A 144,179-nucleotide genomic window follows, 5' to 3' on the forward strand; every position below is an offset into this window, starting at 1 on the left:
CCCTTTCCCCAACCCTGACAACCACTTATCTTTTTACTGTGTTTCTAGTTCTGCCTTTCCAGAATGTCATATAGTTGCATTTATACAGTACTGTGGCCTTTCAGATTGGCTTCTTTCACTTGGTAATAAAATCACTCTGCATCTTTTCATGGCTTGATAGCTCATTTCATTTTAGCACTGAATAATATTTCATTGTCTAGATGTATCATAGTTTGTTTATCCATTGACCTACTGAAGGACATCTTGATGGCTTCCAAATTTTGGAATTATGAATAAGCCTGCTGTAAACATCCTTGTGTAGAATTTTATATGGCAGAAGTTTTCAACTCCTTTGGGTAAATACTAAAGTGCGTGATTGCTTAATTATCAGTAAGGGTATTCTAGTTTTCTAAGAAACAGCCAAACCATCTTCTAAAGTGGCTGTACTGTTTTTCCATTCACACCTGCAGTGTTTTCTGTTTTCCTACATCCTTGACAGCATTTGGTGTTGTGAGCAGTCTAGGTTTTGACCATTCTAGTAGATGTATAGTGGTATCTCATGATTGTTTTACTTTGCATTTCCCTGGTGACGTATGATGTTGAGCATTTTTTCATATGCTTATTTGTTATCTGTATATCCTCTTTGATGAGGAGTCTATCAAGATCTTGGCCCAGTTTTAAAATCAGGGTTTTTTTTTTTTAATTATTATTATTGAGTTCTAAGTGTTCTTTGTATATTTTGAATTAAAGTCTTTTATTGTTTGTAAATGTTTTCTTTGTGGTTTGTCTTCTCATTCTCTTAATATTATCTTTCACAGAGCAGAAGTTTTAAATTATATTAAATTCCAGGTTAGCAATTGTTTCTTTCATGGATCATGTCTTTTGTACATAAAAAAGCATCATACCCAAGGTCATCTGGGTTTTCTCCTATATTATCTACTAGGAGTTTCATAGTTTAGCATTTTACATTTAGGTCTGTGATCCATTTTTGAGTTAATTTTTGTGAAGGTATGAGATCTGTGTTTAGATTTCAGTTTTTGCATGTGCATGTCTAGTTGTTCCATCATCTTTTGTTGAAGAAACTATTTCTGTTCCATTGTATTGCCTGTGTTCCTTTGTCAAATACAGTTAACTCTATTTATGGGTATCTATTTCTGGACTCTATTCTGTCCCTTTGACCTGTTTTCTCTTCTTTCACCAATACCACACTGTCTTGATTACTGTAGCTTTATAGAATGTCTTGAAGTTGGATAGAATCAGCCATCCTTTAATATTGTATTGGTCTATTGTCCCTCCATATAAATGTGTTAGAAGTTCGCTGATATCCATAAAATAAAATGTTGAAATTTTGATTGGGATTGCATTGAATTTATATATCAACTTGGGAAGAATTGATATCCTGTGTTTTATGCCAGTTTCAGTCTTTAGATAACCAGTGTTGTAGCTGGACCCACCCTTGTTCTTATGATTACAAAATGCTGTCAGCAATAACCATTAAAAAAACTTTAAAAAATATGTTTATTGTTTAAAGTCCTGAAAGTTACATGGCACATTAGTGAGCACACAGTGAGATCACAGGTAGAGAGGGAGAGAAAGCATGGACCTGGGTTTCTGCTTTTATTGGGGTCGAGGGTGCAGGCCTAGGGAGGGTGCATATGGTCTCAAGGGCTCACTCTGTACTGGTAAATCTAAACATAAAAGTGGGAATTTAAAGTATGAGAAGACCAAAGAAGACATACAGATGCCTAACAAACACATGAAAAGATGCTCAACATCACTCATTATTAGAGAAATGCAAATCAAAACCACAATGAGGTACCATTACACGCCAGTCAGGATGGCTGCTATCCAAAAGTCTACAAGCAATAAATGCTGGAGAGGGTGTGGAGAAAAGGGAACCCTCTTACACTGTTGGTGGGAATGCAAACTAGTACAGCCACTATGGAGAACAGTGTGGAGATTTCTTAAAAAACTGGAAATAGAACTGCCATATGACCCAGCAATCCCACTTCTGGGTATACACACTGAGGAAACCAGATCTGAGGGGGACACGTGCACCCCAATGTTGATTGCAGCACTGTTTGTAATGGCCAGGACATGGAAGCAGCCTAGATGCCCATCAGCAGATGAATGGATGGGGAAGCTGTGGTACATATACACCATGGAATATTACTCAGCCATTAAAAAGAATTCATTTGAATCAGTTCTAATGAGATGGATGAAACTGGAGCCCATTATACAGATTGAAGTAAACCAGAAAGATAAAGAACATTACAGCATACTAACACATATATATGGAATTTAGAAAGATGGTAACGCTAACCCTATATGCAAAAAAGAAAAAGAGACACAGAAGTACAGAACAGACTTTTGAACTCTGTGGGAGAAGGTGAGGGTGGGATGTTTTGAAAGAACAGCTTGTATATTATCTATGGTGAAACAGATCACCAGCCCAGGTGGGATGCATGAGACAAGTGCTCGGGCCTGGTGCACTGGGAGGACCCAGAGGAGTCGGGTGGAGAGGGAGGTGGGAGGGGGGATCGGGATGGGGAATACGTGTAACTCTATGGCTGATTCATGTCAATGTATGACAAAACCCACTGAAATGTTGTGAAGTAATTAGCCTCCAACTAATAAAAGAAAATTAAAAAAAAAAAAAAAAGTATGAGAAGAGAAGAAATAGAAACAATCCAAGCAGTCAGTTATTAAAATCAACCAAAGGTGTCAGGGAAAAAGCTAGGGGAGGTGGCAGACTGGTTCTTTATCTAGCTGTGTGGTTCTTACTAGGGACAAATGCTGAAGACAAAAGTATGTCAAATGACTCTCACTCTCTAGAAAGTGGTGGGAAAAAAGATGGACAGGGACCAAGCATTTCAGGGCTGGGACTGACTGCTCCTCGGTGTCCTGCCTTACACCGAAACGTACCTTCCTGGGGAGCCCACAGCCAACGCCTGACTGGAGTATGAAGACCGTCATTTCAGTGCAAAGTGTGACAACTCCACAGGGCCATCTAAGCTCCAGAACTGCCCTCAGCATCGGCTGAAGCTATTTCTGAGACCTGCCTCACAGCTTGACTTCTCCCTCAGCTAATCCTGCTTCCTTCACCTCCCCCTCAAGGCACTTTCTAATAAACATTCTACACACTAACCTCAGCCTCCAAGTCAACTTCTTGAAGGACCTCTCCTGTATCAGTGTGCATGGAGAGACATCCCACGAGCCGCATTCAGGGTTCCCTTCCCCTCTGGGAGCAAAACTAGGTATTCCCAAGAGTGAAAAGGCCGAGAGAACAAAATAATTGACTTATATTGAAAACTAGCTGTGGTAGTCTTAGCTGATTATGGATGGAAGTAATACCAAATATGGGCTTCCCAGGTGGCTCAAGTGATAAAGAACCCACCTACCAATGCAGGAGTCACAGGAGACTCAGGTTCAATCCCTGGCTCAGGAAGATCCCCTGGAGAAGGAAATGGCAACCCACCCCAGTATTCTTGTGTGGAAAATTCCATGGACAGAGGAGCCTGGTGGGCTACAATTTTATGGGGTCACAAAGAGTTAGACATGACTAAGCAACTGTGCACACACACACAATACCAAATACAAGTGTAAATGAATAGAAGGACCCCACCTAGAACAACAAGGTCAAATGTCCTGTAGGGAATTAATATTTTATAATATTCTAATTCAAAATAATTAGGTGAATTCTTAGTTCTTCTCAAAAGTCAGTTTAAATGTCACTGATCCTGTGATTCTTTCTGTAGCTTCCTCAGAAGAGATCCGTTTCTTCTCTCACTCTGCTCATACAGTTGGCATCAAGGGGATGGGACAGGGGGAGGGGGAGAGCAGCATGGTCTGGTGGCAGGCACGAAGCAGGTATATCATCTGTGGAGGATTTAAAATGGTACTAAAACAGACTAAGGGTCAACCTGCTTTCTGTCATCACCACGCATTGGTGATTCTAAACAAGGTCACCAGCAATATGCTTCTTCCTCCAGTGAAGAGTGCTCCACCTCCCACCGCCATAACTTAAACATTCCTTTCTATCTTGGTCAACTATGAGTCAGTGTATACCTTAATTATGGCAACTTGTATTAATACTATTTTCCCCATGAGTTCTTTACATCTGATTTAATTATGGCTGATCTTTGCCCCTTCTTTGACATCTCTGTATTATCCGTATTATAATTCCTGGCCAAAGTAGTCATCAGTAATATAGTTGAATAAATAAAGGGTAGTAGTTCTTCATCTATATGTGTGAGTGGCAGATTGTTACAGAGATAATAAAGTCTTCTATCTTAAAGCTCAATTAGTGTCCTAAATCAATATCATTGTGATCCCCTCAAACTTGATTTTCTTTTAAATTTCCAGTTACTGAATCAAAACAGTTTTCTTGGTACTGAGGCAGGAGATAGATGGGCTCCTGGTTAGACATTTATAGCCAGCCTCCTGTTTACATTTCCAAATAGAAATAGCAACAGGAACAGGGTATATAGCTGGACTTTGCCTCTGGTGGACACTTTAAGATAACAGTAAAGGCAGGGACAGAGAGGAACTAAGCCCTGCCCAGATAAGAGATAAAGAGACCACATGTTTCTCATTCTCGAGGTCAAGGAGACCTTCACAACTGCATGTTTTCAGAAAGGCTCCTTGGGGGTCAAAAATGGAGGGGGCATCACCCCATACAAGGTGATGTCAAACTACCTATAGGCCTTTTCCATCTTGGCTGGAATGCTATGCATACAGGGGAAAACTGTCAATTCAGTTCGGTCCAGTCACTCAGTCGTGTCTGGCTCTTTGCAACCCTATGGACTGCAGCACTCCAGGCTTCCCTGTCCATCACCAACTCCTGGAGCTTGCTCAGACTCATGTCCATTGAGTTTGTGATGCCATCCAACCATCTCATCCTCTGTCGTCCCCTTCTCCTTCTGCCTTCAATCTTTCCCATCATCAGGGTCTTTTCCAAGGAATCAGTTATTCGCATCAGTGGTGAAAGTATTGGAGTTTCAGCTTCAGCATCAGTCCTTCCAATGAATATTCAGGACTGATTTCCTTTAGGATGGACTGGGTGAATCTCCTTGCAGTCCAAGGGACTCTCAAGAGTCTTCGTCAACACCACAGTTCAAAAGCATCAATTCTTCGGTGCTCAGCTTTCTGAGTCCAACTCACATCCATACATGACTACTGGAAAAACCATAGCTTTGACTAGACGGATCTTTGTTGGCAAAGTAATGTCTCTGCTTTTTAATATGCTGTCTAGGTTGATCATAACTTTTGTTCCAAGAAACAAGCATCTTATAATTTCATTGCTGCAGTCACCATCTGCAGTGATTTTGGAGCCCCCCAAAATAAAGTCTGTCACTCTTTCCATTGTTTCCCCATCTATTTGCCATGAAATGATGGTACCAGATACCATCATCTTAGTTTTCTGAATGTTGAGTTTTAAGCCAACTTTTCCACTCTCCTCTTTCACTTTCATCAAGGGGCTCTTTAGTTCTTTGCTTTCTGCCATAAGGGTGGTGACATCTGCATATCTGAGGTTATTGATATTTCTCCCGGCAATCTTGATTCTAGCTTGTGCTTCATCCAGCCCAGCATTTCTCATGATGCACTCTGCATAAAAGTTAAATAAGCAGGGTGACAAGATACAGCCTTGACATACTCCTTTTCCTATTTGGAACCAGTTGTTCCATGTCCAGTTCTGTTGTTCCATGTCCAGTTCTGACTGTTGCTTCTTGATCTGTATACATATTTCTCAGGAGACAGATAAGGTGGTCTGGTATTCCCATCTTTTTAAGAATTTTCCACAGTTTGCTGTGATCCACACAGTCAAAGGCTTTGGCATAGTCAATAGCACAGAAATAGATGTCTTTCTGGAACTCTCTTCCTTTTTCAATGACCCAACGGATGTTGGCAATTTGATCTCTGGTTCCTCTGCCTTTTCTAAATCCAACTTGAACATCTGGAAGTTCCTGGTTCACATACTGTTGAAGCCTGACTTGGAGAATTTTGAGCATTACTTTGCTAGCATGTGAGATGAGTGCAATTGTGTGGTAGTTTGAATATTCTTTGGCATTGCCTTTCTTTGGGATTGGAATGAAAACTGACCTTTTCCAGACCTGTGGCCACTGCTGAGTTTCCCAAATTTGCTGGAATAATTGAGTGCAGCACTTTCACAGAATCATCTTTCAGGATTTTAAATAGTTCAACTGGAATTCCATCACCTCCACTAACTTTGTTTGTAGTGATGCTTTCTAAGGCCCACTTGACTTCATATTCCAGGATGTCTGGCTCTAGGTGAGCAATCACACATCGTGATTATCTGGGTCGTGAAGATCTTTTTTGTACAGTTCTTCTGTGTATTCTTGCCATCTCTTTTTAATATCTTCTGCTTCTATCAGGTCCATACAATTTCTGTCCCTTATTGTGCCCATCTTCACATGAAATGTTCCCTTGGTACCTCTAATTTTCTTGAAGAGATCTCTAGTCTTTCCCATTCTATTGTTTTCCTCTATTTCTTTGCATTGATCACTGAGAAAGGCTTTCTTATCTCTCCTTGCTATTCTTTGCAACTCTGCATTCAAATGGGTTTATCTTTCCTTTTCTCCTTTGCCTTTGAGGTCTTTTCTTTTCTCAGCTATTTGTAATGCCTCTTTGGAAAACCTTTTTGCCTTTTTGCATTTCTTTTTCTTGGAGATGGTCTTTGCCTCCTGTACAATGTCATGAACCTCAGTCCATAATTCTTCAAGCACTCTATCAGTTCTAATCCCTTGAATCTATTTGTCACTTCCACTGTATAATTGTAAGGGATTTGATTTAGGTCATTCCTGAATGGTCAGCTATGAACTCAAAGTCAAGCAAAGCAAGATGATTGACCAGAGAGAATGCAGAAGTGCCCCATGTAAGTGAGTGAAACTACCACAAGGGCGTGACTCTCTCTCTCAGCCCGCTCCTATGTGTCTATTCAAAATACTCTTTTTCCTCCTAATAAACACTTAACTTGTTTCACTACTTTCTTTCTCTTTGTGGAAATTCATTTCTACAAAGCCAACAAGCCAAGGCCTTGTCACTAACCAGTGGTCCCTGGTGGTCTAGTGGCTAGAATTCAGCACTCTCACTGCCATTGCCTGACTTCAGTCTCTGGACAGGAGGTTGTAATCCTGCTTCAAACCACTGCAGGCTGAGGTCACCCAAGATCAGTACCACCAGTCTATTGGAATAGATAAACTTATATAACAATAATAACTTAAATGTCACTAGTCCTTGTCCCTATCTGCCCGCCCAGGACCACAGACCATATTTGTTCATGTATTCAATTGTGCAATGGGTAAGAATGCATATAATGAATGTTGACCTCCATGTGCCAGGTTCTGTGAGCCAGCACCTCTGACATCTCATCCAGTTATGTCTGAGAGTTCCAAGTAGAGGTATTAACTATGATCACAGACAGAATGAAACTTAAACACTTACATTTCTCTCACTAATACTGACCTTCTCATGTAATATAACTTCAATGCATTATTTAATTATTTTAATAACAATGGAGAAGAGGGCAAAAAAAAGAAAATTATCTCTAGCCACTCATCACCCTTCATTTCTCCAATCTAGCCTTTACCTTGTGGTCAGACTATCTTCCAATGTCTATATATAATTTTAAGTCCCTTTCTTCATCAAATCTCATCAGTGGTTTCCTGTTACTACAAAGTAACCCCCCAAACCCATGACATTTAAGGACTGTTGAAGGATTAAAATATACAAATAAATGTCACAGAATCAAAATGACAAACATATGGGAACTCTCAGACTTTTTCTTCTCCCTGCCAACTGCAGAGTGGTCTGGCTTTCTCCTGTTCAGTTGTTTCTTTTCCTTTTTCTTTTGAGAAGAGTCCTTCCAGTGCGCTGTGCATAACTGATGTTTGGTGGGTATAATTTGGGGCAAGAAGGAGAGTGGACCTGAGTTTCAACATGTGCTCAGCCTATTACATAGTGGGGCAGGAGATTGCCCAGAACTCCTGCATAGTTGATTTTTGTGAATCAAAATTGGGAGAAATGATGAGAAATCTGTACAAGAAAAGAGAAGGAATGGTGCCAGAGAGAGGGTGGCTAGGTCTGGGAAAGGAGATTTTTAGGGTGGTTAGTGTGAGAAGGGACTAGAGTGGCTGTGGGTTGGGAGGAAGATGGATGGGGAAGAAATGGGATTTTAAGAAGCATTCATCAAAGTAAGAAACTGAGTTACTTTGAAATTTCTTTTGGTGGCTGGACTATGTTTTCTTTGTCTGCCATCATGTTAGAAAGATCATTTTACAATCCAGACTTCACGTCTCAGTTTAACTAGCTAACCAGTTAATTAAGGTTTATTTTTGCCTTCCAGGTCAATGAGTATTAGGAAAAGAAACCCTCTCATCTTCCCAGTTATCAGTTATCTGACCTTTTGGAAGTTAACACTTTTCTTAATTTCTGTTTTTTCATCTGCACACTAGGGTATTAACAGCACCTGCCTCATCAAATGGTTTTGAGGATTAAGTGAAATCACGCATATATAAAGTCTTCAGCTCAGTCTCTGACATAACGTGAGTGATAGATGAATGATAACATCCTGTTATTGTTTATATTGTTAGTTGGAGAGACTCAAGCTGAATCCTTGGAAGTCTCCACAACAAAATTATGTGTCCTGGCAAGTTAGATGGGACCAGCGGACACCCTGGGGCTTGCTGAATAATAGTGACTAGAATCAAAGCATTCTATGCCTTGCAATGGTTCCTGTAGTCTGTAGGCACAAACTTGTTTTTGTATCTAGTTTCTAACATGTCAGATTTCCTCTAAGTAGTAGTTTCTTCTGTTAAGCCTTTCATATAATTTTAACATTTTTCTGCATCTCATTTGCCTGAGTGTGTTTTTATCTTTTTCTTTTATATTCCATCTTGTTTGCTTTCTCTTACTCAATCCCACCTCTAAAGAAGGATTTAAGGATTGCAAAGCTCCTCCAAATTTGAATTTAGCAAGGCAAAAATAAGCTAACATCTCAGCTCTCTTCTCTCCAAGCCATTGCCTTCTCTCCTTCCTACTCCCTACCCCACACCTTAGACATTTCTCCCAAGAACAACTTGCTCCTCAAGATTTTAGCTCTTTCACCTTCAGAGGTGAAAAGGATGGAGGTCTTTAATCAGTTGTGTCTTTTTGTTTTATAAAACAACAACAACAACAACAAAACACTGCCTCATCAGATAGTTGTAATTATAAGCCAGATACAAATTAAAATAAAATTCAAAGAAACAGACACTGGGGCAAAAGCTTTTTGAGCCCAAGTGGTCTAAAGGGACTATCTGTCTTTCCCTTGGTTTTCTTTCACTTTCTCCTAAAGCTTGTTCTCTGGTTATTGAAATTACAGGATTCTATCCTCTTATACATTTTCAAAGGTTCAGTGTTCTTAATTTGTGGTCTGAGAATACCAGCATGAGAGCTCTCTACTAGAATCATCCATGGAAGGGTTTCCAGGGGATAAGACCCTTTATAACTATCGTAAAGATGTGTCTGTGTGTTCATGTGCACAAGCAAACTGTTTTTTGGGAGAAGGGTCATATCCATTAGTAAAATCCCAAGGATCCCTCCAAAATTACAATTTGTGCAACTTTAACCATTCATCCAAATAATTATAATTATTTCGGTTTGTTCCTGTTTTTCTCATTGCACTTATACATATATTTTTTTACTATGGTAGTTCTATACAGGCATTTTAGATCTCAAAGAAGAGATATTTCTTTCTTATTCACTATCATTTGAGAGGATTAACTCCCAGTTCAGGGCCTATGTAATAGACATTTCAATTAAAATTTTCAGAGTGTGGATGTGTCGTGATAAAAATGTCATTAAGCTTGATTCTTTCTGTGTATGGGTCTATAAGTAAAACAGGAAGACAGATATGTTTTTTTTTAAAAACCACCACCAAGAACAATAGTCACAGCAGTTGAGAGTCCTATGGGGAGTAATGGGAAAAATAGGTAAGTTTCTGAACCTATTCTAGGAGGTTAGGATGGACCTGTTGAAATAAGTGATATTCAAATGTGTCTCAAATGGCTATGAGGAATTTTTATACCGAGACCAGGTGGGAATGAGCATTCTTGGCAAGAAGGGGGACAACAGTCAGTTTGGCTGTATCTAGAATCTGAGGGTATAGTGGGACCTGTGACTTTTTGGGGGCAATGTAGTCAGGTGAATGACCCCAGGTGGATGACTTGGGATTTCAGGTCAAATCATCTATACATGTATATGGTGTGTGTCCTGACATAAAAGTCTACCTAGAGAAAATGTACTTTGAGAGAAGTCTGCTCAGTTGTTGAGAACTTCCAGGGCTTGGGAGAGAGGGAGACAGAGAGACAGAGGATGAGCAGACAGAGACCATATGGGAATTGAGCAGTTCAGGATCTAGAAATGAAGGTCCAGGTCCAAGGTGGAGACACAGACCGTCCTCTGAAATCTGAAAGGACCCGAATCTGCCAGAGGAGAAAGAGGTCAAAGCTGCTATATACACAGTTCAATTCTATGAGCAGTTTACAATGCAACAATGAATGTAGACCCTTAAACACGTCAATTTGATTGTTTAAATGGAGTTTTCAGCTTATTTTATTAAGAAGTATCTTGGGCTTTACGAAGAGAATTGTACAGAGAGCAATGGTTTAGGTCAGGCAGTCATGTTCTAAATGTAACCCTATTATTCACTGGAAAAGGTCACATGTAAAATGGCTATTTTTGAAAAGGTGACTCTCACATAATTCCTTTGCATTTTAATAAATAGCATATTCATGGATACTTTATTCTGAGCACATTTTTGGTGCCTTGGCAAATACGGCCATGTAGTATTTCCACTGATAAACACATTACTGATGGCAGGGCCTACAGACCACAAAGAGCAAGACTAAACATTGTAAAGTTGTTTGTATGCTATGGCTCTTTGCGAGATAACCAGACATTTGTATCCTTTGCCTGAGGCTGCTTAAAGACAGTTTAGCTGCCAAATAAAGTTACTAAATGGGCTTTTAATTTACTGTATGTATCTGAACCTGAGGATAATGTTGTGAGTATCTGAGAACTGGTTTGTAGAAGAAGCTAAATTTGACTGTTATCACCATATAATTGGTCATAGTTGTTTGATTCTTTTAGTTTGGAGAAAAATATTTCTACAGCAGTGCTGAGATAATATGTTTGAATTAAATGTAATGGGCAGAGTCACTCTGGAAAGATTTTGCTCTGAAAATGTCTTTTTTCTAAGCCCTTTTTCATAATAAAGATAGAAAATTTTATAGGCTGTTTCCCCCCATCAAATAATATTTACTAGTTATATTTTTTGATGACACAAGCCTTTGTTTCTTTTCTTCCATTGTTACCCTTGATGATTTTGCCTAAGTATGTTTTCAGTATATTCCCTTAAATCAAGAAACCCTAGGATCTGGCAGGGTGGAGGAAGTGATAATGTTTTACAGGATAAAGTCCCAGAATTTAAGATTCATTAGAAGTGAGGGGGCAGTAGAGGGAAAGGGTTGAAGAAACAGTTGCCTGGAAGTTGCTTTCCTCTTCTCAGAGCTCCAGCAGACTGTGAAATGGTGACCAGTAGAGTCACAAAGAGAGGACCCCCTTCCTGAGTCCTCCTAGGCACCTCCAGGAGGACACATTTCCAGATGGGAATGAGCAGACAATGAACCTCTTAGAGTCTGGCCCTGCAGGGCTCTGGACATGCTGTTTACAGACCTTTTCCAAAAAAACAGAATTGTGTTAATAATGACTGAACGACATTTTCCATAGTTGGTTGTTGGTAATGACTGAAAGGTATTTAAAATGCAGTTTACTAGTCTGATGTGCATCTTGTCATTACCACTTAACTTAGGTTCTGGTACTCTATGTTGATTTTTAGTTTTACCTATCCTTTGCATTTACATTGTTCCTAAGAAGCTTTTAGCTCAAAAACTTTACCAGTTGGGAATTTGATTCTTTCCAGAAATGTCTCTTGTTTAAACATAAAATCACAGCTTGCACTTTTATCTAAGAACTGCTTATTTTGAACATAATCATTTTGAATTTTTAAATTGTGGTTAAACCTAGTCACATAAAATTGTGAATACTATATACTTCAAAATATTGCCACCTTCTATTAGCAAAATCTAATATTAGCAATGCTTGTGACCTGTATTTTTTTAAAACAAGAAGTATTTTGTTTAGAAAAGCCTTTCTCCTAAAGATAAAGATGCCTTTAATGCTAGCTCAAAGGGATCAGTTTAGCAGCTGATGTGTGGCCTGCAGTATGTAAACATTTTTAATATAAAAATGGCATGAGTCTAATAAAATTATTCATGTGTTTGTAATTTTAAGTGCAATTAAATCAATGCATCTGGGTACATATCATATTTTTAAAATTTTCTTTTCATTTGTAGCCTAATCTTGAGTTACTTAGCATGTTTGTTTTGAGTCTCTGACTGCTAACCTTAATCCCATTTCTCCAGCATTTTGTTCAGCATTAGTCCTTATATTATCAGGAGGTTATTGCCATACTGAAAGTTTAGAATTTGCTTTAAATTTCAGAAATTTCCCCTGCTCTCAATACTGTAGAAAAATGTGTATATGTGAAAAAAAGATTTTAAATTCCTCTTCAGACTTACAGGGCAATTGTTTACCTAAGCACTTGGGAGAGAGTGAGGAAGCCCTCAGGGTATAGATGAACAAATTCAGTATTTGGGAAGAAAGATGCCAACTAATACTTCAAAATATTGCACTATATCACGAATGTCTGTATTGTCTGTTATATGTGAGGTGGCATAGTTTGAGAGCTGCTGATATATATAACATTGTCTGGCTAGACCAATTTGGAAACATTTCAGTCAAACCTGGAAGTTGGTCTGCTTTCACAATTGGTATGTTCTCACAAGTTCCACTGGGACAAGTTACATGCATTTCTACTCCTCTGTCCAGCTTGCAGAGGAGCACCTGGGGACTTGGAAATTTGTCTCATGACCCTAATTTCTTCACATATTTACCAAGCCCAACTCATATTAAATCACCCAATAAAACCTGAACAAGCCTCAATAATTGTGTTTTTGGGCTTCCCTAGTAGCTCAGTTGGTAAAGAATCTGCCTACTATGCAGGAGACCTGGGTTTGATCCCTAGGTAGGGAAGATCCCCTGGAGAAGAGAATGGCAACCCATTCCAGTACTCTTGCCTTTAGAATTGATTGGACAGTAAGTCCATGGGATCGCAAAGAATCGGACACGACTGTGTGACTAACTTTCTTTTCCTTTCAAAGGCTACATGAAGAGGAGAAACTCAATTATTTTAAGATGAAAAGTTAGATTAGGTGCAACTCTACAGATTTACCAGCCATCTGGTTCTGTCACAAACTCCTCAGGGATCCTGAACATATTTGCAACTGAAAAGAATTTGAACTTGAATGACTTTTAAATTGGGACATAAAATGTGGCAAACCAGACTATGCACAGATATTTATCAAGGACTAAGGAATAGATTTATTTTGAGGTTTATGCCCCATGATATTTTCTTTTCTTGAGAAAATTAAAAAGATTGCATACATGTTAATAATTGAATAAAAACTGTTTCCCTAAAATTAAGCTATACTTAAAAGCTATATTTTAAATCAATCCAAAAAGCCTTCTGCTCTGTAACATTTCTCCTTTGCCAGTTTGCAGAGAACCACGTTATCAGTAGTTAAATTGTTAAGTAAAGGAAACTTCTTGTAAAGAAAATCCAGAGTGTAATTAGATTAGTTTAGAGACTACAGATTATACTTTAGATTAATTTAGAGACTATAAAGTAACATACCTCATTTTCATTTTGGAAATTTTATCTTTTTTTAATTGAAGTAAATTTGACACATAACGTTGTATAAACTTAAGGTGAAATGTTGTGTAATCTGGAGTCACAAAACATACCTCAGAGGACACTCAAGACAGTGGAAAGTGAAAGTGAAAGTCACTCAGTCGTGTCTGACTCTTTGTGACCCCGTGAACTCTACAGTCCATGGAATTCTCTAGGCCAGAATACTAGAGTGGGTAGCCTTTCCCTTCTCCAGGGATCTTCCCAACCCAGGGATCGAACCCAGGTCTCCCGCATTGCAGGTAGATACTTTACCAGCTGAGCCACAAGGGAAGCCCCTCAAGACAGTAGAGTACAGTTTATTATGCCAGCAGGTCCAAGGGGACTCAGTTTACAACAAGGACCCTGATGTTTCTGAGAGGCCCAGTTTTATACCCCCCACCACGTGACTGGTTACATGTTAGCAACCTCTTTGTTGGATATGATTGAGTTTTACAACAAGTAGGTGCAAACAATTAAGGTTAAGGGTGTGGGAGGACAGTGATTATACATCAAGGGGAGATGTCTCCATGGTTAATCTAACAGGGCTGCCTGACCTCAACTACAACCTCCGTTTGTCATCTGTAGGGAGGGAAGTCACTAGGAGACCTGGTTTTCGCTAGCAATGATTTCCTCACTCTTGGGCAGGGTTCAGGCCCAGTTCACATCCTGTGTTTAAGAGCGATGACGGCCTTCAAGGTGGCGTCTCTCCTGCTTTCTTCACACTGGCCCCAACAATACAACATGTTGATTTGATACATTTATGTACTGTAATCTGATAATCATGTAGTGCTAATACCGCTATCACGTTACATAATTTTCATTTTTTTTGTGTGTGTGTGATGAGAATAAGTTCCAGGAAGGGATTATTTCATTTTCAGATCAGACACCTCTTCAGTGCTTTCTCCCTCAATTAAGCTGCCCCTGTTTTGAGATTTGCAGCGAGCAGTATGTGACAGCCTGAGCTGCTGGAACCATGTAGGAAGTGGGGCCGTATGTAGGGGGTTTGCTCTCAACAAATGCGCAGTGTTTCTTTATCAGAAATGTCACATATCAGAACACAGGTGACCACGTCGTGTGTCAGAACATAACTTTCAATTTATGGCAAACTGGCATACACCAATTTTGGATCTCTTAAGAATCATTAGTAAGAACCCCACACCCCCTGCGTACCACAATTCCCCATTAACTACCAAAATTGTATTTATCTCCACTAAGGGGCTTCCCACATGACGCTAGCAGTAGAGGACCCACCTGCCAATGCAGGAGACATAAGACACACAGGTTCAGTCCCTGGGTCAGGAAGATCCCCTGGAGAAGGAAATGGCAACCTTCTCCAATATTCTTGTCTGGAGAATCCCATGGACAGAGGAACCTGATGGGCTACAGTCTATGGGGTCTCAAAGAGTTGGGCATGACCGAAAGTGACTTAGCACTTAGCACAAGGGAGTGATTTATACCAACACACGCCCAGACAACAGGTGTTCCAGGATTATCATTTAAAGATGTCTCAAACCTTTCGTGTATGTAATCTACAGTGGTTTCAAGACAGTTAATTCTAATTTTGAATCCTAGAGGGGTGATCTTTTATCAATGAAAAACAGCTTCACTTAAAACAGGAAGATATGTTAAGCCAAGAAAAAATATTTTTGGTTCAAATGTCCATAGAATTATATGTTGAGAAAATACAACTAGTTCAGTCCACGCAGAAAACTTCCAAAGGAACATGTGCATCATAAATTTTACATTGTATTTGATTTTGCAATTCAGTAAATGTTTGTAAAAACATACATTCGTGGAGAATTTTGATGATTCATTTGAAAACTACATTGACAATGACAGAATCATTTTCATACTAGAAATATGGGTACAACTTGTGAGGTCCAGATTTTGACTGTGGGGCAAGACCTGTTGAGGTCTTAAATTGATCATTACCAGATTAAAGAAGGAATAACTTGCTTCGTACAGAGCACAGTATATAGTCGACTAAAGGGCAATCATTCTAAGTTTAAAGTCTTGGGCTTTCGGACAGAATTGCTATTTGGTATACTGTGCTTGCAGCCATGAAATTAAAAGACACTTACTGCTTGGAAGAAAAGTTATGACCAACCTAAATAGCGTATTAAAAAGTAGAGACATTACTTTGCCAACAAAGGTCCGTCTAGTCAAGGCTATGGTTTTTCCAGTGGTCATGTATGGATGTGAAAGTTGGACTATACAGAAAGCTGAGTGCCGAAGAATTGATGCTTTTGAACTGTGGTGTTGGAGAAGACTCTTGAGAGTCCCTTGGACTGCAAGGAGATCCAACGAGTCCATCCTAAAGGAGATCAGTCCTGGGTGTTCATTGGAAGGACTGATGTTGAAGCTGAAACTCCAATACTTTGGCCACCTCATGAGAAGAATTGACTCTTTGGAAAAGACCCTAATGCTGGGAAGGATTGGGGGCAGGAGGAGAAGGGGACAACAGAGGATGAGATGGCTAGATGGCATCACTGACTCGATGGACATGGGTTTGGGTAGACTCCAGGAGTTGGTGATGGACAGGGAGGCCTGGCATGCTGTGATTCATGGGGTCTCAAAGAATTGGACACAACTGATCGACTGAACTGAACTGATACATCGTATATTTTCTGGAATTGATTACTCAATTTAGCAGGTGTTTATTTACAGACATAATAGAAAATAAGATATTATAAAATTTAACAGTACTTTTCTTCCTTTTCCCCAAATATTTAGATCATGAGTAATTTTCATTTTCTTTCTTCTCTATTGTATATTGGCTTTTTGTTTATTTATTTATATTTTTGATCTAAGGGTCCATGTTGTAATATGAAGCTCACTGTGAGAATAGGTTCTTCTTCCTGAAATATAACTAAATCTCAGAAGCAACTGGCTTCAAGTGGAGTTTGAATTCTTGTCCCCAAAGTGTTTTACACAGTTATTGTTATAGCCCTCGGAATTTGGTAGTTTAGATGGGAAAGAATTTGATGTTAGGATATATGTGTTTTATAGTAGTTTTTACAGAAGTGACAGTGAAAGGGAAAGCAGGCAGACAAATAGCTTATTAGAACATATCTGGTAATATAATGGAAACTACTACTTGGAGAAAAAGAGCAAATCAAATGAATCCAATGTTCACATTTGAAGAATTTCTGAGTTTGATCAAATTCGAACCAATTATACTTTTTAAAAATTATTTTAAATTGCGAACTATAAATATCAGTCCAACCATATATCAGTGGAGTTGTTTTGACTTTTTTCCTGCTAAGTCTGTTAAGACCAGTATTTCTCAACCCTGACTATATATTAAAATTTACCAGAGGTCTGTGAGGGAAGAATCGAACAATCCTGATGTCCAAGTTGCACCTTTGACCATGATCTATGGGAAAGAGACCCAGGCCTCAAAGTTTTTCTAAAGCTCCCTAGGTGATTCTAATATGCTGCCAACTGCTTTAATATATTACTAAACTTTCATGTATATTGAACTGAAAGGTTGGCTTTTAAAAAAACATTTTTTTTTCTATTAGAACAACAGACTTTGCTTCTCAGCCACTTGAAGTTAGGCTTTCAGCACAGGAATTAAGTGCTTTCCCATGGAGCAAGGATGTTCAGCTTGGCTGACCTCGAGGACAAGCAGAGCCACAAAGTACTTTATTTATCTTTTCCCTGGGCTCACAGCAATCATTACATGTGAATATGTTTATTTATCAGAATAATAAATGAATGGTTCTGCAGTTTTGTTTCAGATTCACATGCAAGATTCACAGCATTTTCAAAGAAGGGCCTTTCAAAGACTTAAAACTTCAAAATTTCCTGCTCTTTGTTTTCTACTCATATGTATGAGTTTTGGCAGGCAAAATTTTCATTGACTAAAATCAAAGGGAGAAATAGTGAAAAAAATTTTAAAAACAACAAAAGCCCCAGATATTTCAAGCAGAATGAAGAGCTGCCAATTGAGCCCCTTACTTAGAAAGAAAAATATGGGAAGGTGGTATTCTTAGAATTTACCACCATCTGAGAATCTCATATTTGTTGATCAAACCAATAGGTTCATCATTAGAAAATGAAGAATCTGAGCTTTCTCTCCACCTTGAGAATAATCCCCTCACACTGCAGTCAGACACCAACTGAAAGAAAGAGGCATCTTTTAATAATGGAGGCATGTGGAACTGAACAACTTCAGTGGATAGGGATAAATTGAGAAGGAAAATTGTTTAATTTCAGAGAAGACATGGAGCTACTCTCTGGGCTGACCCAGGTTGTCTCAGATGATGAGTGGCTATGGAGGTGACAAGCTTTATTGCTGTGAAGCACATATAGAGAAAATAAGCTTCACTTGCTTTTGGTAAAAGAAAAAAAGTGTGTTCAGTGAATTTCCTCCTGAAGATTGGGGCAAGTAGCCTGTTGTGTTTCCTAAATACATCACCTACAAAGAGATAAGGACTCCAGAGTCATCTTATGCTGTGCCCTCTAAATAATGCTAAATGAAGGGCTGAAGAAATCATACTACCCAGTAATGCTTTAATGTAACGCTTTACTTTTTGGTGGCTCAGCAGTAAAGAATCCGTCTGCCAATGCAGGAGATACAGGTTTGATCCCTCGGTCAGAAAGATTCAGTGGAGAAGGAAATGGCAACCCACTCCAGTATTCTTGCCTGGGAAATAAGATGGACAGAGGAGCCTGGAGGACTATAGTTCATGGGGTTGCAAAGAGTCGGACACAACTGAGTAACTAATCAACAATTCTTGCATATCTGATCATCCTGGACAAGGTCCTTTCTGCTCAAGAACAGTCTTAGTATTAAGCCTTGTCACTTGATAGGGAATTAAGGGCACCACATCTGAACAGTGAACTTGTTTTTATTTAAGCACTATGGAAACCCATAGGAACTTTCAGTATTAGTACCAAGCAGGTGTGTGTGTGACTTGGCCATAATACAAGAGGTTTGCTGGAAAAGTTAAGATGATACCTTTCATCTGTGTGAAAACTTAAACATTAAAGAAAGATGATTTAATTTCATGTTACCCTTAGACTTTCTTTTCCAAGGTTGTTCAAAGTATTCCAAGTAAGTATGGGAAAAAATTTAAAGTAAACTTTTCTGTTTGAATGTCAGTAACCCAAATTGTTTTAGATGTGCTTGCATTCAAGTTGTTGCACCAGTAATAGACTCTTGCACTCAAGAATCCATTTTTAAATACCAGAAATATCCAGAAACTGTCTTCCACATTGAAAATTCAGAAGGGATGGAAATATTAACAAATATGCTCTTTTTTATTGGAGTATAAAGTGCTTGAGAAGGACTTCAGCAAGAAAATTAGAAGCCTTTTTTAATGTAGCTACATATGTAGCTTAAATATATAAATCTATTCACGGATACTACAGATTCCTGGCACTGCTAACCAGATGAACAAAATAAATTACACTTTGAATCATATAAAAGAGAAAAATAAACAGTAGATTTGGGGATAATGCTATTGCTGATTTAGTAACACTACAGATATATTCCTTTTGTTGCTGTTGTTGTTAACTTTGCAAAATATAGGAAATGGGAATTGGTAGGTGTTTACAATTTGAAGTCAAATGTATCAGAAAAAGGATGAGTTAAACCTCTTTTCTTGAAATAATGCATTTATGGGGTTTGACACAAAGAAGAATAGCTAAGATTCTACAACTCAGAAGAATCAAGAGATACTGCAGTAACACAAAATTGACTTTTAATGTTTGTTTACCAGTTCATTGTATCTTACAGAAAACGAAAACATTTTTTTTTTTTTTTTTTGTAATACAGATATGGTTCTTCTCCTCAGATATGTACTCAGTAGGTATTAAATGCCTTTAAATACTGACTTCCTTTTAATCAGGTGGCTTAATAATGACTTATATTTTTCATTTCTTTCATTGTACATCATTGCTGTGCTGGCAGTAGTGAGCTACGGTACACTTAACTTCTCAACACAACTATGTCAGTTATCCACTGATCATTCTTTATGTTTCTACGCTGAGAATGAATAAGTAATTCCCTTTTCATCCTTCCCTCCTTAGTGGTCAAGTACTCCTTGAGACCACCATATTCTTTGGAGCACTGAAATCAAGAAACCCAGTATGGCTGCCAGCAACCAAACTGGAATCTCCTTTGAGACTACTTCTAATTGCCAAAATAATAAGCGACTATATAATTGCATAAAATAAAACTTTAACAGGTACCGGCCCCCTTTCTATGAGAGAAAGTTTAAATTTACAAATACCATATTTGACTAGAAATTACTGTGATAAAACATGGCAGCAGTTGGTAAAAGATGGCTTCCAGTGTTAATGTAGCTAACTTGTTTTCATTATTATACTGCCTTTTATATGAATCATTTCTTTTTGTCTATTTTATCAAATGTAGGCTTGTCAGTGAAATATGCAGATGTATTTTGTTCCTTAAATGGGCCAAGTGTTAATTATGAACAAAATGATCAAAACAAGATTTCCTAACCAGACTCCCATCTCATCCCTCTGTTGTTCTTAGTACCCAAGTCTGAGGAGCAATTGTTGAATTAGTTAGTGTTAAGCCAGTGTTGTACCAACTTTCCATTAGGAATTGTGTTAGTATAACCTTTTTTTTTTTCCCAGACATTCTCAGTGAAATATCTTGAGGAATGAAATAGGAAAATAGATATTTGGTGAAAATGGCAAAACAAGAACATTAAAAAGAAACTCTTATTCAAGGAGGAGTCCAAAAGGGTATGGGAATTCTGATCTTTTGAGGGAAGTCTGAAGATAAAAATTCTGCCCAGCAGTATTTGTTCTGTTAAGAATTTTTTTTTTTTTAAACAAGCATGGAAAAATGGTGTGCAGTCAATCTAGATTTTAGTCAGCTAACAGTCACTCCAAAGATTTTTATCAGCACCAATTCCTATACTAGTAAGTATTCAAAAGTTAAGAAATGCTACTATGCTTAATATTATAAAGGTAGAGTTTTGCAGCAATAACTGGAGTTTGTATATCTGCTTCAATAGAAATTTCTTTTTCCACTTGTACTTCCAATAAGATTCTTGTAACGTGGGTAATAATCATTCAAGTATGGATTTCCTCCAGTGAGATGACCCCCACTTTTGAGGTACTAGAGTCACTGTTTCAGAGATAGTCCCTCTTTAAATAACATATTCATCTTATCTTAGACCATTCAGGTATTTTTAATTTAGAAGTTTGAATTCTATTTGTATCAGCAGTGTTTGAGTTAAACTTCATAATCTCTTTGGATTTATATTTTTGTACAATTTGCATATCCGACCTACTGTAAAAATGTGCATGCATACATTCTCATTTTTTAATAGTAAAGCATCTGAAAATTTCCAGATATGCTTTTGACAGAAGAAATGATCTACTTTTATTTACAATATTCTGCCTAGATAATATATGAGTATAGTTATGGTTTCATGGACTTCCAATTGTCCTATACCTTCCACACAAATAACTCTACATCTATAGAGTAAATTTATTAGAATTATTACAGAGCTTTGAAGGCAACCACAATCAATTCAGGAAACAGATTTATTTACTCATGTTCATGGGAGGAAAATCTACATAAAAACATTCATGAAAGCATATCAGCTATGTCATACTTGGATTATTATACTAAATCCCATTTATTAGAACTCATTGTGAAACAATGGGAAACCACGAAATGTAATTTGAATACAAATATTGGTCCCTGTGGGGTTTCAACACTCATAAAAATATAGGAAAACCGAGCTTTATTTAAGATTGGAGCTGCTAATGGGGAAAGTTGTTTTTTGAAGCTGGTCTTACCCTTTCATATAAAGCCCTGAAGATTTTAGTGTAAACTCTTTGACAGCTTCAGCATTTCATTTAAGCCTGATGATGATCAGCAAGAAAGTGATATCCATCACTGTTCACATTTTCTATATGGAGAAAGGTTAAAACTACTTTGTTGACTTTATTACCCAAACACAGGCACCAGTTGGACTTTCTAGTCTTATACAAATAGGAATAATAAGAATTCTGAAAGTTGGGTTCTTATATCTTGGTTAGGCAAGTATAGTTATTTATTCCTTCTATGATTTAAATTTTTGTCATGTCATGTAAATAAGAAGGAAGTATTAAATATTTTAAAGTTAATTTTATAGGACAATAACAATTCATAGGCTAACATAAAATCAAGCTGCTAAATTTTACAATTTTTCTGTCCAGCAGTTTATCTATATAACTGCCCTGAGTAGATGCTAAATGCTGCTTAGCAAACGGCCCTTAGAATTTAAATATATTTCAGTAAAGCTACTCAAAAGAAAACAGTTCTTCTCAGGCATGTATAATTTTAATTAGAAGAAGGTAGGAATCTCTCATTGGTTAAATATGATCTGCTTATTTTAGTTTCATACTTCATATAAATGGGAGTCTTAAGGGGTTTTAACTGTGCTTGCTATACATTGGAGTTCCTCTGATTTTTTTTTTTTTGGTCAAAAAGGCAGGATTTTAAAGAGTAAAATATTCTATCGGAGCTTTGAAATATTTTAGAAAAGTGTAGATTGTTCCCTTGTGAAACTAAGTGTTGTGCAACCTTCAGAACCTCAGTTTATGTAAAGAAGCCTATATTTCAAATCTGTTGCTCTAATCTGTTTATTGTAGTGCATTTCAAAACTGTACAAACGTGTAAAATTTGTGCTTGTGGCAGCTGCTGCTCTGAGTAGCTTTACTTTCCTTAGTTTAATCCTAGCAATCCTCAAGCTATTGCATGCCCCGATCATGAAAGGATACTTCATTGGGATGATGTAGCCTAAACAGTTTGGCTCTAAAACCTCCATATGTAGTGCTTCCCTTAAAATTATATTAATTTATAATATATATTGAATGATAATAGCTTTACAAAAACAAATTAATGAATTGGTCTTTATGAAAATGACTCTTTACAGTAAGTAAAAAAGGGTTATCACAGTTTTGGTAACTTGCATGAGTTCATATTGGAAAAAAAAAATAAAACCTTTCACTTCACATGTTCTTAATGACTTTCAAACTGCCGTGCTTTAGGGGCACGTTCAGTTGTATGCTCTGAAGCAGTAGACACCATACAGCTTATGCTTTTTATCTGGGAAACCCACAAAGCGCACCGCAGCCTCGCTAGGACTGCAGCGCCTTCTTGGCCTAGAGATGGGGTAGCGGACACTGCCGTCCGCCAACCAGCCTGCATCGCAACGGTCATATCCCAGAAGTTTCCAGGCAGCGAATATCTGGCCCACTTTAGCAATCTGAGCACCATCATTGAGACAAGCCTGCACCGCTTCGTCGTAGGTCAGCTTGGTGGGGTGGATCAGGTAGTAAAATCGGCCTGCAGAGAGAAGGAAAGAGGGTCAGTGGGCCTGTCTGCATCTCAGCCCAAGAGAGACGGAAAGAGCCCCAAATGGAAGTGTTTCTCAAGGCAGGGGGATATAAAGCAGTGTCTGTAGAGCTTCTGAAACATAGGCTAGTCAGTTAGAGGCAGTAACCCTAGATCTCTCTCCATTAAATTAGTTTTTTCCTTGCCCCTTAATGTGTGTTCAGACATGCCCTTTTAGAGCAGTGAAAAAGAAAAGGGAAATGACAGATGCAGTCTCTGTTAGCCAATTAGTAGCTAAAAGGGCCCTTCTGTAGCATTAGAGAAGACAGAATTCCATGTTAAAAGCAAGAGCTATTTAAATTCTAGCTGTAGCAAGACTGAAGCCCAGCACAAGTTTCTGGAGAGGCAAAATTTGAATGTGAAAGGATCAAAAAACATTCCTGACAGAAAAGTCCATTTAAAAAAAATCAAAAGCCCTCAAGTCCTTTTCATTTCAGGTATCAATAAGGCATTATTCTTATTCAAAGACTACAGTATGAAAATGCAAAACATACAGGAAGTCACTTGCCATAAATAGTACGGACTTAGAATGTGAACCCAGTCTGTTCACTCACTAGCAGAGGGGAAGAAGTTAGTTGTTTTCTCCAACTTCCCTCTGTGGGAGCTCTGACACCTAACCATTTCTTGATTTCACAAAAAAGAGCAAGTTAGCTCAACCACTTACCTCAGTAGTGTTCATTACCGAGATTCCTTCAATTTGTGCTAAATATGCATAAAAAGTATAAAATATGACACCAACTAACTAAAGTCATAGGCACCTACCAGTGCAAGATTTTCTCAGACTTTAAGTTTCAGATAGAATAGGATCAGACTCTTACCAGCTTACACATTGTCATGTGATACTCTCCTGAAAAGTGAAAGTGGCTCTGCCATGTCCAACTCTTTGGGAGCCCATGGATTATACAGAATAATGGAGTGGGTAGCCTTTCCCTTCTCCAGGGGATCTTCCCAACCCAGGGATCAAACCCAGGTCTCCCACATTGCAGGCAGATTCTTTACCAGCTGAGCCACAAGGGAAGCCCAAGAATACTGGAGGCGGTAGCCTATCCCTTCTCCAGCGGATCTTCCCGACCCAGAGATTGAATCGGGTTCCCCTGCATTGCAGGTGGATTCTTTACCAACTGAGCTATCAAGGAAGCCCTGATACCCTCCTGCCTCTCTTCAAATACAGATTATTGAAGTCTAAGTTAGTGCTTGTCAGTTCTTTCTAGACTAAAAGGGTATAATGTGGAGAATGGGTAGTGGTCATGGGAGCATTAATAGAGGGTTAGTTCTATCACCTGTACCTGAGGCTGGCAAACTATAGCATGTGAGTCCAATGAGGTTTTATTAGAACACAGCCACACCCATCTGTTTAAGATTGTTCATGGTGGCTTTTGTGTTGGAGTATACAAAGTTACATGAAGTAGTTGCAACAGAGAGCATATAGCCCACAAAGCCAAACATATTTACTGTCTGACCTTTTGTTGATCCCTGATCCCTTTCTGTTTTCCCCACAGCATATCAACAGGCACCTAAAATGTAAAATAATGGACCTGGGCCAGCCTCATGGGTTTGCAACCTGCACAGTTACACTGGGCCTCATGCTTGATTTAATGTTCTACTGTGTCATCTTAAAAGTTTTAATAATTTTTTTTTATCAAGGAGGCCACATTTTCATTTTGTACTAGGCCCCACTGTCACATCACTGGTTCTGGAAGAAGCAAGATAGGGTTGGGAGTTGTGCTGAATTCAACTAATCAGTCATCAGTACTGATGCAACCTGGATCTCTCACTTCTGCTTTTGCCTCCAATGTTGTTTCTACTTAATTTTCTTGCAAAGTTCTCTTAATCAGAGCTCTTTATCCAAGCTCTCTGTCCTAAGCTTTGCTGATGATCTGTGAATAACTTGACATTGCAATTTAAAGAAGAGCATGACCCCGACGCCATCCTTACTTCAGTGGAGAGATCTATATCCTATGGAGGGCACACAGCGACAGCATCTTTGGCAGTAACAAAAAGACTCCACAAAACATGACAGTCAAACTATTTCACAATAGCAGTTGGATGCAATAAAACCAGAGCATCATGGAAATATGTACTTTTGCTTGGTATCTGTGTGGATTTTTTAAAGTTATGATATTACAGAGCTTCTTTTATATGAAGCAATACTTCAAAGATTTTCCTCTTTTTAAGTAGATAAGATTAAAATTTTAACGTCATATCATAGTATGCATTGGTCTCTGGGATAGCAAACAAGGTAGTATGGTTAATATCTTACCATTGAAATTGGATGTAAAACAGAAGACATCATATCTGCTTTTATCTTTGTCCCAAAACCCATAGTTCCTGACGCCAGGCACTGTGTTCTGGCCTCCACAGGGTTCTCTGGGTTTTGTGATGGGATATTGCACAGACCCATCACTGAGCCAGCCAGCATTGCACCAGTCCAGCCCACTCCGCCAGGCATCATACAGCTGATCAAAGGAGGCAATCACAGCATCCTGGTCCAGACAAGCCTGCTGTGCCTCATGAAAATTCAGATTGTAGCGCCCCAGTCGTGGAAAATAAGGGAATACTACACCTGTCCAAAGGAGAAAGCAAGGACTCGTTAGTGGCACAAATAGTAAGAACTATAAGCAAACCCCACTTGAGTGGGGAAAACAGAATCATCATCAGATGAAGTAGCAGCTTTTTGTTGTTTGCAGTGTTTTCTAATGGTCCCATTTCCCTTCAAATAGCCTCTCAACTCTGAGCATTTCACAATGAGCTATTTGGTCTGGTAACTTCAGTGATTTACCTGTTTTGCTAAGCATTCAACTCAAGTCTCACAATTCTCCTTTCTGAAACGATTCATCTGCAAATTATAGTTTTCAAGTTGCCCTCCCTGTGAACCTACCTTTTGCATATCTAACAAAAACCTAATTAAGCAGTCTTACTTCATATTAATAGGGTAATTTTATACAGTGAGGCACTTCCATAAAAAGCATCCTGGCTCTCCTATTCATTTGTCTCAGCTTTTACTGTAGCTTAACTTAATCTTATTTTTTTCTCTCCTTGAACAATATGACTAAAATAAAAGCTTTACTCTTTAAATATTTCTATTACTATTTTTCAGCTTCCATATTCATACATTGCAAAGTGAAACTAAGCTTTTCTAAACATTGATATTGCAAATAGAAAACAAAAGCCTTTAGAAGTTTGTCCTGTACAAGGCAGGTACAAAATAGACATCTGCCAAAGGAACTACCAAAGAATTAAATATTTTAGAGGACAAAACCCCTTAGTAAATGTAAGCACTTGGTGAAGATTTGGCGCCTGACTTTGCCTGGGAATATGCAGCAGTTTTCCAAAGCATTTCTTTAGGTTGGTTCAAATCAGATTATTATAGGCGATGATTGAGCTCTCTCACAACTTTCTGCACAGTTTCTTTAAAGAATAAGGGTTGCATCATAAAAAAGCAAAGTTGTATTATTTGTTGGACTTTATGAAGGACCACTGAGTCAAAATGTCTCCTCCATGGTTGCTAAAAGAAAATTAATTTTGCCTTAAATTTTTTATTATAATGAGTAATAGTTCATATTTTAGCATGTGGAATGTAAAAAACTGTCTGACTCACACAGTAATTTGGTGGATTATACCAAATGTGCTTTTTTACGAGACTGCAGACCTTGTGCACAATGGATGCACAATCTACTAATAGTGTAACCAGTTGCACAGAAAATGTTTTCTTTTATCAGTTGTCCTGGAAGATTCTACAGGAAGAAATTTCAAGAGCCTAAATCAAGTCATGTCCACTGAAGGCCTCTGCAGGACACATTTGTCCCTGCAGGGCAGTCCAGCTGGCACCATCCACTAGAGGCAGAGATCCAGGAAGGCTTCCTGATCTCATCCTGCCTTCTCAGGTTCTTGGCTAAGAGATCTGTAAGCTGAATTGGAGCCAAAAGTAAGGAGGAAAACTCTCTTGGTTGCCTTTGCCCCCTGTAGAGATGGGGGGATGGGGGTGGGGAAGGCCTGGAGGCAACTCCTTCTAAGAAGGGCTGTGCCCAGGCATCCAAGTAAGAGCCCAGTCAGTGCTGAGAAGGAGCCAGTTTAGTGTTTCCAGTCCCCTCACGCTTTGCATCCTCTTTTCTCAGCAAGCCCAGGAATGCCAATGGAAAAGAAAATATTTCATTTTTCCAGTAGAGCTTTCCTTGGCAGCTAGACCTTAAGTGAGAGAAAATCTCAACATATAGGAACCTAAATTCAACCATTTAGGTTGAATTTGCCCCATTTCCCAAATAGCTCAAGATGGTAACAGTGGAGAAAGCAGGCTATTTTAATTTGTAATAATTTTAAAGACCTAGGCAACCTCTCAAGTTTTAATTCACCAGACTGATTTGGTGAACTCCCATAGGCATTGGGGAAATTTTTTCTGTAGTCATTTGTCCTTGATTAACCATTGAATTATGTTTGATTTAGTTCCAAAAACAGTGTAATATATTTTTGAGTTCCTTTTACGTTTAACATAATTTTATGCAATCATTTCTCAAAGTCAAAGTGTAACCCTATATTAAAATTTCAGTCTTTTTCAACGGTAAGAGTAAATGGTCAACTTATAGTAACTCAAAAAATTTACTTAGCAGATTTTAATCAACATTTGATGCTGGAAAGAACAAATTCTAAGTAAATCAAGGTCAACGTCCACATCCTCACCAACATTTTAAAAGTTTCACTTTATTGTACACATTTCAACAATCAGATGTTTTGTACAAGTGGGGGCATTTCTGGAACATGTTTGTTAGTATTTTATTTATTTACTAGTTTTACTTCCAGCTAGTTAAGATTTCAACATCTAAGACTATAACTGCAGAAACTTTCTTGGCTCTGTGGAAAAATGTGCAATTCCTACAGTTGAATTATGGAGCAAATGGTGATTACTTTCATCCAGCATTACAAAAATAAGAAAGTTAAACTTTCATGAGTGAGAAAGAAAGGTATATGATTATTTTATACTTATATGTCAAAATGTAATCAAAATCTCTCTACTTTTCTCTGAAAGGCTGGTATGCATTACTACAAAGGGGATTAATAAGAAATATCCATCACATGGAAAAGGATAATATCAAGTGATGTGAGTAGTTTAGTGAGTTGAAATATGTTTTAAAAGCACATTCTTTAAGACTTATAATTGCACAGTCCAGTTCATCTTAGTTGTTGGCAAATATCATTTTGTTGGATATGTGAAAGGTTTTCATGCCATGGTGCATATTGAAGCTAAAGGAAATTTCAGTAACTCCATAAAGTAAATATTTTTAATAATAAAAAGGTAGAAGCCATGCAGAACACTTTTACTTTCCACAGTACCTCTCAGAATGTCTTTCAGTGTTACATACATATATGAAATTAGCTTTCTATTTCTAAAAGTTCTCAGACCGTATTTTTGTGAATTGGCCCAATTTTCATCAGTGGAAGACCAATACAGTGGGAGATTGGAAGTACAAATATGTTTCTCATACCATTATCCTTATATTTATCAATTGCTCAAATGAATTCTGTAGGCCAAGCTACTCATGAATTTCTGGTGACACTCTCCTTGTTTTATAAGGCTTATCTCTTGCTGGATGTTGTTTCTAGCAGTGCGGGTAATTTGGTAGTAATCAGGGCTTTACCCTATCCAAGATTCTATATGAAAAAAAATTGTTTCCACAGCTAATTCCAACTCATATGTAGGTCAGTTTTTTAAAAGGGTTTACTTTAAAAAAAAAAAAATCAGTGTGATTTGAAAAACAGACTTTAAAATACAACTAAGAGCAGGCATTATACTGAGTACTCTAGGATACCTTGAGTTTGGGGTGTAGTGTCTTTCTGCAAAGAGCCTATGATTGTGTGTATACACACACACACACACACACACACACACACACACACACACACACACACACAAATCTGACTCCAAAACAGAATAGAATCTTATAAATACAAACCATACGATTTTGGCATCTTGAAGTAGAACGATTTTTTTCTAATTGGGAAAATTCTTTGAACGACATAGCATTTAATCTGGTATTTAAGGGCCAATATGATTAAAGACATTGTACAATTACAGTTGGAAAGGCAGCTTAATTATGACATTTAAAATGATACACTTCCCTGGTCTTATTTATGCATGTTAGAAGATTGACAAGGAACTTAAGGAGAACTTGCCTGATTGGGTGATGACCCTATGTAAGGATGTAATTGATAGTGAAAAAAGGTCAGAACCTGGAATAAGAGCTAATAAATGACAACCGCAAGGTATCTCTTTTGCTGCATGTGGTTTATCATAGCCTTCCAATTCTTATGTATATAATTGCTGCACTGGAGCATCTACCCAAGACTAGGTGGAAATTGTCAAGTCCCTCATAGTGTCTGTCCTTAGCAATCATGGTTCCTCAGGTTTTATTCTATGATAGCACTGTGGCTATCATTAAAATTTTTGTAGTTTTATTTTAAAATGAATTCTTATCTCAAGTTGAAATATACAGATAAAATAATATCCTGGATTTTTCTTGAAAATTATTCAGTGGGAGTAGGTAAAGCAGGCTAAAGTAAGATTGGCTATCTGATGACACTTTTTGAAGCTGAATGATTATATATAGAGGCATGTTATACTCTTCATCATAGTCTTTCTCCTTTTTCAAACATTTGAAATTGGTGATAATGAAAAGTTAAAAAATTTTATCCCACCCTATAGTCATGCTGAGCCTTAAATCAGTCAAACTGGATGCTAACTATCTGTGGCATCTGTTACTCACATTTTGGCCTTTGAAGAGTTTTGCTTTCAACCTGTGATGTTCTCTTTCCCGTTTTGTCATGCTTTCTATGCTATGAAGGTACCAAGCTCACCTCTCACGGGCCATATCAAGTGTCTCTTCCTTTAGAGTGCTTTCCATTGCATGGCCCTTCCTTTGCATGCAGGCTTTTTTTGTATTGAAAGTATAAACCCATTATATCAAACATTCACTCACTTATAAACTATTTACTGGAGAAGGGAATGGCAAACCACTTCAGTATTCTTGCCTTGAGAACCCCATGAACAATATGAAAAGGCAAAAAGATATGGCACTGAAAGATGAACTCCCCAGGTCAATAGGTGCCCAATATGCGTCTGGAGAAGAGTGGAGAAACAACTCCAGAAAGAATGAAGAAATGGAGCCAGAGTGAAAACAATGCCCAGTTGCGGATGTGACTGATGACAGAAGTAAAGTCCGAGGCTGTAAAGAACAATATCGCGTAGGAACCTGGAATCTTAGGTCCTTGAATCAAGGTAAGTTGGAAGTGGTCAGACAGGAGATGGCAAGAGTGAACATTGACATTTTAGGAATCAGTGAACTAAAATGGACTGGAATGGGTGAATTTAACTCAGATGACCATTATATTCCATTAAGCAGGTGAAAAGTGAAGTTGGACAAGTTTGCAAATATTTACAAAAAAAATTGTGATTAGAGTTACAGTAGAAATCTGTGACCTGAGAACATCATAGCTGGGGGTGGAGGGGATAGGGCTCAGGGTAGCATTGGTCTTTGATCTTATTTTTAAGGGATTGTATTGTTTCTAGTTGTTCAGAAATGGATGCATATAGATAATGTTAAATGTGGAACTGTCAGTCACTTCAAGGCAGATCTTCTGGTTAATGACTGTTTCTACTCTTCCTATAGTACACAGAGGATGGAAGAACACTCTGCAATGAAGGGGATTTAGCAGCTGTAATAGACACACCAATTAACACAGCATGACTAAAAGACAGTCCCTTGATCATCTCCCAAATAACTCTGGGGCCTTTAAGAATATTTAGAAAGCTTCAGAAGAACTGAGGCTGTCAAACACCAGTGCCTTTCTGGAACCTCTATTCTTTTACCCCAACAAAAACTTTCTCCTTACTGCAAACCCCCAGATCATAGTATATAAAAGCAATGACTTCATTGAGTGCCCTTGGAATCAAATCTAGTCCTAGCTCTTACTCCTAACCATGTTACCTTTGGAAAGTTTTCCCCAGGTTTCAGCTGTCCAGGGGTATTACTGAAAGTGAGCAAAATAAATATGCATATGATTAGAGCAATTTGTTTGTACCTACTTACTTTAACAAGTTCCACCTTATTTTAAAGTACTTACTTTTGAAAGTACCTTAGAACCTTTAATGGACTGTAAGATTGTGGAATGAAAGGAACCATGTTTTAGAATTTTTTGTTACTCATGGTACAACAACAGCACTTTAAAAAATATTTATCAATTAAATTGGTTTCTTGGGCACATTTACTTAGCTCATATGCATATAAGTTATATGGTAAAGAAGTATCCTGAAAGCATGGAAAACATGGAGATTTGGGAAGGTGCAGGGCTTGTATAGGAAAAATTACTCTTCTTACAATTTCCCTTCAACATATCTAAGTGTGTCTTAAAGGAAGTCTCAGTTTGACTATCGAGTGTATTATCCTCTAAAATGTGCTAAATCTCCTTTTCAAAGGGACAGCAGGCTTCATACTCAAAGCCATCGTCAAGCAGTTATAATTTGGAAAGACCTTATATTCATTGTACTTATTTTTCTGGTTTCCTTTTATTTCTGGCAAATTATATTGTTTTCTATTTATTTAAAATGTATTGTTAAGTAAGTGTAAGGAGATAACAAATATGGCATATGAGTTACTTAAGTTTAGGAAATACTGTGGTATATAAACATGGACTTTAAGAAGAAAAACTAACAACTGATAATATGGTTCAAGCTATTGTTCATAGATTGGAAGCCAATGTAAAATACGGATAAATAACTTGATCTGGTTACAAAACATATACTGACAAAGCTGGGACTAACATAAGCATCTTAGTCCTCCTAGTTTCCATTGCCTGATGCCCCTTTGATAACAGAAAGTGACCCTCAATTAATATTTGATGATTACTGTCTTCTCTAAGCCAACTACCTCTTTCATCTTTAATAATGCCAGTGTTCATGGATATTAAAGTGAATCAATAAACACTCTAAGTATAAGGTGGCATGCAATCAGGAGCCAAGAACCACAGATAAGAAAAGGTCACAAAAATGCACATTACAACATCAAGCAATGTATCAGACACACAAAGTTGATAATCTGTATGCATGTAATGGTACTCTATCAGATTCAGAAGGTCACATCTTCAGTGGTATGCTAGTGGACAAAATAGATATTTTTCCAAAAGCCACAAATCTGTCCTAGAATGTAGAAGGAACTTATAGTAAACACATACCTATGGTTTACATAGGAAGGACTATTCCATTAATGCAGTCCAAATTTGTTCTCTCATGTAAAGAAATGCTCAAATTCATGAATGAAGAGTGTCTAGAGGTATATCATTAACTAAGCGGAAGCGTAGAGGGCTTTGGTAGAGGCAAGACAAGATGGCACATTTTATTGTTTAGCTTTGTATACATTTTGGTCTTTGAACCTACTAAGAGTGTTGAGAGTGTTAATTGCTTAGTCATGACTGACTCTTTGTGATCCCATGGATTGTAGCCTGCCAGACTCTACTGTCCATGGGATTCTCCAGGCAAGAATACCGGACTGGGTTGCCATTCCCTTCTCCAGGAGATATCCCTACCCAGGGATCAAACCTGGGTCTCCTGCATTGCAGGCAGATTCTTTAGTCTCTGAACCACCAAGAAAGCTGAACCTACTGAAAGTATTGCATATTTAAGAGATAAAACTTCCTCCAAAATGCCTTGACCATTTGCTATTCAGTGTCTAGGAGACTCTGGACCATTAAAAAATTTACTTCTTTCCAAGAATATTTACATAAATCTAGAGGTTACTTTTTGTTAAATTAAGTTTTCACAGTTATTTTACAGAATACAACTAAATTTATTTTAGTTAGCAGATGTCCTTCACAAACTTGCCATTATTTTGAAACTGAGACAATTTTAGAAGCATAATAAAAAGCCTCCACTCTGCATTTCTTAATAACTATGTAATGAGATTTAAACTTTGAATGGCATAAGGCAGTTCCTGAATATTATTAATTCAGTTACACTGCACATTTCTTCTACTTGCAAATAGCTTCAATTTTGCATATAACCATTGTGTATAAATTTCAAATATGAAAGCTTGAATTGTGGACAGACTGCAAATTACAGTAAAACATGCTTTACATGGACTTTTGGTTTCTCACATCAGCACTGGGGTAACCACTGGACATTACTTGTCATGAAAAAAAAGCAAGGATTAATTTTCATTCCTAAGTTTAACACGATACTTACCTTGTAAATCTAATGCTACCACAGCAGTATCATCTTCTAATCCTTCAATCACCTCACACTTATATCTCCCATAATCCTCTAGAGTAAGGTCTGTGATCACCAGAGAAGCATCATTATCACTGCCTCCTTTCAGAAACACTCTACCATGGTAGCCTCCATAGGTTTTCTTGTGGTATCCCATGGAAACAAAGACATCCACTTCCTTGAGGTAATCTGAAGTTAGCTTGGTCCACTTAATCCGGATTTTGTGGGTTCCTGAGCCAAATGCTGTAGGGTCTCGGTAAAATTTACACGGCAGTGTAACATTGCCACCTCTGTGTGAGAACACCTTGGCTTGTTCTGCTTCCACCAGTAGACGGGGGCCATTTTCTGCTGTAATTGGAAAAGAGAGAAAAAATTAATATGCTTTTAGACTTTTATAATATTAAATATACTACCTCTAGAGGGTATCTGGTGAAGAGCAGCATTGAAGATAAGCTTCTCTGCCTCGTTGAGCAGGGACCTCCTTTAAATTACAGAGAAAGGTACCTCTAGTACCTAGTGGGGTTCTGTAAGATAGTCATGTTGTTTAAGCCACCGAAGAAAGGGAAAGTTGTACATGACAATCAATGAGAAATACTGGCTCTAGATTCTACAGTCATTTGAAGTTTGAGGATGTCATCATAAATTCCTTTTTTCTTCTATATTTAAATATAAAAATGTAGAAACAAGACTAAGAGAAGTGATGGGGAACCGTAATTATCGATATATTAATCATCGATATAACCCCCAAAATTCAAATTGGATAAATTGATCTTTCCTCAGCTGAACTTTCTAATACAATAAGCGTGTATTGTATTTAGGGAAAAGTTTATGGCAACAGATTAACGTTCATTGAACTGTTCTGGCCAAAGAACTTAGAACGTTCTCCCATCTCTGCCTTCAGATATACATCTGTGATACACCATTCTGGTGCATTTCAAGCAACATGTATGTATTTTATTTTCACACAAAGACTAGACCTCAGAAAGGCATTTTTAGTGAATGTTTTTTAAAAAACTCCAGATTTTGAAATATATTCCTCAAACTTTGAATGGTAAAAGTGTATCGAAAGTTATATTTCTTTTCTAATTAACAAGATAGTTATTTGTTTCTTTATTCCTTTAAATCTCCTTCTACTGCGCCTCTGCTTTTTCTGTGTCTTGGCTTACAGAATCTTCTCACTTCACTTCTGCCTTGACTTGCCCTTTAGCTTCCTTCCTCCAAAGACTTTATTGCCTTCCCAAGAGCACCGCGATATTCCTAGCCTGCCAAATCAGCAGGGCTGCCAGGCTCTGGATAGCCAGTTGTTATTTTCAGATCTTGGCTTTCTCTGGGGTTCCCCCTGGTTCGCTCATTGTGCTTTTGACCTTGATGAGCTCTCTTGAGAATATGCAAGCTTTGAAAATGAGAAAGCGCTATAAGAACTCCTGGATGCACATACCCTCTCATCTACACACAGCTTTCAAAGGCTGCCAAAGCTGCTTTTCAGGCAGTCTTTCTTTCTTTAGGCTGGAGGTTCTGAATCAACCTTGGTCATGAATCGTTAGTTGTGTACAGGTCATCAGGCAGAGTAGTTGGTCATCTCCAGACAGATCTCAAAACTTAGTTATTTAATGGCATATGTAACTTTCAGATTTTAAAATAAAGTGTCCAAGAATAGACACACTGATTCCATTTTTATTATAAAGCAATCAAAATATTAAAAATAAGCATATTTAATTTATGTCAGCTCTAATCTTCAGAAACGGAATAGTTTGACCACTTTGAAAGCCATCAGTGCCCTACTTTGAATAGTTTTAAAAAAATGAAAGAATAGTGGCTTAATTATCCAGCTTAAAAAATCCTGGCTTAAATCCAGCTCATTAAGCATTTCCTTTGATTCTCTTCATCTTCTCATTTAGGCCCATATATTCATAAGACACAACAGGTGAATCTATTCAGCTCTACTATATGTATGATACTCCACCTGCAATATCCTCAATGACCACACCCATGTTCTACTTAAATATTTCTCGTGTCTTCTTTCTGGGAGGAGGAAAAAGTGCTGTTTAGTAAGTTGCTCAGCCATGCCTGAGGCTCTACATGGATCTACCCAGTACCTTGGGAGGACACCCGGAGCTGGGTCTTTCCATGACGGGACTTGAGACATGACACGGAAGTGAAGTGAAAGTCAAAGTCGCTCAGTCGTGTCTGACTCTTTGAGACCCCACGGACTATACAGTCCATGGAGTTCTCCAGGCCAGAATACCGGAGTGGGTAGCCTTTCCCTTCTCCAGGAGCTCTTTCCAACCCAGGGGTTGAACCCAGGTCTCCCACATAGCAGGTGGATTCTTTCCCAGCTGGTCCACAAGGGAAGCCCATATAAGATCTTCAAAAAGTTGAAGTTTCCTGATTCTCTCAAGTTTTTTTTTTTTAATCTTTTATCTTATATTGGAGCATAATTAATTAACAATGTTATGATAGTTTCAGGTATACAGCAAAGGAATTCAGTTATATATATATATGTATCTGTTCTTTTTCAAATTCTTTCCCTATTAAGATGGTTACTTAATATCAAACAGAGTTTCCTGTGCTATAAAGGAGATCTTTACTGGCTATAGATTTTAAATATAGCAGTGTGTACATGTCAATCCCAAATTCCCTAACTATCCCTCTTCGCTACCCTTCCACCATAAGTTCATTCTCTAAGTCTGTGAGTTTGTCTCTGTTTTGTAATTAAGTTCATTTGTATCATTTCTTTTTAGATTCTGCATATAGGTGATATCATAAGGATAGCCCTCTTTGTCTCACTCTCACTAATGACAATCTCTAGGTCCTTCCATTTTGCTTCAAATGGCATAATTTCATTCTTTTGAATGACTCAGTAATATCCCATTGTGTATATATATACCACATCTTCTTTATCCATTCCTCTATTGTTGGATATTTAGGTTGTTTCCATGGCTTAGCGCTTGTAAACAGTGCTTCAGTGAACATTAAGTGCCTTTTGGACCATGTTTTTCTCTGATATATGCCCAGGAATGGGGTTGCTGGATCATATAGTAGCTCTAGTTTTAGTTTTTTAAGGACTCTCTATACTGTTCTCCATGGTGGCTGTACAAATTTACATTCCTGCCAGCATTCTCTCCACACCCTCTCCAGCATTAATTGTTTGTGGATTTTTTGATGATAGCCATTTTGACTGGTGTGAGGTGATATCTCATTGTAATTTTGATTTTCATTTCTCTAATAATATGTCTACCAATGTTGGACATATTTTCAAGTGCCTCTTGTCCGTCTTTATGTCTTCTTTGCAGAAATATCTATTTAGGTCTTCTGCCCGTTTTTTGATTGGATTGTTGATTCTCTTATGCTTTTTACTCTAAAGTCAAAGCTAATGCCCAAATGGATTGGGTTAAGGGGGCGTTACAGTAATTAGGAACAAGGGCTTTGATGTATCAGAGACCTTGTTTTAACCTCACCTTTTCAGGTTTCTAGCTGTCTAGCTTTGAGCAAGGGGTGTAACCCCTAAGCCTCAATTTCTTTATATGTGAATTAGAGGTAGTAATATCTACTACATATAGTTGGCATAAGAGACACTGAAAGCACTTAAAATAATAGCTGACCAAGGTATTACTCTGCATAGTTTTTCCACTATATTTTTCCAGTATGATACTGCCTGATATTGCATATAATTTTGACATATATTAACCTTCCATGGTTCCATTATAAAGTTTTGAACCATATGGAGTAAAAAAATACATATAAAGCCACCTGTGTTATATAGGAAACTTGGAAATTATTGTGTGGTTTAGCATAATCATAAGGTATTCCAGAATGAATACAAGGCCTGAGTGTTTTATAAATTAAAGAGTTAAAGCACAGATCAAAAGTCTTGTCTAAGGGACTGAACCTTCTAATTTTTTTCTGATGTTAACTATAAATCATCTTGTAGTGTTTTAGAAGTATAAACTTCTGATTTAAAAAAAAATTTTTTTAAGTACTATTTACTTATACTCTAGCATTGTGAGTAGATGATGACTTATGTGGTAGAATGGTGAGAACTAAGCAGACACCAAAAATCCATTGGCTTCCCACAAAATAATTTTTCTAACAAGACTCCTAGAATGTATAAATTTCTACCATTCTTATTTTTTGGACAGCTGGGGTGTTGAGGTAATAGATGCCAGAAGCCCTGGCTGAAATTCAAAAAACCCTATGAAAAATATGTAATGTATAACACATTGAGTGACTGAAAGCCATTAATGTTCATTAACCTAAATCCCCAACATGACCTTTAGAACAATGCATTTTATTAGTTTGCTTACTTTTAGAAGCTCAACACTGCAGATTATAAAGCATTGAACACTGCTGGTGGAAGTGGGCTATTGCAGAGCAGGTAAGATGTAGGAAAGAGCTCTGGCCATTGAGTCAGGGTTCTGTTGCAGGCTCTAGTAAGGCTTAGCTGTTTGAGTGACAGGTTTATGTCATGAGACCATTGAGCTTTAGATTTGTATCCAGCTGCCTTTGGCAGGTTGTCATGACAGGGATCAGCCAGGAAGCACAGTAAGCTGGAGATGGGGAGGGCAGGAACAAAGGGAACCTATAATGCTGAAGATAAACTTTGCACAGTCGTGCCTAGAGTAAGTTTTGAATCTGATCCTTGGATTCAAAAACGTGAACTAGTTTGAAATTGACGTTGAAATCAAAACTATTCAATCAACAGGGCCCTTGAAAAGCAAATCAAATGCAAAAGATAAAAATAAACCTTGATCATCAGAATGAGTATTGCTTATCCCTTAAAATTTTTCTTTAATTAGAAAAACCTAAGCAGCATATATGTGCTCATTTTAGGGGCACTGAATTTTTAAAAAGTCTATCTGTAAGTTACAGGAATTTCACATTTTTATTAGTGAGTGTCAATGACATTGACTTGAAAAGATTTGATGACCTTCAAGACCACAGTTGTCTCCAGGGGAAACAGCAGGGCTTCATTATTATTTTATGAATTCTGCTGTGAAGTCTAGAGGACATCATTCAATTTCACCAAATTATGAAAGCAATGGCATGACTGAACAACTGATCTCTGTGTCACTCTGTAATTTAGAGGAAATCTTTTAAACAATAGGACAAAAACAAATAGTTGCAGAAAAACAGTTTAGAAATATGGTATGGGAATATTACCTATTGTTCTTAGTTCTATTAAAAGTGGAATCATGGCGGGGGCGGGGCAGTTCATTGCTAAGGAAATAGAGATAATAGAAAAGAAAAGGTGCTAAGAGTCTGAGTAGGTCTTTTAAAAATAAATAACTTTTGGATTTTACAAAACAACCAGTCTTGGTATTGGTTACTTTCTCACTGGTGTATAATGAAGGAGCCTCCAAACTTTTAGATCTTCTAGACCAATAAAATGTAAAAAGAATCCAAACAGACAAAATGGAGGAATATATTTAAGACGGCTAAACAAGAACAAAAAACCACTCCCAAGGAAAAATTCTACCACTATCATTTGATTTTTTATTTTTTACATATAACATAAAATTTGCCATTTTAACCATCATTAAGTGTACAGTTCAATGTTATGAATTACGTTTACACTATTGTGCAACCACCACCAACCATCTATTTCCAAAACTTTTCATCATTCCAAAGAGAAAACTAATTCCTCCCTTACATCCCAAGCTAATCAGCAGACACTCAAGTGCCAGCTCCACAATGAGTCATTTGAAAATGCTGCATAAGGGTTTAAAAATGGTTCCTTATTTTTGTGGTATTTGTTATCACTGTGGTAGGTTGAGATGTGTAAGACTAACACTTTGGAAACTGTTACTTCCCTTAGGCTAGCCAGCCTGCCCAAGGATGAGCAACCAGGCTGGATTTGTATCCTTAAGCCTGTGCTTACCACAGTGTACTGAAAACAGTCATTCTGTCTGTTTAATGACAGTCTCTCTAGTGCACATCTTGTTATATTGTTCCTCCAGCATCAAAATAGTGCCTGGCCTGTGATAAGTGTCTGTACTGAATTAGACTAGTGCTGCCCAGAGCCTGCACTCAGCTATGGTAGTAGACATGGACCCCTGCACATGCTTTATACCATAATATAGCTCTAAGATGAAAACACTTTTATAAAAACAGCTAAATACATGTACTAAAGACACAATATTTAAAAAGAAGAAATGATTTAGACATTTGTCTCTCATGGTATCTTACACATTACATTTGAGTAGGATATATAATTTAGGAAAAAATGATCTTACTCATTAACCTTTAACTCTTTATAATTACAGTCAGTCCTTCATATCTGGGTGTGCCTCTTTTGGGATTCAGCCAGTTGGGGATAAAAACTGTTTTTCAAAAAATGCCAGGAAGTTCCAAAAAGCAAAATTTGAATTTGTTGTGTGCCCAGCAAGTATTTACATAGCATTTACATTGTATTTAGGGCTATTTGCATAATATTTACATTGTTTTAGGTATTATAAGTTATCTAGTGGTGATGGAAAGTATAAGGGGATGACGGCTGTAGGTTAGGTGCAAGTACTGCAACATTTTATATAAGGGACTTGAGAATCTGAAGATTCTGGTATCTCAGGTGAGTCCTGGAACCAATCCCCGGTGGATACTGAGGGATGATTGTATTTTGTTTCCTTCAGACTGGAATAAACCTAATTGTTTCTGAAGTTGCTTACTGGGAGTCAGAAACTCCCATCATTTGGTCTTGATTCTGATCTGTCTAGTAAGCTTTGCATCAGAAAGTTTTACAAGGTTCACCCCCACTGTCGCCACCCTCCACTTCCACCGCCATCCAGCCTTTATTGCCCTTCCAGAGGGCTCACTGCTTTTAGTTTATCAGAGACAGAACTTTAGTTTCTTCCCCAACTCTTCCTGACTGTAAGAACTCTGAGTCTCTGTGACTCAGTGCTTCAGGAAGGACAACCTGATGAGGGTAGGAAAGAGTCTCTAAGGAAGATCGTTTCAGCCCTCTGTCCTCAGCGAGTTGATCTGAGTTTGAAATCCTGTTGGATTTATCCCTAGCCCATCTTTACTTTCATCTGGAGTTCAAACGCTGATCTGAAGACTTGTGAGATTATGTGTACTTCTGACCGTTTGTGTGAATTCAAAAGAAATATATATACTTGCCTAAACTAAACTATAGAAGGAATCACTGGAAGCCCAAGAAACTAATAACCATGATAGCCTGTGGGAAGATAAGGCAGCTGTGTGGGTAGAGAACTCCTGAGAGATTTTCACTGTGTATACTTTACTTTCATATTTTAAAAACTTTTGAACTGTGTATATGTATCACCTGATCACACACTAAACAGAAATGGTATAAAAATACACAAAATGGTTGAGGGAATTTAATTGACAAAATAAACAAAAAAACTTTGCCTAGAAATACACACAATAAGCTGGTAGCTAGAATTGTAGTATACCGTTATAACTGCAGGATTGTAATTTTGTAGAAGACCTATGGTTCGGTTAATTATAATGTTATCTTTAAATAGGTCTTCAAAACGTGAAAGTTTTATCTCATTTTTTCCCCAGTTCTTTAAGATGCTGCTGATAAAGGTACGGACCGTCATCTGGTTCCGACTGTAAAGGAAGAATCTAAAGCTGAAGGTGAGGTGAGTGAAGCTTACCCTCTGCTGTAGAGAGCTTGCTGCTGTTTCTCACCCTCTGTGACGCTGCCTTTTGGTCTCAGAGGCTAAAGGAACATACTCCTGTCAATCCCCCTCCACCCTCTGCCGGTACCTGCCTGCTCTCTAACCACTGTATAGTCTTTGTTCCCTGCTAGTTCCTGTCAGCGGAGAAGGCAAGGGCACCCCACTCCACTCCAGTACTCTTGCCTGGAAAATCCCATGGGCGGAGGAGCCTGGGAGGCTGCAGTCCATGGGGTCGCTACGAGTCAGACACGACCGAGCGACTTCACTTCACTTTTCACTTTCACACATTGGAGAAGGCAATGGCACCCCACTCCAGTGTTCTTGCCTGGAGAATCCCAGGGACGGGGAGCCTGGTGGGCTCTGTATATCCCCAGTGCTGGCTTCGTCTACACCCTACTCCCCTGACTGACCCTCCTACATAGCTACCCCAGACCCCAGCTAATGATTGTTTTAGCTTTAGATCAGAATGTCTCCACCATGATAGCTTATCAAAGGGGAGGTGAAAGGCATTCCCCTCTGCTGGTTTCCCTGGTAACTAATGAACCAACCTGATTTTACTTCGCCCTGTAACTGATAATCTTCCCTTACCCCTGGGAGCGAAGACTACAGCCAGGTCCTGTCCACTCTCTGCCACATACAGTGGGGTGTTGCTCCAGGACCTTGCTTCAGACATGTAAGCTCCCTCATCCATTAAACCATTGATGACTTCGTTGCTGATTCCAGGCTCTTTCTTCAGTCTTGAGGGCAAGTGCAGGGCTTGTAAGCCTATGACATTCAACACAACACTTGCCTTAGAGCTAAAGCAATTCTGTGATGGGTGCCCAACACCAGAATATAGTATTGTTTGGGTGATGTTGATCTTGTATGTGTACCACATTATTATCATATCCAAGTTCGATAGTGAAAAAATAACAGTAAGTGCTATCACTATTTTTTTCCATGTATTTTTATTAGTTGGAGGCTAATTACTTTACAATATTGTAGTGTGTGCTATCACTATTTTAGAGCCTATAGGTTTGTTTTCAGGGACAGTGGAAATCTTCCCCCACACCCACAAAAAGATAACTTAGACAAATTTTTGCCATATAAAAAGGTAAGCTTCTTTGCTGGAAATGGGCATCAAGAGACTTCAAATTAGCTCGAGGGCGTCTACTGAACCCAGTTTAAAAATCTGTGTTCTGTGTTCTGAACTGTAAACCCCAAACTGTTACTATCTTGAAAAATATTGTCTGTTTTTAACTCCTTTTTCTTCATCTGTTTTGACCAGGAAGAAGAAAAGTGTGGTGAGGTTTGTTCAGCTCTGTTCTGCTGACTAAGGTCTTTGTGGGCTTTTGTCTTTGCACATTCATTCTTGTTTCATCTGTTATCTCAGAAGCTATAGTTTATTGATTAAGCCTATGAATTATGCCTCTTACATTGTATCACTTAACATTTATGGCCTCGGTTTCCTCATCAGGAAAATAGAGTTAAGTCACCTGCCTCCCAGGGTTCTCATGAGGATTAGAGGAGGTCATACACTGAGAGTTTAGCCTAGTACCTGGCACCCTGAGTGCCCAGTAAATGTTGGTTCTTGCTAACAAACACACACAGTGGCCCAAGTGTGCTAGGTGTGCAAACCAGCTTCTGTCTTCAATGTTGTCTTCTTCACTGTGCTCTTTCAGAAGACAGTTCCTAAAAGTACTGATTCTCAAAAACTTGTACCTCATCAACCTATGGTGATTCTCCTAGTGGTTCTTAACAACAGAGGAGCTTAATTCAGGACCACCACTTTAAAGCCTTAAAAACAAATCAAAACCTGTATCTATATAACCCAACTTCTTCCTGCCTCTTAATCAGTTTTCTTTGGGGTTCCAGACGTCTTCATTTGGGGGTAGGGGTGGAATGTATGTATACGTAGCTGTCACCCCCACCTTGCTCCTCAAACTTCTCTTCAGAATCACTACGGCAGCCTGTAAGACAAGTTTCCCCAAGGCTCGAAACCAGAGTCTTTTTTCATAGTGATTTAATTTCTTCTGGAACATAGTGATATCAACTGAATGGAACAAGATGGGAGCCATTTTCACCTACCGCTTTGCTCAAAAGTTTTTAAGAGAAGGCTGAGATGGAGGCTGTATGATTCCTGGTGGGTTAGGAGCACAAGAATCAGCCTACCTGAGTTTGAACATCAGTTTTACCTCTTAATAGCCAAATGACCAGGAGCAAGCTACAGATGCTCTCTCAGTTTCAGTGAGGATAAGCACTTTTATACAGTATGGTGGGGAGGACGGATGGAGATGATCTAGGTAATGCACATTCTATTGTGGATCACACATGGTAAGTGGTTTTAAATGTTAATATTAATTTATCAGTATTATTGCCATTGGTAACTTCAATATAAGTGGTCCCCAAACTAAAGACAGTCATGCTAGCTGTGTCAGGCCAGAGGTGTTTGCATTAGTTAATAATTTTCAGAATTTAATTTTATCCTGTTATCAATGATTTATGGATAATGAAATAGCATTTGATTTCCATTATTTGAGACAGAATAAAACCAAATTGAGAAAAAAAAAAAACAAATTGAGTTATCACCTAGAGAAATTAAGAAATATGTTATAAGAAAATAAAATTGATTGTTTCATTAACAGTGAATTACAATCTTTGAAGAAACCTGCTTTCCAGGATTTTAACTGTAATACAGGCTTATTTCAAAGGGTATGGAGAAACTGAAACATTAACATGAGTCATTCTTCTTCACTAGGCTGTAATTAACCATGGTCCCTAATTATTAGAAACACGTCTTCATGTGGTAAAGGGCCCAAACCTACTTGTCTCTGCTCAGACTGCTTCCATTTTTGTGGTGAAATATAAGGTCAAGTTACCCATAATTTGCAGAGAGGTCAGTGTTGGTTCTCTACATTGCTATAGTTACTGTCTTCATTTAGTGTGAAAAGCTTCAGGATAATACTGTCCAGAGTCAGTTCTGGAGGCAAAAGGGAACTGTTGATTCTTTACTTAATCAATGATCATGAATTAACAGGCTATAATGTGTCAAGAAGTGCGCCGGTTGGGACGGATCAAGCAGAAGCGTGGCCCTGAGGAGCTACCCCTCGCCAAGGTCAGGGTCGGTGACCGAGAGCGCCAGGCTGCGACGGCGCAGGAGCGGCTGAGAGGAGCTACCCCACATCCGAGGTTAGGGGCGGCGGCCGAGAGGAGCTACCCCTACATCCAAGGAGTGGCGGCTGCGCGGGTGCAGGAGGGCCGAGAGGAGCTACCCCACGTTCAAGGTCAGGAGAGGGGGCCCTGAGGAGATACTCCTCGTCCAAGGTAAGGAGCAGCGGCTGCGCTTTGCTGGAGCAGCCGTGAAGAGATACCCCACGTCCAAGGTAGGAGAAACCCAAGTAAGACAGTAGGTCTTGCGAGAGGGCATCAGAGGGCAGACAGACTGAAACCATTATCACAGAAAATTAGCCAATCTGATCACAGGACCACAGCCTTGTCTAACTCGGTGATACTAAGTCATGCCGTGCAGGTCCACCCAAGATGGTTGGGTCATGGTGGAGAGGTCTGACAGAATGTGGCCCACTGGAGAAGGGAATGGCAAACCACTTCAGTATTCTTGCCTTGAGAACCCCATGAACAGTATGAAAAGGTAAAATGATAGGATACTGAAAGAGAAACTCCCCAGGTAGGTAGGTGCTCAATATGCTACTGATGATCAGTGGAGAAATTACTCCAGAAAGAATGAAGGGATGGAGCCAAAGCAAAAACAATACCCAGTTGTGGATGTGACTAGTGATAGAAGCAAGGTCTGATGCTGTAAAGAGCAATGTTGCATAGGAATCTGGAATGTTAGATCCATGAGTCAAGGCAAATTGGAAGTGGTCAAACAGGAGATGGCAAGAGTGAACGTCGATATTCTAGGAATCATCAAACTAAAATGGACTGGAATAGGTGAATTTAGCTCAGATGACCATTATATCTACTACTGTGGGCAGGAATCCCTTAGAAGAAATGGAGTAGCCATCATGGTCAAAAAAAGGGTCCAAAATTCAGTACTTGGATGCAATCTCAAAATGACAGAATAATCTCTGTTCATTTCAAAGGCAAACCATTCAATATCACGGTAATCCAAGCCTATGCCCCAACCCGTAATGCTGAAGAAGCTGAAGTTGAACAGTTCTATGAACACCTACAAGATCTTTTAGAACTAACACCCAAAAAAGATGTTCTTTTCATTATAGGGGACTGGAGTGCAAAAGTAGGAAGTCAAGAAACACCTGGAGTAACAGGCAAATTTCGCCTTGGAGTACAGAATGAAGCAGGGGAAAGGCTAATAGGGTTTTGCCAAGATTACGCACTGGTCATAGCAAACACCCTCTTCCAACAACACAAGAGAAGACTCTACACATGGACATCACCAGATGGTCAACACCAAAATCAGATTGATTATATTCTTTGCAGCCGAAGATGGAGAAGCTCTATACAGTCGGCAAAAACAAGACCGCGAGCTGACTGGCTCAGATCATGAACTCCTTACTGCCAAATTCAGACTTAAACTGAAGAAAGTAGGGAAAACCACTAGACCATTCAGGTATGACCTAAATCAAATCCCTTATGACTATACAGTGGAAGTGAGAAATAGATTTAAGGGACTAGATCTGATAGAGTGCCTGATGAACTATGGATGGAGGTTTGTGACATTGTAAAGGAGACAGGAATCAAGACCATCCCCATGGAAAAGAAATGCAAAAAGGCAAAATGGTTGTCTGAGGAGGCCTTATTAAATAGCTATGAAAAGAAGAGAAGCAAAAAGCAAAGGAGAAAAGGAAAGATAATCCCATTTGAATGCAGAGTTCCAAAGAATAGCAAGGAGAGATAAGAAAGTCTTCCTCAGTGATCAGTGCAAAGAAATAGAGGAAAACAACAGAATGGGAAAGACGAGAGATCTCTTCAAGAAAATTAAAGATATCAAAGGAACATTTTATGCAAAGATGGGTTTGATAAAGGACAGAAATGGTATGGACCTAACAGAAGCAGAATATATTAAGAAGAGGTGGCAAGAATACACAGAAGAACTGTGCAAAAAAGATCTTCACGATTCAGATAATCACGATGGTGTGATCACTCACCTAGAGCCAGACATCCTGGAATGTGAAGTCAAGTGGGCCTTAGGAAGCATCACTAAAAACAAAGCTAGTGGAGGTGATGGAATTCCAGTTGAGCTATTTCAAATCCTAAAAGAAGATGGTGTGAAAGTACTACATGCAATATGCCCGCAAATTTGGAAAACTCAGCAGTGGCCACAGGACTGGAAAAGGTCAGTTTTCATTCCAATCCCAAAGAAGGGCAATCCCAAAGAATCCTCAAACTATCACACAATTTCACTCATCTCACATGCTAGTAAAGTAATGCTTAAAATTCTCCAAGCCAGGCTTCAGCAATATGTGAACCGTGAACTTCCAGATGGTCAAGCTGGTTTTAGAAAAGGCAGAGGGACCAGAGATAAAATTGCCAACATCTGCTGGATCATCGAAAAAGCAGGAGAGTTCCAGAAAAACATTTATTTCTGCTCTATTGACTATACCAAAGCCTTTGACTGTGTGGATCACAATAAACTGTGGAAAATTCTGAAAGAGATGGGAATACCAGACCACCTGACCTGCCTCTTGAGAAACCTATATGCAGGTTAGGAAGCAACAGTTAGAACTGGACATGAAACAACAGACTGGTTCCAAATAGGAAAAGGAGTACGTCAAGGCTGTATATTGGCACCCTGCTTATTTAACTTATATGCAGAGTACGTCATGAGAAACGCCGGACTGGAAGAAGCACACCCTGGAATCAAGATTGCCAGGAGAAATATCAATAACCTCAGATATGCAGATGACACAACCCTTATGGCAGAAAGTGAAAAGGAACTAAAAAGCCTCTTGATGAAAGTGAAAGAGGAGAGTGAAAAAGTTGGCTTAAAGCCCAACATTCAGAAAACTAAGATCATGGCATCTGGTCCCATCACTTCATGGCAAATAGATGGGGAAATAGTGGAAACAGTGTCAGACTTTATTTTTTGGGGCTCCAAAATAACTGCAGATGGTGATTGCAGCCATGAAATTAAAAGACGTTTACTCCTCAGAAGTAAAGTTATGACCAACCTAGACAGCATATTAAAAAGCAGAGACATTACTTTGCCAACAAAGGTCCATCGAGTCAAGGCTATGGTTTTTCCAGTGGTCATGTATGGATATGAGAGTTGGACTGTGAAGAAAGCTGAGCGCCAAAAAATTGATGCTTTTGAACTGTGGTGTTGGAGAAGACTCTTGAGAGTCCCTTGGACTGCAAGGAGATCCAACGAGTCCATCCTAAAGGAGATCAGTCCTGGGTGTTCATTGGAAGGACTGATGCTGAAACTGAAACTCCAATACTTTGGCCACCTCAAGCCAAGAGTTGACTCATTGGAAAAGACCCTGATGCTGGGATGGATTGGGGGCAGGAGAAGGGGATGACAGAGGATGAGATGGCTGGATAGTATCACCAACTCAATGGACATGAGTTTGAGTAAACTCTGGGAGTTGGTGATGGACAGGGAGGCCTGGCGTGCTCCAATTCATGGGGTCACAAAGAGTTGGATGCGACTGAGCGACTGAACTGACTGAACTGAACTGAATGTGTCAAGTATTAAGTTTAGTGCTGAAACAAAATGAAAGGTAAATGGAACACAGATGCCTGGGTAGACAAGACTGAGAGAAGTGAAGGGAGCACCACAGTCCAGAAAATAACAGAAAGTGGAAGGGACTGTACTATTGCTGGGCAGATAGGCTCCATGCTAAAGGGAGCGGGTATTAGTCCCACTGATGTCCAATGAGAATGCAGCCTGAAAAACAGCAGGACTTTCAATGTTTCAGCAGATGCTAGAAATGCACATTTTAAGACAAATATCTCCTATTCTACTTTTAAACACTTGCAATTCATTTAGATTTTTTTTTTTTTTAATTTTTATTTTTCAGTGGGTTTTGTCATACATTGATATGAATCAGCCATAGAGTTACACGAATTCCCCATCCCGGTCTCCCATCCCACCTCCCTTTAAAGGTACATGGGGGGGAAATGACCACACATCAGTGATCAGGATTTATACTCAGAGGTGAATATGTGACCTTTGTAACTTCCTTCACCCACCTCCCTGCCCCACTTGATGCTGAGGGTTTCCAAACTTCAGACCAGGGCAATCTCCTTGTCTCTGCCTGCATTTCCCCCTTTTTCAGGTGATCTTGCCTAATCCTATGGTTATACATATTTATGTACTGGTGATCCCAAAGCTTTCTACCAGTGTACTTTTCCCTGAGCTCTGAAATAGTAAATCCAACTACTTGCTGGTTATATATTGGATGCCAAACAGATAACTTGAGTCCTCCTCTCCTGTCCAAACTTGTTCTTCTCCCAGTCTTCCTCAACTCATTTTATGCCTACATCATCCATCCATTTGTTCAAGTCAAAATATAGAAGGTGTATTTGATGTGCCCCATTCCTTTCCCTAATCTCTTAATTTCTATGTCTTCTTCTCCCCCCCACCCCCAAACTGGCTGATCTCCATCCATCTCCACTGTTCCCATCCTGGTTCACACCACCATGACTTCTCAAGACCCTTCTAAATGTCTCCTCACTTTTACTCTTCGCCCATCATAATCCAGTATCCACCTGGTCTTTTGTACATGGGAATCATAGTACATCAGCCCCTTGCTCAAAATCAAGCAGGCAAACAACACCATTATGAACAGAAGCCTCTAGAAATGGAAATCTCCTCACTTCAAGGATATGTTTTCAATGATGTTTCTATTGATATTTAAAATTTATGATTCTTTAGAAATAAGATAGGACTCTTCTTTCTTTCCATCTCCTTCACCCCATCTGAACACTTTACTGGAGTAAATGCTCTCAGTTCTAACTTGCTCTTTAATTTTGTTCTCGATGGACTATGGTCTTTCTGTGTTTTTATCCTTAATGTCCTTGTCTTACTTGAGTGGTCAGTGTTTGGAAAAGGTAGGTAAAATTCTTGTTTAACTCACTGTTGTTTAGCACACTTCACAGCACCATCCTCTAATATGTAAAAACATACTACTTGGATCTTATACATGTGGCAATTAGTCTCCAAGTAAGCACTGAAGTTAACAACCAACATGTTTAGTTAAAACAAGATTAAAATGGCTCCAGTTTGTACTGGTGATTTGATAATTATTTTTGAGAACATGTGCATTTAGTGCCACTACCCCATTGGCTTTTCAGGTGGGGCAGTGGTAAAGAACTCAGATGCCAGTGTAGGAGATGTGGGTTTGATCCTTTGGTCAGGGAGATTCCCCTGGAGAAGGAACTGTCAACCCATTCTAGTATTCTTGTCTCAGAAATCCCATAGACAGAGGAATCTGTCAGGCTACAGTTCATGGGGTGCCAAAGAGTTGGACACCACTAAGCATGCATGCACATACCACACTGTAGCAATACCAAATACACAAAATGTTTTTGAGTGATTTGTATAGAACTTTTATATTTCTTGTGCTTTCACTGTCTTCATTTTGAAATAAAAATGCTCATATCATAAAGATTCCCCCCATCAGATATTTTCACTTTTATATCTCTTAATTAAATATTCTTAACTTCTTAGCATTTTGATAGATTTTTGTATTCCAAAGTACATTCTGAAAAAAGTAGTTTCCATTTTATATTCAAAATAAAGAACCAAAACAGAGAAATCTAAATCTATTTTTTCTTGATAGCCCCTGCTAACAAGTCAGAGAAACAGAGAAAGTCAGAAGCATAGCATGTTGAAATTACTCTAACATTAACCACTAAGTTATAGGTTAGTACAAGTTACAACCAAAGAAAAACGCTTCTCAAAAAAAAAAAAGAAAGAAAGAAAAACGCTTCTCTATTTAATTGACTTTTTCTGGGGAAAAAGAAAAAAAGCTTTAGGAAAGTTTCCAAATAATCATTGACTTCCCACATAATTTGTCAATTTCAGCCCCCAGAATGGAACAGAGAAAACAATGACTGTTTTAGTGTGAATTTGCTGCTACCTGAAAATATTAAATATAGGTTTTTATACCCGGAAATATTCCAAAATTCATTGTTTTAATAGATGCTTTATAAATAACACAGAATTCAGACTTTTAGGTTACTTAGTAACAGGATTAGAAATATTCTTAAAATGTATTTTATGGGTTTAAAAAGTATGATTACAGTTTTATAATAAGATATTTTTGTTTGGCAACTAATTATTCTTTTCTTCATATTTCCACATCTACAAACACTTATTTTAATTGTTTTTTATTACCTTTGATGCTCTAATAATATTGTCATTAAGCTCATTGGGGAGACAGTCTGTCCTACAGAAAATAACCCAGTGTTTTGCACAAAGAGGGCCAATATTTAACAAATGCCCAAATGAGTAAATTATTTCAAAAGACACACAAATGTGAAGAAGACTGGGCCATGGGCTAGCAGAGGCAAAGTTGGCATGAAAATATACATATATATTTCTGAATATAGATTAAAGGATTTATCAAAAGTATATATCAACCTACAACCAACCTATAGTTTTTGCTTAGTTGAATGGCAGTTATCACAGTCAATAGTTCTATATTCATAGTGATGTCTGCCTTTCTCTAGACCATAAACTTGTTGAAGACAGATTGTGTGTTCTGATCATCATTCTATTCCCATTGCCTATTTAGGTGCTTGCTGTAGACTGAACATTTGTGCCCCCACCCCCGCCCTGCTCTCCCCCAATTCATATATATTGCAGCCTGTTTCCCAATGTGATGATATTTGTAGGTGGGGCCTTTGGAGGTGATTAGGTTGTGAGGGTGGAGCCCTCATGAATAGAATTAGTACCTTTATAAAAGAGGCCCAGGATAGGTCCCTTGTCCTCTTCTGCCAGGTGAGGACACAGAAAAAAAGATGGCCATGGCCATGCTAAACTAGGAAGCCAACTTTCACCAGACATCAAACGTGCCAGCATCATAATTTTGGACTTCCCAGCCTCTAAAACTGTGAGAAATAAATTTCTATTGTTTACAAGCCACCCAGAAATGGTATTGTGTTATATAGCAGGCGGAAGAAGAGTATATGTGTATTTGTGCAGTATTTTGCAAATATATATGTATATATACCTATATATACATTTTCATTCTTTTGTATTTATTTATTATATATATGGTGATATTCTTATTTTGATCAAATGATAAGCCTGTGTTTAATGTAGTAAGTTCTTATTAGTATATTTGATCTTACATCCTAAAGTAAACTAAGAAGAGATTTTAGAATTAGGTTGTTGCTAATTTTTATAGTTTCATGATGAAATTCTCTGATATTTTTTAGCTAATAATTTCTAGATAATATTATTAATAGTGTATGTATTTAGCTAAATGCAATTTGGAAAATGTAGTTGACATTCATGGATTTTGCATTTGTAGCTATAAATAGTATATAAAAATAGTATATGATACCTCAAAAAGAGAAAAAGAAATTTAACTTTTAATAACAGACTCATATAGTCTGAGTCCAAACAAGTTTTAAGTGAAAGAGAGAACACATATCTAGTTCTCCCACTAAACTCTGGCTCTGTATATAGTTTATGATCATACATTATTAAATTCACTTTTGATCCTTTCTGCACCACCAGATCTTGACTCTGCAGATATTACATAAAGAACATGATAACATTGCAGTGACCACACGTAAATCAAATATTCTTCAAAGTTTCATGCCCACATTAGGAGGATTGCTGCATCACGCCTCTGGTTGATTCTCCTGGAAGTAAGATGTTATGTGCAGTGTGGGAGCCATGAAAGCGACCAAACAAAATTTGCTACCGAAACTCAGAATCCCCTTATCTGCTGCCTCTCATTCTACAAACTAAAATTTCCCTGCAATTTGCAAAGACTGACTTGGGCTTGATTAGGAAAAGTTCCTGGATTTTAGTCCTGAATTTATTCAACAAGCATATTGATCACCTACTACGTGCCCAGTAGTATTAATCTAGGTGACAGGGATGCACTGGACAAAGATTCCTTCCCTCGTGGAGCTGATTTATGTTCTTGTGGCAGAGATGGACACAATTACGTAAAAATAAGTAAATAGACATCCAAGACTAGAGAGAAAAGGAAAAGGAGATCAGAGGTAAATTGGGATACCAGAGGAGGGTAGAACATGGTAGGCAGGGTGAGTTCATTAAGAAGGTGAAAAGTGATCCTAAATTTGAGGAAGGACAGGAGGTTAGCAAGGGAAATTGTTCTTCATCAGTCATGCAACCTGGGCCAAGCAACATTTAAGCTCTGGGTCTTGATTTCCTCATTTGTACAATGGGATATTGACCTCGATGATCTATATTAAAGTCCTTTTAAGTTCTTAAATTCTGTACACTATGATTTACTTTATGCCAACATTACAGAATGAAAGCTGTGATCCAGTTAATGTACACTAGGCCCACACAACGTGTCATGTGTTGCTAAATGCCATGGATGCTACAGGACTTAAGAGGTGCTTGTTATGATAGTGGCAATTTAGAAGTATCTCATTACAGTCATTCATGTATATATCACATATATTCAACACCTACTATGTGCCAGGCACTACTGTCTAGCTGGAGTGTGACAAAGCTGACAGTCTAACGCTAAGCTGGGATGGAAGAGTGGTTTGGGACACAAGAAGGAGGAAACAGCCACCTTGAGTGGGGAGTGTCCACTTCTGCAAGGGATTCTAGATCTGCATTAATTTTTCTGCTCACAGAGAGATGAACTTCTGACAACTCTTTCTTTAAAAAATCGAATTGCGTTATCTCTTGAGATAAGTGACCATAAATTTCACTTAACAAAGGGTATCACAGTGGTAAAGAATCTATCTGCTAATGCAGGAGACGCAAGACACAGGTTCAATCCCTGGGTCAGGAAAATCCCCTGGAGTAGGAAATGGCAACCCAATCCAGTATTCTGGCCTGGAAAGTTCCAGAGAAGCCTGATGGGCTACAGTCCATAGGGTCGCAGAGTTGGACATGACTGAGCACACACTTGGGCACATTATAAAGAAGGGGACTGCTTTCATCTCCAAGATTTCCTCTTATTCTTTTAAAAAACTTAAAGGAGCCTAGTTGTGTTTGCCTGATACGTATATTTAGGGGAATATTACTTAAGTTTGGAAAAATTCAGTTTCTACAAGGAAAGTAAAAGTGATCATATAATATTCAATACCATTGGGGAAATCTTAAAATAGAACAATTTTAAAAGGGCAAAGAAGGCTACTTATAAAATGTTTATTTCATTAGAACTAAAGTAAGATATTGTTCTTACTGCTAGCAAATGAATTTGAAAAGCAAGAGCTTTTCCCACCAGTTTTTGTGTTCCTTTTTTATTTAAAAATCATTTTTTTCCCCATAACAGTAAAGAAATAATCAACGTGGCAGTAACAACTTTCATCTACTGGGAGCTTAGTGTATGCTGGGTACTAAGCACTTTCCCATATATTATCTAATTTAATTATCATAAAGCTTTATGGAATAAACAGTGACTATGTCCGGTTTTATAGATGAGATAACAGAGACTGAAAGAGATTAAGTGAATTGCCCAAGATCTAAAGCCAGAAATTGGCATTAGCGGAAAAAATCTTAAACTGGCAATAGGGGAAAAAGTCTTAAACTGGTGGTCAGAAGGCCTGCATCTGAAATACCAGAGGCAGGAGTCGCTAGATCACTGATATGGATAAGAACAGGCAATTACATATTCAGTATAACTATTTTGGTTAATAGCAAACGGTCATAAAATTTCTCTGCTGTCTATATAAGTGTTTTCTTAAAAATTGTATTTTATAAAGTATATTCATTATCTCTGAACTTCTACTGGTAATTGAAAGTCTACAAAGAATTTTTAGACCAGATCTAAATATTTTAAAAATTGTACTTTTGTGAGATTTAATACTCCATATAAAATTCTTCCTAATGAACTCAAGTTTCAAAGGATTTAGATATTGTTTGACTAGGCACATCATGAAATGAGGAATATAATCCATTAGTTGAGATTGTTATAGAGACAATATTAACAGTAGCCATCTCTTTCTGTAGAAGTATTTGAGGAAATTACTATCCCCATACTGCCAACAGTATATGATATATAAGTGAATAAATTGATTATAGGCTTTTAGCACAACCCATGGACAAGTAGTTTGCTTTCTCATATTTATTGAATCAATTTGTAATCAAATTTGTAATCAAACTGATTCAATAAAAATTAAAGGAAGTGAGTTAGTACAAGTGCAATTTCATCTAAAACTATACCTTTCTCCATGGAAAACTGGCACAATTTCCTTTTTCATCACTAAAAAAGATGCTTCTTAATAGAAACTCTTTGTTTAGGAATCTATACTTGCCATTTTCCCCCCTGGTATTCTGATTTTCTTTAAAAACCAGATTAAAATTTTTTTTGCATATATATCTATAGAATTTCCCATAGCTACATAAGGAAGAAATCTTCAGAAAAAATAATTAGGTAACTCTTATGCATAAAAATTAAGAACATGCTAACAAAGTGTTCAGCATCTTTATCAAGGCAGCCAAGATGAATTTGAGGGTGATGTGCCTGGGGAACTTAACAGTACAAAAATTTTTTAAATTAATGGAAAATGAGAGACAGAAAAGGTGTTTTTGCAGTAAAATGAATTTTGAATAATTTTCTATTACTGAGAGAAGCTTTTACTGCTTATCAGTATGATTCAGGACTTTGAGATTCAGATTACTAATTTAATGATTTGATTGCAAAATTCTTATAAAATTTTATGAAAGTTTCAGCCCCCTTAAATTCCTTCTGGGCCATGTTTGATAAATAAAAGTTTTAAATGTGACAAAATAATCCAGTATTTCAAGTGAGTAATGAAAGATGTCTGCTTTAGTGATTACCTGCTGTGCTATGAGTTTATTTTTGTGTTATAAAAGATGCCTGAAATTATGGCAGATATTTGGAAGTGTTTCTCTGAAGGGTGAGAACATGAAAGTTCAATCTGAATGCTATAATAAAGATAAAAGAAAAACTTTTATTGAATAGAAACTAATGAGAACAAATAATTGGAGCAATTTTAAAATAAATTTCAACTATGGACATAGCATGACAATATCAACCCAAATCATATTTCAGTATTAACTTCCTCAAGCAAATTGTAGTTTTATTACTTGAAAGCTCAGGGCAACTTTCTAAGAACATTAATTTACAATTAAAATGAAATGGACTAGCAAGTCATTTTTGAAAAAATTGGATAGTGCAGGCAAATAATCTGGGTAATTTTGATACCTTGTGACAGCAATTCTTTTGTACTAAATTTCAAGAGAGTATATGGGAATGGAAAGACTGGAGCAACAGAAGTTTTTCTTGATGAGAAAACTTTAATCTGACTTATAGGCTTCCTTCAGGAATAACTTTTAAAATGCTAATATACTTTAAAATATTTTTATACTCTGCATGAAATTTAGACTTTATGATTTATACATAGTTAATAATATAACAGGTATCTAGTCTAGTAATAACTTAAAACCATTGCTAAACTTTATTATTCTCCATGAGATTTAAAACCATTGTTAACAATTATTAGGTATTATACGCTGACCGAATTGACTTTGACTTGACATTAAAAGGATGATCCTTCATCAGAAATCTCTATGTGTAAATATCTTAAGTCTCTGGGAAACAGCCTTGATTCTGCTTTTATACAGTAAAGAAAATAGCTGAGTCAGCAGCTTGCATAGTAAAATTTGTGATTATATAATTCCTTTTTATGGTCCAATAGTGAAAAATGTAAAGCTGTTAGAAACAAGAAACATAGAGGTCTGAAAGAGGACTGTCTAAAATAACTAGACATTGTCAAATTCAGAGCTCTATTTGAGTAGTCATAATACATACAGAAAAATACTTCTAGCCAGACCTACACTATCATTTGACCTTCACAAGTCATACTTTTCAACAGTGGATGCAATTTTCTCAGACTGCTCTTTTGACCTTGAAGACATTGAGTTATATCTTCTCAATGTTTTATTTCTCTTGGCAAACTTATAATGCTTCTGGTCCCCAAACTGACTTCATCTAAAATTCTTATCATCATATGTTTAAACTGTTAAATTCTGTAATTCTTATTTTAAATATTCAGCATGCAAGGGCAAAGAGAGAAGCTCCAGCTCCTTTGGAACTATCTTTTTCTTATTGCATAAGTCTCTTAGCTTTCTTAATGCGGGATGTCCCTCATCTGAAGCTGGGACTGAGGAAATAGCTGCATTGTACTGCAGCCTCAAATCTTGCTACAGCTCCCAGGCTTAGGATTCAGCTGAGCTGCAAAGAAACATGCAGGGAAAACATTGCTCTGTGGAAACTAAAGCTTTACCGAAGGAGATTTTAATGGGGTAAGTTCTTTTTCCTGAAACTTAGCTTGTCTGACTCATGTTCATGTTGTTTTTCTTGATGACTCGAACAGAATGACCTTACGTGTAAGTTTTACTTCCTATTTCCCTGCTTTTGCCCTGTCTTTAAATGAACTTTCTACCCTGCATTCTACTTAGAAGATAGCAACTGAAAAGCCTTGAACAATTGCATCAGCTCCCTGCAGTTGGATATTCTTAAGCCAATCCACTTTAATTGTCCCTGATTCTTAGCTCTACTGTAATGCAATAGCATTCAAAAGCCAGGGAGCATGTTCACCAATTAGCAGAAAGGAAAAGAAAAAGTCAATGCAGCAGAACTAAAATTGAGAAGCACTAACGTAAATGTTAAGAAATCACTTAACATTTCTAAGTAACTTGAAATGGATTTAACTTTCACAAGAGAAGGTGCATTTTCTTACCTTGGATATGAATAACTCTGTCATGATCTACAGTATAGTTGTCTGGATGATGATCAGCCCAGCAGATTGAAATCAGCACCAGAAGAAGTAGACTCTTCATCTTTGTAGCCCAAATAATCTTCTTCACTGTGAGAGCATCACATACAAAGAAGCTTGTGAGATTTGGAACCCTTTGGAGTGTTGCACTGCACAACTTTTACTGCCTTATCATCCTAGAATGGGTCTGTAAAATTATTTAACCCAATCTGCTCAGAAAGTTACTGTAGCTGTCTTTGGAAGCTGAAGACTGCAGCTTTGAACAATTCCAGTTTCCCTTATGTAGTCAGAGTCCAAACAGTGTTTAACTCTATCTTTACAGAGTTGTGAATCTAGAAATTTATTTAGAACAGTATAGTTTTGACATAGAGAGTTATAGCAAGTTAAAAGAGATATGATAAAAATATAAAGACTTAAAAAAACATTTAAACCTCTGAATTTGAAGTACAAGTTAATAAAACAATTTGATATAGTTACATATGAATATTTATCACCCAGTTTAATTTGTAACTGAATATTAAGCCAAGGCAAACAAAGAATATTTGCATGAAACTTGACATCATCATTCATTTTACATATGGCTTTCTAAGCAGGTTAGATTTGCTTGTTCTAAAAAGAAAAGAGGACACACACACAAAATGCCTGATTAAATAGAAGCAGCACATTTGTTACAGACTCACCATCTTAAACACTGCTGGGGTCTATGGTGAATAATTGAAAATTAGAGACAAACGAGGTTAGAATTGTGCATGCTATCACTGCAGTCATCCTGATTGATTTTTCATTCATTTCTACCTGAAATGCTGACGCATCAACTTGGAGTGCCAGGTAGGGTCTCTGCAGTCAGCAGAGCCTTGGCTGCAGGGAACATCCCTGCCAACCTCGCAGGGCAATTAGGCAAATGAAGAGCTGAAATAGACGGTCAGGCACTGCTCTGGTCCTGAGTGACAGCAGCAGAGCCGTTGCCTGGCTATCCTCATTCAAGACCAATTTGATAAAAAGGGACACAATCCCCCCCCAAAACGTTGTCATTGTAAGGACCAAAAAATGATTCCAAGTGATACACACCAGATGACCTTTGCAGTATTTGCCAGGCAAGAATTTCAGTGTAGCTCCTCTGTTTTAATGTGGAAGCTGAGGCAGATATTAAGAAGGGCTTTCTTTTCCTCTCATGCACACAGCAGCCTTAACAATACTTGGCTATTTTTAAAACTGAAATTGCACAGTACTGGCTTCTCACACTAATTTGTTTTTTCCAGGAAAGCCTGACTCCCTGGAATACTTATTAAAGAGCTCCGAGTCTGTTCCTGGAGGTCTTTGCAGGCCAGCCTCTCCTCCAGAGCCTAATGCCCTAATCACAGACGTCACCCAGGTCCCTCTTGGGACCTCAGTACCTCTCTGTTTCCTCCTCTCAAAATCGTTATGATGCTCTGACTTCAGTCTCTAGTGTTTGCCCTAACCCTTTTCTTTTTATTATGTCACAGAAAGAAGATAGTGGATGAGCAAATTGAGAAACTTACTTTCCCAAGAAACTAAAACTGTCGCCTTCAAAATTCTATCTGATTTACTGATTTTATTTTCAGAAGTTTACTTGCTTGTTCCTCTGAGGCTTTTGGGAAATGATTTTTTTTTTTGAAGCTACTGACTTTTGCCTATAGGAATACTGTTAACAAATATGACCTGTTTTCAGTCCAGAATAATGCTTTGGGTGAAAATATATAATAAAGGTGACCTTTTAGAATTTGGAATATAATTGGCACAATTACAGACACACAAATAAGATAGTAGGCCAGCCGGTACACGAGGTGAACTGTGCTTTCTTGCTTGACATGGGAATCAGAGGAGAGGGGGGGTTGTGGAAGAGAGGGTATGAGAAAAATATACAAGTGAGCATTAAAAAAGACATTCAAAGAAGGGTCAAGATGAGCTGAGGCAGAGAATTTGCCATATTATCTTTCACATTAAATTGAACATCTACAGTATAACTTAGAGAAAGTTGTATACTCTCCTCTCAAAACACACACATACATACACAGTTATGCATCCTACCACAGAAGTCATTCTGATTTGCTGATTTCCTAAGATTTATTACACACAAATTTATCTCCTTTAATTCCCTATCATAGTATTAAAATTATATCACTAAGAATTCATTCCAGTGTGTTATGATATTAACTATCCAATGACCCAGTTTTAAAATGCAAACATCCCCAGGGGGAGGGTGGGACAGACAGTGCTGGGGATAAATAATAATAACAACAGCAGTTCCTTTTCATTGAATGTCTGTTATCTGCCAAGTGCCCTCCTAAGCACTGTGCAAATCCTGGCGCATGCAGTCTTTACAGTAATACTGTGAAACGCAAGCTTCCATTTTCCCTGACACAGTCACCTTGCTGGAGGTCACATATCTAAGAAAGCAGCAATGTTTGTGTTTGCTTCAGGCAAAAGTAGCACCTACTTTGAACTGCACTTATTTTTCGGAAAGAGAAATCTACTTATTTGTTTTGTTACCTTTTTTATTTAGGCTCTTTTACTTGAACCTACTATGCTCTTAAACCTTTGACTTGCGCTTTATGTGAATATAAAACTTTTCCCCCAAGACTGAAGTATGAGCAGTCAGATGGCACTTTCCTTAGCCTACTTCTGCTCTGCCTCGTTTACAATACCCTGCTGGTGCCATGAGCACTGCCATGGTGGCTCACGCGTGGGTACACAGATGTGTGGGTACACAAACGTGTTCATATATACACACCATCTTTAATTAAAATCAGTGAGGACATTCACATCTTCAGTGATTTGTGATTAGAATAAAGTGCATATATCAGCGAATACTTGCCAGTACCCCATATTGGCATTAATGCAGTCCAGGTAGGAGAAAGCAGAAATGATCATTGTTACTCTGCTGGTATAACAGCTGTCTTACCAAAAGACATGAAAATAGACAAGCAAGCTTTAGGGACACACTCTTCAGAAGTCTAAGCAAACTAGAGGTACACACGAGGCATTGCACACTGGACTGAGGTTTGTGAGGACGCGGGCTCTGCCAGCTCTCTATGTGCTGATGCTCAGGGAAGACCTGCTTGTTTGCGTTTGTAATGATGTCTTCTCTGAGTGTCTAGATATTTTTGGATAAAATCTTTCAGTTTTTTATAGGAGCAAAATTTAGAAAATTTGGGGACTTTTATACAAACAGTTATTGTTGGCCTTGAATTAACATTCTGAGTTCACCTGCAACTCACACACTGATGGCCTCCTTTTACAGGCTACCAAACTTTGGAACCATGATGCTGCAGCCAGCTTCAAGATGAGTTCCTATGGAAATGTCTGTGTTCACAGTCACAGACATCATAGGACTGTAATTTTGCAGCTCTGCTTTGGTGAAAATTGAGCTACTATTTAGAAGCAAGATATCTACCCAGCTTAAATGCCTCATAGTTTGATAGACACAGAGAGAAACTAATACTAACAGTCTAGTAACAAAGTGGCCAACTGCTATTTCTTAAATACCTATTATGCTAAAATTATTATTTAATTAGATACTGGAGAAATAAAACCAAGTGGTAAGCATGTATGCTATTTTCTGTGTCTTGAGAGGTAATGCCACATATTTCCTGAACTACTATTACAGTGGGCCCTCTATATCTGTGGCTTCTACATCCTCAGATTCAGCCAATCTCAGGACAAATATATTTGGGGAAAAAATTCCAGACAGTACTGAAAAGGAGAACTTTAATTTCAACTATTTTTGTAGCCTTTACATTGTATTAGGTATTATAAGTAATCTAGAGATTTTAAAATTAGGGGAGGATGTGCTTAGATTCGGAGAAGGCAATGGCACCCCACTCCAGTACTCTAGCCTAGAAAATCCCATAGATGGAGGAGCCTGGTAGGCTACAGCCCATGGGGTCACTAAGAGTCGGACACAACTGAGCGACTTCACTTTCACTTTTCATTTTCATGCATTGGAGAAGGAAATGGCAACCCACTCCAGTGTTCTTGCCTGGAGAATCCCAGGGACAGGGGAGCCTGGTGAGCTGCCATCTATGGGATCACACAGAGTCGGACATGACTGAAGCAACTTAGCAGCAGCAGCAGGGCCTAGATTATATGCAAATACCGCTTCACTTTATATAAGAGACTTGAACATCTGTCAGTTTTGGTATCCACAGGGCATCCTGGAACCAGTTCTGACAAGGACACCTAAGGATGACTGTACATGCTAGGTACTGTCCTTGAAGTTTCACCCATTTAGCTGTTGTATCTCAGAACAACCAAATTGAAGTCAATCTGTTCGTATACACATTTTACAGTTCTGGAAATGAGTCAGTGTGGCAAATTCCCCATCATATCAAGTGAGAAGCTGGGGATCTGGGCAGTCTGGTGTGACCCCAGAGCCTGCACAATCCACCACCATCACTGGGGGTGTCCTGGTACCCCGAGGAATGCCAGCAGCTCTCATAACTCTTTCAAGGCTTCATACAAGCTGGAGTGCTTCTCCCTAGCCTTCTCTCACTGGGTTGTAGGCATAGCACTGATCACAACACTGTTGGCACAAGACATGTGCATGTCCAAAGTCAGAATACTTTCCTCACTGCATGCCCGGCACCCAGAACTATCCTTTGTGCCAATAAGAAGGGTGAATTTAAAACTGGACCTGGGAGAAACACTTACCAAGACTAAAGGAGCTAAGAAGGGAGTTTCTATGCTGTTTATAAAGATCATGTGTTATTATGTAGAGGATGCTAAAGAGTTGATTTGTTCCTCCATTGAGGGCATCATGAAATTGACCAGGTTTCAATTTAGCACTTGAAATTTAGTTTACAAATTATAAGAATCAATACAAAGGTTGCTAGAAACTGGGCAAACCACAGAATCTCATTGGACAGAATTATTCTACAATAGACTGAATCTCCTCCTTGCTATCAAGCCTGATCTAGTTAGAGGTGGATTAATGATCAGTGGTGCAGGGAAATGAAAAAAAGAAAAGACAGGGAGTGCAAAAGTATGCTTTTTTCATTAGGTTAAATTAATTCAACTTTTAAAAATTGCTATTTTCTGAAGTAACTTTTTTTGTTATCGTTTTTACTGTTCGAATGGCCTTTATTTCATGGAATTACAACTTTTAGGTTTTTTAAAGATCATATTTTATCCTTATTTAGCAATATATTTTTAATGACAGCCTTACACTAGCTCATCACTTGTTGTGTTGTTTTTGATTGGCTTTGTCTTCTCTTTTGACTCTGCAGATGTGTTAAATTCAGAAGTCAGACCACTGACCCAAATGATGGCGAAAGAACTCAGACTATTAATGTATTTGAATTGTTCAGTGTGTGGAGGAACCACTGGGCTATTACCTAAGCCTCAGGATTTATAGCACACAATGGAGCAGAATGCAGAACTGCTTGGAATATACCCAATGCTCAAAAGAGAAGTCATGACTGGGAAAAAAAAAAAAAAAAAACAACTTTGCTCAATTATACAACAACTTCCCCTCAGGGAGTTAGCCTGTATAAACTCCAAGTGAACACAGCATCCGCTCTGTCATCTTGCATTGTTCTATGAAAGTGCAAATTACAAAAGAAGCAGAAAAGAATTTATGATGCCCTGAATTAGATGTCCAGCCACAGCCGTCATGTTGACCTCCTACTCAAGCGTCATCAATGTGCTACTTCCTTGGCGTGCTTCACTGGTGACCTGAGAAGGTGGGAAAGTCCTCGGTCAGGAGGAGGGAACTTTTCCCACCGTCTCAGGTTGTTCCCCCAGCGGCTCAGCGGTCAAGAATCTGCCTGCCAAGCAGGAGATGTGGGTTTCATCCTTGAGTCAGGAAGATATCCTGGAGAAGGAAATGGCAACCCACTCCAGTATTCTTGCTAGGAAACCCCATGGACAGAGGAGCCTGGCAGGCTACAGTCTATGGGGTCACAAAAGAGGTGGGCACAACTTTAACAACTGAACAACAGGAGGAGGACGGAAATGTGAGTTCTACAAGAAGTCTCATAATCAATACATCATGTCTCAATTTTTTCACCTACAAAATAGTAATATTTTGTTTCCTAAGGTGAAAAGTTTTTGAAAAAGTATAAAAACTATGCAGCTTGTATTACAAGTTCACCTTGGACCTGGTCAATTTTTATGGCAAAATGTAAGAAAAATAACAAACTAAAGATATCTCCTTCTCAAAGGCTGGTGAGTTCTAAAAAGTTCACTATCTCTGTGAACTTTGGAATCTAAACTTTGTGAACTGTGGGATCTAAAAAAAAAAAAAAAAAAGGATACAAATGAACTTATATGCAAAACAGAAATAGACCCACAGACATAGAAAACAAACCTATGGATACCAAAGGGAAAGGGGAATGGAGGAATAAACTAGGAATTTGGGATTAACATGTACACACTAGTATATATACAATAGATAACCATCAAGGGCCTTCTGTGTAGTATAGAAAATAATACTTATATATACAGAGAACTATACTGTAATGACTTATAAAGGAAAAGAATCAGAAGATATACATACACATATATATATACATATAACCCTGAATCACTTAGCTGTACACAACAGTGTAAATGAACTATACTTCAATTAAAAAACAAAGGTCACTATTAGGAATGAGAACAGAGCCGAGGGCAGGAGCAACAGGAAGCCCATTAATAAAGCAAATTCCCGGGGGCCCTAAACCAGATCTTCTGAATCAGAACTGAGGATGCGACCCGCCCGCCGAGCTTGACAAGCCCTGCCCCCTCCCCCAGGTGACTCTGACACAGGCTCAGTTGGAGAACCACGTGCCTAAGCCTTTAATACCAGGCATTCTTCATCTGGTGGTTCAGGGATCCAAAGCCAAGCTATCACGCCGAGGACCAGGAAGCAGACTGACCATGTCCGGACTACAAGGTCACCATGATGCCTGGTAATGCTACAGGTTTAGTAGACTAGTTGAACTTAGGGTCTTCACAATTCTCCAAATAAGCTGCATTTTATTTATTTATTTATTTTAATTAAAAAAATTTTTTTTTTTAAAATAAGCTGCATTTTAAATTTTATGAGTTTTTTTTTGTTTTCCTTCCTTCTCCGTACTTTGAAATCAACCTATTTAATTCCTATTTTCCCCTAAATTTTTCATTTCAAAGATGCTTTTATCTTTTCTCGTTTTGCTTTTCTGCTTCTGTTTCTCTATTTGTTACCTACAGACTTACCCATGCACTGTATCTTCATTTTTTTCTCTTTTCCTTATATTTATTGTATGTACTACATTACTTGGTAATTGATGTGATCATATGATTTATCATCGAAACCAGAGCACAGGGTGAACAGAAAAACTATAACTATATGGGAAAACAGTACCACGTAAATTGGGTCTATCCTAGGGAGAAGGGCGTATGTTGAGTATAATGATAGAAAGGCACAATTTAGTTTTGTTCTTTGATCTGCCACTTTCTAGTTGTGTGACTGTAAGTGAAGTCATTCAGCTACTTTGGGGTCAAATATTTTATCCATCACTTGGGATAGTTGATGACAAATATCAAAGTCTTCCACATGTTCATTGTTGTTCTTATTGGTATTTAACTTTTTCTTGCCAGAGATATCAGATCCTCCATTCTACTCACTTTGCATTTTAGGACTGTCCTCCTCAGCAAACAAATTCATGGATTTTTAAATGGATGACATGAGTAATGCTTGTTTAAGTAGCATTTTGAATCACTTACTGCTTTTTAGCTCACTGTTCTTTGCCCGCTCTTTCTTAGAGAATTTGGGACAAATTGAGAGTTTGGGACAAACTCAGCAACTCTTCACTTAATCAAAGCACATTAGCTCCAGCTGCTTGTTGACCCATCTGAACCTACTTAAGGTAATTCTTGAGGAGGAGGTTAGATGTCTCCAAAACCAGCTTTATGGAAGGGTGCCACAGTGCTTTTGTTTGTGATTGCTTTTCTAAAACAAACATAAAAGCACAAATTATATTTGGTATTTATAGTGTCAAGTCCTTCAATCTCTAGGGAGTAAGGGAGAAAGCAATGCATATACATACTAATTAGCACAGTGACTTACTTGGATTTGTTTCCGAATAACTAATACTGGCATTGCTGAACAAATAAGTGAATGAAGCATATACAGCAAGATTCTAACATTCCCAGGTTGTATCTGTGTGAAACCCTAACAGTGATGCTAGGGAACATTGCTAGCAATGAAATGCTGGGAACATTCCATTCAATGTTTATTTACATGCAATACCTTTGGTTGGAATTGTATTGAAGAGTAGGTAGTATAAACTGTGCTTTTCCAATCTTGTAAGATAATACCAGTGGATAGGTAGATATCAAAATCCACTCATATGACAAGAAAGAAAAAAAAAGAAGTTGTTAACTGTAGTAAGGCCTGTGCATTTACAATGGCAATCAGTAAAACTCTCTTCCGAGGTCATGGCAAGGAAATTCCAGACTTGCTCTCAATATACTCCAATATTCTAGTCTGAATACTAGCGGATAATTCACAGGCTGCTGGAGAGAAAAGTAGTATGAGAGATGGGCAGTCTTAGGATACCAAGGTCCTGGAGTGTTGCAGACATTGCCTCAGTAGCTTGGGCATGTTCTGTGAGCTCTATGTGCCTTCTGCAAGGTTCTCACAGCTACTCAAAAGCCTTTCAGTTACATGAGATTTCTAGGTTTGCAGAGTCGGGGCATGTCTTCTATAATTAATAGTCTGTTTCTTAACCAGAGAGTTGTTAGTAGAGGAAGTCAATAAATATATGCTTAGCAATACATTTTGATGATAACTGTGAGATTAAAAGACAATAAATCTTTTGTCTTCTTTTCTGTTTACTTTGGGGAATTTATCCTACTTTTCTTGCCCTAAAAAAATTATTTTACCATACAACATTAAAAATTAGACTATAACTAGTATGAATATTACATGGCTATGCAATTAAAATGCATCCGTCATAGAATGTAGAAAACATTCATTTTCTATCATTAGAGTAAAGAAAATGTTCAAAAATCAAAATATCTCATGAGCAATTCTTAAATTTGTTGGTATATAAATTAGCAGTGCTATAATTTCATAAACTCACTCATAACTTCTTTTCTGTTTTGATTGCTGTCAGGGTGTATTGGCATTATAATCATGATCAAATTATGGCAGTAATAAGTCTACATACTAGAGGTTATTTTGATTAAAATTAAAATTTCACTAAAATTTTGTTTCTTCCCTGGAATAATTTCCTCAAAAACAAAGCAAGAAAAATGTGTATAGATGGTAGCATTGTTCTGAAAACTTTCTTTACTTTAAAGAATAAACTTGATAGGCATACTTGTATAGGGAACACATCATTTTATAGGTTCATTCTTCCTTGAGTCATGATCAAAATTCTCAGCACAAATAACAAGCATTACACTGAATAATATAAAGTTAGACCTTAAAATATTTTTCTTAATGTATAAAATCAAATGACTGGCTGCCATTATCAGTAATACTGAATGATTTTTGAATACTGACAAGGAATTTGGCACTAAATTAAGAACTTTACAAAGATAGACATATTCCCTTGTGAATTGCAATTCAAATAGGACTTGAACACAGGCATTTTAAAGAGACTGGAAGGCCCCTTTTAGCCAAGGATAGTTATAGTTTTAGTAAGCAGTTTTTTTCTGAAGCATTGCAAAAGAATGAATATATATGAAGACTATTAAGAGTTTAGATTGCTATCTCATTGTTTCCTAACTAACATATAACATCCAAAAACAGACGAAAGTGAATAAAATACAAGTTTCCATTTTTAACTACTTTTTTACATCATTTTAAAGCCATGAAAAATAACTCTGTTCGTATTTTAATGGGCAAATATGAATAAAATCACTAGTGTTAGGACTAGGTTACATAAAAATGAGTTAAACTCCAGCTTATACTCATGCAACTAAATAAATGCAAACCTCTTGGCTACAGACTTTATGATTTGAAACAAAAAATGTTTTAATTTAAACTAGAAGTAGGGTTTATATGGATAGAAAACTGATCATAACATCACTTTGAAATAAACTGCTTTTGGAAGTACTTCTAATTAAACTTGCAAACCAGTTTTTTAAGACTATTTCATTTAAAATTTTAGCATTTCTTATAAAATTCAAAATTGCAACAGCTGTCAGTTAAACATCATATTAAAACTGAATCTAAAAATACAACTGCAAATCATCTACAGGACAGCTTTGGTGGATCACAGATGTGACAGTAACAAGTTTTCAACATAATGCGAAATCCAACTCTAAGCCCCCACTGCATCCCACATGGAATTCTAAACTAGTTAACAACAAGAATCAGGCAACTCACATATATTTTAAACGATGATCAAACTCTGAGAAGGTGTAGAATGATTTTAAATATATGTCAATCCTGACTTTTTACTAAGCACACTGAAGAGTTTTATGAGCAAAGTTTTGCTGTGGTATCTTATCATACTAAGTCATAATAAAAGAAAAACAAATCCATTCATGATCTTTAGCAGCAGAAGCTTCTCTCCTCTCCGCTTGATGCAGTCCCCACCTCTTTTGGCTGCAACTTTTAAGATATCTTCCAAGACCCTGAAGCAGGTTTACTATTGGTCCACATCCTACGTCAAAGCATGATTTCATCAGGATTCAGTTCATTGGCCTAGGGATAACAAAGGCTGTTCCAGTCCAAAAGGCTGTGTCTACACAGAACAAAAAGGGAGTATCCTGTATTCTCCAATTAACTTGGCAAATATTGACAACTAAGCTCATTAAATCAAGTTTCCAAATTGGTTTTGTGATACAAGACACAACCCAAGAATACATCTTAATAGATTTTTTAAAGTTATAGTGATCTTTGAGTGTATTTTAAGCTTTTAAAACTAAGTAATCCTCTTTTATATCTTCTTGAGCTGAGGATTTTGTTCATTCTGTAAACAACCAAAATCATTTAATCAGCCTTCTTTATAGCATGGAAGTTTAGTCGGTTAGAACTGACTACCCTAGACTCTAAAATATCTACATAATTTATAACTTTCATAAAGAATGCCATTTAAAACTTTTATGTTATATAAGTATTAGGCTTGCCATTGACTTAGAAGTAAATAATCAGTGTACAAAAATGCGGGCAGTATTATCACAAGAAATATAGAAAGTGGGTGCACATAAACCTCAAAGGTTTTTCAATGTCCTAAATACCATGAAATTACACTCCCACCCCTCCAGACATTCTCCTTCAGTTTGCTTCCAAATTCCCACCACTAGAGTTGCCAGTACAAAGTTCCCCTAGGTCTTTTCTATTTCAAACTTGAACACGTTTTTTTTTTTTTTTTAAGATATTATGGAGAGCTTCACGTCCATGCTAGTGAGAGCAGTGTAAAAATGACAGAGTTCCCAGATGAGTACTGTTAGTTAAGGAATAAATGGTCCATCATGAACAATTACATAAAGATCAGAATTTTCATCAATGCCAGGTAAATGAGAATTGTATACTATTTGTGTTCTAAGGCACAGTGGTAAAGAATCCACCTGCCAATGCAGGAGAATCAGGAGATGCAGGTTGGATCCCTAGGTTGGGAAGATCCCCTGCAGTAGGAAATGGCAACCCACTCTGGTATTCTTGCCTGGAAATTTCCATGATCAGAGGAGCCTGACGGGCTACAGTCCATGAGGTCATAAAGAGTCAGACATGACTGAGCAGCTGAGCACAATGACCTTTGAATAGTTGCGTTCACCTTGCTAACTGCAGGAAGTATGCAGAGAGATATCTATCTAGGTGATAAAATGTATGCCTGAGAGTAAAGTACATACAAAGAAAGGGATATGGTTCAGTTCAGTCGTTCAGTCATGTCCAACTCTTTGCAACCCCATGAATCACAGCATGCCAGGCCTCCCTGTGCATCACCAACTCCTGGAGTTTACTCAAACTCATGTCCATTGTGTTGGTGATGCCATCCAACCATCTCATCCTCTGTTGTCCCCTTCTCCTCCTGCCTTCCGTCTTTCCCAGCATCAAGATCTTTCCCAATGAGTCAGTTCTTCTCATCAGGTGGCCAAAGTATTGGAGTTTCAGCCCAAGCATCAGTCCTTCCAATGAATATTCAGGACTGACTTCCTTTAGGATGGACTGGTTGGATCTCCTTGCTGTCCAAGGGATATGGTAACACTGTACAATTTCCAAAAATGAACTGCTATCAAAAAATTTTTTTAAAAACCCGCCAAACTGAACAGTCATAGCCCTCAGGTGTTGGTGATAACTGCACATCTGAAAATCATTTTTAGTGTACACAATACTGCAAGGAGATCAAACCAGTTAATCCTAAAGGAAATCACCCCTGAATACTCATTGGAAGGGCTAATGCTAATGCTAAAGCTGAAGCTCCAATACTTTGGTCACCTGATGCAAACAGCCAACTCATTTGAAAAGACCCTGATGCTGGGAAAGATTGAAGGCAGAAGGAGAAGAGGGAGACAGAGGATGAGATGGCTGGATGGCATCACCAATTCAATGGACATGAACTTGGGCAAACTCTGGGAGATGGTGAGGGACACGGAGGCCTGGCATGCTGCAGTCCACGGGGTCACAAAGAGTTGGACACGACTTGGTGACTGAACAACAAATCCTGCGAATACAGAGAAAACCACTAAAGGTATAAATACCATAGGAAATAAAATGCAAATGACTGATTCAGTGTTCATTTGCAGACAATAGTTTAAAAGGCAAAAGCCCCTACCACTGAGAAGCAAGCAGGAAGAACAAGAAAAGGAGGAGGGGAAAGGAAATGAGGAATTAGGGGGAAAAGGAAGAGATGGAAAAGGAGAAAAAGAGGAGAAGGAGGGGGAAGAATACGTAGCAACTGGGCCGTGGACAAGAAGCAGTGTTCTTAGCACTAATGGACCCCTGAAAAAGGCAGCCAGCAACACAGCCGCTGGCAATGGAGGGATGACTTGAAGGACAGATATTCCAACAGAAAAAAAATGGCCAGGCTACGCAACAATCTGAAGAGATCCAGGAAAGGAAAAACCAACCTGACAGACCTTAAAGGCTCCTAAATTATGTACTGTGCCATGTGAAGCCCCAATTCAATTACCCATTGAGCACTATTATATGTCAGACAAGTAGAAATAAGGTTCAGCTTCAGATTGCAAAGCATTTATTACCCTTTGGGGAGGCTGCAAAGCAGGAGACAGAGCAGGATGCTAAGTGCATAGAGGCATCTCTGTAAGATGCTATGGGAGAAAGAGGAAGAGCTCTCTGGTAATACAGTGGGGAGGGCACCACCTGGAGCTGTGAAATGCAGCAGCCTTGGAAGGCAACTAACCCTGGTGCCTGGGAGGGGATGGGAATGGTTTCACAAAGAAAGTGACTTCTCAGCTGGATCTGAACACAAGAAGGAGATAGAGAAGAGGGGAAGGCATACTGCTGTTCGTGAGAATAGCATGTACAAAGGAAGTGAGCTATGAGAGACTTGGGCTGTTCATGTGACTGCATGTATTAACAGCTCCCAGTGACCGAAGAGGAGGATAATCAGAATGAATTGGCTGGAGATGACACCTGACAGGCAGGCAGGGGCAGGGACAAGGCCTTGCATATAATGCTTATTTCTAAGCATGCCAGTTTTTCTAAACAAAGTTCCATACCCACTAAGAGTTATTTACCTTATCCTTACACTTCTCATAATTGTCATTTAGTTGCTAAGTCTTGTCCGACTCTTTTTGACCCCATGGACTGTAGTCTGCCAGTTTCCTCTGTCCATGGCATTTCTCAGGCAAGAATACTGGAGTGGGTTGCCAGGGGATCTTCCCAACCCAGAGATCGAACTCGCATCTTCTTCTGCTTGGCAGGTGGATTCTTTACCACAGAATACCTGGGAGGCCCACATCTAATAATGCCCTAAAAATACAACCTTGTTAGAGTACATTATTAAGAGAGATTTTCTCTTTTTCTTGAAGTATAGGTGTACAGCAAAGTGATTCAGTTATGTATATATATATATACATTCTTCACATTTTTTCATTATAGGTTATTACAAGATAAGGAATATAGTCCCCTGTGCTGTATAGTAGGTCCCTGTAGTTTCTTTTATACATAGGAGTATATGTCTGTTAATCCCAAATTCCTTATTTCTTTCTCCCTGCCTTTCCTCTTTGGTAACCGTAAGTGTATTTTCTAGATTTTTGAGTTTCTGTTTTGTAAGTTCATTTGTATAATTTTTTTAGATTCCACATATAAGTGGTAGAGTATTTGTCTTTCTTTGTCTTATTTCACTTAGTATGATAATCTATAGGTCCATCTATGGTGCTACAAATGACATCATTTCATTCTTTTAATGGCTGAGTAGTATTCCGTGGTATGAATATACCACATCTTCTTTATCCATTCCTTTGTTAATGGACGTTTAGGTTGCTTACACATGTTGGCCACTGTAAATAGTGCTGCAGTAAACACTGGGTGCATGTATCTTTTCAAATTAGAGTTTTCATCTTTTCTGGATATATGCCCAGGAGTGGGCCTGCTGGATCACATGGTAGTTCTATTTTTAATTTTTTAAGGAACATCTATACTGTTCTCCATAGTGAAAGTGAAGTCGTGTCTGACTCTTTGCTCCCCATGGACTGTAGCCCACCAGGCTCCTCCATCCATGGGATTTTCCAGGCAAGAACACTGGAGTGGGTCACCATTTCCTTCTCCAGCGGATCTTCCCAACCCAGGGATCAAACCCAGGTCTCCCGCATTGTAAGCAGATGCTTTACCATCTGAGCCACCGGGGAAGTTGGCTCCATAGTGGGTATACCAATTTATATTCCCATCAACAGTGTGGAAAGGTTCCCTTTTCTCCACACCCCAAGAAGGATTTTCTTAATCATGTTATGTCATCTGTTTAGTAAGGAAGATACAAACATAACACACTTTAATAATATTTCCAATTTTTATGAAAGTAAAATGGTCTTAAAAGTAATGTGTTAACTTTCACTATTGAATTCTCAGTCTTTAGGGTGGCCAGATTAACATGATATTGCTATAAATTCAATGATTAGTGTAATCATAGAAGACATCAACATTTTAACACATTTTCATATTGGGCTATAGCAAAAGACTGTCAAGCCACATACTTTAAAGTGCTTCTAGGAATATTTTATAGGATTTGAGAGCAGAATTCAGCCCATTTCATGGACACATAACGGAATGCAAGCTCCAAGAAGGCAGAAACTGTGTTCACCAGGATATCTTCTGCACACAGTAGGAGCTCAGATGTGCGGGTTTTTCTCTGTGCACTGCAGGATGAATGGCAGCCCTCAGTGTTGGATATTATACAATATGCCCAACCATGTGCTATATAGCTCTCTAGATGTTACACACACCACACATACAACCTACCTGTTGAAGAATCATCACATTTCATATTCATTTAGAAAACAGTCATTTAATTTTCCAATGATAAATGAAGCACCTAAAAGTGCCTGGTTCCATGTTAATGTTACAAAAGTTTAAGCCCCCTCAGGACCAAAATATATATATATATTTTATTAGTCTTTGTACTCCTGGCATGTAGTGAGTTTTCAGTGAGTACTGAATGAATGAATTAAAAAGACTGGCATTTCTGTGGTTCTAAATGCAGCTGATGGAGGGTGTCCTAGAGTTAACTAAATAATTACTAGAGTCATTCAGTTATTCCATTTTTTGTGTTGATTGTTGTGACCCTTTCTGGCCTACCTCAACCTCAACCTGTCCCCTTTCAACTTTGCTGCTTGTTTGAAAAGGTAGTCTGCATAATCTGACATAAAAGGACCACTTTTGGCCAAGAGCATATGACCACCAGTACTTTCTTCCAAGTATTTCCACACAAGCTCTTAAAGTCCAGTTGTGGAACAACATAAGGCATAAAAGCTTGAAGAGCATTTGTATGGACTCTTACTGTTAACTGTTAACCTCTATCCAGATCATCAGTCCTCAACCCATCTTATTAACAGAACATTCTCACACCAATAGAAAACAAACACAGTACAAGCCATTGAAGGCCTCGTATGAGTAGAATTATTTTTCATCAGCATTTCCTATTTGATTTCTTCCAGAACATTTAAAATTGTACTAACCACCAAAGGCAGAGACAAAACAAAACCTAGGTGTGTAAAATGCACTCAAATAGGAACTAAAAAGGGAAAGAACAAGATATGAGGCCAAATTATCTATCTCATTTCCTCCTCTGCGCTAATTTAAAATCTGCTTAAGGGTCATGACTTTTGATGTACTCCTTGCATGACTATCTGACTTCTTTCATGGAAAGGGAAAGGTATGACAGGTAAAACAAAGAAGCAGCTGTTGCTAGTGGTGAAAAAGTAGAAAAGAGAGCAAGGCCAGTCTGTCAAATATAATCACCTCAGAGAGGCTCTCTGAACCCTGCTGTCCTTTTCTGCCATGCTAATGGAAGCCTCCCTGGGCTTAGAGGAGAGACAAAGACAGTGAATAGTAATTGCAGCCCTAAAGTAGGAAGCTTCGATGTCTTTGGACTTCAGATGGTAATTTCCAGCAATGAATGAATTCAGAGGCAACTATATCATCTCTTCATTCTGCTAATGCTGAAACCTGTCAAATCTAATGCCAACACTAAATCTTACCATTTTAGAGACAGTCTGCAAGTGAGCTTAGAAATGCTCACTGAATCTGGGATGCTGGACCAAGGAGTGGGGGAAGGTGGTAAAGCAGGTGGGGTGCAAAGTGACTCAAAACAAAAGAAGGTCATTGTCATTTCAGGAAGTGAAAGGGCAGGATAATGTTTATTTTCTTCACATCTGGAAGGGTGTGTTATTTTTTCACTCATTCCTAAATTTCAAGGGAAGAATTTCATTCTGTCAAAATGCCATTGCTTAAAAAAATAATAGGTTAAGTTAGCTGTTTGACAGTTAAGTGAGTTAAGGAGACAGGTGTTTGGAATAAGATTTAAGATTAAGATTTCCTCTTCCAAAAGAGGAAATATACTTAAAATAATAAAATGTATGCAAATAAACTGGTATGAAAAGGGGCATCTTGTCATTAAAAAGAAAAAAAACCCACAGGAAAGAAAGGAGGAAAAGACTAATCTCATTGAATCATTAACTTCAATGATCTGGTTTAGGCAAAATCAGTTTTTAAGAAATGCACAATTGGCAAACATTCTCTCACATGTAGTGAATGGCCTACAGATGCATCTGCTGTTTCTCCCATTGAGAAGAAGAGCATGGCCCTCAGGAAACTCTTCACTATGATTTGCATTTTTAGTGATAGTTTAGTAAGGTCTTTGCAAAATAACCCTGTTTGCAAAAGCATAAATTTCTATTTAGTCATATGCATAGGCAGAATAAATAGCTACTTAATGGCATCATATGAAAAGCATTTATTCAAAAATACTTTAGAAACAAGTATATAAAATGCAGTCTATATCACCATTATGGAATCCAAACCAGGAAGGACCTCTTTAAATCCCATTGGATTGCATCTGGTGTCATACTGATGTGATTAGACACTCAGCTTCCCCAACTGTGATGCAACTGCTTTGATCAGAGCAGAGCCCACACTGTAGTATCAGTCCTTGAATCTTCAGCATTTAGGCTAGAAGAATACCCTCATGACTATCTTACAACTTGTAGCTATCAATTTTAATATTTTAGAACACCCTATTCTTTGATATACATAATGGAAAGAGAAAAAAGAAAATATCAGGAAGACTGATAAACTGCTAATTTGTGCTTTTTGGTGTTAGAATGTCTAAATTCCGGAATTGCATTTATATAGAACATTCCTAGTTACTGCTCTTAAACAGAAACATCCAAAGAATATTTTTATCCCCTTATCCATTTATCTCTATGCAGCAGCATAGTTCCTGCCATGCTTTATTTGGTTCTCTTCACAAACTTTCCAGTGCCCACAATGGATCTGGCATGAGCTCACTGGCACAGTCCCACTTTAAGAAGTTCTCATTCTCAATTGCAAAATGAAGCTGGCTTCAAAATACTAGCATAATTGGCAAATCAAATTTCCTCCAATAATTAAATGCACATGAAAAACAAATGGTTGTTGACCTCTTTAGTTGGCATCCATGATTTTGGATAATTTCTTGGGATGGTATTTGCCAAATGCAGATCTGAGTCTTTTTTTTTTTTCTTTTGTGATAATGGGTAAGTTAGGAAAGCTTATTTAAATGGGAGACATTAATATAGACTGGGGAGACAGCCCTAGAAAATGATGCATTCAGGGCAGTGGTGGACAGAAGCAGGAAACCTTCAGCGTATGGACAGGGAGAAATAGTTACTTATAATCCCACTAATAAAGCCATGAGCCAAGGAAACTAGCCAAGGAGCTGAAGGCCATGACAATATTCATTTGCCAACCAAAGCCCACTTGGCCAATCGCTGATGAAGGTCAGCAGCACCATGAGGAATGTAAATTCAATGTTCTGTATTCAGGCAAGTACAATTCATAGTACAGACATTGTATTTACACAGCCAAAAAGGCCATTTACAGTGAGCTTGCCTGAAGGATATGCAAAGTCTACAAAAGTCACATAGTCTACCTTATTTAAATTTGCTCAGTCCGCTAGTCAACCACTGCAATTATTAGGTCCCTGTTTGTATAAGATTTTCTTTTCTCATGACAATTCATTTGACTATCCTTCCTATTTGGGGTGTGTGGGTGGAGAGGGTTTGGGGTTGCTGGATTAGTGTGCGTGCTAAGTCGTTTTAGTCGTGTCCGACACTTTGCAACCCTAGGGACTATAGTCCAGCAGGCTCTTCTGTCCATGGGATTCGCCAGGCAGGAATACTGGAGCAGGTGGCCATTTCCTCCTCTAGACCAAAATGGAATGATCTGAATGCTAAGTGGTGACTGTCTTCACTGTCAAACTGTTAGACTGATACAGACAGTGAACTACTGAAAATCAGAGTCACAGGCAGTTGAGCAGTGACGATGACTAACATTGTCAGCCCGTCCTGTGTTTCCCTAGGGGGAATGGCTGCCTAAATAGATATTTTTCAGGGAAATAAAAGGCCTCAAGACTGAAATACAATTTTTTTTTTTCCCACTGACTAGCCAAGAGTAAAAAGGCAAAAGAGGTCTCTGGAAGAGAATGGAGTACCCATAAAAGCAACTTCAACTACTTTAATATTTTGCCTAGGGCAAGCTCTAATGAGGGGATAATATTGAGAGAACACAAAGGGATGATTTCAAACCCAAAAGGGGAATCAAATGTACAGACTAAGCCTAAGTAATAACCAATTTTCTCAGAATTGCACAAAGTTCTTTACTTACTAAATGTCCCTAGATATTTTAAATTTATTACATACTGATTTTAATATAGGCTGCAATATATGTGTGTGCATCATTTACATATAAAAATAAGCAAACCAAGTAGTTTACACACATGTGCACATATGCATGCACAAACACAACTACAGTTGGCTAATTCTAAGTTCAAATATACACACATCTTTTAAAAAAGTGTTTCATTGGATTCATACAGAATTTTTGCTTCTTAAAATCTGAGCTAGAAAATTCTATATGAACAAACAAAAAACATTGAATTTCTCTTCATTCTTTCTTAGCTTCAAAGTTAAAGGACTAAAGTTATTTTACATTTACAGTATTATTAGTTCACTACTTTATTCAAAGAACTATTTTTTAAAGGACCACCCAGAAGATTCAAGTAATTGAGGAAGCAATCTTCAGTTTACTTGAAAAGAAAGACTGCATGGGACACATTTCCTGGAACCAGCACTCTGTCATATGTTTGGACTGGATATAATGCAAAGGACAATCTTAAAATTTGAAAATAACTTGGTCTTTTCTTTCTGTTCCTAAAAGACCCAAAGCAAGAAAATAGTTAAGAATTTCTGATACCTTTTTCAGAAAGATTATTTTATAATTTGAGGTTTAGTAATGCCAGGAAAAAAAAAAATAAACCACCCAAGGAGATCATAAAAGCCAAGTCACAGATGTAGAAACAGGTTTTTAGCAATGTGATGAGTTACTGAGTTTGGGGAAAGTATAAGATGTTATTCAAAGTGAATTATTTAGGCCATGGAATTCTCATTAGGTCGTGAGAGAAACATCTGTAAATGGGAACTAAAAGGTTTTATGAAAAATATTTGAGGAATACATTAGGACCTAGAATAACAAAAATGTAATGGTAGAATTAAATTGGAAATCAGTAACAAAAATATATGTGGAATATATCCATATATTAGGAAACTAAACTATAAACCTCTAAACAACCCAAGGTTCATAGAAAAAAATCAAAAGGAACATTAAAAATTATTTTCAACTGAATGAAAGTGAAAACATTAAAATTTGGGGGTTTCAGCTGAAGCATTATGTAGTGAAAAATTTATAGCTTTACACACCTGCAATAGAAAAGAAAAAAGTTTCAGGTCAAGGGCTTCGGATTCCACCTTAAGAACCTAGAAACTGAAGAGTATTTGAAAAGGAGAAGAAAGAATAATAAAAATCAGCACAGAAATCAATGAAGCAGAAATCAGAAACAATGAGAAAATCAGTGAAAACAAAAGACAGTTTCATGAAAAGATCAATAAAATTGATAAACCTCTATCCAGGCTAATCTGATAAAAGATAAATTATTAATTAATAGGACTAACCATACCCACGTGTTGGATAGGATATAGAGCAACTGGAACTCTCTGTTACACACTGCTGGAGAGAATGTAAAATGGCACGATCACTTTGGAAACTGTTTGGTTGTTTATTAAATAAAAATGTAAGCATTACCTACCATTTACCAGCCATTCCACTATTAGGTGTTCACTCCAGAGAAATGAAGGCATGTATCTATATAAAGACTTATGCATTAATATTCATAGCTGCTTTATTTGTAGTGGTCTAAAATGGAAACTACCTAAATGTCCATCAACAGATGAATGGATAAAAAACTGGTATCTAGATGGAAATATGATTCAGCATAAAAAGGACTGAACTACTGCTATACACAATAATGTGAATGAAGTTCAAACAAATGATGCATGAATGAAGCCAGATTTTTTTAAGAGAACATAATAATGATTTTTTACATAAAATTCTAGAAAGTGCAGACTAATTTTCAGTGACAGGAAGTATGCAGGTATTTGCGCACAAGGAAGAGGGATGGGGGAGGATTACAAAGGGATAGTAGAAAACTTTCTGGGCGATGTACGTTTTTATTATCTTAATTGTAGGGATGGTTTTATAGGTATACACACATGCAAAGCTGATCATTTGTGCACTTTGAACATGTCCTTTTTATTGTATGTTGATTGTGCCTTAATAAATATTAAAAATAATCACCCATAATTCCAACTGAGATTAATTATGGTTGCATCTTATTGCATACTTATCCAAACATTTTAGTCAAATACAAATGCTTTTCATTTTTGCTGAAATGGAACCAAATTATATGGCCTTTTTAAAAGCAATTTTTTAAATTGAGTATATAATGGGCATCTTGTCATTTCATTAAATCCTCTTTTACATCATTTTAATACTTGCATGTTACATTATTATGTGTATCAAATATATACATATATATATATATATATTGTTTTTATTTTGAGATTTTATTTAACTTTTTATTTTATCTTGGGATATCATGGCATCTAGTCCCATCACTTCATGGCAAATAGATGTGGAAAGAGTGCCTGATGAACTATGGACAGAGGTTCATGACATTGTACAGGAGAAGGGATAAGACCATCCCCAGGAAAAAGAATGCAAAAAAGCAAAATGGCTGTCTGAGGAGGCCTTACAAATAGCTGTGAAAAGAAGAGAAGCCAAAAGCAAAGGAGAAAAGGAAAGATATTCCCATTTGAATGCAGAGTTCCAAAGAATAGCAAGGAGAGATAAGAAAGCCTTCCTCAGTGATCAGTGCAAAGAGGTAGAGGAAAACAATAGAATGGGAAAGACTAGAGATCTCGTCAAGAAAATTAGAGATCCCAAGGGAACATTTCATGCAAAGATGGGCTCAATAAAGGACAGAAATGGTAGGGACCTAACAGAAGCAGAATATATTAAGAAGAGGTGGCAAGAATACACAGAAGAACTGTGCAAAAAAGATCTTCACGACCCAGATAATCATGATGGTGTGATCACTCACCTAGAGCGAGACATCCTGGAATACAAAGTCAAGTGGGCCTTAGGAAGCATCACTACAAACAAAGCTAGTGGAGGTGATGGAATTCCAGTTGAGCTATTTCAAATCCTAAAAGATGATGCTGTGAAAGTGCTGCACTCAATATGACAGCAAATTTGGAAAACTCAGCAGTGGCTACAAGACTGGAAAAGGTCAGTTTTCATTCCAATCCCAAAGAAAGGCAATCCCAAAAAATGCTCAAACTAACACACTATTGCACTCATCTCACACGCTAGTAAAGTAATGCTTAAATTTCTACAATATCTGCTAGATCATCGAAAAAGCAAGAGAGTTCTAGAAAAACATCTATTTCTGCTTTATTGACTATGCCAAAGCCTTCGGCTGTGTGGATCACAATAAACTGTGGAAAATTCTGAAAGAGATGGGAATACCAGACCACCTGACCTGCCTCTTGAGAAACCTGTATGCAGGTCAGGAAGCAACAGTTAGAACTGGACATGGAACATCAGACTGGTTCCAAATAGGAAAAGGAGTACATCAAGGCTGAATATTGTCACCCTGTTTATTTAACTTATACGCAGAGTACATCATGAGAAATGCTGGGCTGGAAGAAGCACAAGCTGAATCAAGATTGCTGGGAGAAACATCAATATTCTCAGATATGCAGATGACACCACCTTTATGGCAGAGAGTGAAGAGGAACTAAAAAGCTTCTTGATGAAAGTGAAAGAGGAGAGTGAAAAAGTTGGCTTAAAGCTGAACATTCAGAAAACTAAGATCATGGCATCTGGTCCTATCACCTCATGGGAAATAGATGGGGAGACAGTGGAAATAGTGTCAGACTTCATTTTGGGGGGCTCCAAAATCACTGCAGATGGTGACTGCAGCCGTGAAATTAAAAGATGCTTACTCCTTGGAAGGAAAGTTATGACCAACCCTAGATAGCATATTAAAAAGCAGAGACATTACTTTGCCAACAAAGGTCCATCTGGTCAAGGTTATGGCTTTTCCAGTGGTCATGTATGGATGTGAGAATTGGACTGTGAAGAAAGCTGAGCACGGAAAAATTGATGCTTTTGAACTGTGGTGTTGGAGAAGACTCTCGAGAGTCCCTTGGACTGCAAGGAGATCCAACCAGTCCATCCTAAAGGAGATCAGTCCTGGGTGTTCATTGGAAGGACTGATGTTGAAGTTGAAACTCCAATACTTTGGCCACCTCAAGCCAAGAGTTGACTCATTGGAAAAGACCCTGATGCTGGGATGGATTGGGGGCATGAGGAGAAGGGGATGACAGAGGATGAGATGGCTGGATGGTATCACTGACTCGATGGGCATGAGTTTGAGTAAACTCCAGGAGTTGGTGATGGACAGGGAGACCTGGCATGCTGCGATTCATGGGCTCGCAAAGAGTCGGACATGACTGAGCAACTGAACTGAACTGAAAATTCTCCAAGCCAGGCTTCAGCAATATGTGAACCGTGAACTTCCAAATGTTCAAGCTGGTTTTAGAAAAGGCAGAGGAACCGGAGATCAAATTTTCAACATCTGCTGGATCATTGAAAAAGCAAGAGAGTTCCAGAAAAACACATTTTTGCTTTATTGACTATGTCAAAGCCTTTGACTGTGTGGATCACAATAAACTGTGGAAAATTCTGAAAAAGATGGGAATACCAGACCACCTGACCTGCCTCTTGAGAAACCTGTATGCATGCCAGGAAGCAACAGTTAGAACTGGACATGGAACAACAGACTGGTTCCAAATAGGAAAAGGAGTACATCAAGGCTGTATATTGTCACCCTGTTTATTTAACTTATACACAGAGTACATCATGAGAAACGCTGGGCTGGAAGAAGCACAAGCTGGAATCAAGATTGCTGGGAGAAATATCAATATTCTCAGATATGCAGATGACACCACCCTTATGGCAGAAAGTGAAGAGGAACTAAAAAGCCTCTTGATGAAAGTGAAAGAGGAGAGTGAAAAAGTTGGCTTAAAGCTGAACATTCAGAAAACTAAGATCATGGCATCCAGTCCCATCCCTTCATGGCAAATAGATGGCAAAACAGTGGAAACAGTGACTGACTTTATTTTTGGGGGGCTCCAAAATCACTGCAGATGGTGACTGCAGCCATGAAATTAAAACATGCTTACTCCTTGGAAGGAAAGTTATGACCAACCTAGACAGCATATTTAAAAGCAGAGACATTACTTTGTCAATAAAGATCCATCTAGTCAAGGCTATGGTTTTCCAGTAGTCATGTATGGATGTGAGAGTTGGACTATAAATAAAGCTGAGCACTGAAGTATTGATGCTTTTGAACTGTGGTTTTGGAGAAGACTCTTGAGAGTCCCTTGGACTGCAAGGAGATCCAACCAGCTCATCCTAAAGGAGATCAATCCTGGGTGTTCATTGGAAGGACTGATGTTGAAGGTGATACTCCAACACTTTGGTCACCTCATGCGAAAAGCTGACTCATTTGAAAAGACCCTGATTCTGGGAAAGATTGACGGGAGGAGGAGAAGGGGATGACAGTGAATGAGATGTTTGGATGGCATCACCGACTCAATGGACATGAGTTTGGGTGGACTCCGGGAGTTGGTGATGGACAGGGAGGCCTGGTGTGCTGCGGTTCATGGGGTCTCAGCGTTGGACACGACTGAGCGACTGAACTGAACTGAACTGAAATCACCAAAGGCAGATAACCTTGAAGATGATTCTTTTTTTAATAAGAGTATCCCAAAACTGTTTTGGTGATTTTATATGGTGATTCTTATTAGGGCGTCTTACAGAGAACCTGTTCATGCTGAATGACAAGCACTTTTCTAGCTGTCCTTAAGGAGCATATGTACAGTTCAAACTGTAAGTTATCAAGGCCCAGGATGCCTTTGTTCTACTTCAAGGAGAAACCCTATGGGATGTGTACAGCATTGCTTTGCTCCTGAGCAGTCTTCCTTAATAAAATGTTCATAGGCATTGCACAGAGCATATGTGCAATTATATCAAAATCTCAACTTCATAGAAAGTCAATACACTGTAAGGCATTTTGTATATGCTTAGATAATTTCCAATAATATGTCCAGGTACAGAGGAAGGGAAATATTTTTGTAGTTCATTCAAAATTAAGTTTCCTACACTGTTCATACATGCACCAAAATTTCAGATTTGTGACTCATGGGAACATTCTGTTACATAATGTAATGTGTAAGCAAAGAAATAACTAATTCCCAATATAATTAGTATTAAATCAATCCTGTTCCATAGTGTAGGATAATAGGTTTAATTAACAATCAACTGAAATATTGATAATAACAGGAGCATAATTCACGTTATAGTTCTACTTTAAAATCAAGAGCAGAACACAGGAATTCTTGTGTTACTAGGTTGAAACAAATGCTTTACTTTACTTCAGATGATACTTTTCTATTGCTATACTGTGTAGAAATAAGATTTTTCTTTTAAAGTGGGAAGCCTGACATTCGAGGTATTGCCGATGTGTCATTTCTGAATGACCCTTTGCTTTCCATCAGTCTGAGGTGACAGTTGCTGGCCTAGGGCAAATCCATTACCGTTCAGAATTTATAATTATTATTCAGGAGTCACAGATTGTTCACTTCTTATCTTTAGCCTGGATATTGCAATACTGGTGCAGGCAGGGTGGACTGGGGTGAAGGGAAGCATTTTTTCAAAGAATGTACAGTAATTATAATCACATTTTGAGTGCAGACTCAGTCGCTCAGTCGCATCCGACTCTTTGTGACCTCATGAATCGGTAGCCCACCAGCCTCCTCTGTCTGTGGAATCTCCAGGCTAGAACACTGGAGTAGGTTGCCACATCCAGGGGATCTTCCCGATCCAGGGGATCTTCCCAACCCAGGAGTCACACCCGCATCTCCTGCGTCTCCTGCAGTGGCAGCTGGATTCTTTACCACTGTGCCTCTTGGGAAGTCCCAAGATCACATTTGCTTTATACCAATTACAATAAATTATATTTTCTGTTAACATTTAGATCTCATATTCTTCAAGATATATCATTTTACCTTTGGGAAATTAATGTATTACCACTAATCATAACTATTAGACAAGCTAGGTTTCAGTTTTTGATATTCTAACAGTTTAAGGATACGGATATTCAGTGATGGTACAATGCTGTTTTCATTCTGCTATCTGAAATAGTAACAGCATGTAATGAAATAAAGTTACAATAAGAGTGCAGATGATCAATGCCTTCTGTTTTCAAAAGAAAGGTTTTTAACTCCACACTGACATTTATTTTCCATTTCTCTGGTGCACTGGCTATTTGTTTAATAAAAGGAGACCTTTCCAGTGACAAGGACATTATCTTAATCATTAAAATAATTCTGGAAGCACCATCAATCAAGAGGTTTGCTTTCAAGTCATGATAATATAAATGAAGTTGTTTTTTTTTTTTCCTTTTAGTCTTAGAATTTCAAGACTCAAAGCTTAGTACTTGCAATGTGGCTAAGAAGCTAGAAGAAATAAAATGATCTGCAGAGTTTGGAACAATGTGCCCAAAATAACAAAATTTTACAGAACATAACATAATGTTTTGCATTTAGAAATAAATTGCTCAGATATGAACTGGGGAAGATATTGTACTTAATCAATGCAACTTCACAGGGCAAAATGAGAACACATGAATGGAAGTTAAAGAAGCCAATTTTGTGCAATGTCAGAAAGAACTTCTTGGTAAGTCCTCTAAAAGTGAAATGAATTGCCCTGTGAAATACCAGTGCTTTTTGCCGCTGCAGGTGTTGAAGCAGATCAACAAACATCTGTCAGTGATATTACACGAGGGATTCCTAGAGTGGGTGGAACACTGGAACCGATTAGGTCCTTTGAACGCTGATTCCCAATGTAACCTTTCGGGTCAGAACCCTTTAGGACATCAGATGGATAAACAATCTACTAAGAAGAAAGCCGTTTCAGCAATTAAATACAGTATAAGAAATAGAAAAATAGGACATCAGATGGATAAACAATCTACTAAGAAGAAAGACATTTCAACAATTAAATACAGTATAAGAAATAGAAAAGTAGGACATCAGATGGATAATCTACTAAGAAGAAAGACATTTCAATGATTAAATACAGTATAAGAAATAGAAAAATATGTAACGGTGATGCAAATAAAAAATTAAGGAAGAATTGAGAGAAAAGTGACAAATTCTAGCTAGCAGTACAATGTCAGATTGCCTAGAGGAGTCCTTATATTAAAGATTATAGTGGGTGTCATAATTCAGGTGGGAAGGATAATGTGGTACGGGATTCCTGCCTGAAAGGAGGGCCCAAGCAAAGAATTAGAGGAGTAGATAGAACTCCATGAATATCTGAGAGGAGAAGAGAAATATTCTGGAGGTTTTAATTCATCAGAATCTTTGTGATGAATCTGTATTTACTTTGACTGTCAAGACCTGTCTTTCAGGGCCTTAAACAAATAGATATAAGGTTGTGAAATACCGGACATACATCAAAAAGAATGAAATCATGTCATTTGAAGCAACATGGACTGATCTAGAGGTTATCATACTAAGTGAAGTGAGTCAGAAAGAGAAAGACAAATACCATATGATATCACTAATTTGCAGCATCTAAAATATAACATAAATGGACTTATCTACAAGACAGAAACAGGCTCACAGACAGAGAGAACAGACTTTTGGTTGCCAAGGGGGAAGGCAGGTGGGGGAGGGAAGGACTGGGAATTTGGGTTTAGCAGATGCCAACTATTTTATGTTATACATAGGATGGATAAACAATGAGGTCCTACTATATAGTACATGGAACTATATTCAATATAGTGATAAACCACAAAGGAAAAGAATAGGAAAGAGAATACAGATGGGTATAACTGATCATTTTGCTATGTGGTTTAAATCATCAACTTCTCAGTTATATTTATTTCTTCTTTGTAATCTAAAATAATATTATATAGTGATAAAGATAGGAGCCTCCCAAATTGCTTCTAGAATTTGCTTAGATAGCAACAGGACTGCACAGCATCTGAACACAGACTGCAGGAACTGGGTCACCAGGTGCTATCTTTCTAGGCTTGAAGACTTTGCTCTTGGAGAAAGTAGGCTGAGTCCATGAGATCCACCCAGAATATGATCAAGCCAAACCACTGATTTTGGGCATTTTCCTAAAGTGAAAAGAGAAGCAAAATTTCCAGCTAGCTAATTGTGCTACTTGTTAGTCTATCTGAAGTCTTCTGTTTCTGGAAGCTTTTAGTATTCTCTTTGTTTCTGTCAGCAGTTTTTCTGTACCATGCCTGGCTGTGAGTTTTTTTATTTCTTTATTTTCTGTTTTTTTATCCTGTTGGGCTTTGTAGTACTCCTTGAATCCCTGACAGGGATAGTCACAAGCTATTATTTCGAAAAGATTGTTTCTGCCCCATTTGCTGACCTCCTGCTGGGACACCAGTCCATACCCCATATACGTTTTACACTTTTCTTCCCTCCAGTATCTTTCATCCTTCTTTCTATAACGTCTCCATCTGGTTGTTTTTTCAGAACTACTTTCCAGTTTATTAATCATCTCCTCAGTGTGTCTAAACTTTTTGTAAACTCATGTATTGAGTTCTTAATTTTGGTTATTATATTTTCTCAGATCTAGAGTTTCTATTTGAATAATTTTTGGTAGTTTCCAGTTCTTTGCTAAAATTCTTCAGACCCAATTTCTTAAAATAAACATAAAATCTGCATCTGATAACTCTGATATTTAGAGCTATTGATCCATTTCTACTGTCTTCATTTTTCTGGTCATTTGATCCTGTCAACTGGGGTGCTGGATTCACTGCTAGATGAGAGATGAGGCTGGTAAGGGAAACTAGAGCTGGTCACTGAAGACCTTGCCAATCATATTAAATAATTGGACTTAATTTTCACAGTAGTAGTGACTGAGGAGATTTAAGCAGGTAAGTTTTTTTCTGTTTACACTTTAGAAAGATGACTCTAGCTTTAAGGTGGGAGAATGCATTAGAAAGCAGTAAGACTAGAGATGCAGAGACCAATGGGTAAGGTTTATAGGAATGTAAGAAGAGAGGATGGCAATTAGGGATAAGGCTTGTACTAATGGAGATTTTAATGGGCTGCCTTCCTAGCTCGGTTGGTAAAGAGTCTGCCTGCAGTGCAGGAGACCCAGGTTCAATTACTGGCTCAGGAAGATCCCCTGGAGAAGGAAATGGCAATCCACTCCAGTATTCTTGCCTGGAAAATCCCATGGACAGAGGAGCCTGGTGGGCTACAGTCCATGGGGTCCCAAGAGTTGGACAACTTAGCAACTAAACCACCACCACCACCAATAAAGACTTTTAAAAAAGGGTGTATATCCAAGAGATTTTTATGGACTAGAGTATACATGATGATTCCAATGTTTCTGTTTTTGAAAACTGAAAGAAGAAAAAATGATGCCATTTACTAAACTGGATAAAATTGAGGAAAGTTCAAATTTAGGAGAAAAGGAGTTGACTTGGGATTAGTGCAGTTGAGATGGTAGGCTGATTTCCTAGTTGTGAGATGTTGTGGTCTGGACACTCAGAAGAAAATTCTGGGCCAAATATACAGCTCTGGATGTCATCTGCACACAGGCGACCGCGGTATCACACAGAGGAGCAGATGAAAGGGCATAGGGTGGAGGTGGAGGTCAGGGGGGGCGCCTCGGGTGAAGCATCAGAGCACAGAGCTGCCAGGAAGCAGGTGGGCTCGAGGGAGCCTGGACCAGACCGCAATGGAGTCAGAAAAGAAGTCTGTGGTAACCGGCGGAGCGCAGTGTCACAAAACTGAGAGTAGAGATCATGGCGAGGGGAACATGGTCACCAGAATGAAAGGCAACTAAGAAAACATACTGAAAACAAGCAAATCATCGGCGACCCTGGTGAGGAGCGTTTCGGTGGAGTGAAGGGAGAAAGCAGGCTGTGGTGGGCTGAGGAGTGGACGGGGGAAGGGGTGGACAACGAGCCCAGGGAGTTCGTGAAGTCTGGCTCTGAGGAGGAGAAAGGTGGGCAGATAGGATGCATGTGAGATTAGGGGAAGTTTTCTAATTTTAGATCAAAAAGGTTTGACCATGATCAAATGCCAATAGGAAGATATAACCAGAGTGGAAGAGCTTGAAGGATACAAGAGAAAAAAAAAAAAGCCTGCGTGCATCCTAAGTTGCTTCAGTCATGTCCAACTCTGCTCCTGGAAGGACTGCCAGGCTCTTCTGTTCATGGGATTCTCCAGGCAAGAATACTGGAGTGGGTTGCCTTGTCCTCCTCCAGGGAATCTTCAAAAAAAAATAGCCTAATTAATAGCAAATATGGGGGCTTCCCAGGTGGCGCTAATGGTAAAAAAAAAAAACAACACCCACCTACCAATGCAGGAGACCCAGGTTCAGTCCCTGGTTTGGGAAGATCCCCTGGAGGAGGGCATGGCAATCCATTCCACTGTTCTTGCCTGGAGAATCCCATGGACAGAGGAGCCTGGTGGGCTACAGTCCATGGGGTTTCAAAGAGTTGGATAGGACTGAAGAGACTTGGTATGCAGCACGCACGATAGCAAACATTTGAAAAGACTGGAGGATTCAGGATCTAGAGCTCAAGGGGCAAGTTCTGCCAGAGATGCTTAGAAACTCGGGAGAGAGATCCTTTCCATTTTTTCCTAACAGAAGGGAAAAGTCAGGGGCTAGTTTTGGTGGCAAGACAGGGAGAGAGTTCTTTACAGATGGTTTCTCTTTTTAGTGCAAATTAGGGGGGCTTGGGATACCTGCTGTAGAGAAAAAGCAAAAACTTTCAAGCAATATGGTATAACAGCCACATAGCATTAATGATCCAACTGAAGTCAGATACCATGAAGTTGGTCAGTGGCTGCATTCTGCAGGGTGATCTGAGTTTGCCCAGCAGTTCCCAGCAGTTTGGAGCAGTTACAGAGGAAGTCGACTGTTAGATGTATCCTGAAAAAGCATTTGGGGCTGGTGGGTCCCTCTGCAGACAACAGGACAAGGCTAATGAGAACGCTGGCAAGTGTGATGGACAGTGGAGAAGAAAGTGAAGATGAAAGGGAACAAGTAGGTAGAAGGAACGTAGATGTCTGAAATGGAGGTTCCAGGACAATTTGATGAAACAGAGTCTGGGACTCCAAATTTCCTAGTTTGGGTGACTGGGATTTGATGATTATCAATTTATGTATAAGAAAACCAGTTTTCTTGAGACAGTCTTGGTTTATACCTGCTTTCCTGGAGTAATTGCTAAGGCACCCCATTTCACTTTCAGAAGTATCCTTGTTTGTGCAATAAATTAAATGTCTTGGTATCTATATAGAGATTACATGGAATGGGCTTGGAAGAAGGGAGATAATTAGTTTAATTATGGACATGTTGAGTTCAAGGAATTTATAGGAAATTCAGGTTAAAAGATCAAGTAGACCAAATATTTGGGCAGATACAACCTATACTCACCCATAATACATAAATCGGTACAGTACTAAATGACTTATAATGTAGTGATTATCTCAAGTGATATACTAATCTGCAGATAATAGATTAAACTCCTAGAAAATATTTGCATTGGATGCTTGAGGGCCTTTTCTTGGTATTAAAATGTGTGGTATTTGTGAGTGAAATGAAAAATATTAATCATGTGAGAAACAGTTTTAACACTGACCAATTTGTCAGTCTGGTCTAACATGTGAATGGGCCTGAGTTAAATTGTGTCATACCTCAAAGCATCACAAGGTGGCAGCACACTACACCATGATAAATAATTAACCAGGGAGAAGATTCCTATCAGATATTCTGCAGTTAGAACTTTTAAGAGTTTATAGCCACTGGACATTGTAAGTGCATGCATGTTAAGCCGCGTCGGCCGTGTCAGACTCTGTGTCACTATGCATTATGACCTGCCAGGCTCCTCTGTCCTTGGGATTCTCCTGGGAGAGGATTTCCACGGCCTCCTCCAGGGGGTCTTCTCTTCCCAGGGATTGAACCTGGGTTTCTTATGTCTCCTGCATGGGCAGGTGGGTTCTTTACCATTACTGCCACTACATTATATAAATTTTTTTAAGTGTATGCTTTTTAATTTAAAATTAATTATTTGTTTTATTATTACTGCCAATCTGAAGATGTGAAAATTAAAACGTTTTATTTTGAAATATGTACATTATATTTAAATATCTTAAACAGATTAAGACACATGATGTCCCTATTCCCTGGTGGCTCAGTGGTAAAAAAAAAAAAAAATCCACCTGTAATTCAGGAAACACGGGTTCGATCCCTGAGTGACAAAAGATCCCCTGTAGAAGAAAATGGCAACCCACTCCAGTATTCTTGCCTGGGAAATCCCATGATCAAGCCTGGTGGGCTACAAAAGTCCACAGGGTCATGAAAGAGTTGGACACACCTTAGTGAGTTAACAACAAAACAAATGATCACAGATATACATTTATGGGCATTCTTAAGACAGCTATTAGTATATACAGCTTCCCTGGTGCCTCAGACGGTAAAGAATCCACCTACAACGTGGGAGACCTGGGTTCGATCCCTGGGTCTGGGAAGATCCCCTGGAGGATGACATGGCAACCCACTCCAGTGTTCTTGCCTGGAGAATCCCTATGGACAGGGGAGTCTGGCGGGCTACTGTCCATGGGGTCGCAGAGTCGGACACAACTGAGTGACTAAGCACACACAGTATATCATACACGAGCTATAAATGCTTTATAAATTTGCATTTTGATTGGTATCTTGTAGTTAATTTTACTTACAGTATCTTTTTAATACATTTATCTCACTAGTGAATATACACTTAGTAACTTCATCCGTTGGCCTTTGGAAGGAAAGCATTCAGAAATCTCATGAAGAAATTCTTGTTTGCCATATTCTAGCTATAGCAACACAAATGGAGGTAGGTATGGTTATCTGATTTAGCCAATGGATAGCACAGGATACCTGGTTAAATTTGAATTTCAGCTAAATAGCAAATAATCTCTTTAATATAAGTATGGTACCATACAATATTTGGGACATATATATACTAAAAATTAGTCAGCTCTTTGATATATTTTACGTGGCAACCCAAGTAGGGACCAATAGGAGGGAGAAGAAATGGGGGGTGGGGAGAAAGCAAGCTGCAGAGAAATCCAGGATTCTAGGCTCCAAATCTTACCTACTATTTAGAGCTCTTCAGGACCAAGGAAAAGAATTATAAATGGACTTGAACTAGACTGCATTCTGTGGTGAACTCATTTATATGTTAAGCTAAACAACATGGGCTAGGGTTAATCAAGTACTCTGGTGAATTACCATCTACACCACACATTGATTACTGATTTTCAAACAACAAAATACGACAACATATATTTAAAGCTAGTTCAGTTTTGGACAAAATTGAATAAATAACTGCAATTCAGACATTTTGAGGTCTTACCCACATTCAGGGTTATCATTATGAAAATCTGTCATTAGAGCATGAAGGCTCGGAAATGCCATTTTAATTTCGTTTAATCAACAAACATGCCTGGCACCTTCTGTGTGCAGAGGACTGACTTAGACTGTGAGTATAAGGATTAATAAGACACTGATGTAATTCATCTCGGGAGCCGTTTATCGTTGATAAAATAAAAGTTAAAATCTTGTACAAATCATGGCAAAGTCATTCTTACCATTCCCTCCCCCCACCCCCAGCCCCGGTTTTGGTCCCTGATCAATTGTTTCTCCCTTTGTTCCTCCCTAGAATGATCTCCTTTTCTTCCATGTGATTTTTAACTACCATTTTAATACTCAAGACTTCCAAATATCTATTCCAGTGATGACTTCGCCGCTGTGCCTAAGTATGTACATTTAACTGATGTGAGTTCTTGGCTGTCCCGTGAGTACTTCCTAAATTAGATTCATGGTTTTCTCCCAGAACATTTTATTCTTCGTTTATTCCCAATCTTAGTCAATTGCAGCTCTCTTCCTGTTCTCCTCTGCCCTTCAGACATTCACACAACCCTCAACTTCTGTCCCCCATCCAATCAGAGTATCCTTACTAGATCACGTGTCTACTGTTCCATGTTCTTTCTAAACTCATTTCCTTCCTCTAGCTTCAATTGCCTTAAGTTAAAAATTTATTAAAATTATCAATTAATTTTATTTACAGTATTTTATACCAATAATTATATTTTTAAATCTGAGAAGAGTGTATGATTTTAATGACATTAAGAGATAAGAATAAGACTGATAAGGAAACACAGGCAGAGTCAGAGAATGGCCTGGGGTTGGGAGGTGTTCATGTCTGAAATACAGACACTTGGAAAAGAAGGCAGGGAAACCCCTCAAGCTTCCCACTCAGCACAGGGCTAGGCATGGATGGAAACAACTGGAGGCATTTATAGGACACGCACTGAATGTTCCGCAGAAGACTCTTGAGAGTCCCTTGAGCTGTAAGGAGATCAAACCAGACAATCCTAAAGGAAATCAACCCTGAATATTCAATGGGAGGACCGATGCTGAAGCTGGAGCTCCAATACTTTGGCCACCTGATGCGAAAAACTGACTCACTGGAAAAGACTGCAACATGAGAAGGAGGTGACAGAGGATGAGATGGCTGGATGGCATCACTGACTCAATGGACATGAGTCTTAGCAAACTCCGAGAGATAGTGAAGGACGGGGAAGCCTGGCATGCTGCAGTCCATGGGGTCACAAAGAGTCAGACACAACTCAGTGACTGAACAACAACAACACTGACCCTTAGGCATTCACATCCTCCAGCCAGGTGAATACAGCAGGTCAAAGATCACATTCCTCTAGAAGGCAGGGAAGAAGGGGAGGGAAACCAAGTCTTTCAACCTGGGTCAATAGTCCTAACAATTTAAAAAGTGATGAACACATCTTTTTAAGACCAGCCCAGTATCTTACAGGAGCATCAGTGGTGGCATAATCAAAGGAGTATAATCAAGGAAAACATAAATAAATCTGTAACAACTAATAACATGACTACCCTTATGCCCTATATCAACTATAAAATGCTGCTGCTGCTAAGTCGCTTCAGTTGTGTCCGACTCTGTGTGACCCCATCCCTGGGATTCTCCAGGCAAGAACATTGGAGTAGGTTGCCATTTCCTTCTCCAATGCATGAAAGTGAAAGTGAACTCACTCAGTCGTATCCAACTCCTAGTGACCCCATGGACTGCAGCCTACCAGGCTCCTCCATCCATGGGATTTTCCAGGCAAGAGTACTTGAGTGGGGTGCCATTGCCTTCTCTGAACTATAAAATGGGAAATATTTAAACAAATGATTCTGATTGGTGTTACTTTTAAAAAGCCAAAGCAAATTTTCAGTTTATTTCCAATTACTTTTCCAGAACCTATAATCAGCATTGATGTTGAAATTTCTCAAAACCCATTGGAAAGTATCTGAGCACACATTTCAGAAGGATGCTGGCTTTGATCCATTTTGTCAACATAATGGCTAATCCCTGTCCTTGTCTTATAGCCGATCCCGGTCTTCCTCCTTCAGTACTTTGACTCAGAGGAATTCTGGACGACATATGTGGATTCTCAAGGCTCTGTCTCTGTATTTGGGATGACAGAAGGGCTCAAACAACAGAACATGAGAACATAGGTGTTTTACCTGTCCAGAGGCAGCCACCCAAGCATGCTATTAAAGGGCTGAGAGGACTCAAGCAGAGAGAACAGGAAGGTTCAAAAGGAGGGGTCATGATGCTCCTTGCGCCGGGGGAGGGGAGCTTGTGTCCGGGCAAAGCACAGAGGGGAGGGTGGAAGGACAGGTTGATCAGGCCAGGGGTTAACTGGACCCAAGATCCTGTGTGTTTCTAGAAACAGGCCTTGGGCCAGTCTCTCTGGCCTCACATCTGGAATGGGGATAACAGAGATTGAAGACCGTGGAGGCCTAAATCGGCTTAATTACACACTGTGGTGTGAGGATGGGAAGGCCCCCAGATGCTTGAAATTCTTTCCACAGAAAACAAAACATTTACTTTACAGAGATAAAAGGCTTGAAATGTAAATGCATGAGTGAAACTCATTCACACTTGGTTGTAATCAGTCAGTCAAGAAATCAATAAACAGAGAAGTATCAGATTCCCTGGGGGTGGGGGGCAGAGAGGAAGGGTCTAAGTTTAGGAGGTAGCGGCCCGGTGGAAAGTTAGGATCAGTGCCAAGGAAAGAGACCGAGGAGACTAGGAAGGCCAACTTCACCTACTTGGCACATTTTACTTGTGATTCATGAGGTTTGTCCATCTGTCTTCTCCACCGGCTTGTGAACTCCTTGAGCTAATGACTCTGTAGCACCCAGCATTGAGCCTGGTGCAAACGGTAGGCACTAAATCATTCTGGGCTCATGCTGAATTTTAGTTCCAAACTGGTGGACAGCAACTGTGTGCAAATGAACTTTTGCTTTTCCTGCCCATCCAAAGAGACAGATTATTGGAACCCTTACTCTCCTGGGGTTCTGGGGTGTCAGAGCCGCCTTCTCAGGCCCATCTGTGCCCACACAACCAAGAAACAAAGCTCTCCCTCACTCAGCTGGGAGATGGCAAACGAGGGAAAATGATTTTAAAGATGCCTGCTCAAAATTCTCCTAATAATGAAAACTATGAGGCATTTTGGTTGCTTCTGTTGCTCAAAATATACATCAAGATCTTGCAGTGTTTTCTATTCATTATCCTCAGTGTGGACTTCCTGATTTTTTTTTAGTATCAATTTTCATGGTATAGATGGAGTGAAGAGGCTACCACGTGGAGCTAGCAACGTGCCTGGCAAATAGCAAGGGTTCAATAAATTTTTGTTGAATGAACAAATGAATGCATGAATGATCGATTGGGGGTGATCCCCGAATTTCAAACAATTGAGTCAAAAATGAGGAAAATCCACATCAAGTAGGTGGAGACTAAGCTGAAACATTATGCATAAAACATTGTGAAAAGCTGAGGAAAATCTAGATTTACCATACAAATACTTGAATGTCATTAGCTTAATTGGATTTTATTTAATACAGTAAATGGAACTGGAATATAGAGACTAGACTATAGGAACAAATCAAGTCAATTTTGCTCTCTTTGGGTTAAGCGAGGTTGAATAAAATCGGAAATTTCTGTTGCCCCTGCAAGGCTGAGACCTAGTAATTTTTCTAAGTTATTTGGAAAATTCTGAGTTTGTTTTGTTTGTTTTTGTTTTGCTTTGCTTTACAAATAACCTCCTGGCCTTCTAGCAATACCCCCATCTCAGATATCACTCCCCTATCTAGCTATAAAACAATTAATAGAAGCTCAAAATATTTGAGCAACATTTGCTATTTTAAACAAATCCTGGTTTTAGTCTGAACATAGTTAAGGTCTCCATTACTGGAAAAAGCCATTATGTGGAGCCACTGTGGTTCAGCCAAGAACCCTGTAGTATTAGCACATTTCAGAAAGCGTGGCTGATTCTCTCTTGTAGTTTGTTCTTATCTAGTATCAGGTCACCTGAAATCATTAAAACTTCTTGTAACAGTTTTCCAATCCTTGACTAAACTTCCACTTTAAGGACCTCTGACTTTTTCGGTCTTAGAGAAGAAAATGGCAATCTCTCACTAGAATAAGCCTATGATTCATGCTAAATCATAAGGATGATCAGATGAAATTGTTAACAGAATGCTGTGTTTCTGGTGGATAATAACTCATTGGACATAAAAATTAAGATAATATGCTTTATTTTACATGATTGTTGATGTTGATTCCAGCCATTACCTCCAATCAAGTCAGGCTATAATTTTGTGGCATTAATGAAGACAGACTTAATGAGCAGCTCTCCTTTCACAGTGTAGGTCTCACTGCTGTACACAAAACCAAAGTCCGCTAAACAGGAAACTTCCATTCCACACCAGCAGGCCTAACTCGATTTGTGGATTACACCTCCAGAGCTCAGCAAGCAACAAATTAATCATTTTTTTTCCCCAACTGAGGCATTTTTTCCCTTCCAATCTGAATTTCAGAACTTGTCTTGATTAATGCTGATGTGCTGAACACTGTTGCCATTAAGTCATAGATCTTGCAAAGAGCCAGTTGGAGTAATAATTCATCTATCTCCTGGAGCAAAGTTTTTCAAAAGTCTCTGTGCAATATTCTGATGGATCAAAATCCTATGATATCCTGATGCTTCTTTCCAACAGTGGCTTTCATTGTAATTGTTCTTAAAGATTTTTATCTATCATGTCAACTTAATAGAAACAATGTTCCTGCTTCAAAACTACATATGAATAACAGGTATAGATAAAATTGTTCTGCACGCTGATTATTAGTCCCTGAGAGCAATATTTTGTAAAACTTACCTCAATACCCAAAAGCAACTTTTACCCTTATCCTTTTATATTTAATGAAAGAAATATCTAAAGAATATGTGCTAGTATCTGTGTGCTAACCTCTTAAGCTAATTATTATTTATCCACTTAAAATTAGTAAATTTTCCATTTAGGAAAGTCATTCAAGGTTCCAACTCTCCCCACTCTTTTTTTAAGCTAGGTCATGACATCTCTGCAGAAGATAAATCCTGTATTAGCGAAGAGTTGCTGTTGTTCAGTTGTTAAGCTATGTCTGACTCTTTTGTGATTAGAAGTAAGTTACTGTTATCCTGAAGGAGGCAGAAAGTTGATGATGTTACCCAATAAAGAGTTTAATCAACTGTTAAGTGATGCCTTGATTTTTAAATTATACGAAAGTCACTTGCTGTATTTTCTCTTCTGAGCACCTACCCCAAAGTCTGGCCTGCAGTTGGTGTTCAATGTCAACTGAATGCAACTCAGAATTTTTTAGGAAGAGGCTGGTGAGACAGCGTTCTTCAATTTGTCCACTAGGTGGCATACAGGGATCACTCTTCCCACATGGAAGCGGCACAGACCCTCCCATTCATAGTGTAAATAAAGAGCTACATTATTAATTTATACCATAGCATCCACTCTACACCTAATATTTGTTTAACCAGCTGTTTCCTGTAATCCTCCTTAAACACTATGGATTAAAATCCTAAGAACATTCAAGTTTCCATCCCTTCCCATTTTACCCCAATAACATATCGTTACCTTTACTTAACAGACTAAATACATTTAAATATCATAGGCTAAGTACTATGGTTACTGATAATGAACACAGGAGGTCGGAAAATTAACTGGAGGCAATGGAAGACTATAATACAAAGTATTTTTAAATTTGCATTTCACTGGAATTTTAACTGGCTGTGAATACCATTATTTTTAAAATGTAATCTGGAAAATAAAATATACATGGGGCAAAAGGAAATGAAAAGAAAACCAGTATTAGGGTGTTCCAAAAAAGGGAGTTATTTCCTGAATATGCCTCTTGTTCATCTTTACAAAGACCAGGGGCTGTGCTACCTTAAGAGTCAAAGAGTTCTTCAACTACTCAGAAAATACCAACATTCCACACCCAAGATGCTAAAAGGCAGGACTGTTTAGTAGACCATCTATTCATAAAGCATCTTCGTTCGCCGAATGTATTTATCCTGGATGTGTTACCGGCTCCCAAAGGAAGGAAAAGGAAGTGAAACCACTAGGGATATAATGAATTGATTCTTCTCTGTGAAAGTATCTTCAGTTCTTCTAAATTACAGTGTCAGTCATTCCTCTGAGATTCAGGGCCTAGCGGACAATAAATGGCTCACTTTATAAGAACACCATGTTCTCCTCTTGCTTGTTTCTGATAGAAAGCCCAGGCCCACTGAACACTCCCCTTTGGAATACTGGCCCCTGGGTACTTTCTCTTTGGAGACCAGTGGTCTGGAGGTTGTTGGTTTTCTCTTGCTCATTAAGTTATGTTTAAACAGAATTAGTTCTTATCTAGTTTTCCCATTTTTAATCTGTTTCCAGTTTTGTGAAGAGATTACTAAAACATATAGTCATTCTCTTAGCTTAAAAATTAAATTATCAAGAACAGATAGCTCCAAAGTGACTGAAGACTAAGGTTTAAATAAATGCCCAACCACCTTCGGCATACTTTCTATTTTATTGAATGAAAGAAAAATTTCTATATTCATAAAAATAATGGAACTCAACTTAAGACACATCAAACTAAAAGTTATCCAAAGAGAACGACTATGATGTATTTTTAATAAAACAATACTCCCATTTTATGATTTCATTAAAATATTGAAGTTGCTGAAGTGTGTGTAAAATGATTGCAAATTTAGTACACTGAAATAATCAAATAGAAATGGTTACCAGAAACTACGTTTGTAATGAATAAATATTACATTTCACACAGAAATTAATTCTCAGGCTTTATTTCTTAAGAACCGTTAGCTTCCAAGAAGCCAGCCAGTATGTTTGATTTTATGACATCACACTGGAACGTGTACAGGAACACTTTCCATCCTAAAAACTCCCAAAGTACTGGCCACTTTGTGTATTTTTCCAGGGATAAATGAAAATAAAATAACTTATTTTCAAAATAATAAACCATCTTATTTGGAACACAACAGTCATAGTCAATGGAAGAAAACAACTTCATTTCAACCCCAGAGAGTTCAGATTTACTTAGGATGGTAAACAGTCTCACACAAATCATTCATTTAAGCAACTTTTAAAAGTAACCTTACCAACCATGACTTAAAAGGATTTTTTTCAGTGTATTAAAATTGCCCACCACCATCATTCTATATACAAAAAGCACCATAGTTCTGTGATCTTAATTTCACAATTAAGTTGAGAAGCCTGAACCAAAATCGGTAACATCTCAAAGACTGTCACTCTAACAGGTATTACCTATGTGATTACAATAACTTTCTTTTTCACATGAACTTACATAGTTTCTAAAGAAAACTCATAAATCTGGAATGGATATTGCCAGTCCTCAGCGTTTCCTTCAGCCTATACTATCCTTTTTTTCAGGTGTTATAAAAATGCTTGTTAAAATACAGATGGAAAAACTGCTACTTGGAAACCATGCATCCACCAGATTTATAGTAGCATCAGCAAAATCCGGGATGCTGGACTTCATCCTCATCCCAGTCTAGACTGAACTTGTTTACTGCAGAACAGTATTTTATCTGACAATAAGAGACTTAAAAAAAAAAAAAAGTTGAGATACCATGTCAAACTCAAAAGAAAATTAAAACAAGAAAAGTTATTTTAATGTATACATATATCATGATATGTATGCCCTCTGAAATCTTAAAGGAATCAAGGCTTAACCCAAAGAGTAAAAAAATATATATGGGATTTTTACCTTGTCCTAAAATCCAGAAGTTCAGATGCTCTCAAGTCCTGCTGAAGTTGGAGCCTGGAGATCAAGTGAAGCCAGGGCTCTTTCCCCTCACCTTAAGTTTGTCTCTGGGCAAGTGTGTGTGCGTGTGTGAGTGTGTGTGTGTGTGTGCGTGTGCCGCGCAGAATGTCTCTTTGTGGCGCTGGATGGCAGAGGTCCTGCTCCTGGGAAGAAGGAGGCACTTTCTCACCAAGAGCAGAAGAAAAGCAAGGCAGCGTCACCAGGAAAGTTCTCCTCCCAGATCCCCTAATTACAGCCTAACGTGCGCTTCATGCAAACTTCAGAGAGGAAGGGAGGGGCAGCTCTATGCCCAGACCTTGTGGAACAGCAGCCTCTTAGATGACTTTCCCTCTGCTCGGATCCCCGAGTTACCCGCTCAGGGGTTCAGGCAAAGCGCGAGCTACAGCCACAAGCCCCCACCACGGCACACCTCGTGGGTCTGTCCAGAGGGGATGGGGCAAGGGACTGTGGAACGATTGGGGGGCAGCGGGGGTGAGGCAGACAAGCCAGGACAGTGAGTCTTCACTTTGTTTCTTAGCCTCTGCTTAAAATGAAGATCCAAAAGTAGCACAGGTCGTCGCTTTCCCGGCTCCCTTTCCCCAAGGTATATCCAGGGTAATCAGGTAGAAAGGTAATTATGACCACAGCGGGAAAAGCTTCCAAAATGTAAGGGGCCGTTTCACCCACACTGCCAGAATATGCTTTCTTGTTTACAGGACGCAATATTGATACTGAGTTTGATTCTCCTTTAACAAACAACTGCTATTGTATACTTGGATAACAAAGCTCAAAGAACCTGGGTTTATTTATAGAGTGAAGAATGCGAGGGGCAGACAGGATGGGTGGAGTTGGCTTATGGATCCATACCCAGGATTAGAACCAGATGGGTACAGAGCGCGCGCGCACACATGGAGACAGGCGCGCGCGCGCGCGCAAGCACCCCTAAAATAACCGCTGGGGAAGATGCTAGGACACGCGGGAAAACGCCTCCTGAACAAACAGACATTTATTTATAACTTTTGGGACAGTATATAGGTCCATTGATTCCCGCCTTGAGTAACCAAGGGTTTTGGAGAGGAAACGGCTTCATATTTCAATAACAGAGCCACCTTTGATGGAGCCTAGGAGAGGGGAAAAAAGAAACACACCGCAGGAAGCAAACGGCTGTTGCAGCCGCCGGGAGGAGGGAGCGGGGCTGGCCCGGGGATGAGGACAAGCAAACAAGCCCGAGAGGCCGCTGGCCAGGGAGGAGGCGAGACGCAGGCCATTTCGCTTGAGAGCTTGGGGTGCCAGGGCACCCGGGGCGCTGGGCGCTCGGAGGCGTCCTGGAATCGCGGCTGCGCGCCCCTCTCTCGCCCGCGGGCTTAGGAGGCGCAGGCGGAGCTGCGGGCTCTTCACGACCGCTGGCGCTCAACGGGTGCAAGGAAGGGCAGAGGGTCTGGAGAGCCCGAGGACTGATGGAGCAGAGGGATTGGTGGGGCGGGGGAATTGGGGCGAGATAAGCCAGTGAGATGGGGGCATCGACGGGACAGGGCTCAGGTGAGCCACGGGGACCAGTGGCAGGGACGCCCGTGGAGTTGGCGCGGCGGGGGCACAGGGCGCGAGCAGGGCATCGCGCGCTGTCGGAGCCGCTCCAGAGGCGGCGAGCGGCGCTATTGTCTTGGAGATAAACCCTAAGCCGGGTTGGCTGCTTCCTCTTACAAGAGAGGCGGGAAAGAGGTCTTAAAAAGAAGATAATAAGGCTTCGTTCCAGCTTTTCCCCCTCGCTGTATTTCACCGGTTCCTGCCCCCAGGTTCACCCTTGCCATTCGGGTCTTCGGGTAAATTAATATGTGCCTCTTGGAAAGATTTTATTCCGCAGCCAAACTAAACACCCAGAAAGCCTCATAAAGGAAGACTAGTTATATTCGCCACGAAATAATTAAAAACGAGTCCTCCAACAGACAACTCAACACCTTTCTTGTCATTTCAAAACCTGGGCATGGGCGCCCCCTTTTCAATTCTTCTGTTGGTCCTCACCGGGAACAGGCCGCTCAGGACTTGACAATTTTATATCATTGATTTCGTGTCTATTCGAGACAGCTGTTCTGCTGTAGGTCCCACATTAACTGCCAATAAAAATAAGATACATCTCTGCCTTTCAGCTGTGGAAAGAGTTTTTATACTGTTTCTTGTAAGTGTTCAGGATGGTATGCACTTTGAGGAACATAAAGGATTTGGACTGAAAAGCAAATGTACGGCTATGAAATCATATAAATATGATTTTTGAATCATCAGTTTGAATACTGATCTTGTTCCCTCAGTTTAAACACCTAATTTCTGGGAGTTGCCTGAGCAGTAAGTCAGATCAGCTGGTTCATCCCTAGCACTTGTTCTTTATTTTGCAGTCTTTTCCATCCACATACAGGTATTCCAGCACAGCATTAAGAGAACGTAATGCGTTCTCTTCAGAAATTGCTTATCAGCTACCGAAAAACCACCCATTATGCAATTTAGTCACTCCACAGTGAGTTAGAATTTTGTCTTTTTTCAGTTTCAGGCAAAACCCTACCACCTGAGCTAGGCTTTCAGAGTTATCTCATCAATCCTTCCCCATCCCTACCTCCTACCGCCTCAGATAGGCTAGTTACTAGTGTGGTCAGTAAGATGGCTATTCTTCTGCTTTCTGTGCATCCCCTGCTGGACTAGCTCTTTACTTAAACCCTACTCACTTGAGAAATCCTCCTACAAATTTGCCTCTAGCTCCAGCAGGTGATTGTTCTAATCTTTGGATCAGAACATCTCCACCAGGAGAGCTTATTAAAGGGGTAGTGAGGGGTAGTGTCTCTGCTGGTTTCCCTGGTAACTAATGAGCCAACCTGATTTCAATTCCTCCTATAAAACTAGTGACCTCCCCTTCCCTCCCCCGATCTTGGAGTGAAGACCATCCCCATGTCCTGCCTGCTGTCTGCTGCAACCCAGGACCTTGCTTCTGACATGTAAGATTCTCTCTCCCCAGCCATTAAACTGCTGATATCTCTGGCGCTGACTCCAGGCTCTTGTTTAGGTCAAGGCTTGGCATGGACAAGACTTGTAGGCCTGTGGGGTGCAAACCCAAACTAGCTCTTGTTAAAAGATGCCCCGTACAGCGTTTTTAATGGCAAGTACTTAAACTTGTTGAGTTGTTGTTTAGTCGCTAGGACATGTCTGACTCTTTGCGACTCCATGGACTGTAGCCCACCAGGTTCCTCTGTCCATGGGATTCTCCAGGTAAGAATACTGGAGTGGGTTGCCATTTCTTCCTCTGGGGGATCTTCCCAACCCAGGGATTGAACCTGCGTCTCCTGCATTGCAGGAAGATTCTTTACCACTAAGCCACCAGGAAGCCTAGAAAAATATTAGGAGATCCAAATGCCTTTTCAAGGAAACTCATACCAAACTTACTGTGTGTGAAGATTCTTTCTAATTATTAACATCAATAATTCATGTGGGAATGTTACCAAATCCTCATTTATGTGCCCCATGCATGATGAGGCCAAAAAACACTGGGGTTTGGAGCAGAGAAGGTTTTGTTGCAGGGCCAAGCCAGGAGAATAGGCGGCTCATGTTCAAAACCCCCAAAGTCCCTGATGGTTTTCAGGGAGAAGTTTTTATAGGCAAAATTTGGAGTGGGGGCTGCAAGCTGTGTGACTTTTTGCTGATTGGTTGGTGGTGAGGTGACAGGGCTTTGCTTCCTGACATCTGGTGGTCTCCCTAAAGTTCACATCCTCTGCCTTGCTGAAGACCTTAGTTCCTGAAGAAGAACTCAAAGACAATGCTATGCATATTGCTTGGGGGCTTGGGAACTGGGTCTCAGCACTACTGCTTCTTGACTCTTCCTCCCTAGTTTCTGCATTCCCTCATTCCCTGATTAGCTATTGTTTGAATCTGCCCTTTGAAACCCGGGTAAGATCCTGGAGGCTAAATGAAACCTATTTCCTACAAACAAACAAGAAACTGGGGACAGGAAAGGATTTGTACCGAGGAGGACCCGCCCCACCACAGAATTCAGAAACATGTCTTTCATGGCATAATGAGGTGTTTTGTTTATGTTTGGAAGATAAGGAGATCAACATCTTAAATTACAAGGAAAAAGCCAAATATCTTCTTCAACATTAATTTTTAAAATGGCTTATGTGCTTAAAATTCATGTGAAGTTTTACCTTAAATTGCCTGGCTAAGTGCTCAAGATACAGTCTAGAAATTCAAGTGGAAAATCCAAGTTCTGGAAAAGTAAATACCAATTTAGAGCTAATGGATATTGAAAAGACCTTGTTTAGCATAAAGCAAAAGTATTTTTTTAAGAATGAAAAATAGGTCAGAATAGTGTTAATAAAATCTAACTTTGCATTATTTTACTAATTGTAAGACAATTGGGTTGAACTAGATACAATCGAATATTCAACCATTTTTGACCTACCAAAAAAGGCAATTCATCTTGTTTAACCTAGTGCAAACTTAAATATGTGCATAGTATAAACATAGCAGGAACATTTTCAACATTTAAAATGTATCGATATAAAATATCATGAATCTTTAATATGTGATAAATTTGCAAGTAGAGCGGTATTCCTCCTGGCATATTATACTTCTAATGAAATATACATTTATATTCAAATGGAGATTATCTAAATTCATCTCCTTTTCAAACTCTGAAAGAGGCTGCTCTATTATCTACTGAATTTCAGAGAACTTCTTCTCAGTGAATTTGTGTTTCCTGGAATTTTTGCCTTGGGCTAATATCATACCTGGCTGAACATCTGCTAGGGAAAAGGGCCCACTCTGTGGATGGGGGTGGGGAGGAAAGCTGCTTGACCTTTCCTGTCTGAGGGCTCAGAACTTCATTAAAGCATCTCTTGGGATTGTGGGATAACCATGAGAAGGATATCATTTGTAATTAAGTCCTTCCCACTGGCTATATTCCTGTTGAACTCCATGATTAAGATACAAATTCAATATTTTAAATGGTCGCAAAGCATTTGATAAAAGGTTATTTGGCTTTTAATTCAATGGGTGGGATGACTTTCCAAGGGCCCACTTTTTGTACTCTCACTCTCAGAAAGTGTCCTGCGGAGGGACTCTTCAAAAGGGCAGATGAAATAATTAGGCAATAAATTGTTCAAATGTTAAGAGCGGAGCTGTTCCAGAAGCTAGTGAGGCCACATGAATATCATACCAAGTGATAAATATCCTCAGCTCCGGAGAACTTAAGTGCCTACGTGTTCTGCTGCTTGCCCGGTGGGTTGGTTTTGGCTTAACATCATATTTCTTATAATCTATATTGTTCCTTCAGCGTGTTTCTCTTGTCCTGAACACAGAAACTCTTTCATTAGTTTTTCAATACTTTGATGTCTATTTGGTTATTAACTAGGTTCTATTCATTTTGCAGTAGGGCCCAGATTTAGTCTCCTGTCCTTTATTTTGTATTGACTTAAGAAACTTCCCTCACCCACCCTCACAGTCCCATATGACTCTTTAGAGCACTCACTGGCCTATTTTATACTGTCTTGCATTTTACTTATATTTTCATGTATTTAGTTTTGTTTTTTTTTTTAAATCAGGTGTACTATAAATTCTCTGAGGGATGATATTATATCTTTGCACCTTCAGTTGCTAGCACACAGCCTTGCTGGTAGAAGGTGATCAAAAAATATTGCTGTTGTCGAAGATGACAATGTCTTTTATATTCAAGAGGGAAAAAGAAAAGCAAATGAAGAAAGCTAGTTATTGAACAAACTAGTTCAGAGTATTTTGCATCTAATAGCCAGTGGCATAAATAGTAAATCATCAGAGGTTGATTAATAATTTGTATCATTGTTACTGATCTCATAGAATTAAAGGAAACGTAATACATATTTTTCTTCCATGTTTGGTTGATGGATGAGTGTATAAAAGATAACAAAGGTTAAATATTTTACTCTTAAGAAACTAGGTTGATGTTAGTGACAAAATAAGGTTATTGTCTTAGAATTACAGTATCGGTCACGTGAATATTGATTGTTTTGCTTATTTTTATAGTTACTTTAAATTTAGTCCAATTATAAGTATCAATAAATCTAGTCTTTACTGTATTTTCTTCTTGCTCCTTTTAACCTTTAGAGAAAAGGATGTTAAAGTCTAATTGGGCTGGACTGATTTATCTACAGTTCTTAGGATAAAATGGGTGAATTAGCTAATGCATCAAGGTTGGCATAGGGCAAGACTACTTAGGAGAGACCAAAGTGTAGGGCGTTGATTATTGGGAAGTGAAGGAAAATAGTCTAGCTTTGTTGGGAAAACAGAGAAAGACAGTGATATATTGTATCAGAAACCTATGGAGAAGAATTTCAAAAGCAAATAATTGGTGAAGTGCCAAGCTTAGAGACAGTACTGACTAGAAGAGAATATTAACCTAAATACTTAGAACAGCATGCCTCTTAGTAAATTCCAAAACACTTAGTTTTGGAATAAGCATTTGGATGTTTTTAAAATTGTCTGTACTGGTCTATGCTAAACTTGATAGATAAAATCTATTTCTTTCGTAGTTATCACCAGAAATACAGAATTCTTTCTTTACATCCAACTTTTAGGCATGTACTAGGCAATATTTAAACTAACTAATATATCTAGCAATATCTATATTTACATGCATCTATCATATGTATAACCTTTTTTTTTTTTTTTTCATTAAAGTCATTGGAAAGCTCACTTGTAGTTTATTTTAAGCAGCAAGGAAGTAAAAGGATTTTGGAGGGAGCCTTTGAACCACACATGTGGAAATAGCCTTACATGTATTTATCTTAAACTTCCTTTCACAGACTAGCTCAGCCAATTGATTCTACTGTAAATAGGAAATCTGCACTTCTTCCTCAACCACAATCTAGTTGTTCCAACATATGGCTAAATTAAGGCATGAAAGGTTAAATTGGAAGGAAGACGCTTATGAGTAAACAAAGAAAAGAAAAAGAGGAGATATTTCTCCGTTTTGGGTCTAACTGACACTTCCTCTAGACTTGTTGCTGAAAGCACCACAATTCCTCACTAATTCTGCCCTGATGTCAACTCAAGAATATTCTCCTGCTGGTCAAATGCCTGGGATTGAATCTCTTTTGAGCTTAAAGGCCGGTAACCTTGGAATATGCAAAATTCTGAAAATTTGCAAAGTTGAGGAGATTGTAATTTCAGCTTGTACGTGGAAAAAATGTCAATAGCTTTAGTATCTGGTGATCCCCAGGAATTTTTTCTCTATTAGTGTTCTCTATTCCAAACTCTCCTGCCCCTTCCAAAAACACTTAAATAGAAAGTATTTAGAGTGAATAGTAAGCTGAAATGATTTAATTCAATCCTTTACTTTCTGAAACCAGGTCTTCTGAGATTCACGAGTTGTCCCATAGTTACCTCTTACCCTGAGATAGGTCTGTGAATTGTCACAGCCACCATTTCTGCAAATCGGAGTAGTACTTAGGATGCAGTTATGATTAATGTACTTCTCCTAGAGCATAGCTAAGAATTAATTATTTTTTCCTCTCCATTTATTACCTTATATCTCTTATGGAACTTTGCACAGTTCAACTCATTAGTTAGGTATATATCTATCTCATTATACTGTGAGCACATTGCTTGTTCATGTCTAATTCATTCTTAAATCTTCCAGTGTTGCCTCCCACCCTACCTCCAGCTCAGAGCCTTGTACATGGAAGCATAGAGAAAAGCTTGCTGAATTGAACCACAATCAAAACCACAGAGAAAGCGTGTTAGCAGGGAGAAATCAGAAAGTGATTTCTAGCCCAACATTTCAGGTTTATCTTTCATAAAAAAAAAAAAAAAAAAAGCCACACATTTTGATTTAAAACCCGACTGGACTCATTTTTATGCCCTTTATTTCTTAGTTTCTGTCTTCAGCGTCTTAGTTCCTCGCCACACAAATGCTTGATCTTTTCTGCTAGTTGGAAATTACCATGTCAGGAGTCTGACTCTGGAGGAAGTCTGAAATGTTTCTCACACCTGTAACCTCTTTTTCATTTTAAGTGTCCCTATCTTATTTGATCTTTACTCTTGTAGTAGCATCCTGGTGGCTTCTTTGACCCTGCTCTCCTTTGCTGGCGTCCATTCCTCCATGCCTATAATGCTACTTTCTTCTGTCAGAACTGTGAACATAGCACTTCTTTTGTCAAAAACTTTTTGATGAGGCTGGCTGGATAGCTGAGCTCTAAAAAACCTAAGATGTGTATTTAGTTTTGTGACCTATACGTTAAAATCTAGACTGCTTTACTTTGCTTGGCCTGAGAGTGGCATTCTTAACTCTGAATTAATTGCTTTGTTTGGAGGCTCTAGAAACTACCATGGGTCAAGCTGAGTAAATATAGCTGTTCATCAGATGCTGGCAACTCCTAAAATATAATTTTTTATTGCTAAATTACCTTGCATGAATGTTTCTTAAATAGATGTCTGCTGAATCGGATTTTGGACTCCAATTTCATAGACAGTCACTATGCTCCATTTCTGTAAATCTAGGCTCATAAAATAATAGACAAATATTTGTAGAGCAAAAAATTTACTTGATAATTTTGTATTATGATTTAATCACTTTGTGGATTTTTCTTGTGGATAAAAGGCTTTGTGTTATTTGAGTACTACTTATTATGTGAGTACTACTATTAGAATTGTGTGCAAAGAGTTTAGAAGCCCTCTCCCTCAACTGGAATATTTATAAAAAATGAATAAGCTAAAAACCATGTGCATTGCCCTCTTGAGACGATTTCTCTTAAAAAGATAATTTTTTAGAGCAGTTTTAGATTGAAAGCAAAATTGAGAGGAAGGTATAGAGATTTTCCAGATACCCCTCCTCTCACATCTATGGCCTCCTCCACTGTCCACATCTCCCTATCAGAGTGGGATATTTATTATGTGATGAACCTACATTGACACAGTCTTATCGTCCAAAGTCCATAACTTATATTAGGGATCACGCTTGGTGTTGTATATTTTATGGATTTGGACAAATATATAATGACATATCTGCCATTTCAGTAGAATAGAATATTTTCACTGCCCTAAAAATCCTCTGTGTTCCACTTATTCATACCTCCTTCTATCTAACCCCTGGCAACCGCTGACTGAGTTTCCATTTTTAATGCCTCTAGATAATTTAAGAAGCTAACAGTGAACTTCTGTGGGATCCTATACAGAGTGAAAATTTACAGTCCTACAAGCCACTTAAAAAACACAAATTAGGGAGCTTTAAATACATGTTACTTATTTCAAAATATGTCCTAATACTGTCTAATTATGGAAGGGGAGAAATAAAAGCTTTGAAGTAAAATAATTCAGTGCATCAGGAATATATTCCTGGCTCTTCAATGAGAGTGAAGCTTCATTTCTGCCTAGTAGAATGTCATGCAGGCTGCCTTACTACTAACTCACTTTTGATCTTTATGAATGGTAATATTTTCTATTTGTAATTTTGCTATTAAAAGTCATGAATTATGTTTTAGTCAACTGTACAACTTAAAGAGAAGTTAGGGTTCATAGCATTGTTTTCATTTCAATGTAAAATGCGTGTCATTTGTGACTATCCTTTTAAAAGTGAACTCTGAAAATGACTTCTTTCTACCACCATTTTTTTGAGTAATTAAGCTTGAAGCATGTTTTGTCTCACTGATCCTTCAAAGTTCTGGCTGTCAAAAGTTATATCATTTCCTTAGAGTTTAGAAGATAAAAGCACTCTTAAATAATAAAATACTTAATTTTAATGCCTGAAATCCTACTGTATGCTGATATCTCAAAGAATAAGAAAATTATCCTTATGGTTGTAACATACATTCTTTGCTTGACCTCTAGGAACGGAGTAATTTGAAGCAATTCATGTTTGTTGCTTTGATGGCATGACTACTTTAGTTAAAGTTTTGTTGTTTTTATTCCAAAGTGAAATAGATTTTACTCCAAACCATGGAATAGGAAATCATAGTTAATTGATCAACGAAACAAAATACCTATAGGACTTCCCTAGTGTCCAGGGGTTAGGACTCTGTGCTTCTACTGCAGGGGGGCAAAGGTTTGATTCCTGGTCTGGGAGCTAGATCCTACATGCCATGGCCAAAAAAATTAATAACAATAATTGTTCTTAATGCTTTAAACATTCTAGTTTGCATTATATCAAAATAGTCATCATGAATTGTTCGGGCTATTTTCATTTTTTTCAGTCATCATGTAGACAGTGGAAGTAGTCATTAATAGAATAAAAGCTTATATACATGTACGCTTTTATTCTGTGGTGGGAACTAGAGAAGGGCTCATTACAGTAACTCTATAGTTTTGAGGTCACATGCTTAATCTGGACTTGTGCTTTATATATTGGCAAAATGATTGTCCGTAAAGGTCTTTGCATTCTCCTGTCTAATACAACACCTGTTCTGTCAGGGAAAGGTGTATAATTATGAATCCTTGGTCGGAAAAATTCTAATTGGGCAGTTAATTTTGGCAATCCTAATTGCCTTGCCAGATAAATTTTTGCTTTTTTCTCAAAGACATGTTATGATTCTCTTCCTGAAAAGTGTTTACCAGCACACTCGATAAAACTGGCTATAATCACTTCTGGTTTTTATTGATACCTAAGGAATAGACCTTGGGAAAAGTAACCCATTTGATCTGCAAAATACTGAAAGACTTCTACTGAAGCTGTCTCGAAATTACAATCTCTATAAAATGACATTTTAAACTGCATTAAGCTGTTCTTATCATAGATAAAATTGCTGCCTACCAAGATCTAACCATTTTTAGAAACTGAGTGTGCTTATATATGAACAAGAAGTAGAAAAGGGTCAGAATTAAGTTCTCTTTTCCTCCCATTATTTTCTTAAGGTATTTTTTCATAGGAGAAATGATAAACTATGAAGAATGCAATAGATTTGGAAGTAATTGACATCTAAATTTTTCCTCTTAAAAAAATGTCAGCTTTAGCTTCTCTGTCATCTACACTTTACCTCATATTTTTATGACTTGTTTGGTATATGTCTTTCTTGGTAGTGTTTAAACTACCTGAGGGCAGAAAACTAAATCCATTTTATTCTCTGCTTTATCTTTAATGACTTACATGTGGTAAGTTATTGACAAATATTTAACAAGTATTTTTAAAATAGTTTATTTTAAAAGTAATAAAAATAGAAAAGAGCAAAACCTCTTTAACTAAAATTAGGTTTCATGTCCAGGGTGTCTTTAATTGAAGCTTTGAAGGACACTGACACTTGAGAGAAAAATGTTTCCCTATCCTAATTTATATATTCTCACAAATCTTCTAGATCTATTAATAAAAAATAGTATTAAATTCCTTTGGGCTGGGATGGTTCTACTTATAAACAAAGTAGGAGGCAATGTCAGTGGTATAATTTGAGGGACAGTAAGGGGTTAGGTCTCTTCAAAAATAGCTCCCACGTGGTAGCCACAGTACTTGGAACTCTATCATTGGAGTTTTTTTTTTTTTTTTTTTTTTTTTTTTTGTAGCTGTTAAAGGGTCTCTGGGAGGACCGTTTCAAATTTATTTATTCTGGTTGTGAAAACAAGATGATATTCTACCTCCTTTCTGGGGCAGGACTTGTAATTACGAATTATTGTATGAAAGGTAACAGACTTTTGATCAGTAAAATGAACATAGAGTATGTTATCATTTTGTTGAACAGGCAGAGATTTTTCCACCTGAAAATTTGAAAGAGGAAAAAAAAAATCTCTGAAAATATTGTTAAGTTAAACTTCAAGTGAAGATTAGAAGCTTCTCCTCTAAGGAGGGTAAGCAGAGATTAAATACTATCAGATACAAGATTATTTGTACAAAATTGAGGGAAAGAAAGAAAAATGACATATTCCTGGAGCATGGAAGAACCTGTGGAATATGAGCTCATCCAATGTATTGTTTATGTATTGGGATTATGGATTGAATAGGATGGTAGGGCCAGAGTTTGAGGGGCAGTGATTATTAGGACACATATAGGGATGAGGGAAGGAAGTTGCTTAGCAACTCAAAGGCAAATAGACCTTGTCAGAAAAGATGCCTTGGTTTATGGAATCACCATTTGCACATTCACTTAAGCCAGTAAATAAAGGTGGGAGATTTTACTTGTTTTACTGAAGGCTGACTGTGATATTGGGGTTTATAATAGGGTAAAAATAGTTACCATATGATTCTGCAATCCCACTCCTGTGTATATATCCAGAGAAAACTAATTCAAAAAGATACATGCAACCAACATTCATTGCAGCATTATTTACAATAGCCAAGACATGGGAGCACCCTAAATGTCCATTGACAGATGAATGGATAAAGAAGCTGTGGTATATATATACAATGAAATATTTCTTGTTGCTTAGTCTCCTAGTCACGTTCAACTCTTTGTGACCCCATGAGCTGTAGCATGCCAGGCTCCTCTGTCTACGGGATTTCCAGATAAGAATACTGGACTGGGTTGGTATTTCCTTCTTCAGGGGATCTTCCCAACTCGGGGACTGAACCTGTGTCTCCTGCATTGGCAGGTGGATTCTCTACTGCTGAGCCACCAGGGAAACCCCATAACATCATATACTGATGGTATAGAAGCTAATCAAATTTTCTATAAAATTTAATACAAGAGAATTCAAATTTTCAAAATCACTTATTCATATACTTTCATTCTTCCAAGATTATACCCTAATTTGAAAAACATATTTGTGTAATGTGCCAGTAGATTAATTTTATTTTCTTATTTCTATATCATTAATGCCTTATTGCCCAGCTAGACCATACATTCTCTCATTCTAAAGCATACTCCAAATCCCATTGAGATGTGATTAGACATATGGAGAACTTATTTGTAAATTTTACCTGATAACAACTATCACTCAGCCATAAAAAATGAAATAATGCCATTTGCAGCAATATGGATAGACCTAGAGATGATCAAAATAAGTGAAGTAAGCCAGACAGAAAGACAAATATCATATGATGTCATCTATATGTGGAATCTTAAAAAAACAAAAACAAAACTTATTTCCCAAACAGAGACTCAGACACAGAAAACAAAGAAGGTTTGTTAAAAAAGGGGTTAAAGAAGGGGAAAGGTGGGGAGGGATAAATGAGGAGGTTGGAATTAACATATACATACTACTGTATATAAAAGAGGGAACCAACAAGAATCTACTGTACAGAGAACTATACTCAAAGTTTTGTAATAACCTAGAAGGGAAAAGCATCTTAAAAAGAATATATTCAACGTGAATCACTTTGCTGAACCCCTGACACTGCACGGCACTGTAACACAACATTGTAAATCAACTGTACTTCAACTTAAAAAATATAAATGCATATATAGCTGGTTTATAGAATTAAGATATTGCTATTATATATTCATTAAACAATATACCTTTGTATAAACAATATAAAAACAATATACCTATACCATTAAACAATATACCTGGCTCCTAAAACCCTTGGAATTCCTCTTATCCTCAGGTGATAAGAGAAAACAAGCTGTTTTTTGTTATGTTAATGCAGTGACTTTTGGACCTTAGGGATGGAGGCTGGTTGTCAGTGGAATCAGTCCTGGGATTAGAGGGTTTTGACTTTCAGTCCCATCCTCTGAACTCCTGGAAAGGGAGAGAGGGCTGGAGATTGAATGAGTTGCCAGTGGCCAGTGATTTATTTAGTAAACCTTGGAGTTTATTTAGTTGATCATTTATTCAGTTTTATGGAGGTAAGAAGGCTCCATGAAATCTCCAAAGGAGAGAATTTAGAGAGTTTTCAGGTTGGTGAACACGTCAAGTTTGGGTAGAGTGGTACATTCTGAGAGAGTGTGAAGCCCCACGTTCTTCCCCCACACCTTGCCCTGTGCATCTCTTCAGCTTGGCTGTTTCTGAGTTACATCCTTTTAGAATAAACCATTAATCTACTAAGTAACATGTTTTCTCTGAGTTTGGTGAGCTGCTCTAGCAAATTAATCAAACTCAAGGAGAGGGAGTGGATCGTGGGAACCTCTGACTTATAGTCAGAAATACAGGTGACAACCTGGACTTGTGGCCGGAGCATTAAGAACGAGGAGGGGGTCATGGGAACTTCTGATCTGTAGTCAGCGTGTGAGGAGCACAGATAACCGCCTGTCTTATGGGGGAGGAAGGGGCAGTCGTTATAAAACTGACCTCTCAGCCTGTGGAATCTGATGTCCTCTCAGATAGTGCCAGAAGTGAGTTAAGTTGTAGGAACCCCTGCTAGTGTCCTGAGCTTCGCTTGGTGATGTGGGGGAAAACCTTCCACCTCCACAATCACCACTGAACCGAGTGCTGTTCGCTGGTGTGGGGAAAGATGTCCACACGTTCGCTGACTGGAAGTGTTCTGTGTCACTGTGTCAGGAGGGTGAGAGGAAAAAAGAAATACAGGGGATGGACTGGGTTTCCCCTACATAGGGAGACTGAATGTCATTTTTCCTATTTATTGACTTTCTTGTTTGGCATTTATGTTTTTCTATTTCCGGCTTTCTCTTTGGTAAAGATGATACTGTGTTCTGTAGTGGGTAGAAGGCAAGCTCAGGAAAGAGGGAAGGAAAGTAATTCATCACTTTTTCTCATAGTAAATAGGCTCCTGAATCATTGAGAATATGAGTCACTTCCTACTTGTTTTCCTCACCCAATGTTTCCTCCACTGAAAGAATCAATGCGATACAAGTAGAAGAGAAGCCAAAGGATGAAGCCACCACTGCGTTCATGTTGTGACTATTTATAGTCAAATCTGGGCTTTCTTCCTCCCCAGCAGCATCCTCGAGCAGGTGATCTAACCTTTGTAAATTGAAATTTTATCTGCTATAAAATGAAGGTCTTCATGGCGGCTGATTGCAGGGCTATGTGAGGGTTAAATGAGCGCGAAGAGATCATAACCTGAGCTGTGTTCACAAACTGCTCAGTAAATGTCAGCTGTTATTCCTCACAGGACAGAACCCACCAAGCCTGCTCAGGCTGGAATGATCTCCAAGTTAAAGATGACCCAGAAATTCTTGATGTATTTGGAGATTCCAGTTTGGACATCTTTCTAACCAAATGGTGGGAAATTATACAAAACCCCCTGAGGGCTTCAAATCACACCAGGAAGTAACTGCCTCTGTCACAAACAGGGGGAAAAGGAAACCTTTGATCTGTAACAGAAGTGATATTTCATTGAGCCAGTTTTCTCCCTATAAGCTTTGAATCACAGTTGGTTGATGTTTCACAGGAAGTTAATGCTAACTCATAAGTAACTTAATAGACAAATGCTATGAACTGTAATAATAGAGAATTTAAAATACTCCATGCTGGATAATTTACTTGAGAAAAAATTCATGCCAGGCAGACTAAATAGTCAACCTTTTGAACTTCCCTCTCGCACATTATAGCAGACCTACTGTTTTTTCTTTTTTGGGCCTAAACTGTATCAGTATTTTGAAATGTTACTGGAGAAGCTTCTGACTACGTCTACTTCCCCTCACTTTTGATGCCTGACCAACTGTATGTCTGGCTGCTGCCTCATCCGCTTTACTGCTCTCCTAACAGCGTCCAGTGTCAGCTTTAAAACCAATGGATACTACTCGGTCCTCATAAGCTACTCATACTATTGCCCACATTACATGCTTTTCATATCATTTGTTCTTTTCACTTTGATTTTCTCTCCTTGTCACCACAAATCTCTAACCACTGCTTTGTTTTGCTGGAGTCTTCTCTTCTGTCATCTCTGTAGTGTTTTCAAGGTTGAATCCTTGGTCTGTTACTCTTTTCTGTTTTACTTATCCTTCTTAGATAATTTCATTTATCTACCATCAATGTGTCAATCACTCCTAAATCTGAATCTCCAGAGTTTAGACTCTAATTTTCAGACATATGTCTGACTACATATCCAAAGTGAACATCTGCACCTGAACCAGCCCATCAGAAATACATTCCTTCTCTTTATTTCTTATCTCGGCTTATGGACTCACCATCTCCCCATTCAACTGCAGCAGAAAGCCTAGGAATCCTTTGCTACTCTCTTGTCTTCATCCGTATCAAAGTCCAGTCAGATTTACTTCCTAGCATTTTTTTCCTTTCGATCTAAATGCCTGAGTGTTTACTGACACAGGCCTGTGTCTTTATTATTCCAATAACCTTCTAAATGTTTTCCACTCTTAGCTTTTAAATAATAACAAACCCTGAAATATCACTTACTACATTCCAATCTCTGTTCTGAGTGCTTTATTTATATTAACTCATTTAATTCCTAAGATAAGCCCCCAAAGCAGGTATTCTTATTATTGGCTTTTTACAGATAAGATCACTGAGGTGCAGAGAGGTTAAATAACTTGATCACAGAGCTGGTGGAGGCAAGATGTTAATCCAGGCAGTCAGGCTCCAGAGTCTATCCTCCTCTCTGCTATCAGAATAATCTATGCACAGGGAAGTTTATGTTGTTTGCCTGCCACCCATAGCCCGGAGCACAAAGCTTAATCTCTTCAATGGGGCGTAAAAGCTCTGTCTACCTGTTTTTACAGCTTCACTTGTCACTTCCCTTTTCACAGTATGTTCTAGCCACACTCACCTCATGCTATACTCTGGCATCAATCTCAGTAGCAACAATGGATTCTCTGTCTTTGCATAGCTACCACGCAACTTGGCATTCATTTTCTCTGTTCTCAAACTGACATATTTCTTAAACACACAGTTACGGATGCTGTAACAGTTCAATTTGTAAAAAGGGTATTGTGCCAGATAGAATTCCAAGATGCCTCCTGTTTCCCCCAGTTCCTGACCCTTGGTGTCCATGTACCTTCTCTGTTATTCAAATAAACACTAATCTGGGTATTACTATGAAGGGATTTTTTGGCAGATGTAACAGAAGTACCAAATCAGTTGACTTTGTAATAAGGAGATTGCCTTAGTGGGCTTAACTTAATCACATGAGCCCTTCAAAAGCAGATTTTTTTTTCCCCCTCAGCAGGAGGAAGTCAAGAGATTCAAAGTATGAGAAAGATTTGATGTGCTATCACTGGTTTGAAGATGGAGGAGGCCCCAGCAAGGACTGAGGAAAGCGTCTAGGAGGTGAAACTAGCCCCTCGCTGAAAGTCAGCATGGAAACAGGAACCTCAGTCCCCCAAAGACAAGGAATCACATTGTGCCACCAAGAATGAGCCTGGACTGTTTTTTAAATGCGAGATCACGTCATCTGTGAGTAAAAACTGCTTAATTTTTAACTTTTTTCATCGGAGTGAATTTTGTCTTTTTCTGCCTGATTTCCCTATCTAGAACTTCTAGTACAATGTCGAGTAGAAGAGGCAAAAGTGGAATTCTTTTGCAGAGAAACTTGTATCTAGTCTTTCCCCACTAGGTATGATGTTAGCTTTGCATTTTTTGTAGACGTCCTTTTCCAGTGGAGGAAGTTCCCTTTTCTTCCTCGTGTGCCTGTGTTTTGTTTTACTATGAAAGGATGTTGGATTTTGTGAAATGATTTTTCTTCATTGATTGAGGTCATCATGTGTTTTTCTTGTTTCTTGATATAACAGTAATTGATTTTGTGATGTTAAGGCTATTTCATTCCTGGGATATGTCTCACTTGGTCATAGGGTCTAACCTTTTTATATGCTGTGGATTCAGTTTGCTGGTACTATACTGAGGATTTTTGTGATTCATAAGGAGCATTGGTTTGTAGTTTTCATGTCTTTGTCTGGTTTTGGTATGATGATAGAATAGACCAAACAGAATTACATCAGAAATCAATAAAAGAATGAAATTTAGAAAATTCATAAATGTGTGGGAATTAAAACAGTTGTAAATAATCAATGGGTCAAAGATGAAATCACAATGAAATTTCATTAAAGATGAATGAAAAAAACACAACATGCTAATACATATGTGATGCAGCTAAAACAGTGCTTTGAGGGAAATACAATGCTTTAAACACATGTGAGAAATGAAAAAGAATCTCAGATCAGTAACCTAAACTTTTAAACTTAAGAAACTACAAAAGAACTAGACTAAACAAACCCAAACTAAACAGAAGAAAGGAAGTAATAGTGAATGAAAGTAACAGAATAGGAAAAATAAAGAGAAAATGGAAATCAATAAAACCAAAAATCGGTTGTTTGAAAAGATCAGCAGAATCTATAAACCTTTATTTATAGACTAATGATTTTGAAAAGGGTTCAAACTACTGAAATCAGCCTGAATAAGAGAACATCACTATCTGAGCCCTAATTTCCTCATCTGTAAAGTGAAAATTATAATATATGCCTCATCAAGTTGTTATAGACATTAAATGAGAAATTACTGACCATTGTGCTTGGAATGTAATAAGCATAATGGGTGAATATAATATGAAAGGTGGTTTCTGCCTTCCTCTTTTGTACTTCTGGTTTATTTTGTACCATTTTATTCTTTCCAAAATCTAGTTTAAAAATCAGAAGTGATTATTCATACTTGTTTAAATCTACTTCACTGCTTATCTTCAGTGCCTTCCATATTCTAATCCCAAATGACCTTTCCATTTATGAGTTGCAAATAATGTAGGGATTTGTTTTCAGATATTTATCTGTTTATTTTCCAGCTCTGGCTTTTCCTTTATTTTTGCTCTCTCACTGGTTCTCCGCAGATTGTTTTCCCCTCTAGCCCAAACCAGAGCAGAATGAATGAGTCAAGGCAATTCTTTTGTGAGTGAAAGGCAGAAACGTTTGGCTTCTGCTAGAAGGTCTGTTTTCTTACATAAACAGCTTTCAAACCTGTCTCTGTCCCCATACAACAAACATGTACACAAAGGTGTATATACCTTTCAGGCCCTCAAATCCTGCATCCTCCTCCAAATTTTCTTTCATGTCCAGTTTGAAGCTCAGTCCATTTCTGCATATGACTGCTATTAATTTATTCAATTATTTTGTCTTTTGATTTGTTTAATTGCTTCATGACCAAAGTCTTGCCAGAATGTGTATACCAGCATATCACTACAGTATTACCTTGGATTGAATTACAAACACCAAAAGAAAATGTTCAAAAATTTGAAAGATGTGAGTATGAAAGTAAACAATATTTCAGAGCGGGGTTAATAAAAGGAGTTTTTATGCAGTTTGTTCCTGTACCATTTTGTCTACAGCTTCTAAAATAAAAGTGAGTCATCTTTTAACAATGCCGTTCAGAAAACAGTAACTTAAGACAGCATCTGCAGAATACCCGCTGTAAAAGATTAGGCAATCAATGCACACACACATTTTCCCACTTCCTATCAAACAGCTTTGTCCTGTTTTTTTGTCAGGCATATTGGTATTTACATTTTTGAGGTTTATAGTGTTGACCTAAAAATAGAATGCCAGTTATTTCCCCAGCAAAAATGGGTGTATTCAAGATTTTTAAAATTGCATTTCGGAGCCTGCAACCATAGTGAGCCATGTGTAAGTCCCCAGACAACAAGGAGAGAGAACTCTTTTAAAGAGGGGAAAAGGAAGTTGGGAGGTTTGTAGTAGACAAAGGGTCTACTGGTGGAATTGAGAGTCCTAGGTATAGTGGCTTTTCATTGGCAGCACTGTGAGAGTGTCTCATCGGCTGAGCTCTTACCAGGCAAGAAGAGGAAGTCTTTCTTCTTCCGGTTGGCTATCACCATAGGGTATGAGAGCTCCTCCTTCTAGCCTCCTGACTTTATTTTCATTGAGGTTTCTGTTTAATTTTCACAAAAGTATATACCTTCTTAAACGGGCCTTTTAAAACCAAGCAACAAAATGTCTGCATCCCTTTGAGATGGAGGAGCCTGGTAGGCTACAGTCCATGAGGTTGCAAAGAGTCAGACACGACTGAGAGACTTCTTCATTTCACTTTGAGATGATAAATATATTTTTCAGCATTTATTCAATGGATGCATAGTATGATCTGTTGTATGGCTGTACCATAATTTATATAACCTGTGTGCTATTATAAAACATGTATGATATTTTCCATTTTTCTTACATAAGCAATATTCTGATCAGTTCTACAGCCAAATTATTGCTCAAATACTTAATTTTTTCCATCCTTTCTTCCTAAGTTTATGAAGATAAAACAAAGACAAATTTAAAAATTTTAAGTCTGGGTAGTCATTGGCTATCATATTGACGAAGCACATGGGAATTTCAATTAACGTATACTAATAATGTAGCTCACCTGTAACATTAAAATGTGACGTCTTTTCCCTCAGGCTTTTGAAAATTGCATTTAGATAACATCTGAAAAAGATACTCTATCAAACAGTGCTGTATATTACTAATTTCATTGTTGAGGCAGTTTTATGAAATCACTGCCCCCACAACACTGCTTTATGCTTTATTACCTTTTGACATAAACGACTACTTACAACAACTGAAAACGCTATGACAATGTCAGAACAGTCCTGGTTTCTACACATGCCTGGCTTTATAGACTCTAGCAGATCGTGAGGTTTCAAAGTGCGCTATCATTAAGAATTCCTAACACATATCTTTTTGAAATAATACATAATAATGACTTTTCCAAATATTTCATTTATTGACTATCGTACTCAAAATTATAAATCTGAACTTTTAATGTGCAGATTATTGTTCCCACAATTGCAGTATAATCCCACCCATTTTAGTGATGGCATTTTGTATGCTTAAAGAAAACATGATTGGAAGGCTCTGCATCTGTGTTATAAATACAGAGATTAGGAGAATCACTGTTAGCTAGTTAATACCTTTCATAGTATTTCCAAATAATAATGACTTCACAAAATGGGCTGAGGTTGGAATTTATTTTTAAGAGTCTACCTGAATATGTGCTTAGGTTAAGAGAGGCAGTGTGCATTAATATTTCAAAATGCTACCTTTCATACTTGTCTAATTAAAAAAACCTCTTCACTGAATCTATCAAGTGGAGTGAAGTGTCTGTTTACTACTACCGTCTCCACATCACTGGCTTTCCTCTTCTATTTGGAAGAATTTAACAGAGAAGCAAATGCTATTATAAATATGCCATGGTTTGGCAAGGGATAGACAGTTAAACAAACATTCATTGAGATCCTAGTCTGTAGCCGGTGCTATCTAGGTACTAGAGGTTCCAAGATTAATGTTTTGTGGTTTCTGTCTTTGAGTTTACAATTTAGAGGGAGAAATAGTCACACAAACAGGTCATATCAATATGATAGTTTAAAAATAATATTCAGGCAGAAGAATTCAGAGTATTTGGGGAAACAAAGTATTGATCCTATCTGGCAAGATAAGAAATGCAATGCTTAAACTGAGTCTTCCCAGTCAAAAGCTAGCTACATAGAGGGCAGTCTATGCAGCTAGATGGACAGGAGTGTTTTCCGCTTGGTTTTATTTAGTGCCATCTTGGCCAGTGGGCTGAGTGCAGTTGTTCAGACTGTGCCTTTATGTTCAGCCCATGCTGCTCTGACGCACACTCTTATACCATTTTGCAATTCGTCTGCATAGCGGAGGCACTTTTATGTAATTTCTCCATCCACAGAGTTGTCTTTTTTTTATGTTTGTTCAATCAGAAGAGCTGCTTTTCTTGTGATTTTACAAAGGTGTTATATTTTAGCTTTGTACTGTTGGTCAGAGAGCAAGGCTTGCTCTTCATATCATCTTTAACTCATGAGTTTGCTAAGCATCTAACAGTCCCTTGTCTTCTCTTCTGAAAGCTTCCAGGCATCCTGAGTTTGCTCCCTGTGGGCTATCAACAGCTAGTGAACTGGAAAAGCGAATGGAGAGGCTGGTCTGCACCCCGGGCTGTCTCTCTGGTCTAGATCAAAGTCAATACAGACAAAGAGAAAGGTGGACAACTGGCTGACCACTGAGGGAGTGGATCTCAAAGGAAACAACTGCACACCGAGTTAGTTTCCAGAAAAGTGGGCTCCCAGGGGCTCAAGTTTTCTCTGCTCTCTTCTCATTTCTGCCTGGTGCCTCCCTATCTTTTTATTCCTTCCTTCCATCTGGTTGCTTCTATAGACTCTGCTAGTGGAAAACTTACACTGCCATAGGCTCCGAATCTCTTTCTCCAGCGTTGTTCTCAGGGTTTGTTTAGCTTTCTGCAGCTGGTGATTTATGACTGTCTATCCCTGTGCAGACCTGAGAGATGGAAGGGACCAGTAAGTTCAGAGAAGGTGTAGATGGAGGGAAAAAACAGGTTAAAATCTAGAAATACATATGCTATCACATGTGTATATGCTGGAAATCACTAAAGAACTTTTAGGGAACACCCAGGGTAGTGGCCAGTATATATAGCCTTGTTATACGACTTCTTTGTTCAGGTAAAATCAATCTTTGAGAATGAGGTTGAGTACTGGTACTGATCGGTGTCCCAGTACAATATCAAAACTCCAATAAGCAGGGAGATGCGCTTGGGCAGCTCTTGACTATCTTTGAAGTCGCTGAGCAAATATTAACTCTGTAGATAGTAAAAGGTGATGGTAAATAGTTTAAATTCCTTTTCTTCTCTTTGGGGGAGAGATAAGGAGCCCTTTAAGTGTATTCAAAAGCCTTTAAAATTCTTATTCAGTATTTCTGAGGCTCTCTGAGGAAAGACTGCAACCTGGGAAGCATGACTTTGAACAGAAGTTGTGTGATCTTTGGGGAAGTCCCAACCCAGCAAAGTCCTGCTTTACATAGAAGTTAGACCCGAAAATCTGATCCCTAGCCAAGAAAACCAGCAGTGATTGTTCAGCGGCAATCAATTGACAAAATACATTTTGGAGAGGAAAAGTGCTGGGGATAGAATTATCTGGACAAGTTAGGCAGTGAGTTAATTTGATCAAGTCTCCAGGAAGAGGTGGGTATTGACATGTAACCATGACCTAGAGAGATTGCACCCACCTACTCTAAGGAGCAGTATCTGTTCAAAGTGATATTTGGCAAGATGATCAAAAGCCCACAGACACTCTGCCATTACCCTCTACACAGCTTTATGGCGATGTTTCCTAAGTGTAGGTTGAGGACCACTGGGATCAGAGACTCCTGGGGTACTGTAAAATGTCCAGTTCCCGGATGCTACCCTGACTTGACGGCACCAATATCTTAGAGTGAGAGTCAAGAAATTGGCTATGTTTTTAATGACCCTGAGTAAATCCTAGGTCTATCATTTAAGAATCATTGACTTACAGAATACTATGTGTTGTACGTAATACTAACAGGCAAAATTGTGGGAGTCTGTCTCCACAGAGAAGCTACAGAAATAAGCTTGAAGATGTAAAATTCCATGATACGCACGTACCTCTTCTGTCGAGATACATTGCTACTTAGAAGTTAGAGTGCTCCTGCCAAGCCCATGTGCTTCTCATTTAGGTTTTTCCTCCTTTAAAAATAATTAGAGAATTTTTTTAATGGATGAACTGGGAGTGGATGGGTGGGGAGGGAAGGGGAAAAAAGTCTGATGTTCACAGAGTAGCCTGTTGATAATTAAAGTGATAAATGTGGGTAAGTAAGTTGGACTGAATATTATCATATTGTGCTGTAAAGTGTTGAAGCACCAGCTCCTTGGGGAAAAAGTCCTGGTTTAGAAGTTGCTTATTTTTGTGTTATAAATACTTCCAGATCCATCCATTTCAACCTACCAATGCTTTAACAGCCAGTTAGCAAAGTTCCTAAAATTTTAATATCAGTTTTTATGAACCATCCCTGGTGGCTCAGTGGTAAAGAATCTGCCTGCCAATGCAAGAGATGTGGGTCTGATCTCTGGGTGGAGAAGATCCTCTGGAGAAGTGGATGACCACCTACTCCAGGATTCTTGCCTGGAGAATTCCATGGACAGAGCAGCCTGGTGGGCTACAATCCATGCAGTAGCAAAAGAGTCAGACATGACTGAGCGACTAACACTTTGACTTCACACCAGCCCTCCAGCCAGCTCCACTGATTTTATATGTAAACCAGCATATTTATATATGTTTTTTCAAAGTGTACTTTGTAACTTATTTGTTATATTGAATAGTACATAGATTCTTCAAGTTCTAGTCAACATTTGTGAGTGAATGCACTTTTTCCCTTTTGATGTCCTTTTTGCGTCATCATGACTTTGATATGTTAACATGGGTCTCCTTGGTGACTTAGATGGTAAAGAATCCACCTGCAATGTGGGAGACCTGTGTTCGATCCCTGGGTTGGGAAGATCCCCTGGAGGAGGACGTGGCAACCGACTCTAGTATTCTTGCCTGGAAAATCCTGTGGACAGTGGAGCCTGGCCAGCTACAGTCCATGAGGTCGAAAGAGTCAGACATGACTCAGTGACTAAGCACAATAGCACATGTTAATGGCCAGTGTACTTTTCATTCAGTTTGGTTTTCTAGAATTACACATTGCTCATGTACTTTGAAAAGGAGCTTTTATCATAGCAGTAGGAAACGAACTACAACTACTAGATGAAGTAAAAGTTATTTTTTTGGAGGTATTTATAAAACTAAATGGCACCAATATATCAGATACCAGTCTGATAGTTTTTAAAAATTTTCCCCTTTGTAAAATGATTTGTTTATAGACTTGGAAGATAAAGAGGTATCTGGTTCAGCTGTTGGAAAACTCTGGCAGTGAGTGGGTCTGTCAGAGAAATATTTGTTGTATAATCTTCTGAAAGGAAAATAAAGGTATGAGAGAAATCTAGGAATATCTTTTACTGGTACCTACATATACCCACATATAACTTTTCATAATGGGACAGATTATTGAGAAAGAAAGGTATATTTTGAGAAAACTTCCCATGATAATTATAATTTAATTGTTGTGTGACTATGGTCTGACACAACGGTCCCTGCCTTCGGCCATCTCGTTTTCCAGAAATACTTTAAAAAGTGAGAGTTAGTCTCTCAGTCATGTCTGACTCTTTGCGACTCCATCGACTATAACCCACTAGGCTCTTCTGTCCATGGAATTCTCTAGGCAAAAATATTGAAGTGGGTTGCCATTCCAGTCTCCAGGGGATCTTCCCAACCCAGGAATTGAACCTAGGTCTCCTACATTGCAGGCAGATTCTTTACTATCTGCGCCACCAGGGAAGCCCTGCTTTAGTAGGATATAAGACTTCCCTGGTGGCTCAGATGGTAAAGAATCTGCCTGCAGTGCAGGAGACCCGGATTCAATCCCTGGGTTGGGAAGATCCCCTGGAGAAGGGAATGGCTACCTGCTCCAGTATTCTTGGGTTTCCCAGGTGGTACTGGTGGTAAAGAACTCGCTTGTTCTTTACTGAAGCAGGAGACGTAAGAGACACAGGCTCAATCCCTGGGTGGGAAATCTCCTGGAGGAGGATATGACAACCCACTCCAGTATTCTTGCCTGGGAAATACCATAGACAGAAGAGCCTGCCAGGCCACAATCCATAGGGTCGGGCAGTTCAGCGCAGTTCAGTCGTTCAGTCCTGTCCGACTCTTTGCGACCCCATGAACTGTAGCACTCCAGGCCTCCCTGTCCATCACCAACTCCCAGAGTCCACCCAAACCCATATCCATTGAGTAGGTGATGCCATCCAACCATCTCATCCTCTGTCGTCCCCTTCTCCTCCTGCCCTCAATCTTCCCCAGCGTCAGGGTCTTTTCAAATGAGTCAGCTCTTCGCATCAAGTGGCCAAAGTAATGGAGTTTCAGCTTCAACATCAGTCCTTCCAATGAACACCCAGGACTGACCTCCTTTAGGATGGACTGGTTGCATTTCCTTGCAGTCCAAGGGACCCTCAAGAGTCTTCTCCAACACCACAGTTCAAAAGCATCAATTCTTCAGCACTCAGCTTTCTTTATAGTCCAACTCTCACATCCATATATGACTACAGGAAAAACCATAGGTTTGACTAGACGGACTTTTGTTGACAAAGTAATGTCTCTGCTTTTAAATATGCTGTCTAGGTTGGTCATAACTTTCCTTCCAAAGAGTAAGCGTCTTTTAATTTCATGGCTGCAATCACCATCCACAGTAATTTTGGAGCCCCCCCACCCCCCCAAAATAAAGTCAGTCACTGTTTCCACTGTTTTGCCATCTATTTGCCATGAAGTGATGGGACTGGATGCCATGATCTTAGTTTTCTGAATGTTGAGCTTTAAGTCAACTTTTTTACTCTCCTCTTTCACTTTCATCAAGAGGATCTTTAGTTCTTCTTCACTCTCTGCCATAAGGGTGGTGTCATCTGCATATCTGAGGTTATTGATATTTCTCCCAGCAATCTTGATTCCAGCTTGTGCTTCTTCCAGCCCAGCGTTTCTCATGATGTGCTCTGAATATAAGTTAAATAAGCAGGGTCACAATATACAGCCTTGACGTACTCCTTTTCCTATTTGGAACCAGTCTGTTGTTCCATGTCCAGTTCAAACTGTTGCTTCCTGGCCTGCATATAGGTTTCTCAAGAGGCAGGTCAGGTGGTCTGGTATTCCCATCTCTTTCAGAATTTTCCACAGTTTATTGTGATCCACACAGTCAAAGGCTTTGGCATAGTCAATAAAGCAGAAATAGATGTTTTTCTGGAACTCTCTTGCTTTTTCAATGATCCAGCAGATGTTGGCAATTTGATATCTGGTTCCTCTGCCTTTTCTAAAACCAGCCTGAACATCTGGAAGTTCACAGTTCACATATTGCTGAAGCCTGGCTTGGAGAATTTTAAGCATTACTTTACTAGCATGTGAGATGAGTGCAACTGTGTGATAGTTTGTGTGTTCTTTGGCATTGCCTTTCTTCGGGTTTGGAATGAAAACTGACCTTTTCCAGTCCTGTGGCCACTGCTGAGTTTTCCAAATTTGCTGGCATATTGAGTGCAGCACTTTCACAGCATCATCTTTCAGGATTTGAAATAGCTCAGCTGGAATTCCATCACCTCCACTAGCTTTGTTCATAGTGATGCTTCCTAAGGCCCACTTGACTTCACATTCCAGGATGTCTGACTCTAGGTGAGTGATCACACCATCGTGATTATCTGGATCATGAAGATCTTTTTTGTACAGTTCTTCTGTGTATTCTTGCCACCTCTTCTTAATATCTTCTACTTCTGTTAGGTCCTACCATTTCTGTCCTTTATTGAGCCCATCTTTCAGAGTTCTACATACCTGAAGCGACTTAGTGTGCACGCAAGCAAATACTGGGTTAGAGTTAGGATTATAGTAGCTTTGTTCTACCTGACACTGCTGTGTTTAGAAGAAATTAGGAATTTAATATTTCAGAGTGGTGGTCCAGTGGCTAGGACTCGGTGCCTTCACTGCCATGGCCTGAGGTTCAATTTCTATTTGGAGAAATGAGATCCTGCAAGCTGCACGGTGGGATTAATCAATCAAATAATTGAAAGAAAGAGTTGTTTTATGGAGTAGTAAAGCTAAAGTAACTAGAAGGGAGGATATTTTGTGGGGACATTGCTTTAAAATGCTAAACATCTGAATTGTATGTTATGGACTGAATTGTCACCCCATTTTCATATGTTGAAGTCCCGTCTCTCCAGTGACTGTATGTCTTCCCACTTGATGACAGATGGAGCTGAACACACAAAAATGTCATTAGTTTAAAAAAAATTTTTTTTAAATGTCATTACTTGAACAACAGTAACATTTTTAAGCATCCAGCATTACCAGGTAGGACAAGTTAATGATCAGATCAAGTAAAATCTGTTTTCAGTGAGTTTTCCATCATAGTTAGCGAGAAAATTCTAACACACCTTGGAGAAATATAATTTCTTTAATATAAAGAAAATATAGTTCAAGATTGGGATGGGAATAATTTAAGGTAGGACTCTATTGTTCAATAATATGTATTTTATTTCAAATATAAATTTTGCTCTTGCCAAAACAACTTAAGGTGGATTTTAAAACAAACTTGCATGTAACTGTGGTAAGTTCTCATGTCTATTGCTATCTGTGGGAGCATTAAGGATAAAAAGTGAAGTCAGGAATCACATGCTAAAGGAAAAGCAGTTCTACTCACAGGGGATAACATGTTCTGCAGGAGTACAATTAAACTGGCTCTGGGAGCCTTGGTATTTCAAGGAAGGAATAATCTAATAGCTTGCATAGATCTCCTTGTTGGTATTATTCACTCTATCACTTTGCGGTACATTTCATTGTCCAAATTCTGCTTAACATTCTGCTGTAGAACAAAAATAGCTATTTTCGAAGACTGAATAAGGATGGATCTGTAGGGTTTCATCAGTTCACTCCGGGGCAGTTTTTCCTAGTGGCTCTTCACTCTGCCCTGCAGCTGGGTGATGGCAGTATCCCACATATTCTGGCTTCATGAACAGGAAGAAGGACTTGCTGTTGCCTTATTTTTTTTTTCTTCAGTATCTACATCTAATATGTGTGTATATTTCCTGGTTAAGACAAAGGGTGACAGAGATCCTTCCTGTTTTTCCTGTCTTTGGGCTCTTCCTGCCTTCTTCCCTCTGGTTCCTCTGCTTATTCAGATTCCCTGCTGTCTGTCTGACCTCCCATCTTGCACCCTCTGCAGTAGTCTTGCCCTCCTCTCTGGTTGTGTAAGATCTTTCCTATCTTTGAAGATTCTTCTTTTTTTTTCCATAGATAAACTACTCAGAGGTTAATTTTGGGTTTCTGTAACTAGAATTCAACTTAATAAAGTCACAAGTTCAAAACTTAGTATATCCTTAAGAACAAGTTATTGGTTTTAGTTTACAAATCTTACTATTGTAATTTCTAAGTCCAGCAAGCTTTTGACTACCATTTTTGTACTGTTTCAAACTTAGTTAACGAATGTGCTAAGTGCTAAGTCACTTCAGTCGTGTCTGACTCTTTGCGACCCCATGGACTGTAGCCCACCAGGCTCCTCTGTCATGGGATTCTCCAGGCAAGAATACTGGAGTGGGTTGCCGTGCCCTTCTCCAAGTTAACTAATAAACACCTTTAAATATATTGAGCTGAATTTATAAACTAAATATATTTAGCATTCTTCTTAAATATTCAGTTATCTGAAAGCTATGTCCAAAGTGATTATTTTTCTGCATAATAAATGTTTCCAGTTAATGTGACAAATGTAAGTTCTTTCGATTTTATTAAGATTTATATGACAGTTTTCACTTGAATTGAACTCGATCCTGTGACACCTCATTCTCAGACTGAAGCTTTCTGCTTGATTCTACGCTGCTGTCATGAGCTATTGAGAATTTTCTTTAGAGGAAAAGCTGCCTAAATATGCATGGCTCTCAGTGTAGCACCCACTTCTTTGGTTTCTGCCTGTTTTTGGTCCCTCTCCATTGCTTTCAAATAATTGTTTTTCATAATTTGTCCAAAATTTTCATTGTTCTCTATGACAGTGTTAGTCTGATATCAACTATTAATATTTTGTCATTACCTAGACTGTACCTTTTAAAGCAGAGGCTCTTGCTTTGTTAACCTGTCACTGAACATAAGGTGAAGGCTGGGGAAATAAAGATACAGCAGATAGTTGCCCAACAAAAAATGTCTTTTATAGGCAAAGGTGGAAAGTTAAATGCAGAATTCATACATGGCTTGTGTCATACCATAAAGGTAAAATGTCTGAAATTCTATTCTGCTGCCAGCAAAGCTATCTAGGCCTACTAACTAGCAGGACTAAAGAGAAGCTATCTTTTCATTAGCGTGACCAGCCCTGCTCTGCACTCGGCAGTATCTCACAGCTGGTCTTGCAAAATTGTGTCCTAGAACCAGTGTGGTATATGTTCTTCCTCAAGTGGCTCAGATATCTGACAACAGCAGGTTGCTGGCCTTTTAGCTTGGGAAAAAATGACGGATATCCCTTTAGCATATTGAGACACTTATGCAGACTTCAATAACTATAAATTCTGTGAGTCTAAACCCATAAGAGAATTTGTCATCACTCCATTTGAAACTTACATGCTATTAAAATGCCTTATTAAATGGTATAGATAAAAAAATAGCTTGGAACAAGTACAGAGAACGATAGTGGAGGAGAGGATAATTTTCAACAAAACATTACACATAAAATGTATCAGAGAAAAAGGAAAAAAAGAAAAGTAGGGAGATGGGATAAGCCATCGTAAAAGAGTAGCCCCTTTTGTGAACTAACCTAAACCAATTTGGCTGGCCAGCAACATCGCCTCCAATGAATAGGAATATGTGAAGGCTATGTATCCCCACCTTTGTGTTACCAGGTTGTACTTTATGATAAATGCAAGTCTGAACCTCGACCCTAATTCTGCCTAACGTTAGCATACAGGAGCAAATAGAATCATATAATCCTTTCTTGTCACTTCTGGAATATCCACCTTTCTGTCCTCAACCCCTCTGACAGGCAGATTCAACCCGAGGCTGGTTCAACCAAAACTTCCTGGGGTCAAATGACAAAGCTGTCCTTGAAACAGTGGCTCAAGGCTGTTAGACCCTGAAGTTTCCAGTGATGCCCAATTTAGATCTGTTGAAAATTAATGCTTCCTTTATGTAGTCTCATATACTCTCTAGCCAATCACGTGTTTCAGAAAGCATTCATTTCAGCACCAAAACCTTTTTTTTAAAGGTAATACACATTTACAATTATATTTTTCAATCATGTGGCTAGAAGTTACAGGAAGGATATTGGCTAGGCATTCTACCAGAAGCAAATTACTTTCTTCAATTTCAAGTTTAAGAGTTATTTATTACATTTGCTACCTGTCCCAAATTAAAGCTGAAAACAACTCCCCTATAAGATATTTCAAGCTTTTTTTGCAGATGATTTATTACACTAATCAATGTCTGTTCATTCTTTCTTTGAATTAATTTTACTGGAATATAGCTGATTTACAATGTTGTGTTAGTTTCAAGTGTATAGCAAAGTGAATCAGTTATACATACACCCACTCTTTTTTTAGCTTCTATTCCTGTATAGGTCATTAAGTAGAGTTCCTTGTCAGCAATGAAAATTTACTAAGATTTCTTTGTGATTAGTAAGATTTCATGTAAAGCTTTTGATAAAATATTTGAAGGGTTTAAGTGCACTTCCAGTGTGTGGATTCCTCTTTAATCTACTTCAAATGGCAGCTGAATGCCCCATGTTGAGGAATAGAGTTAACCTATACCTGTATACATTACACTGCTTGCTGCTAGATTTTAAAAGTAATTTACTACACAGATAATAAAACACTCTCAATGACAATCAAATTTGTCTAGAACCCATTAGCCCAAATGAATAGATTTGAATCACCACCCATGCTTTGTGAGTAGACACTGCTAATAAATAATTAACTGCTTTTTTTCCTAGGATACATTTTCTAAATGCAGATTCACAATCTTTGGGAGCAAAGGCAGCCACTCTCAGTCAGAATTTTCAGTCAAGATATAACTTGTCATCTTAGCCTTAGTCTTCCTTCAACCTAATATCAAACATTTATCTTATTTAAGCATCAAAGTAATAATCAGCATTCCCCATTTCACATATTGTATGGCAGCAGCTTCAACAATACACATTTGATATTTTCAGTCATTAAGCTCTTTTTTTTTTTTTTTTCCTAATGAAGACAAATAAAGTGGGAAGCAGTTCGGTCCCGAGCATCACAGTTTTAAGAGAACTCAATATTGCCGATGATTGCTTGGAAGCTGTAGCAGTAACAGACCACCTATGAGGAAAATGGAGATAATTACAAACAACAATCACAGCTGTTAACGGCAGCACTCATAACACATCCTCAGCATGAAAAGATTGCAACTAATGCATCAGATGTTCAGCCACACTCAGTCACTGTGATGGACCCGGAGTGAAGGCGATGTATAGACAAAGCCAACAACAACAGCAGGAGAGGTCAGAATTACAGTCCAGAGTTTTCCTTGCATGAGAAATTTTTAATCATTTCAGAATTAAGGCTTAACTTATTTTGCATAAGAAATATATTACTTAAAGGTTATTTATCAATCAAAGCTGCAAGGTTTCTTACTATATTTTAACACTTCCTATAGATGGCACTTGAATCATTGTTCTTATTTTTCCCTGCTGCACAAAGAACCTCCCTTCATGCAGATATTGTGCTCTATATTCTTTAGTTCCAACGCCATTTAGGAAACACTTCATAGCTCCCAGACAGGGACATATAACTTTCACTAGCCAAGGACTAAATTATCTTGGGTGTTTCTCCAGAAAAATAATTAAGATTTATTTAAGAATATTCATTTTTGGAAAAACTTACTGATTTTATTTCCTATAAAGCATACTTAATGTTAGAGGATAAAAGACACTAAATAATTCTAATGTCTTTTGCTTAATATCTTGCCAAGCCCACGAAATAAACAACAACCATGACAAGTAATGCCAAAAAAAAAAAAACCTGCATAAAAATACTCATAGTCTAAGTCCCATAGATTAACTCAAATTGTGATAATCACATATAATTTAAAGAAACATGGTTGATACTACTTTGAGATAAACCAGCATAATCAGAATATATTAAGACTTATAAATGAGAATAAGATGATATTACCATCATCTCTTTGGGTCCAAATCATATCCTGTTAATGTGAATTATATGCATTTGAAATGTTTATTGTCATATACAAGAAGGATGTTTTGCTTTTGGCAAAATGTTAGTATATAATGTGTTTGCTTAATGTAGAAATGTAGAAAAATACTGATGAATTTAAGTTTTGTTTGAAATGAATGAGTGTTAGCTGGTCTGTAGTGAGATTTAGTTGGAGGGGCTTCCCTAGTGGCTCAGACAGTAAAAAAAAATCCACCTGCAATGCGGGAGATCTGGGTTTGATTCCTGGGATTGGGAAGATCTCTTGGAGAAGGGAATGGCAACCCACTCCAGTATTCTTGCCTGGAGAGTCGCAAAGAGTCAGACACGACTGAGTGACTATACATTCATACACACGCACACCCTATTTGAGAGACAGAATCATACAAATTAGTTGTAACCTCTGCTAGAAAAGAGCTTCTACAGGGAATGTACAGAGGACCATCTACTATCCTAAGTACAGAGGAAGGCAAATAATGACATGTATAGGGTTAGATAACTTAGAGAAGAGGGATAGTAAGAGAATTCCTATGTCTTACCTTCTATTTTCTTTCAGAAGAGAGGTAAGCTCATTTTAAAAGATGAATGTGATAATTAGAAGTCTAGAAAGTAGCTCCATTTCTTTTTCAAGCCTTGGTTCCCCAAATCTGTTTTCCCTCCTGCTAATGGTGCTTTTGGGGGACCTTAGAAAAACTTACTTTTCCCTTACCCTGAATTCATGTCAGTATGGAGATACAACAGTGAGAAAACTGATGTCTTACCTTCCTTAGAGATCTTCTGTGTTAATAAATCAGCAAATTAAGCAACTTTTGAGTATATTTGAATGTATTCTCCATATAAAATAAAAGTTTTCAAAGCATTGTCGCATTTAGTATTTCACTTGAACTGAACAACAGTCCTAAAAGTTGAAAGTGAAGACATTTTTGTTATTAATATGACATTAACGGCATCTCATATTTATAGGTCATCTTATAATATGCAAAGTGTTTTTATATAACTTTCTCATTCTAGCTTCAAACAAATTATCAAAGTACCAGAAAAATTTGCAATAGAATAAATACAAGTAGTTAATATTCATAAAAGTTGTTCAAGGTCACTTAAGACCAAAGAAATAAAAATTAAAATTACCAAAAAACATTTTTACTTGTCAAATAATTGAGAGAATGACATGCTCAATTTAGTCAAGGGCATGTGTTGGCAAAACAGGTACTGTTATGTGTGGCTAGTAAAGCTGTAATTTGTTACACCTTTTCTGAATGACATTTGGCACTAGGAATTTATTCTGAGGAAAAATGGGAGATATAAACATAAATTTACTTGTAAATGAATTCACTACAGAGTTATTTATAACACAGACTGCCAGAAACCACATTTTTCTGGTAATTGTAATTTGAGGCAGTCATCTTGGAACAGGAGATCTTGGGAAGGTAGACCCTGTAATGTGAAACAATAATTGGAAGAAGGCTGGGATCATAGCTCCCCTATCTGCACTGACATCCCTGGAGTTTAATATGAGAAAAATAAAATGCTTATGTAGGGCACTATTCCTTTTTTGTTGTTGTTTTTCTTTTTTAAATTACTAAAATACATTAACATATTTACAAGAGATTTGGAAAATACAGAACAAAGTTACATGTAGTTCCATTATATTTTACAATTATTTTTTTAAGTAGATCAATTAAGATTTTTAGTCAGTTTCAATATCAAACTCTCAAAAATTAATAGGATGAATATACAGGAAGATAGAAGGATGTAGTGGACCCTAAAATCACTATTAACCAATTCAACTGCTATGTACCAAAGCGTATTAAAATTTACACAATTTTCACACAACAGTAGGATACAAATTCTATTCAAGTTCCCCTAGACTATAAACTAGAAGACACTGGAACATATCCAGGGACATAGAACAAGGTACACAAATTTCATGGTCTAAAGGTATTGAAATCAGTAGGACACTATTCTTTGGGGATTCATTGATTATAACCAAACCTAATTTTAACTGGCATAGGTATACTCGCTTGCTTGCTTGTGTATATATGAATGCATTTATTTAATCCATGAAATATATCTTAGGTAAACTTTCAATCTCTTTGTTACAAGCATAGCGTCTGTACTACTAAGGAAACTGTAGGAGTGAACCTACATGGTAAAAACTTTGCCCATTGCAAAGCCAGTAGATATTGGAAGCCTAAAGTTATTTTAAAAACTATTGAAATGTATGTCTCTGATTAAACTGGCTTAGGTAATATCCTTTATTCTGATTCTAAGACTTGATGATCCTGAGATTTCTTTTAGCTTTATGAGTCTATGGCTGATTTAGCAGCCACATTTATTATTTAAAGAAAGCGAGAAAGATGGTGTTAAATGTTCCTCAAAGTGGAATTGAGGTTTTAATTATTACAGGACATATGGGTGAGAGAGAGACACTGAACAGCTCAATTCCGAGCCTGACCATTTTTCTGTGAATATTTAAAAATACTACCGTGTGGCTATCCAATTAAAAAGCTCTTGGTTGGTGTTTGTTTGCTTTCAGTAGGCACTAGTCATTCAAGTCATTACAGCACTTCCAAATTAATGAAGAGAAATCTTTTTGTAAAGTAGTGATTAAAACTCCCTTAATTTTCACTCAAACAAAATCAGTGCTACAAAAACTATGCATCACTTTTGGCTATAGCTGCATATTTTGTGACGTAAATTAAAGGCCACCATAACAATGAAATCTGCAAAGCTGAATTCAGTCTATTGAGCTGTAGGAAATTCTCTGATTTCTTCTCTTTCTGATTTATTATAGTAAAGATGGCAGGCGTTTTAACTATTAAAACAACTTTACTTAAAGAAGGCAGTCTCTTTTCTGCAGATGGCCTCTCAGAAGTCTTTATTTTTTTTGATGACAGCCCTCGTGTTGTTTAACTCTTCTATAGCATCTTATGTTATTTATTATTGTATCCTTCCTCCTTCTCTCCCTGCCTTCTCTCTTCTTTCTCAGTTGTTGAAATCAAAGTGTTGGTGCTACCATGGGTAAGGAGAATATAAAATATCTCTCTGAATAAATGCTCCCCCCTGGACACTGACATAGATGAACGTCAGGGCAGTGAAGCTGTCCCCTGTGACCCCAGGTCCTGTGTCTGCAGAGGACAGCTCTGTGCTTCTGGAAGCGTCCTGGGCCCCTGGTTTCTGTCCCGCTGTGCTGTGCCTGGGCCCCTGGTTTCTGTCCCGCTGTGCTGTGCCTTCTCTCTAGCTCTTGGATGAAGCTTCTTTCTTCCCTGCTGCCTCTTTTTCCTTTACCGTGTTATCCTGAGGCTCGAATAGTCTTAAAGTTCCATCTTCTTTCACACACCTGCTTCTTCTGGGACCTCTTTTTATGCTTGTGGTTCCACCTATTATGAAGACAGACACCAAATCTATTTCTCCAGTTCCAGCTTCTGGACTCCTCACTGGACATCAGTACTCAAACTTGTATTTAAAGCCCGACTCCTTCTCTTTCCCTTTTACAAACCCGTCCTTTGATGTCACATTTTTACAACTCTATCAGCGCTTTTCCAGTCACCCAGACACTGAAATTCTGATATCCTTTCCTCTAATCAGGCATTCCTTTGCCATATCTCCTGCACCCATCCTTTCCTTTCCATTCCCTCTGATACCAGGCTGGCTCCATTTGCTGTGAGATCAATTGCACTGGAATCTGAAAGGACTACACGAAGATTAGTTTATGCTCTCAGTGTTTTCAGCCCCTCCCTCATCATCTCCTTTGTCTTTGGGCAAATCTCGTTTGTCTTTGGGATTAAATCCCTTTATGTTGCATATAAGGGTTCACACAGTTTACCTTCTAAATACTTTTGGAGCTAATCTACTTCCCTCACACAAACCTTTCATTTCAATCCAACTTAACTAATTACTATTCATTTAATATTATTCCTCTTTGTTCACTCTGTTCTTCCTACCCAAACAGCCTGAGTATGTTTCTCCAGCAAAAGCCCACCCTTTCTTTAAGGTCCAATTTAAACTTTAACCCCCTTTCATGAGCTTTGGTTAACATGAAGTTACATATGCTGCCTTTTGAGCTCAATGATGAGCTTTAATCACATTTCCTCTTATTTATCAATTTTTTATAACACTTTGTTGCTTGGTACATTTTAATACACTTTATCTCTAGTTTTAGATTATAAACTACTTGAGGGCAAGGAGTTTATTTGTATTTTTCACAGTTAATAGGAATGCTCAGCCTTTCAGATGACTGACTGCCGCCTGGAGGTTGTGTCATATATTATAAAAAAACTATTTACCACCTTTCTTTCCATGAATGATGAATGATTCTGAAATTATTCAAAATAGCTACCTACATAATAGGAACTGAATTTGTCTTGAAGACATATGTACTTAGTTTTATTACCACTTGTATACCCATGTGGGTTTTAGTCTATTATTAATTTTATTCTGCCCTTGGGGAATTCTCAGGGTCTTTAGAGCTCTAGGGCTTTATTTATCCCTGTTAAATAATACCATCACGCACAAAAGGAAATGAGCCAAACAAATTTCCTCATTGTATAACTACACACAAAACTGCCAGATTTAAACTATTTGAGAACAGGAACTACCCCACGAGATTTGTCTGTTAAAATCCAAAAAGCTTTGAAGATACTTCCAAGGCTAAAAGTAACACATAGTCAAATCAGGAGTCACACACACACACACAAAAAACCAAAACACTAAGGAAAACATTTTCCCCAGAAAGATAGTGTAGTTATTGTTGTCTGGGACAAGATCCTTTTCTGCCCCCCACAAAATAGTGTGTGTTGACAATTAAGCTAAGAGTAGATTCCTTTTTAGCCTTTGAAAGCAAGAGTTGGTAACCAGCAGTAAGAAAACTAGTATAATGCCAGCAGCTTCCTAATATAAAAAGCCACTTAAATTTCAGCATGAAATCAAAAGTTTTAAATAAATAGAATTCATGTTCTGAAAGGCAGTTCACATAATTTGCAGTACTTACACTATTCTTTCACAAAGAAGTGTAGGGGAGCATGACCAGAAAATGATTCAGTTGCTGACAGAGAAAGTCCTTTGTTCTCAAATGTGAAGTAATTTTGATTTTTTAAAATATATTGAAAGTACCATTGAGTTATACCCACCCTGGAGTTGTAAAGATCTAGAGAGTCCTCTCTTTAAAATAATTCTTATTGTTTCATCTATAAGTAGAAATATTAGAATTCAATTTCCCATAAACTGCATTCATCAAGTATTCATTAAAATATTCCAAGCATATTTCCCATAGCTTCTTTTTTGCATTCTCTTTTCCAGGCCAACTAAATTAGTAAGTGCTTACATGGTATAGTTCCCCACCTCTGAATCTCTGCTCATATTGTCTTTCCCACAGAAATCTCAGGAGATTGCAGTCCATAGGCAGCCCAGTCTTAAGTCATTTAAGACATAACTAACCACACCCTTTCTTATAGTGGGCAAATATGGTTTCAAATTCAACCTTAAATTATATCAAAGTTATCTAGCACATACTCAATTCCAGCTACTGGATAAATATCACCTTATATCTAGCAAAGAGAGGACCTGTAAAGAGTTAAAATAGTGGGTATATAAACCACGTTGGCAGTTCAAAATGGTGACCTTAGAAAAAATCACGGTCTCTAATTTTTGGATCTTAAGATATTTGCTGAAAGAGCAAGAGCATAGAGTTTTTTAACATCTAGACTTCATTTTCAGGACTCCATAGAGCATTTTTATAACACACCAAGTCTGCAGTCATTTCAATGGCTGTTTATGGCCTCTGTCTCAGCCAGTTCAAGTGGAGGTGAAAGTTGACAGCTTCACTGGTGCTCCCTATTTTGAAGTGGACCAATTTTCTGCTCTTTGGTAGTTTGTGACTTTTTAGCACTTCAGTGTATTGCTTGCGATCTGTATTTTGATTGCTAAGGCTTGAAGACTTTGTTTTGGTAGTAAGGACTTTTGATTATTCTTTGAAAGTTCTAGCTTTAGCTGATTATGTTTAGCATATGCTTAGAAATTAAAGAAGCAGCATCTGATTAGATGCTTGAGAGATTGCTGAGAAAAAGGCAAAAATCTAACTTTTAAGTCAGGAGGTGAAATGCCTGTATTGAATTGACCTATCTATGTAAAGGAGCTTCTAAAATATAATTGCTGAGAATCATTGTGTCAGGTCATTTGCTGAAGTTATTGCACGTATTTGTCATGGTGACTCTGTACAATAGGGATGAGTAGGCCATGTTGTGGACATCTGCTGCTTTTTGAATTGCTTTAATCTTTTCCTTTTGGAAACTATCCCTCCTCGCAATTCACATGGTGCAAGAAAGTAATTATTCCTTCACCTCCGTGTGCTGTAGATCAAATCTGCCAACCTGTACTAATCTCAGTAACTTAAGTACCTAAAGTCCTAAGAGGAAGAACAGAACTCAAGTCATCCAGAATCCATGCTGGAGAGTCATGTGGTTCTTGGAGCCACATGTGACCTTGACATTTTGTCTGATGTTTTTAATATTGAAGATGTGTATACTTGGTACTTGGAATGGCAAGGACCCATCTTTGCTACTTCCTGGGGAGAATCTTCCTACAAATGAAGGCAACCTAGAGGGAAAGCAGAGCCAAAAAAATTTGTTAACCAATACTTTTTTGTTGTTTGTTTTTTGCTTAAGCCATTTTTAGTAGAGATACTGACATTTACTGTCAAAAGAATGCTAACTAATATTCTCTTCCAATTTTGTTACACGAAAAAGGCTACCTAACTTCGCCTTATATACACAGCTCAGGATTTGAATACAAGTCTCTCTGAGTCTAGAAGCATAGTCACATAACGACTCTGAGAGTAGTTTGGGGAATCTGGGTACTAGTTAGCTACTCAAAACATCAACATGGCTTTGGACTCTGATTTCAAATTAGGCAAACCATTTTCTTCCCAAGTGGTTTTTGTGTACCCCCCCAAATGATAAGGGAACAGTTTCTGAAGGGCAAATGTAATCCTGCAGATTCTTACATATATTATCTGTTTTTATTAAGACAACCTTGGAGAATGTTTGCTTATCTTAAGCTTGGCAAGTGAGAATGTTTTCTAGAAATCACCTCTTTACCTCTATCAGTGTTGGCTTGCACTGATTAAAAATTCTGATGTTTACTGTTGTACAAATAGTCAATATAAGTTAGGACCAAATGATGGGAGTTGCTACAGAAATTCATGGATTTTGATTACCAACCTCTCCTGAGATGAACTTTCCTAATAGGTACTTTCATAAGCCAAGCAGGACTGTTTCTCCTCTCTGGCTCTCCACCATGTTTGGATGACCTAGTTAGAAAGAGGTCTCTGCTTGGATGGCATGGAGAACTGTAAGATGAGGAAGCTGTTTTCTGTGACATTTAGTAACGTCTTATACTCGTAAAAATTCATGGACCACTAGGTATATCGTTTTAGGTTGAGATAAAAACAGATGTAGGAATGCTTTTAAAACAGAAAGATTTCAAAACCTGTTCTGGAATTTCCTCAATATGCTGGAAAAGAAGTTACACTGTTAAGGGAGATGGTGGTTAGCTGTAAGGAGAATTGTCATTTTTTGTTTCTTCATTTAAAGAAATTTAAATCTCTTAATAATTTATGGGGATAGAGTTGCAGGTATTCAATTAAGTGTTTCAGACTTAGTGTATACAATGACAACTTGTGAATGGTAGGTTTTTCAGGTGTCATAGATGTTCAGGTTTTTGTTTTATCTTTTGGACTCTTGTTTACTCTAAAGCATGAAGAAAACTTTCAGTACACTGATTTCAGAGGCTTAGATTCAAATAGTCAATATTTATCAGAGTGCACATTTTAAACTTAGTTCCCCCAATTTTTAGGAAAAAACCTGACTTAAATATCCTACCAAAGTTACTTTAAAGTAGATTTGTATTGCTTGCTATCCATTTATATTTAGTTGAAGAAAGACTCCAAATTTATTGTTAGCAAACCTGGTGTTTGGGGATTACAATAAATAAGCAGGCATGGCTAACTTGATCTGTTTTTAAAGTCTATAAAAGTATACTATAAAATGAAAATTGGAAAGTTAAATACAGTGAGTTACATTAGCTTCTGTTCCCTCCTGAAGCTGCAGTAAAATGACAGTAAAGATATCTTTTAAGGTCGTAAATAAACAAGGACAATGAGAACAGAAAAGACAATGTCAATAATGAAATGTTGGAAGCTAAAGAACAGATGGAGGGGTTATAACTGACTTAGCAGGTCCTAGAAAGCTGAGTCCCAATCACACAGTAGAAAAAGCAAAGAGCAAACTGATTTACACCATGAGACCTCCAAAAGACTCCAGAATTACTGATGTTGGCTAGTGCTGGAAGTGGGAGATGCAAGTGGGTGGAAGACAAGGGTTTGGGTTAAAAGTCACTTAAGAAAGTTAGTCCCCCAGCTGTTTTTCCTTCTCTGTGCAGCTCATCACTGCTCCTCCCCAGCGTGGCAGGTTTGCTCTCTAGAGAAGGTCTCTGTCCTGTATATTCTAAGGCACATAGAGAACATGATGCCCCACTGTAAACAGGGAATGAGGTGAAGATTTATGTTAACCCTGTTAACTCACCAAGCTTGGCTGTTAGACTTCTGTCCTCAAGCAAGTACTGAGTCTCTGAGGAATCTGATTAGTCCCCCAAGTAGAGCTGCTGACTATCCCCAGTGAGTTGATTTAGGCAGACAACACTAAAAAGAATCAACGTTCAATACCCATTTGCCTCCACCTCATGTAGACCTTCTAATCATCAGTTGATGACTCAGTCACAAATTTGAACAGTCAAGGATCACCAAGTATTTGAAAAGGCCTCCAATGTAATTTTGAAGGCCTCTGATTTCAAAATAAAGAAATAAACAAAGACATTAGCTTGAAAGAGAGGCCATGAAACAAGGAAAAAACAATGACCCAAACCCAGTTATTTTCAAAATAGTCAAAGAAATAAGAACATATATTGTGTTCATGAAATATTTGGTAGAAGAGTTAGAAAGGTTGAAAAATTCTCTCAGAAAACATAGCAAAAAGGAAAAAAGATGCAAAAAAAATGATCCTCTGATTTTATCTTTTATTTAATGTAAATAGGAAGTTCAACATCTGAGGAATTTAGGAAGAAAAAAGTAACATCATAGAAGAAGTAATTCAGTGACATTATCAGCATTGCAAGTTATGAGTTTCTAGATTAAAAAAAAAAATGTCTGATATAAGGAATGAAGGAAAAAGACCTCATACTAGACATACTATTTTGAAATTTCACAACATCAAAGACAAAGAGAATAAACTAAAAATCACTTAAATCTGATGGAAAAATGGCTTCTAATCTAGAAATCTGTGTCCTGCCAAACTATCATTCAAAGTTGGGAATAGATTGAAGACATTTTCAGAAATGCAAGACACCCTAAATTTTAGCACCCATGTTTTTTTCCTGGGATATTAGTAAAGTATGTGCCTAAAGTAAAGAAATAAACAAAGATCCAGAAAACATAGGATCCAGGAGAGACATCCAGCATGACAGAGTCAAAACAAATTTCCAGGAAAAAGTTCAAAAGAATAATTAGAGTACGAGATGCAGAGTATGCAAGTTTGTATGTATATATGCATGTAGAGGTTTGGTAAAGAAACTGGGCTGTTTAGCCTAGTTCAGTGCTGCTATATTCATTAGATTAACTTGTCCCTTTGTTAGGCTTAATTAATATTGTACAACACTATTGTTAACAATTTCCATTTTGCCATATGCATATATATGGTAGTCAAAGCAATAATTTGATGAATTATTAATTCTGTTCACTAATTTATCAAGTATGGCATCTTCAGAGGCATGTTATGAAGCGTTTAAGATTTTAATTTCTGTAGAAATTCCAGTGAAAGGTTATGATGAATCTTTATGGAAAAATTAGATTAAACCAGAATCTTCTCAATAGGAAAAGGGACATGACTGTAGGAAATGGAAGACACTGGGGGCAAATGTACTGTTTACTGGTTTAATGTAGCAATAAAATTGCCCAGCACAACCCATTGGTTCAAGAATTGTCATTGCACATCCTGTAACTGAGCAATGAAGTATGGCAAGAGAGCTTTTAGAAAAACCTATGTGAAGTTTAGATTATAAATAGAAATATTGACTTATCAACTTGTTTGAGGGGCAGTCACCTCACTAAGAAATGATTCTTGTGACTACCTCATTCAGATTCATTGTCATTTCATGTTTTCACACTGAAAATACCTTGTCCTTTCTTGGTCTAAATATGTGTCTCTTCATTTATACTCAGTGTTGAGCAGAATGACTTAGTTCTAGCAATAAACATGATAATTTTCCTTAAAAAAAATTTTATTCTTGGGGGAAAAGTTGCATTTTTATGCTGGATTCCTTTGTAATTAATAGCTTAATGTTGATCTCCTTTTACTTCTGCATAAATGGGTATCTGATTGCTTATGTATTCAGCATACGTATTCCTAATTTAAAATACAGAACCTAATCATCCTATTTCCCTTGCTTTGGGTGCCTTGTTCTCTCAGTTAACCATTCATCATTGGCCTTTAAATTGCTGTAGGCAAGCAGAAAAGTATTTCCTTCTTTATATTTTCTTAGCATATTTTCACAGAAAAGAAAATTAATAGAAGTATAAAAGACTCCCTGAGAACATTTGTGGCCACTGTGATTTAGAAATATTATTGGTAAAAAAAAAAAAAAAAAGTATGAAATAAAGGAATTAAAAAGAGGTGAAGGAAACTTGCAGTTTTGATCTTTAAAATATTTCTGAGATGAACAAGAAACAAAACTAAGTTTCAGGCTGCCAACCATAGAGTTTCCAAACCTGTAGCCATGCTGGAACTACCACATTCTCACACACCCTCACATGTAACATCAGATGATGGTGGCAAATACAGACACAGCCACTCCCATTCTTAATGCAAGACAAGTAAATTGCAACTGTAATGAAATACTGTTTACAGCTGTCAGACTGGCAAAGATAAAAAGACTTGCTAATATGCTTTGAGGGTAAGGGTGTGGAGAAGATAGCTTTTTATCCTCACACACTACTGGTGGGAATGTAAATTGGAATGATCTCCAATGAGGGAAATTTGATAATATTTACCCAAATTCCCTGCTTATACTCTTGGCCTAGAATGCTACTTCTGAAAACTTATTCTCCAGAAAATGTATCCACATGTACGAGGATATTCATCATGATTATTCTTTTGGCAAAAGAATATAAAATATAAATATAATATATATATAATAAATATAATATATTATAAATATAAAATATAAAATAATGAACCAATGAATACTTTGAACGTCCATCAATAGACTGCTGGTTAAGTAAATTATGGTAAATTTATGATAGGGAATATCTATGCTATATGCAAGAGACGTTATTAAGTGCAGAACAGTGTGTAAAGGTGAAACACTACCATTTGTAGAGGTTTTTTCCTTTGATTTTTTAATTATTATTTATAAGAATTTATAGAAGGCTTCAGAAAAGCTACATAAACTGGTGACAGAATTTGCGTTGTAGGGAAGGGAGGAGGACTAGGGTGGTCTGTTTCCATGTATGTTTTTGTATTGTGGGGGAAAAAATGATGCCAACACAACATTTTTCTGTCCAGTTAAAATTTCAAAACAGAATGGCAAGCCCAGTTCCGTGGGCTCATGTTCCTACTGACCACTGCAACTCTAACCTGTCATAAATACCCCTAAATGTCCAGAGGGAGGCCCTGGAGGTGAAGGGAACGTGGAGAACAGTTGGATGGAGGACATATCATGAAATGAGTGATGTTGGGGACCATGATGTCACTTTACAGCTTTTGGATGCTTAGAACATGCTTGGTGCTGGTCAGTTTTCCATGTATTAGCCTATTTAATCCTCACATCTATCCCAAAAAGTTTGTATAATCATTGTTTTCATTTTACAGATGAGGTAGACCAGAGATGGGGAGGTTGAAGAACCTGCCCCAAATGACATAATTATTAAATGACTACCCACAATGTCAACGACTCTAAGCACTGCACTCGGCAAAGCAAAAAGTTCCCTGCGTTCCCACCAGCACTCTTCTGCCCTTTTATGAAAATGACCAACTGTTCTCCAGTCCAATAAAAAGATATTTTTCTCTGTCAACTCCTTCTCAAAAAAGGAGACCTGTTTTCATTCATTATTTGGATTTGCAAATATTTAGAGAGACTGTGTGGGCAGTATGAAGACTAGTTAGTTTCTTGGAAACTGGAAGGCTAAGCAAACAAAGGAATGAGTGAAAGGTATGCCAGACAAATGCCAAGAGAAGGACAGTGGGTTGTCAATATTAATATCAGAGACCACCATCAAAAGTCATAATATAGGAGGAAAATTTTTTAAAATATTGACAAAATACTTAATTTCCGCAGTGAAAATGTCACAGCCATGAATGTTGAATTGTTAAATATGTACAACCAAAGATATTAAAAATTCAAGAGGAATGAACAAAACCACAGTCATTGTGGTACATTTTGACACTTATCCCCTTCTGTCTCTGTCATGTCAAATAGAAGAATAGTGATGGTGATATCAATAACAAGGAATAAAAGTAAAAGGGAATTAAAATATATTTAATACCTCAAAATGATTTATAAATCTGTCTCATAAAATTTGAATTTGCATTTATTAGAATGTTTAGTGGCCTAGGGATTTTGATGCTAACCTAACTGAGTGAGATTCCTTCCCTTATGCATTTTCTTATACATGATAGAATGTGTGTGTGTTAGTCACTCAGTCATGTCCGACTCTTAAGACCCGTTGGACTGTAGCCCACCAGGCTCCTCTGTCCATGGGATTCTCCAGGCAAGAATACTGGAGTGGGTTGCCATTTCCTCCTCCAGGGGATCTTCCCGACCCAGGGATCAAACCCGGGTCTCCTGCATTGCAGGCAGATTCTTTACCATCTGAGCTACTAGGGAAGCCCAATGATAGAATAGATAATTTTAAAGGCAGAAAAAGATATGAGTATACCGTAGGAATTGTGCTCAGATGCAGACAACAGAATTTTTAGGGAGGTGGGGAAAAGGGAGTCTCTAATAAAGTATCTGGAGTCATACTGTAAGATACTGTTAATTTTAGAGTAGAAAAACATACTTGCCTTGTAGCTCTTCCACCCCAGTCCTGGACCAGGAAAAGTAGAATTTCTTTAACATCTTCTTCCCACAAGCAGGGTCTAATGGACTGAAAACCTAGGCCAGTGTACATGCTGGGAAAAAAGCAGGAAGATACCGATGGGAGATCAGGATGGGTAAGGGACCATGGAGGGAAGGATCATATTTTGATGGTGACTGAGCACCATAATTTCCTCTGTGAATTGTCTAATCCTAGTCTTTACCCATTTTAAAATCAGGTGATTTATCTTTCATTATTGATTTACAGAAGCTCTTTGTATATTATTTACATTAACTATTTCATATCTGGGCTTCCCTGGTGTCTCAGTGGTAAAGAATCTGCCTGCAATGCAGGAGATGTGGGTTCTATCCCTGGGTC

General features: G+C 38.2%; 1 protein-coding gene across 1 annotated transcript; it reads right to left on the minus strand.

Annotated features, from left to right (window-relative positions):
* Positions 1-19,526: 19,526 nt before the first annotated feature.
* On the minus strand, positions 19,527-98,475 carry HAPLN1 (hyaluronan and proteoglycan link protein 1). Its single transcript, XM_065936625.1, has 5 exons — positions 98,270-98,475; positions 56,934-57,059; positions 33,430-33,801; positions 25,465-25,767; positions 19,527-23,156 (listed from the first exon to the last, which is right to left on the minus strand). Exons 2-5 carry the CDS (start codon positions 57,031-57,033, stop codon positions 22,867-22,869), a joined length of 1,065 nt encoding a protein of 354 aa, XP_065792697.1. The 5' UTR covers positions 57,034-57,059; positions 98,270-98,475; the 3' UTR covers positions 19,527-22,866.
* Positions 98,476-144,179: the final 45,704 nt, after the last annotated feature.

Source organism: Muntiacus reevesi, chromosome 1, assembly GCF_963930625.1.
Source record: "Muntiacus reevesi chromosome 1, mMunRee1.1, whole genome shotgun sequence".
Taxonomy (NCBI): Eukaryota; Metazoa; Chordata; class Mammalia; order Artiodactyla; family Cervidae; genus Muntiacus; species Muntiacus reevesi.

Bases quoted from the DNA above. Each gene is read 5' to 3' on its own strand.
- HAPLN1 (XM_065936625.1), bottom strand. From the start codon at position 57,033: ATGAAGAGTCTACTTCTTCTGGTGCTGATTTCAATCTGCTGGGCTGAT. The intron at 33,802-56,933 runs GTAAGAAAATGC...TTCCAATTACAG, and splicing joins CAGAGTTATTCATATCCAAG to CAGAAAATGGCCCCCGTCTA. The intron at 23,157-25,464 runs GTAAGATATTAA...TTCTCTCTGCAG, and splicing joins TTTTACATCCAATTTCAATG to GCCGATTTTACTACCTGATC.